Source organism: Cinclus cinclus, chromosome 15 (genome assembly GCF_963662255.1).
Source record: "Cinclus cinclus chromosome 15, bCinCin1.1, whole genome shotgun sequence".
Taxonomy (NCBI): Eukaryota; Metazoa; Chordata; class Aves; order Passeriformes; family Cinclidae; genus Cinclus; species Cinclus cinclus.
In genome coordinates this window covers 7,693,681-7,819,808 of record NC_085060.1, presented here as the reverse complement: position 1 = coordinate 7,819,808, position 126,128 = coordinate 7,693,681, and the positions used below count along the sequence as shown (strand labels likewise).

Sequence of the window (126,128 nt, the reverse complement as noted above, 5' to 3'; positions counted from 1 at the left end):
AAAACCTCCCATTGCTTAGACCTCGCTTCATTTTATGGCTTGCCAGACTTGGTTCACAATACTTTCCTTCCCACTCCATGTTTTGACATGTCAATAATGCTTATTAAAATGATGACTCCTGTGTTCCATTGCTTTATATCATTTATGCTACTAAAAATGTAACTAAAAAAGGTCACAAGAACACTTTCTAAGCATGAAGACATGCAAGTTCTCTGGCTTTTTAGTCTGACTGGGCATAATTCCATCAAAATTTATTAAAAATGTAATGTCCAGGTGAATTAGAGCCTTCTGGTTGGTGTTGTAATGGAATTGCGTGTTTTCCACACTAAAAATAAGAAAAAGCTACCTCTTTACAGCCCCTGCCATCTCATATAAAGATATATTTAGGTTTGATTGTAAAGTGCTTCACAATTCTTGGGTGAAAAGTTCAAACTGCCAAGTACCACACTACTGCAATTATCAGTTTGGCCCCCTATAAAAGATGCTGTGATGTGCATCCTTATTAGAGAGGGGAACCTACTCATGAGGACAAACTTGTGTCAATCTTTTCTTTTGGTGTCTTGGATTCCAGACTTCCCTTCTGCATCTGACATATGGGTTTTATTGTTCAACTGGCTTTCTTCTTGCACAAACATCCTGGCTGAAGCACATGGAAAGGGAGGAGAGCAGACATTCCTCTCCGTATATGTTTGAGCTCTTCTGTCTTCTTCCTATGTGGTCCCAGGAACACAGGGAGGTCCCTGCATATTTATAAGCTCTTTGTTTCCTAGTTTCCAAGGCCAGATGACACATTCTGGTGTCTTGTGTCTCTTTTACCTCTAGGCTCTGAATTTGTTATAAACAGAGCTGAGATGCCCTCACCAAGGCACTGTGCAGCTAAGGAATTTCTTACTGGTTACCACTGTGGTAATAGAGCAAGTTGCACCAGAAACAAAAGAAAAGGCAGAGGAGATCCTGGCAAGGCTCTTTTCTTGCACTAATCTTGGCAGAGGGCGCTGTTCACATCACTATGAGATTTGGCACCGTGTACCTTGGCCACTGCCACAGTGCAGGTAATGGATTTGTTGGCTACGCCCAAGTTCACTGGACTGAATCTAAGTGCACATCTGCCTTCCACCGGGATTTGGACTTGGTCCTTTTGCCTTTGTTAGCAAAACAAATTGTCAGATGATCCCACCTGTATTTGGCATCACCTTTATTATTAAACAGTTTATTATTGAGTGCATTGTTATAATACTTCAGTGTTATATTTTACATAAGCACAGGTCACAGGGTGGTCACTCATGATCTCATGCAAGGAGAGGAGTAGAAGAGTCAATAGAAGAGTCAGGACTAGAAGAGCCAGAGCTCATTCAGTCCATGAACATGCCTTTTCTCATTCTGTTTGGGAAAAATGCTGCAAACCATGCATGATTGAGAAGGTGAGCTTGTAGTGTATCATGTAGACTGGGTTTCTGCTAGTATGCAGCAAGTAGAAGATGGCACCCACTTGTCAGCACAAGGTCTTGTCTGAGATCGTGAAGTTATGGGAGTTTTTTGTTTGTTTTGTTTTTTTTTTTAGAGGACAATTACATCCATGATCTACAGGGCACGAAAATTCTTATTTATCTTTCAGTCATAATCTGCAATGTGTTTTATGTCAGAGAAGGTATGAAATATGTTATGTGCTTTTCTGAAATGAAAACAGCAAGATGGCCAAGGCCCAGGGGGCTGAAATGCTGGGCAGTGGGAGCAAAAGGAGCCAGGACACACTCCTGGGGTAGCAGTGTTCCTCCTGGGCTGTGGACAGGGCTCCTTGGGCTATGCTTGGCAGTGAGGTGTGCACAGGCACACTCTGCCCTGCCTGCCCACAGTGACTCCAATGGCCAATCCTCCCTGAAAGAGCTTATTTAGCATCTAGGTGGGAAAGCACAAAGGAAGCATGGAAGTGAAAGCAGTGAAGCCAGGCTTTCAGCTTTCCACCCTTTAAAGGATGAAAACATAAGGGAAGGTGTCACAAGTCAATTTGCTTTGGCAGAGAAAGGGGGGAAAGAAACCCCGTGGGCTGGCTGGGGGCCAGAGGATTTGTGCTGGCCGCAGCCAGGGTGATGCTGTGCTGAGGAACAGAGCAAAGTCTGTGCATGGGGCTGGTGACCTAGCTCTGAGTGCTGCGGAGGGCTGAAGGTTCTGTGGGGTGAGGGCAAGGACACACCAGCTGCTGGTATCAGCTGAGGTCCTGGCCTGTGTCCTGCTGTCCTGTAGGGAATTCCTTTCCTTGCTCCAGGATGTGTGTGTGCCAGATCCTGTGGATGTGTGTGTGTGTTTGCATGTTGGAAGAGAAAAAAAAAAAGCCACCATTCAATCTAAATAACCTCCTTGGCATTAACATTCATCTTCCCAGCTTTTTCTGCCCAGCTGGACAAAGCAACTCTCTGAGGGATGAGCAAAGGAAGATCCCGTTCCTCCATGCAGGGAAGCACACAGGCTTCTTTGCATGGAAGTTTTTAAGGAGGCCTCAGTTTCTGCCTGTCTCTTGTGCCTCTCTCACTCTGTTTATGAATTTCCACATTCTGGACAGTCCTGAAAGAGCTTGAATATCAAACTTGCAGGCCTGGAGGAGATAGTCAAGTTTTTAATCTAAACTGGAAGTGAAACGTGCATCTGTTGAGGCTCTTTAATCAGTAAAGTATGATCATGGTGTTGAGAGTTCAGTTCATGTCAAACCCTCCCCACCTCACATCTCTAGCAATAATTCTGCCTCTACTCACTGACACATCTGTTTGCAGCTGATTTTATTTTGATGGGGTGATGGAGACCAAAACAGAAAATAGGACAGATCCTATTTTAAAGGACATGGAAATCCTGCTCTCATCTAACAAGCTGTATCTATCTCCTAACCTGTAGTTCTTGTTTTTGAGTCCTACATATGGAAATTGTTACTCTGAGTTATTACAAATAATTACTTCTTGACACTGGAATTCCTGGGCAGGGTATCACACCCATGTTAAGGCTCCCTCAGATGTGCTGGACTGTGCTGGCTGTTCTTAGGACATCACTGGGGCAGGACCAGGCTGCTGTCTGCAGCCTGTGATTGCTGTTCTGAGGAAATGGGCTGTATGCAGGAGAGTTAGTCACAGTACTCTGAATTGGGTGGAGGAGCTTTGCAAAATTGTCTCGCCCTTAGAAGCCTCAGCAGGACCAGATCAGCCAAAGTGTCATCAAAGTGTTTCCCTCAACTGCCTCCTGCCTTGGACAGCTGCTTATTGAGGTGGTAAAAATCCCTTGTAGGGAAATGACAAACATTTAGAAACAGTCCCAGTCTCCTTCCAATAACTTAGTAATTTGTCTGTGACCTCACTCCTTCTCTAAAAGTGCATGTAAAAGTTCCAAGATTTTAATCTTGCTCTCTAACACCATTAGAGAGCTCTCCAGGAAGTCAGAAATCTTCAAAATATTTCTACTAAGATGCAGCAATGTCCATATACAAAAGTTTGCCATCGTCCCTCCTTGAACACTGAGGCCCATCAGCCTCACTGATGGGAAATAAAAGTCCATGGTTGTGGAGTCCTGGGACACCGTGAGGCACAAGCTGTGTGCATGAGCCACGTCACAGCACTGTGACAGCCATGTGACACCCTCCCTCATCACACTGGCATTTGGACAGAATGAGAAGCTCTTCTGCTGTCCGTGTTCCCAAGGATTTTATGGGATCATTGTGAGACACTGTACAGTTAATAGACATAAGTTAAGAAAAAAACAATCTCAGAAATTGATTTTTGTGACTCTCGTGACAAATGAAAAAAGAAAATAACATATTTCTTTCTGCTTTCTTACTTTTCTGCACAAAGGCCAAAAATGTTTCAGAAATGAAACAAAATTAAATCAAACCAAACAGTTAAAAAACAAACAAATGAAACCTATTGTATGTTTCTTCTTCTATTTTTTTTTCAAATTTATCTCGGGTAGCTTGAAATCAAACTATGAAAACATATAAAGCTACTGTATTGACTTCTCACATTTTTTCAGGTTTTCTGGGTACAGGGGGCTTTGGTTGCTGGAAATATCGCGAGCATTTGGTCTGAACAAGTATTCCTAGTTTGCTCAAAATTGCTGATTCTTTCTGCCCATCTTCACCAGGAAACGGTTGCTTGCTGATAAAGGAGGAAAACAGAGGAGAAAAGAGAAATAAACTCCACAGAGTTTGGCTTCCATTTGCCCTTTAGGACTTTGACTGGAGAGGCTCATCGCCTTGGCAAAGAGAGCTCATATAGAATTCTTGGGAAGAAATGGCAAGGAGGAGACAGCAGAGTCCAGGAGCTCTGTCAGGAGCAAGGTTGGTCCAAGGGACAAGGTGACGTGAGGGTCTCTCTGAAACTCTCAGTCTGTGAGCTGATGGGTGTCAGAAGAAAGACATCTGATGGCAGCAAGTGTGGGGGCACTGGGGAAAGGGGAAACTGCTGAGCAGAAGCAATTTTTACTCTGTTCTGCTGTTTAAAGCTCATCCATTGGTTCACCCTGGCAGCCAAGACTGCCCACAAGGCTGGGAAGGGCCAGTATTGCCTGAGGAGCTGCTGGGGAACACTGGAAGGAAACAGTGATGGGAGAACAACAGGAGCAAGGAGTGGTGGTGAGCAGGTGTGAGCAGGAAGGTGTTGGGGCAGTGGATGTGGGGAACTGCACACTGCTGCTGGACACAGCTCTCTGCTCTTTCTGGCCTTGCTCTCAACAATGTCTACAAGGACTGTGAGAGCCACATCCAGGCCCTCTTCCAGCAAGAAGGAGCTGTCAGGGGGTAAGGCACCTTTGTGAGGATATGTTTGAAGGTGGTTTCAAAAGATAAAATATACTGAGCTTTGTGCCTCCTTTCTATGGGCCAGTTTAATCCATCAGGGACTCATTGAAGGGGGCAAAATTAAGATGAGATCTGACCTGCTCAAGGAATGAAGAAATAGAATTCCTCCTGAGCTTTACCCAGTACTTTACCAACCTCTTGCTTTACCATAACCCTCATTAAGATTCTGATCTCAGCTCGAAGGCCTGGACACAGGCAACAGCTCTGCATGGACAGAAGTGTCCCTCATCCTTGTAGGACCAGGGCTCAACTCTGCACATTTTGTCAGACAGTATTTCTCTGAACCATTGGAGTACTGGCAATCCCTGACCTATAAAACATTAGTTGGGAAACGTTGTGTAACTTGTGCCTTTGATTTATATGAAATATCCACTGCAGTCAGGCTCCCAGCCATACCTGGAGGTGCAGGCACACCCTCCCAACATCACCAGCCAACAGGTCAGAAATTCACACTCCAAGGTTTTTACAATGTTTTTATTTTTTTGTGTAAAATAATTTCCCCCCCTTCCTTCTTTGCACTAGCGCCACATACTTCCTAGGATAGGAATTAGTTGGAGAAAAAAGGATGATGGAGACAGGCAAGCAGAAACATCTGTCTGCCAAATGGTGACCCAGAACCGAAGCTCCAATTTTCAGTCCATGAATGGCACTTTTTGTCTTTTTGCTGGAGGGTGAGTCTGGGTGAGTGCCCAGGAGCCAAACAAGAACTGAACAGAGAAAGCATCAGCAGAGTCAGTAATACAGGAAAAGGCGGAATTTTTGTGGAATCTTCCCTCTTTCCTGCTGGTTTCCTGCTTGCTCCATGTGAGCCACAGAGACATCTTTTGTATTGCAAAGTAAAGCACAGCAGTGATTCTGGATGACCAGACTGAGAAAAATAGCCTATGGATAACCCACTGTCATTAACCTGACTTCAACTTCTGTTGTGATGTGAAAGTCAACTAACAACTGCTCTGATTGCCAGGAGTTTGGTCAAAGTTCTCATTCTCTTTATTTTCTCATTCCTTTGGTAACAGCCTGGCAGCCACCCAGCATCAAGGGAGGATGGTCACACTGGAAGCCAATGCCATGACCAGACCAATCAATGTCACACAGGCACTCAAGCAGCTCCACACCTGCATAGGTTTTCCCTCTCATGGTCATAAGAGTTTCTATTTATTGATTTATGCTAACCTATGCTTGTATTCATTCAGGAAAACCTTTATCTGGAGATCTCTCAAACCTTTTCTTTTGGTGCAAGGACAAGTAAAAACCTTTCACATGAGTTTGCTGCTGTTGAGGACAGAAATAAAGCTAAGACATTCACTTAGAAGTTTCTTTCATCTTGTTTTAGACTTGGTCTCTCAGTGAGGTAGTGTGATTTATAGTGAACACCACATCCAGCACAAGGCTGCTGTAAACTATGTGAGGGTGTGTTTTTATAAAGAGATTACATTTATCTCAAAACCAGAAGGCTGGTGGGGGAAACTTTCCCAGGGTCCTTACAGCATCTTGCACAGAAAGGAGGGAAAAAACAACATAAAACCTTACAAAAATGTCATACTGCAGTTTTGGAATTGCTTCCACTACCAAAGCTTGATCTACCCAAGAACAAAACTCAGAATAAATGAGTCTGCTGTTGAAAGAAATGCTTGCTTTCTTTTGAAAGAAAACAGTCCATGCCCCATCCCAAGGCAACCAGCTTAAGAGCAAGTGCCAGAGAGATGGGAGCCTCAGAGATAACACACAAACCAACCGTCTGTTATCATGGCTCAAACATGATTAATTCATGTGGAACTTGTTGTAATAATATTAGTCTAGTGACCTCATTTGTTATACATGTTGCTGCCATTAGAACTCCAATACATCACCTAAAAGATACAGAGCTCACAGCCATCTGTGCTGTACCTGCTTGTGAAGTTCTCTGGATCTCTTCCTCCACAATTGCTACTGAGTTCTTTTCCCCTGGTAGCTGAAGCTATCAAAAGAAAAAAAAAAAACTGCTGGCAGTGATTTGGATGGTTTAGGTTTCAGGACCAGTCCAATATCCCAGCATGTTCAGACTTTGTTTTGGTGCTGCTCCGCTCACTGAGAAATCCTCACTTTGTTCAATTTGTCGTTACTGGTACTGTCGTTATGGTATTAACTTTTTTATGCCCTCTTTCCCATTACCCTCATCAAATCTCTCCTCTTTATCCATCTTCTTAATTCTCTCATCTGACAGATACTGGGGGTCTGCTGACCTTCCTTCTCTCCACAGCATGGCTCTCGTCTTAACCTGATTATTAGAAAAAGCTGGAAGGATTAAAAATCAGTTTTAAACTCTCTTTTGTTTGCCAAATGTATGTGGACTAATCACATCTACTGTCAGAGATTGCTGGATTTGGATCTTCTGCTCAGGCTTTAGGCTAGCAATCCATTCTCAGTGCAGGCATCACTAAAATTCCCTCCGTGCTGTTTAGCTCTTATACAATCAAACAAAGTTTGTCGGGTACTTAGAGTCATATTAATGCACTTTTCTTGAGTTTGAGCCTTTCTCCTAAAAGCTACACACTTGCCTGTGCATTTCCCAAGCCAGTAGGTCCAGAAGATTCCTGTGGGGATGCCCAGCACTGGAGATGACCCAGCTGTGTGGGGGCAGGCACAGGGCTCCTTGATAACTCAGGAGATCCAAATGCACACCCTGCAATCCCCTACCCTGAACTACCCTGATCACTTTGCAGGTCTGCACTGTGAGGTTAACACATGGGGACTTCACAGCAGTTGAAAAACTTATTTGGTGTCTGCATAATGAAATGTGTTATTAACAATCAATTTCTTTGTTCTCCCAAGGACGCTTTGTCCCCTTCTATGTACTCTGCAAATGTTACTTAATGCTTTTCGCCTGGCTTCATTTCATGTCATTCTTCTTCATTTTAGCTCGTATCTGAAACTAGTGGGATGCAACTGTGCAAAAGGATACTTAAGATTGAAACCTAGCAAGAAAAATGCCCTAACAGCAAGATTTGTAAAACCTTGGCAGCATTTCCTAGCATGAGGGGATGGAAGCTCTGCCACTTAAATCATGTTAGTCTGGACTCAGTCTGCAGGTCAGGAATGTGCTGCAGGGAACCAACTTCTGGTAGGCCAAAGTACCTTTCCATACATATGAATATTCCTACTCCAGATGTGAGGCTTGGAAGAGGTGCCATGGAGTACATGCAGCTCTTTGTAGTCTTCCAGTTTGATCTTCTTATACCCTCATTTTTCACCAAAAGTGCCTGGAATAACTGACAGGTAGAAACACCTAAGAAATAGTGAAATAATGTAAAGCTTGCTGAGAACAAATAATAATTTAGAGAAGGGCAGCAGAAAAGGCAGTCCCTTGGCAATGGCCATCTCATTGTAGCAGTCTCACCCTAGCTGAGCCAGGTGTATTCACTAGGAAGGTCAGGTGCTGATCAGTGCACCTGAGCTGGGAGCTGCCTGTGGCAGAGGATGTGATCTCAGACTGGACACACAAATAGTTTTAAACAGTGAGGAAATAAAGAAAATGGTGGGGAGAAGTGTCAGAACAGAAAGCTTGCAGAGGGTGAAGTGTATTGGATCAATTACTGACTATGAGTAATTTCTGCTGTGTTCAAGAGAAAAAAAAATGAGCTGTTTAAGAGACTCTTAATGTCCTTCAAAACACATTTAAAGTCTTTATTCCTAAATGCTTTTAACTTAACGACCTTGAGATGTTTTTGACTACTTTTCCATGGAACTGTGGACCACCCTGATTTTAGGAATAATCCACATTGATTCCTTCCTGATCCCAGTACTGCTCCCATAGTATTTGTATTCTGTACAAACAGCAGGAGCAAGAAGCTTACTGGGCATTTGAAGAACAACCAAGGCAGCCCTTCAAAACCATATAATCAGTGCACACAGCCCTGATCCCAGTTGCTTTACTATCCACAATCTCTAAGAATGGTGCCACAATGCTACCTGTGATGCTGTCACTCTCCTTAGAGAAAAGCCTCCTCCTGCTCTCCAGGTGGCAATCCCCTGCTTGCTAGAGACCCAGCACATCCACTGCATCCCATTCCTGCCTGAGTCCCTACACAGTGTGCAACACTTCATTCATGTTCCTCTTTTGAACCAAGACAACCTTCATAGTACAACAGATTTTGTGATTATTTATATAAGAATATAAATATTACAGTGCTTGAATTATGCTATGGCAGCTGATGGTCACTCAAAATGAAGAAACAGGGCCATGTTGGAAAGACCAAGGTTTCCTTATGCTACGGGATATCCCAGTTGGCAGAGCAATGTATAAACTACATACCTCCCAAATCACATCCCTCCAGCTTCCATTGATTCCCCGGCTGTGGCTATGCTGTGAACAAAACATTCTCATCTTAAGAGATTCAGCACCAGACCAGTGATTGTCTACCCTACTTAATTATTAGCTCACACCCTGGCACTATTTTAGCCTTTGCTAATAATACTCTCCTAAATGATGCTGAACACTGTTTGGACAATATCATAAATCAGGAACAATTGCCAATTGGCAGCACGGGCAAGTGTACAGTTTCATGCTGTGCAAACACTGCTCAGATGAACTGCAGCACAGGATGTGTTTTCTTTCATGCACTTTGAACTGAAAAAAAACCCACATGAAAAAATAAGGCTTATGCTTTAGGAACACAAAGGCTCCACATGTGGATTTAAGGACTGTAATGTGGACACAACCAAGCTCATGCTGTTTGATCCTGGTGCTTGGGAGTGACCTGTTGTGTTCACAGGTGTGGGCAGAGCTGGGTATTCCCCACGGGACCTGGGTTTGATGCCAGTGAGACCTGCGGCATGGGGAAGGGCAGTGTCTGACTGTGTGTGGGAGCAGTGCTGTGCTGTGGATGAGCTGGAGGCTGGGTGAGAGTTGCTGCCCACCCCTCCTCTTCTCCAGCTGCTGGGCAGGACAAGGGCACATTCCCACATCACCTGCCACCTGTTTGTGCTGGTGGCACCAGCTGGACCATGGCCAACGGGAGTAGACCAGGCTGTCTGGCTGACTCTGTGATCCAGGCTCCTCAGGGCCATGCTGTGAGCTGCAGGTTAGGACGGAAGAAGCTTTTCTGTTGGACGAAAAACCCTCCTTTAAAGACAGGAATGAAAGAAAATGGGAAGAAGTCCCACTGTGCCAGTTTAGCCTTTACTGGACCTTGTCAAACTTTGTTGCGAATGCATTTAAATTGGGTGTACAGCTGAAAAAAATTTATGGGTTTTATGGGTTTGTGTCTTTCAAGTTCTTCCTGAGAGAAAGAGTTTTCACTGCAGTGGACCCACCAGGCCCTCTCTTCTCACCAGACAGGCAGCTTGTTTGGTGCCACTGCTTGCAAGGTCTGGGACAGGCAGGGTCTAACCGGCCAAATTCTGCCAGTGTGCAACAAGCTCAAGAGAGGCTAAAGCCAGGACTTTGTGAGAAGTGAAATGCTCCCAATCTTTTTTATGTGGGCTAAAAAAAAACTGGAGAAGACAAACTTGCTTTCAAGCTATTGTCACACTGTACATGCAGGGAAGTGTGTGTGTCTGTGTAAACAAAGAAAAGGTTTAAGAGATAAAGAACCCCAAATTCTCAGGTCACATGAAGTAAGAAATACTATGTAGCTTCCCCATGGGTACATGATGCAAAAGGCTGAGAACCAGGGGATGAAAGGAAAAAATATCTGAAATATGCATTTATTTTATTTTTTCCATGTTTTTGCAAGTGAAAAATGTTACATATATAAAAACACTGGAGAGCCCTCTCACTTCGTCAAATAAATGAAAGGAAATGTAAGAAGGACCATGCCACACTCAGTACGCATATATACTTTTATTTATCTCCCAAAGATTGATTAAAGTGAAAAAATGTGTCCCTGAGAAAGAAAATGTTTCATTCCCTAAAAAAATGACATTGCAAACCACATTTTCATTCAACAAATTGCACCAGTAACAGTGTGACTTGGGAGCTGCTCAAAGGGGATGAACGAGCTATGTGTAGCTGTGAGCAGGAACACTTGTGGGACCCCAGGGATGGCAGCCAGAGCCCTGCAGAAATGCACAGGGAGCTCTGGGTCTGCTGCAGGAGTGAGGCACACTGACATGGCCATACAGCTAGAGAGCAGGCACTGATATTTTGTCTGCATCGGCCTTAGCTCTCCTCACCACATGGTCATAGGAACTCCAATTCCCATTGCGAAGTGCAGGTACTCTTGATGATTCAACTCAGGTGTCCTTGATGAGTAATAATATCTCAGTTTTTGCCCTTTCTCTACTGTGGTTTGTAACTGCCATCACTCTTCCCAGCCCAGCCAAACCCGCTGCCCCTGCTCTCCTTGAGGTTGGTTCCCCTTCCTCAGGATGTGAACTGCCTGTGGGTCAGCTCGGTTCCTCATCTCATTTCACATCCTCACAGGTCTGGCACAGGCCCCTTTCCTGCAGGACATTCCAGCGGTGAGTACACACTTGCACCCTGACCAATGCCATCTCCACACACCCAGTGCTGGCTGTGTGACATGGTCTGTCACTCACCCATCCCTTTTGTTCCTCAAGTTTCCCCTGTCTCAAGGTATTAGTAGCATGAAACTCATTACAGGGCTCATCCCAACTGGAAACACCTGCAAAACCTGAGGGACTGTAACTGCCAGGTAGCAAGGAAGAAATTCACTAGGGTAAGAATGAAGAATGCGAAGTTAGACCAGTGGGGGAAAGATGGTCATTGTGATCTGTTGTAATAAACGCGCATTACAACAGTGATCTTGCGCAGATGAATGAGGTGCTCTGTGCCCAGGAATTGGGTGGGTCCATGGCAGGTGCTTTCCATCAGCTCTGTGCACACAGTACCCAGAAACACTTAGGGACAGTCCCTGAGCACGCTGTACTTGGCAGCAGGGCTGGGACAGGGATGGAGATGGCCGGCACAGCAGCGTGAGTTTGATTATGGTTTGGGGCTGACAAGAACCAGGCTCTTGCCATTACTGACAATGGCAGGCCCTGCAGTTTTTCAGCCGGGTCTCAACAGAAAGTTGCGGCCGACACAGCTACATGGAGGGCCACAGCCCGGCTGTCAGGAAGGTAATTCCCAGGACAAGGAATTCTTCGGCGCTGCAGCTTTCCGCAGTTAACGAGCGGGACTGCCCGGCGCTGACTGCCAAAGAGCCTCCGGGCCTGTCAGCCAGCTCGGGCTTTATATGCAGTATTTTTACACAGATTTTAAAAATAAAACCCGTCCCCCCCTCCTGAAAGTCGTCCTTGTCCCTTTCTGACCAGCAGTCCTTTCCCTGGAGAGCCCGCGAACCCAGGACCGCCAAGAATGTTCCCACGCAACTTCCACGGCACCACCCGCCGCGGAACGCCGGCCGCCAGCCCCGCCATGGAACAGGGACCTCGGGCCGGAGCGGGACCGGACGGGGAGCGGAGCGGCAGCGACATCTGACGGCCGCGGGAGGTAGCGGGGGCTGCTCCGGCACGGCCCCTCCGCAGCTTCGGGCCCTGCCCTGAGCAAGAGCCGCTCTGTGCTGGGGGAGCCCGGCCCGGTCCGGTGCCGAGAGGCGGCTCTGCGCGGCCGGGCCAGCTCATCCTCCCCTGCAGCCTCCGGAGGCTGCGCCGCTCTCTCCGGTGTGCCGGTGACTTCCCTGTGTCCTCCCCGCTCCTTCCTTGCACCGGTCACGCTAAATTTGACTTGTATCTACTAAAAACTTTCAAATCCTGCAGAATACACAGCAGAGCAGTTTTGAAACCACGCTTGTCTTCGTGGCCAGCCGAATTCCAGGCTGCGGCTATCCCGACAGGACACTACAGGAACAGCGTGTCCTCGCCCAACCTGCTCATCGGGCTGGGTATATACCTGCTCAGGGAAGAGGCCATGCCTCGAGTTACCCTGTCTGCTCCAGATTTAAGATTCAACATTAGCATTTGCTCAGCCTTTGTCAGAAAGCCACGAGAAGGGCTGTGTCCCTGCCAGCCCTTCGGACCAGCCCCGCAGGCAGATGGATGGCCTGACTCCTTGCCTGTGGGCATTTCAGCATTTCAGCGGATAATCAGTGCTCTGAAACCAACATCTCGCTCGGGCCATGTGCTCTGATGGGCAATTTCTTGTCTTTCTTGGTGCCAAGTGTAAGTTCACTGTCTGGATAAGGCTGGGGTGCTGCTTAAAATAGACTTTATGTGTCTTGTTGGATTTGTGCAATGTTCCATAAGCTGCTTTGGAAAGAGACATTTGTGTCTACATTTGAACTTTTCAGTCTGAGTGTTTTTAAAGCTAATTCACATCCTAGGATAAGATTAGGCCATCAGGGTCAATAAAACCTCTTTCCTTCCATGTATTTCCATGCTCTTGCCTGAAGGGATCTCTGATTCATACCTGACTGAATAAAGGATGTGAAGCAACTCAGCTGCTTTGGGAAGGGGGAGAAATCCCCAATTGCTACAGGCTGTCTTTTCAGCCTTCATTGCTGCTCTAGGCTGTCACGTGAGGCACTGTAGAGCGAAGAGGTGTGCTGATAAAATTTCACTGGACTGGAAAACACCTTGGAATGTCCCAAAAGCTTCAATACAAGAGGGAAGATGTGATGGAAATAGATAATGCATGTTGGAGAGATTCTGGTCTATTTTATGTGTTTGTCCCAGTTCAGCTATAGTGTGAAAGCATATGACTTAATAAATAATCTCTTTAGAGTCCCAAAGAAAAGAAAAAGGTGCCCAAGTTATTAGGACTGTGGCCTTCTCTCAAAGTACAGTTTTCCTCTTGGGAAGAGTGAGAAGCCTTGCAGCAGCAAAGGCAATGCTTATGAAAACCAGGGCTCCCACTTTTGCAAACTCGTTGGCAGTTGTACCAACCCACACAATTCCGTTTTGGCTTTTTCTTGTGCCACTCTGAAGAGGTCTGATGAAGAAGGTGATTCTGCTGTGACAGATGTTTTTTCACAATGTCTGTAAACATCTTCTGTGTCCCAAATGGGGAGGTTTGGTGTGATGATTACAAAGTGGCGTAGCAGCATGATACTTGTACTGAGAGACAGGTGTGTTGGACAGAAATCCCCTTTTGTTCTGTTCTGATGGTCTTGGGGAAGCACTTCATTGCCACAGAGAAGGGTGGCTGATGTAAACCTAACTGTCACTGTTGAGCAACACAGCAGGCGAGCTGCGAGCCAGAGCTCCGCGGTCACCTACTTCCCTTTGACAGTGACTCTGCAAGCAGAGGCAGTGGTGTCGAAATGGCCTCTGTGTTCTAAAAACTGTACATCTGCCTCCTCCTGGAAGCCCAGAGTGAAAAGTCTGAGAGTGGTCAATGCTCAAGGGACATCTCTGTGACACTGCAGCAGTTGCCCTGTGGAGTGCAGGACTGATAAACACATCAGCCTGCTATGTTGGTCCCATGCTGTTCCTATAGTAATTTCTGAGGTTTAACTGAAGAGTAGAACATCTGTCCAGGATCAGAGTAGAGGCTGGCTGCAGCCTGTCACTAGGGGTTCACCAGCAGCAGGCGCTGAAGGAAGAATGAAAGAACTGGGAAACTGGTATCTCTCTAGCTGCAGTCCTGCTTTCCAGTTATCTGTGACTTAGGAGCCTTTAGAAGTGATATCTTCAAACATGGAAAGCCTGATGTGGTCTTCTTTCCTGACTGCTAATTGCTTTTGCCAGCACTGGCCCCTTGAACAATGGGAGGGCAGTCTGAGAGCACCACTGCAAAGCTGCTTTTCCTGCTGTATTCCCATGTGGGAGAGAGCCTGGCATGGTGCAAAGACTGTAGTCACAGAGCAGGGTGCAGGTTCACCACAGGCCTTTGCCTGCTATGCCTTGTAGCCATTACCAGTGCTTTGTACGCAGGGTATTCATTGATAAGATCTCCAGAAAGTGGCAGCAGAGAAACTTGCTTAATGTGTGGTTTCTGAAAATAATATGCAGAGAACAAAAAATTAGTTACTGAATGTTCAGTAAAAGACACTGATGAGTGTCAGAAGCACTATTGCTCTCTGTCTTCATTGTCTGTGAAAAAGAATTGTCACAGCCCTGTCTTTGACAACTTAAATGCCTGTTAATTTTTTTTATGGAAAAAAATTATGCATGAATCCATGGTTGTCTTTTTAGAATTCCAGAGTTGCATTCAGTTCTCAGAAGTAACTGTATTGATACCAGCAATGAATAAAGCAGCTCCATAGCTTATGATTTCTTTAAGAGATAGTCTGTCAGGCTTTCACACCTAGTGCAAGACTTTACTTTTTGTCTATCTGTGTAATAAGATTACTGCCAGAAAAAAAGATAGTCCCTTGAGGGAGCAAATATGGGAAAATATAGCTTTATTTTTCCATGATGCACTGGAATTAAGGAGCTAGGTGGCTGCAGTACGACTTTATTTTGAAGCAGAATCTCTAGACAAGCTTACTTAGCACCTATGAACAGAGAACTGGTCTCAAGTAATGAGTATGTCAAACCTGGGGAAAAAAAGGAAATCTCATTTTCCTCCACTCATACAAAACTCCAAGTCTACTCATTAAAATTAAATAAGAATAAATCGAAGCTACCTGAACTTGCTTGACCTCTCGCTGGTGCTATTTTGCTGCTTCTTTAGGATTAAGTATCAACACTACTGCTGTCCCCTGAATGCTATTCTTAACAGTGTATGAGGTACAGGATGTCTTCTGGGTCATTCAGTAGCTGTGACAGTTAGTGGGGTTTTCTTATCTTTTACTGTCCATCTGAAAAACAGCTTTGAACCTCCTGGTTGGTGTCTGCCTTGTCTTTTTTTCCTTTCTGTCTCTCTCTGACCCTCTTTCTCATTCCCCCTCCCACCGCTCTTAACCAGAGGTCTAAAATAAATGTGCCAAACACATAATCAGCCATGAACAGAAATATCCTCTGTTTGCTTGCGCCCAGCCTCTGACTCTTGTTGCTGTTCACCTGCCAGAAAGAGGGCAGGTTGGCACTGACGGCAAAACTTCAAGGTCCATGTGGTGTGTTGGCTTGTTTTTCTTTTTCTGAACAAAGTGAAGAATGGAAATGGGAACAAGATATTCACACAACTCATAGCTCAGTCTGGCCCGTGAGGCAGGGTTCAGCTAAGTGAGTTTTGCTGACAAAACATGGCAGTTGAGAAGTCATGTTCCTAGAGGCACTCTGGTGGTGAGAATGAAATGTCTCTAGCCTTGCTGGCTGAAGATATCCCTTCCCAGATGCATGGATTAAAGACCTCCCAAGTGACTTGCTCCATCATGCACAGCTTGGCCTTCAAGGAATAGTTGTGATATTTTCCTGCACCGTTGCAGGTTGTTTTAGTGCCTGGAGCTAAGCTGTCATAATTAGCCATGTTCTGGAGGGAAGGAACTGTGAAAACACTCACCCCATCTTGCTCCTTGGAGAATCCAGCACCATAAGTTCTTCCAGAGACAAGGGAAGTGCTGCAGTAGCAGCTCAGAGCTGCTCCCGCTCTCCTCTTTCCTCTTTTCCTTGCTCACATGGTTGCTGTGGTCACTCACATAAATATCCTTCTTTTCACTCTGTTCCCCATGTGCATTCATGCTGGGCTCTCACTGGGCCTCACAGCTTCTCCCAAACAGCATTTCATGCTGACAAATATCAAAGCTCACCTACACTTGGACAAACTGAAAAGGGTGTTATAGCTGACTGGTGGAAGGGTCATTGCTGGCTTTGTTAGAGCCTGAGTCATTAGCACCTTGCTGCAGGGTAAGGCAGTGCCTGCTGTTCTCAGAGATAGCTCAGGAGAAAGTCTGGAGGCAACTGGTTCTCTGAGATTTAGTCTGAAAGCTCTCCAAGAACTAAGGATGAAAGAAAACAATTTGAACAGTTAGCCAATGCAGGAGTAAATAATAGTATTCTTCGCCTGGGAGGAGAAACTTCAGAAGAATGGTTTGGTATTTTTGATGTATGAATAATTTGTCTTTCCATCCCTTCATATGGTGGCTTCAAAACTGATGGACTTAATTCTGGATGCTGCTGGATGGCAGAACTGAATTGTTTGAGCAAACTGAATTGGAAGACAGTCATCAATGGCAGGAGTTGAGCCTGACTTGATAACACAGCTTTAATTCCTTCATCAAAAGGAGTGTATTTGCTTTGAAGATATTTGTGTGAGGAGCCATCCCAATGTAAAATCTCCTGGCGTGCTGTGAAGGCATGCTGACCAAGGGCCAGATTCTGCAATCACCTGGCCTTGGCTAAGTCAGTTTGGATCACAGAAATACAGAAAGTTAAGGGTTGAAAGGAACCTTAAAGATCATGTAGTCCCAACTCCCCCCTGCCATGAGCAGGAACACCTTCCATTAGACCAGCTCGCTCAAGGCCTTATCCTACTTGGCCTTGAACTCTGACAGGGTTGGGCCTTTCACAGCTTCCCTGGGCAATTTGTTCCAGTATCTCAACACCTTTACAGTAAATATTTTTTTCCTAATAACCAGCCTAAATTTCCTCTTTTTCAATTTGCACCCACTACTCCTTGTCCTGTCACTACAGATCCTGATGAAGATACCCTCTCCAGCTTCCAGTATCTGTAAGTCCTTCAAATACTGAAGTTGCTATAAGGTCTCCACACACCCTTCTCCAGGCTGAACAGCCTCAACTCTTTTCCCTGTCTTTGTCAGAGAGGTGCTCCAGTCCTCTTATCAACATTGTGGATCTTCTCTGGACTTGCTGCAGAGTTCCATGTCCTTTTTTGTTTCATGCCTATGTGGATTGATCTGCACAGAGAAGCATCAGTATTAAATGAATCCCAGTTTTACCATGTCCAGTGCAAACCTGCTAATTCTTCATGTCCTACTTCATGGCAGGTAAAAAGTACAAGATTTTGAGACTGCAGTGTGAGAGAATTTGCTGCACACTAATCAAATGGATGCACTTTTTTTTCAAGTGATTTTCCAAGGAAATTTGGGGAGCAGTATGCAGAAGCCTCTGAAACATTATTTGATGGCAGTCTGTGATGCCCAGATGTCTGTAGCTTCTCTACCTCCTTTCTTCCTCTTCCCAGAGCAAGCTACAGAGCTGTGTGTGCTGCAAGTGCACTGAAAACACTCCATTGGGAAATGCTGAGTGTGGTTTCAAGACTGTTGCACAGAGTAGGGGCAGCATGGTGACATCTGAAAAGCAGAGAGGAAATCAGCTTTTTTGAGAGCCTTTCACCTTGGACATTATTGTGGGCCCACAGGACTGGGCTGGGGTCAACTGCAGGCAAAGCAGTGTGTCCTGGCTGGAGAAGGATGCTTGATCTCCCACTGCCCCAGCTGATGAGTTTCATGTTTCTGGTGGCATGTTGACTAGAAAGCCTTCATGGACTGAAGCTCATGCTGGCTTGCATAAAAAAGTACACAGACTACATGAACAGATCTACTTCTTTCCCCCAGTTAAAACCAAAGTAAAAACAGAACAAAACCACCCAGACCTGTCCATTCCTCTTTTACCATGTATTTTTAAACACGGGCAAATGAAAGAGGAACTGGACAGTAACTGTATTCCTCATAATCTAACTCTTGCTCGCGCATGGTGAATGGATTTGACTGTTAGCAGGATGGCTGGTCTTACTCTGCGCACAGCTTCAGGAGTACCTTGTGGGTGCTCTCAGGGGACTCAGTTACTTGGAGGCATAAGTAAGTGCTTTCCAGATCAGGGGTTTGGTCAGAGCTGCAGAAACAAAGTCTGTGGTTGCAGTCCTGGCATGCTGATAACGTAACTGAAAGCTGCTGGACTAGGGCAGGCCTCAGCCACCAGCACTGCTGGGTGTCTGTGGGATTTGGTTGAAGAGCCAGACAGCAGTGGGGAGGCAAAACTGGAAAGGAAGAGCTGCAGCTGAATGCTGGGAGTGGGAAAACCAATCCTCCAAGAGGGATGTCTCTCAAGTGTCCATCACACCTCAGGGCTAGCTGATGGCAAACATGCTTGGGATGGTGGGGACCCAGAGCAATATATTTTTAATGAATCCTGGCCTTACAAAATATACTGTGTATCATACTGGCCTGGAAAGATGAGGAATGTCTCTAAAATTCCTGGGTTTGCTTGAATTCGTTTTGCTCTTGCATGGCCAGCCTGTGTTGCTGGCCTGGGCAAATGCAGCTTGCTGGTCTCTGTCCCCACAGTTGTGCTGGCCAGCTGGGATTCTGGCCAGGCTGGATGAAAACAGCACTGATTCTAAACACCTGAGACTGCCTCATGCTGAGGGTGGTACAGGAGAGGCAAAACTGTGGGACTAAACTAAACACTGGTGTTTAATTTTCTGTGGATGCTCCAAAGACAGGGACGGGGACCTCAGTGGACACCAGAGGGTGTGTGGAGGGACTGGCAGGGGCACAGAAGCAGAGCCAGCTCCTTGGTCGGGTGCTGCAACTGGGAAAGCAAAACCTGTGTGCTCTTGTGAGTGTGAGGGAACAGAAGAACCGAGGCCCGGCCGTGAATTCAAATGCGAGGTGAGCCTTGCGGGGTGGCTTTTGGAACAAAACCTCCTGCAATGGCTGAAGCATCAGCTCACCCCTGAGGAGAGAACTCTGCTTCCCTGCACCTCACTCTGACTCCTCTCAGGTCAGAGATCCACCCATCTGTGCAGGTGCATGAGCCTGGGCACGGGACTGTCTCCCGAACCAGAGCCCTTCTGTGTGTTTGTGCCTTCACAGCCCTCTGCATGGCTCCTCAGCACTGTGAGATGGATGGCCTGAGGTGGCCACACCTGGGACAGCTGGTGTGGCCTCACAGCTTCCCCGGTGTCTTTCCCTGTGCTGCCGGTGGCCGGGCCGGCTGCAGGCCCCAGTGCCCGGCCCGCAGAGGCATCGTGGCTGCATGGGGCAAAGGCCGAGCTGCTTGCCCTCACCCCGCTCGTGAGCCTCGTGCCCCGCAGCAGGATGGGGAGAGCTGCTTTCACAACCTGGATGTGTTGTCACTCACATCCAGACATTTCCTGTTATCTAACCTCAGCCTTATCTTCCCCATTCGCAGCTTCCTCTTGAAGGAGGAGCAGCCCCTTCAAAACCGAGCTGTGTGCCCGGGCTGTGCTCCCACCACGCTCCTGCATGACCCCCGCTGCAGCCCCGCCTGCCGTGGGTCAGGATGGACCGACCATGGTAGGTGCCCATCCCCGTCCTGCCCATGGAAGGGGTGGCTGGGGACAGGGGAGGATGTGTCCTTTGGGGTTCATCTCCTGTTTCTCCCTCAGGAAGTCCCAAAGGCCCGTGGGTGTTGGGACACCGAATGGTGCGGGGTGTCCATGTTCCTGGCAGTGAAGGAAGCTGTCCTCCCATCCTGTGTTACACCTCAAGATTCAAGGGGTCGTAATCCTGCTTGGGTTTGGGCTGCCTCCATTCAGTGCCTAAGTCAAAGGGGCTTTTTGGTGCCTCCTTTCAGGGATTTGGCTGGGTGTCCTTGGGAAGGGCTCAGGGATGGAATGCCACGGGTCCCAGCCAGGGAGCACTGCCCCCTGGACCACGGCTCCTTGATGAATTATGATTAGCAGTGATATGTAGCCCTACTCAACACCAGGGTACATGTGTGCGTGCTCCCTTGGCTCACGGACACACACACATGCTGCCTGTGAGCTGCTGGCAGTAGGAGATTTTGATCTGAATTAGTTCATAGATGAGACAGCTCACAATGAACAGGGGAGGGTGTGGGATGGAGGAGGGCGTAACCAGGGAGAGACCCTGTCCCAGCCATGTGCAAGTGTGCTCTTCAGCTCCATTTCTGACTGTCCCGATGGTTTCAGTAGAGCAGATGAAAGCTTACTGCACTTACCCTGTTGCCCTCTTTGGATGTCTGCAGCACGAGCAGCCATGGGGACAGCGTGCAGTGTGCAGGGATGGGGGCTGTGGGGCTCAGGGGAGTGCAGGGACTGTGGGAGCATGTCAGGCTGGTGACCTGAAGGTAATGGGGGCATCATCAGGCCCTTCCTGGGGGCTTTGAAGTGAGGCAGTGTTTGTCTGGCAAAGCTGATTGCAGTGTCCACTGCAGGGCTAAGGGCATAGGAAGGTCATATATGGAGTAGGACAGCATCCAGTGGAAGCCTGCCACGAGCAAAGCCTTGTTTGTCTCTGTTATGACAAAGGCTTCCAGCTTCTAGGAGAAGCTCCACCCAAGGTTTCAGCTGGACAGGGGCTCAGCAGACCCTGTTACCACAGATCTGTGGGGACTCTTGCTTTCAATTCAGGCTGTGATTTATGTTTCACCAAGTAGAGAACAGAGATGACCTTGATTCCAGTTGAAATCCTGCATAATAAATGCATGCCTTGAAATGGCTGCAGCCTGCATCCTAGGGCTCTTGCTACTCATCATGAGAAAACCACACAGCCAAACTGCCATGCATGGTGTCATTAGGTTAAGATTATCCAATAATCTTACTTTTCATTTATTTTTGTTACAAGTTGCTGAAGAGTCTGACAGCCCTGTAAAAATACCTGAGTGATGATGTGCAGCCTGGAGGGGACTTTTTGTGAATTTGGTAAGGGACTGACTCAAGAATGCAGGAGAAAAATTCTTTCTGTTTTGCCTTCAGAGTATGCAGTAGATTGCTCAGTTTTATAACACTAAGCTTTTACTTGGAAATACCCAGTTTAGCTTGAAACCAGAAGCTCTGACAATGACAAATGCATTCACAGCAGATATGATCTCTATGGGTAGAGTTGCAAGTTCCATTCTCATCTGCTGATAGAATTATCTCCATTGTGTCCCCACCCTTATCTGTCCCTCACAGCAACCTTTTAAGTGGCTGTTTTTCCCCTCAGAAAGCCACAATGGGGGATTATTCTAAGCTTCAATTACAGAGACAGTGCTGCCTTGTTTTCTTCTTCCCCCTCCAAGGCCAGATCTGCCCCTGTTAGACATCAGCAGTGAAGCTGAAGTGGCTTCCCTACATTTTGGTATGGCTTAGAGTCCTTTGAGGGATCACAGGTTCACGTGTACTCCAGTAGGCTGATCTTAAATCAGCTTATTAACACTGTTTTCTTATCTTCATGAAATACACATGCTGCTTTTATCCATTGCCACATAGTTTTATCTGCCATGGCTGAACTGCATTTGGAATGAGGAGCCAGAACACAGAGCTGGTCACTATCTACATTGCACCCAAGCAAAGGTGGAGACAGAGGAATGTCAGAATTGCAAAGCCTGGGTAGTGACTCAGTCTAGAAACTTGCTCTTAAGTCTTATTATCTTGCTCTTAGTCTTACTCCACTCTCTTCTGGGTTCAGAGAACATGTATGTGCCATGTTTTCACCTGAAAATAAACCTTTTCTTTTCCAGGTATGTTTCTTTATGTGATATTAGATGGAGTCCTATGATCATCTGTGTAAAACAGAGTCAGAGAAGTTAGAGGTAGAAATAGTTTATGAAACTGTTAATATACTTAATCTAATTCTACTTTAGTGTCTTTAATGCTCTACCTTAAAATATAATTAAAAACATTTCAGTTTTTATTTTGATACTAAAAGTAGCATGACTAATTTCTTATGAACTGGTGATGCTGGTCATGTGAAATTAAAATCCTTGGACTGGTAAGGAAGCTAAATACCATGCTTAAAACTCAGCTATATCTAGACATGTCCACAGAGTATTAACAACATAAAAAGTGTTGTGCAGAATGGGTGTGTGACTTAGGAGCCAGTATGGATTTTTCTGGGAGAGTTGTACAGTATCAGAATTTCAAATCTGTTTTTAGACTGAATTTCTAAGCAGTCAACATCTGAGAAGAACATAAGAGTAATTCTGTGCAATAACTTCTCTTGTGAATGTTTTGTTATTTCATTTTCTTTAGGCGCATTTCTGCATTTCCCACACACTCCTGTTAAAAGAACAAGGGAATAACAGTATCTTTTGTATTTGTGCAAGAAGTGTGTGTGTGTGTGTGTGTGTGTGTGTGTGTGTGTGTGTGTGAATATGATGTTCACCTTTAAAGGCTGGATCATATCACAATTTGGAGGTGGAAAGCTCCACTTATTGCAGGAAAGGCTTTTTGTGTTTGCTAGAAATGAAGCAGGAGGGGATTAGTTTGTCAACGGAAGAGAAAGTTTCACTTCACTTCTGAAGGTCATTGTTTCCCTATGTGGAGTTTGGTTTTCTTTCAGCATCATAATCTTTACAGTATTCTGCCAAATGGAGGAGCCTCCAACAGAGTCAGTGCTGAACCCATATGTGCATGCCCAGGGGCAGAGTTGTACTTCCTTTTTTCTGACTTTTGAATTAATATAGTGGACATTTTCCTCAGCAGAAGTCAGCATCTGCTGGTGTGGTTCTCTCTCACCCAAAAAAGTGTGCAGGGAAGGGGGAGATATGGGAGGATTAACGATACTTTTTGCTAACTGGAAAAAGCCTCTGAAGTTAACAACAGCTACTGTGCTCCTTTTCCCTCTGTGTGCCCAGGCTGGCATCCAGCGAGGACACCGTGACCCCGGGAGCTGCAGTGTGGCACTGCGTGTATTTGACAAGCTGAGTCCGACACTCAGTGTGCAGAGTGTCAGTTTGTCAAATACCCCAAGTGAGGCACTGCTGAGCAGCGCCACGCCGAGGGTCCAGCCCTTTCCTCCTGCTCCGGCAGGAGTCTTCCTCTCCAGGATCGGCAGCTCTCCAGAAACCCACCGAGGTACTCAGCAGCCCATCCCATTGTTCCAGAACACCTGCCTGATCTGTGCTGCCAGGTTTCCCTTCCACCCCGGTTTTGGAAGTGTCTGTCGGGGTATCCCTCCCATCAGTAAATCAGAGCAGAAGTGGTGCTGATGCAACTTCTCTGCACTCTGAGGACAGGGAATTGTGCCCTGGGTCCTTGTTCTTTGCATGCAAATACAATGCTGTTGTTTTACACAGCATTAACTAGCCAGCTGTAAATTAAGTTCAGTTAGCCAGGATCCCGGCAACTATAGTCTCAACATCATGGGTAAAGGCAGAATTATCCATAATAAAGAATCTTTTTTTTCTTTGCACATGTATCAATCTTTTTTACATGGAGTACAAACTAATGAGGCTGCTCATTAAATTCCCTCTGGTCCATTAGCCTGTGTAAAATGCATGTTTGCTCACTCTGTTTTAAATTAGGCCATGGAGTCCCCTCCTGGCAGCCTTGCTGTTTGGAGAAGACTTCTGGTCTCTGGATGGTTTGGATGGATGGCTTTTCTTTTGGAAAGTCCTAGTCAGCACTTGCAGCAAGGTTGCCTGTTCTGCTATTTAATTAAAGTAATTCCCTCTAAATCATCCAACTTGAAGACAATGACTGATAAGTGTTTTCAGTAACTGACTTGTAGAATTTCAGATATGTCAGGGTAGGAGAATGACAGGGGCAGCATCCAGCCCAATTTGACAAATCAAACTCTCTGAAAGCATTTGACATGGAAAACTAACATGAAAAATAAAAATTTTAAACATGAAAATTTTAACATGAAAAATGAAAAAATCCCAAGACCCTACTGACTAGTTTTAGGACAGTACCACTAGCAAATTTTGCAATATTTGTGAGTATTAATAAACTTGATTACTAAGCTTTTGGGCTTTTTGTTGCAGCTATTTCTTATTAAATATTTTGAAGAAGCTGGAGTTTGTACAAAGCTGGGACCTATGAATGTATATCATTGCCTAAACAAATTGTGTTCTGCTTTTTGAATAGCTTGTGTACTTCTGGACAAACTTGGTCCACAAGTGGTCAAGCAGTGGCCCTGCTCCTTATGACTCACACTCCCATGGTCTCTCTCAAGCACCTCCTCATGACTCACATACACCACCCTGATCTTTATCACTGAGGTCAGCTTCAAAAGAGCAAGGTCTATGATTTCAGGATTTGCTTTCTCCCCAGTGGATCCTACATGAAGTACACAGCCATGTCAGCCCCAAGCCCTGCTGTCACTCAGACCTTGGGGTTTCAACAGACCCCACCTCCTTTGCACCACAACTGGCCAAGTGTTTGTTTATGCCCTTCATTCTTGTTTTCTCATGCATTTCTAATTTTTGCTTTCAGCACTTTGCCCTCTGCTTTTTAGATATCTCTCCCCTTCAGCTCCCAGATCCTTCCAGATGACTGGGGTGAAGGGGAAGAAAGTAAACCCCTTCCTCTCTTATTAGAGCAAACACCAAATTAAAGGGGACAAATTTCTCTGGGACTCCTTCTCCCTCCTCTCTGCTCTGAAGTATGGTACAAACCCAGCAGGTGTAAACACCAACAGGTCCCTGCCATGGGACAGGCACTGCGAGGGGAACTGTGAGTCTCGTGGCGCTGCACTGGGGACCTGAAATACTGTGGTTTTGGGAGGCAGTGTCCTTTCAGGAGCCTTTCCTTCCGCTCTGGAGCAGAGCTCAGCAGATGAACATTGGGTGAGTGACCAGTGCAAGGAAAGGAGAAGTTTTCTGGTTTGATGGTGATGCAACACAGCAGAACCCTCTGTGGCCTTCAGAGGAAAAATGTTCTGTTGCCAACAGGTTTTACTAGAAACATAGAGAACACACCAAAAGTAAAATAAAGAAAAAATCATGCATTTGTTGCCCAGCTAAAAATACCTTGGCACTGGAGACAGGCTTCTAATGTTTCCACTATTCTACTTGTGACCAAAGTCCTTTTGCTGCCCTAACTAGAGTACAGGGAGTACACAGGGGCCGGTCACTCTGAGCCATCTGCTCCCCCTTTCCTAACTCCTGTTGCCTTCTTCCTCTGTAGTTTGTCCCAGGCTTCATGTCTTCTGAGGAAGGTGTCCAGACCTCATCAGAGCAGATCAGTGCTGGGAGGAATCACAAGATAGAAAAACCATGTTGTTATATAGTCAGGGAGTGAACCTGGAGCTCAGAGCTTTTAGCAGCAGGAAAACTTGCACAAAATACCAAGTTAATTGAAAATTAATGAGGACGATATATGGGGCGGGGGAGGGGGGGGGGGGGAAAGGTGAGTGTGGTGTCATGAGTTTGGGCCTAGATCTGCTGAAGTAAGGATGGGGAAGCTGAGAAATTTTCAGTTCCCTTCCCACCCAGTACTGACCTTGCACCATATGCCACTCCCCATTCCCCTCAACTCCTTTGTTCTGCACCACCCCTGGAACTGCTGATGCCAGCAGCTTCTGCAGCATGGGGTCTTCAGGGCTGGCTGCCATGGGTCCCACAGGGACAGACTGGATCCCGTCTGCCCACCTGGAGCACAGCCTGACACCCAGCACAGCCCTCCCTGCATGGCTGTCACTGTGTTAATGAAGCCCTCACAACATAGGCAGGAGGTTTTTTTCTCTGATTTTGCCCACCTCATGTCCTGCAGAAGAAGAATCATTGCAATTCAGAGCTGTAAAGGTAAAAGCGTGGCTCTACACAGCACTCAGTCCACAAACAACAATGTGACCCTGCTGTTAGGCTGCTGACTCGAGAAGGGACAATCCATGGCAGCAGAGACAAGCCTTGTGGGTGAAGACAGGGCCAAGCAGGAGGGTGTGTGACCTGAGCTCAGATGCTTCCCCATGCTTTCCTTGCTGCACCCACTGATTTAAAAAAAGCCAGTAAGTCTTACAAGTTTGGTTTGCTAAAGCCAGGAGGCATTCCTCCTCCCTGCCAAGCCTGGAGTACAAAGGGACGTTGGCTGGAGGCACAGATAGAGAGTGCAGAGCTGACAGCAGCATTGCAGCACAGGCAAGATGCAAACAATTAACAGTGACCAAGAAAATCAGGCTGCTGAGTGACAGCAGGGAATGCACTGCAGCTGAAGGCAGGAACTGCATCCACGTTGCATGACAGTCAGCATTAGTAATCACACAGACTGACTTACATCCCACAGAGTAAATTGGTGTTGTATTCAGCGAGATCTCTTACTCAATCATTATCTAAATGCCTCAAATTTCTCTCTATTTTATCATGCCTCTGGCCCCCATACTGTAAAAATTAAATGCCAGCATTTCCTTCAATATCAGTTCAGGTTTTCCAGGAGAAAACCAGCGGGTGACAGTTCAGAGACTCATCCCTCCTCTCTCTGAGCACTGAGCTCCAGTCTGATAGCAAAAATTACATTCCTAGGACTTCAACTTCCCCTCTGTGGTCTCTTTACCATGCTGTAACAAAAAGAGAAAGACTCAAGGACAGGCAGGATGTACAACCAGTATCTGCATAGTTGCAAAAGCCAGAGGATCTCCATTTCCAGCTCAATCCTGGCTCCTTGCAGCCTGGGACTTCTTAAAAGGAACACACATTAGAGAGACCCCTTGCTAGTGTTACCGACTGGCAGCATTGCACCAGCTACTCCTGGATTTACAGGCTAAAGAATTTCATGTTCTCACTCCTTCAGATCCTCTCTTCTTGCCCTCAATCCTTCAGGCTGCTCAGAAACAATGTGCTCTTTCGAAGTGGGTGGACAAAACAGCTGGCTGGGGGCTTCTGCAGGGCCTGGTTGGCCAAAGACCAAAAGGTTATGCAGCTCCTCTGGGTTAAAGCAAACAGTGACAGCAGAACAGAGGGACAACGGGAGGAAGAGTTTCCATCTGTTAAGTTCAGTATTCAGTACCTGCAGCCCTGCATGGCTGCTTATGTGGAAAAGCTGGTACTCTACTAAATTCCTTCTATTTCATATTGTGATTCCATTGCAGTCACAAGGTTCTCGTACTCAGGACTTTTCCAGTCTTTCATGGTGGTTTTTGCAGTGTTAGAGGACGTTTCCTCCTGTAGGCTCTTAACAGGGACTTCCACCTCAGTGTGCAGCAGGGCGACATCTGCAGTGCTGCGGCTGGGACAAGAGAGACAGGAGTGAGAGGGAGGATTAAAGGAGATGGCACTTCACTTACATCTTAGTCAGAGACAAGTTCCACCACAATCTGTGGAACAGCAAAATTAATATTATTCTAATGAGGGCCTGGGGGGCTCTGAAAGACACTAGAAAATTATGTTACAAGAATTACACAATAAAGAAGCACTGGTTAATACTGGTACTATAAACTCTCTTGGCATTATCATGTTATAGTCTAATGTTACCAGTCTAGCCTTTGGAAAGTAAATATCAGGAATGCTTGGGAAAAATTGCTATGGATGGCTACGGTGTGTCTCTGAGTAGGAAAGCAGTATGAAGGTGTTGAAGATTGAGATGAGGACAGGGCAGAAAATATGTTTGTATAATCATACACTCATAGGAACTCTGCAAAGTAATACTTGGCCAAGCACTAAGACAAGTTTCTTACAGAGAAAGGCAAGTGTAAGGGGAAGAGTTTAAAGGAAGAGCTGTCCTGAGAATTTCTGTCCTTAGCTTTGCTAAATAATGCTGAGAATTTCCCACAGAGAACAGGTTTCCCATGGCATGTGACAGGCAGAGCAAAGCACCCAGAGTATCCTTCTGTTTTTCTACCATATTAAAGAACAGTCTAGCTATCTCCTGTGACCAGGTTAAATCCTCATGTTTCTAAATAAACTGCTAAGGTGTTCAAATCCTCCTCCTGCAAGGCAAATAAATCTTTGTTTTTCACAGAGCAAAGAGGCTTTTTAGGAGCAGATACCAGTACAATGCCCTCAGTCTTAATGTCTCAAGTAGAAAATTGCACTCACAAAGCAACTTCATAGAGAGGTTCTGAAAAGAAAACAAACAAACAAAAAAAGAATCTAAGATATGCATCGACTTGTTTTATGTGTAACAGAATAAAACCCAACTTCCAGGTGTTCCCACGTTTAGGGAATAACCCTCCCACAGGCCTCTCCCTGGATGGGAGCGATGGGGATGGGAGCGTCCGGCCCGCCCGTCATCTCGGACCGGGCCCTCCACCGCCCGCACGCCCGCCCCGTTCCCTCCTCCCGGGGCTGCTCCCACCGCCGGTCCCGGCCGGCTTTGCCGCTGCTCACCTTCCTTCCTCCGCCGCCACCAGCACAGCCCCGCCGCCAGCAGCGCGGCCAGCGCGGCTCCGCCCAGCGCGGCCACCGGCCCGTAGAGCAGCGGGGACGGAGCGACCCGCGGGGAACCTGCGGGGGGACAGCAGGGGCTGTCACTGCGGCCGGGGGACACGGGGACAGCAGTCCCCCGCTGCTTCAGACGGCATTTAAATCCTAACCGAGAAGGGGCCGAGGCCACTTGGGGGCTCAGTCACTACCCGGCTGTCAGAGATGACGGGATGGTTTAGTTTGGAAGGGATCTTCTAAAGCCCATCGCGTTCCACGCCCTGCCATGGGCAGGGACACCTTCCACCAACCAGGTTGCTCCAAGCCCCGTACACCCAGGCCTTGAACACTTCCAGGGATGGGGCATCCCTGCGTGGGAACAAACATCAAACTTCAGGCTGCAAACACCACCGCCAACAGACATGTGGGTGCGAGCTCCTGCCTGGATAATGCCTGGTATTTGCCATGCCAGTGCAGCCATATCTGCCACAAACACAGCAGCCAGATGTGCAGCTGGTCTGGCATGATGTTTGCTGCCCTGCCCTTGCCAGTACAAATCTAGTGTTTCCCAGCATGAGACTCCACTCACATGTGCCTGTGAAAGGCCCCACTGGAGCAGCATCTATCCTGGAGACTCGTGTGGTTGGGACTGGATCTGTCAGTGGAGAATAGTGGATACATTACAGTCCCACTGGGAGCTGCTCTGGGCATCAGGAAAAGAAAATGGGGTCTGCTCTGCCAGCCTATTACCCTGTGTGTGTCTTGCCAGCAAGCCTGGGGCAGCATTTGGCAGTCATGTCCCCCTCCCTGACCATTGCCCCACAGGTTCCTTGGCAGCCCTGGTTGATAACGATGCATCATGCCTGGCTGCAGCATGGCCTGGGAATGCTTTGCCTTTGTCCTGCTGGCACTTGCCTGGATTTTCAGAGGACACGTTCACTCCCTCTCTCCTGTGGTGACTCCCTAGCTGGCCTGGGGGCTTTGCCATCAGCTGTACCATAAACTCCATGAGGTGTGGAGGCCTGTGCTAGGTCTCTTGCCCTAGGTGAGCTCCCTCTGAAACTCTGCAGCCTCAACATTTCTGGTCCCAGAGGGACACAGACAACATCTTCTTGTCCTCTCCCAACATCAGGCACATTCTCAAGCAGAGAGGGTGCAAACCTCTAATGTAGCCTCTCTGGGTAACAATCAAGACAAAATTCATATTCAGCATAGATGTCCGACCTGGCTATGGAAGAGCAAACTCCCTGCCTCAGTCTTCTCCTGCCACAGAGATTAATAACCCTGGCCTGGGCACTCACGTGTTGCTGTGTGCTCTGTGTCGCCGCTCTCACCCTGACCTGTGGTTGAGTGGTGTCTCCCCGTGGTTCCCACATTCCTCTGCGAGGCCGCTGTTGTTGTGGGCACATCTGCAAGGGGAGGGGGAGGGAGAGGCTTACACAGGGGTTTGAGCACATTGGGGATGCTGCTGTGATACAGAATTGCCCACAGGTGGGAGAGAGGAGCAGGAGGAAGCAGTCACCTCCCAGCTGACAGGAGGGGGATGCTGTGCCAGCAGTGTTAGCCAGCACCTGCAGCACTGAGCCTGTTGCTGTGCTGTTCCCTCCAGAGTGTGACTGCTGGGAAAAGCACCACAGGCCTCCAGCCAAAGCTTCCTGCCCTGGGAGCTCAGCAGGCTCTGCCTCTTTCTCGGGCCACTGTGAGGTGCCTGCGCTTGGCTCTGCCATCAGGGGCTTCACAGCTCTGCTGATGGAGGGAGAGCCGAGGAGAGCTGCAAGTTTTCCACCAGGCACCCATGACAGAAAGGTTCGGATTGAAAAAGGTCTCCGAGGCCATTGAGTCCAAGGTGTCACACACCGTCCTGCAGAGCCTGGAGGTGTCAGGGCCTGGCGTGTGCGAAGTGCAATGTGTCTCCCTGAGGCACGGAGCTGGTGGTGGGGAGCAAAGGCCAGTTTGGTTTGTTCTGCCATCGAATTACCACTGACTTGTTCCTTGTTCTCAAAATAAAGCTCCGACTCCTTGTCTAAACTTGCTGAACTGCAGCGAGCAGCATTACAGAGGCAGGGAGAACTTCAAAAAAACCCACAGAGGAATAAAGAAATGTCGGAGGTAGAAAAGAGCAGTTCCTCAAAGAAGTGGAAATAGAACACGGTCGGTACAGAAGGACACAGGCTGGAGCCAGCGGGAGGGTGTGTGTCAGAGCGCTGAAGGCGTTCGGCATTTCCTCCTTTGCGGGCAGGGAAGGAGGATGCTGTTCCCTCGCACTGCAGACGATGCTGTCGTGGCAGCTGCGGCTGCGGGCACTCACCTGTCACCGTGAGCTGCACAGCATCGCTGCGCTGCACGGCGCCGGCCCCGACCCTGTTCTCCGCCTCGCAGAAGTACGTGCCGCTGTCCGAGGGCCGCAGGCTGGGCCACGCCAGCTCAGCCCCTCTGCTCAGGAGCGCGGCTGTGCCCGCCGGGGCGCTCCGGAACCAGCGGTAGCTGATGGGAGGGGACCCGCTGGCCTCGCACGTCAGGCTGGTGCTGGCTCCGGCCGGCAGCGTCAGCCCCGGCTCTCCAGCTCTGATGATGGGCTTGGTGGCTGCCACTGGAACACAAAGCAGAGGGGCTCAGGTCACGGAGCCCTGGCTGTGCTGGGGACGGTGCCCCAGCCACAGCAGCTCTCGCTCTTGCTCTCGCTGTCGGTGCCTTGCTGGGAGGAAGCAGCTCAGCTCTCACATCGCCTCCCTGCACGGGCTGAGCTCGGCTCACCTGTTTGTTAACCCAGGTTACACCAGCTGTGCCACCATTGCTGTCACCCTTTCACAAAGTCCTGCTCCCTGGGGTGGGTGGCCCGCTTGCAGAAAGACATTTTTGTAGCACACATTGAGGATGCTCAGGAATGGGAGAAGTCAGGCTTGGCTCACACAACACCCACTTGCTGCAAGAACCACCGAGATATTGGCTGCTTGCACAGAACCAGACCTGGATATTATCTCAAACGTTATGGGTTCAACTGGCCCATCATTAGATCCAGTGTGGGCTGTTCACTAACTGGCTCCTTTCCCCAGTTCATTGCTACACCTCCACGTGTTGAGAAGGTTAACCAACACAGCAAGGGAGGCAGATGCTTCAACCCCCAACCTATATGGGCCTGATAGTGTGGTGTGAAAGAGTATTTACACCAACACTGGTCCCCCTACCTTCTTTTGGTTTAAGATGGCTGCACAAGCGCAGGGCTTTACTGCTGGATTTACCTTTGACAACTTTAACTGTAGTGGTCATCTCTCTTGTTATCAAGCTGTTATCTGTAGACCTCCAGACAACTTGACAGGTGTAGTGTCCACTGTCAGTCATTTCAAGGTTCTCAATGAGGAGTGAGGCATCCCCTGTGCTGTGCTTTGGGACGCTGACTCGGCCTCGGAATTTAGCTGGCAAGATGTGGTCACCAGAATCATCCCTCAGGAAGATGGTAGAGACACTGGAGTCCCGCTCCAGACTCCAGCTAAGTGTGTGCTGTGTGAAACCTTCTGAAGGCATATAGGTACACGGTACAGTGGTGGATCCCATCCATGTGCCTGTGATCTGGTGGACACCAGACAGATCCGGGAGGGCTGCAGGAAACAGCAGTGGAAGGGAAGAAATCAGAATGCAGCAGAAGAGGGAAATGTCCTCTGGATAGACAGGACTCACCAGGCAGTAGATGCCAGCACACAGCCAGGTCTCAGATGTGCTGAAGACCACAGCACTAAGACAGCTCACATCATCAAGCACGGGGAAGCAAACAACTGCCCACAACTATTTTTGTTGTGTCTCTCTCTCTGGACACTTGCCAATTCCTAATTCTTTCTTGGTACAGAGGCTCCTTGTGGGCAGGAACATTTAGAGATATTCCCTGCAGTACTGGACCTGGAATAGGAATGGTGGACCAAGACCTATCCTTTTACTTTAGCCTTGGAAAACTTCAGACCTGACCCAGATCAGCACCCTGTCAAGCATTCAGGTAGGCACAGGAGAAGAGTGGGCAGATTTTCTCCGCACATTCTCCCAACTTCTCCCACTGCCTACCTATGGATCCCACATCTCCTCTGGGAAGTGCATCTTGTAAGTAGCAAATCACCTGAATTTCATTTGACTTGGGTCCTCTCTCCCCATACCCCTTATTCTTCTCCCCTTTCCCCTCCCCAGAAAGACACTGGCTGTATTCAGCAGCTTTAACTCACAAAAATTTGCTTGAGAGGAAGATCCTGGTAATCTGCAAAGCTGGGATATTTTATGACAAAATGGGGAATATATTTCAGCCCAATTTTCTAAATATCAGGAGCAATCCTGTGCTCTTGTATACAACTTGTAAGAGCACTTTTCTCCTATTTCCCAAAGCTATCCTCTGCTGCTCTCAGGGTCATACATCCCTGAGAAAGGGTATATGCAACCAGAGGCATAGGAATTGAAGCCAAGGTTCCAGTTCCAGCTTTCCTGATGCAACCAGAGAGTCACTAGGTAGGAGAGACCAAGGGGAATCAAATGTGGTGTCACCTGGTCTCACAGCTCTTCTTCCCAGGCCCATGCTAACAGAACAATGAGGATGAGTAATTAAATTTACAATGCATACCCCAGCTTCACCAAGACTGTTTTGAGAGCTGGACACCACAGTGGGTCCTTGCCAAGGGTCCCAAAAATCTGCTTTCTGCTCTTGCCTTGGGGCAGGGGAAGCTGACTTGCCCAATACTGCCCCATTTGCTGTACTCTTGAAAGCACCTTGTTGTATCTGATGCCAAAGGAGACTCTCATGAATTCGGAGGCTCTGTGGTTAATACAATAATAAGCTAAAGACTTTCTGATTGACTTGTAAAGTAAAAAAAAAAAAGATGCTATAATTCAAAATATTTTCCCTACCCTCTTAGTACTCTGATTTTTTTCTTATACATTGAAGCATTTACTCACCGTTGCAGCTGATGAAAGTCATCACAAACACCACTGTCCACCCAATTTCTCCCATTCTCCTAGAAGTGCAGGTCTGTCCTCCTTTCTCCAAGAGACCCCCACCCTCCTGGGACCAGACTGCAAGTGAAGAACACTTCCCTTTATTCTGTCTTTTGTCATCTAGGATCCTCTTTCTGAAACATCACGAGTCCATTTCACTGCTGAGTTAGGTGAAGGGTGAAGGAAGGAGAAAGGCTGTATGGATCTTTCCAGTCCCATTCCCTGTCCCCATCCACTTCTCTTGATGCAGCCCAGGACCCAGCTGCCTTTCTGAGCGGCAAGTGCCCATTTCCAGGTCATGTTGAGCATCACAGACTCTCTCAGCTCACATTTCTGCTGCAATAGTCCAGTTCATGGGCAAAAGTCATGCTCTGAAAGCACACACCGTGTTTGCCAAGGAGGTGACTTCTGACTGGCAGCCAAGGGACAATCTGAGTGTGCTCTGTAGGTTATCTTTAAAAGTACTTCCAAGAATTATCTAGGTGTGATACACAGGATTGATCTGTGCTTACTAATTATTACCAGAATGAGAAGGGCTGACAGAAGGATAAGAAACATGTATAAAATCAAATCTACTGATGTAGTGAATTCTGGTACAGGCATTTAATAGTCAGTAGAGCAGCTTTTTGGGATTTACTCAATAGCCATGCCTTAGCATATGGTTCTAACAGCTGCACCAGGAAAGCAGTATCTATTGAGCAGGAGCAGATGTGTCTGAGGGACAGGGAGCTGTTTTCTACTGGAGCTGGGAGAGAAAGGTGAATGGGATGGTTTTGCCACAACCTCATCTCATCACAACAAACACCTGTCTGCTTGGGCTGAGACATTCACCTTGCAGCTGAAACCATCTCTGGAAGTTCTGCTCCATGTCACTGACAGCTTATTCCCTCTCTGCTAGGATAATGAAAGCTGGAGATTACTTTTTTCCCAGAGTCAGTAAGGTAATGAGAACTGCGTGGATCTCATTTCAGTCCCATGTGGAGGCATGTCCTTGCTGACTGTGATTCCAAGTTCCACCCTGCTGATTGCTGTAGTGGAACTTGTCTGGAGCAAAAAGCTAAATGTTGTGCTGCAAGACCTGGTATAAAAAATTAATCCAGGGCTCCCGGCTGAGAGTCACAACTGGCTGCCATCCTGCTGAGGAAGGTGATGGGGGCAGCTGCACCTGTTCTTGCAAAGCATGTCTATGTGAGACATTGAAACTTGATTTTTGCTGACTTTACTTCTTGGCATCTTTGCTGCAGCTTCCAGTGGGGTACCAGTACATATGGTCTGTATCCACCTGTCCATGCTGCCCCTGAGAAGAGTTTAGTGATGTTTGAGTCCTGCCAAAAAGCAAGCAAGCAAACAAAAAAAGCACTTGTTAAAGTTGCTAGCTGTGTCACTCAAAGAGGGAAATGTGTCCACTTTCATAGAGATGATTAAAGCCCAACCTTTTCTACACCCTGATGGATGACTGGCAGTACAGCCTTGTCCTAAACAAACAGTCTCCTACACAAAAAGTTTAAGAGAAGTTGAGTTTTGGGGAACATGCCCTGAAAGAAGTTGAAAACCCAAGCTAAAACTGCTGATAGGATTATTTTTTGAACCGGACATGCAAGACTTCCTGAGGCTCTATTTTACAGGATTAAAAAACAAAAGACTCTTTAACTAAAGTGGACATGAATAACTGTAGTTCCCCAAATGTGATGTAGATGACATCTTTCTCTCCCTGGATACAGACACAGCTCTCTGAGTCACACAGTCAGCCCATTTCTTCCTTACTAAAAGGACTCCTCATAGTTTTGAATCTGAACAAAAGAAGAAAAAGCTTTCAATGTCTCAGACATGTTGGCTGGCTACCTGGTTTATTAAAATGCAGTATTTTATTCCAGTGTCTCTGCTCTGGGTTAAACTTGCTGCTCTCTCCCATGCAGTGCTGCAGGTGAGTGACTGCAGCCTGTGCCCCCAGGTACCCCCCTTCCTCCCACACAGGACAGGATACTCTTGCCAGCCTCATTTCTTCAAGTACAACAGCTCAGGCACTCTTTGTTCTGCCATTTCTGCTACTCACCTTGGGTTAACTACAGGTGACACAGCCAAGTCCCCATGTCCCCAAACCTGAGAACAGATGGTCACTCAGACCCTGTTCAAAGGGACCAGCTCTGCTGACCCTGCATCTTACATTCGTGTTCTGAGAAAGTTTGCCAGTGGCCACTTAAGTTTGCTATCATTTCTATGGTGATAAAAAAGATCCTTAGCTTTCAGTTAGGTGAAATTCAGTACCCAGATGTGAACAAATCACCAAAAACTAGGTAACTAAAGAAGAAAGGTCTAAAAGTGCTATTTTTCAACCACATGCACTCAACAAAGCAGCGATTTTTACTTGAGACTTTCTTGTTTGGTCCAGCCACAGCTAACTCTCAGATCTGACTCAACAGAATATATTTTGCTAAGTACTTTTTGGATTTCCCAGAGTAGCTGATAGTGTGATCTCCCCCAGTCATTCACACCACAGTTCTGTCACATCAGATAGTCATAAAGTCAGTCATCAAAACATAACCTTGTTCCATTTAAAGAAACAGAAATTAATGTAAATTAGCATTTCCCCTTAAGGCTTGTGTGACAGAAACAAGATGTGCAAGTGTTCTCTCTGAAAAAAATCACTTCCCTTCCCAGGAATTCCCAGGTCAATGACATTAATTCTGTGTTGCTATTAGCTTGGCCAAATCCTTGTAAACAGCTCCTGATTCCAACAAAGTGAACCATATGTCTGATGTCATCTGAGTTCTCATTTCTTTCCTGGTGCTGCAGGTGGGCTGCACATCCCAAGCCCTCAGAACAGTACAGATGTTTCCTTACCTCCAGGTACCACATGCACCAGCTGCTGGTGCTTTCTGGAGTCTCAGCACTGTCTGATGCTGACTTTTTCCATTCTGCCCAGTTCCTCCTCCCAGTGCTCTGCAGAGGCTGGCTGAGCTCTGGGTCTGGTAAACAAAGCTGCTGGTCTGGGATGATCTGCTGTGACTTTGGCTCATCCCCGGTGCTGCCACTGCACAGGAGCTGCCCTTCTGCCCAGGTATGCCCCAGACCAAGGAAGGACCTGGACCTTGTTCAACTGTCCCACAGTGCATGCAGACACAAAACACATGGAGACCAGGATTCATGGATTTATTTTCAGTTTTATGAGCTTGCCTTACAACAGCTGTATTTAATAGCATCAGCTCCTGGTGCTGGCTGTCCAGCCAGGATAACACTGCTGTTTAACCGCACTGGTAGGGCTACATTGCCTGTGGCTTTTCAGTGCAGCTGGAATTGAGTGATTTTGGAGCAAGCTGTGGGATTCCTGGCAGCCATTAGCCATGGGGTTTCAGCAGTGAGAGCTCTGACCATGGTGTGACTGACCACCCTGTCCTCAGTGGGACACCATTTCTGCATCTCTGCCTTCCCTCAGTACTCCCTTCTCTGGCTAGAGCTCTGGCCACATCATGACCCTGAAGTTGAAGAGCACTGCAGGTTATTTCAGGTGGCCAGAGCAGTCAGGCTGAGCTCAGATGGATGGGCAGTGCCCCAGTACCTGCCACATTTCCTTCCTGCCTCGTTTGACCTCACACATGCACAAACACATACACACACACCTATTTTCTCCACATCTACAGTTAGCTGCATGTACATGTTGGCAGTTTTCTCCATGACAGCACCAGCAGCTGCCAGGTATTCCCTTTTCATTCAGAAATCAAGATGTCCCAGCCCTCGATTTTAAAGTACATTCTTAAGAAGGAGAAATAAAACTTATAGGACAGGAAAAAATATAAGGTCAGTGATAAGTGCCTGGAAAGTGTGCCTGCTAGTTTGTGCATACTGATGAACTTTTAAATCATTATTTCCTGTAAGTTCCCATTAGACCCCTGGCTCTCAGCCAAGGTGAGCAACACTGCGTTCCACATTTACTTCTGTGCTACATACAAAGAAGTACTTTCTCTTGCCCTTTGAAAGTGCTACCAGACAATTATCACTAATTTCTGCATCCTTGTCAGAGAAGCTGTAAACAAATAGCCCCTTCACCTTCTCAGCCCTGACCCCCCTGGGCACACTTTGCTCATTTGTTTCTTCTTTCTTTTTTTCCAAGAGACTGTTCACACAGATGTAGTTTTGTACCAATTATTGCTCTCCACAGTCTTTCTCAGTAACTTCTCTTGCTCTGCTAAACCCAAGATGAGGCCAACATGCATAGTGGTAGTCCACGGCCTTTACACTACCACAATCCTGTTTTTTGACCAGAATACCTTTCCATTAGCACCTCACACTCCCTGTCATGTCTGGAGAGTTTTGAACTGATGCTCACAGACCTGCAGATGCAGAGCTGTCCTGAGTGTGAGCAGCACAGCAAGTGGTGCATTAATCCTGTGCCTGTGTTACCAGTGTCTTGCTCATCCCTCAGGTCACTCCCCCCTTTTCACATCTGTCTGCATGGCTTTTAATGGGACACAGGATCACCCTGTCTGTTATAAAAAGGTTCTTCTGCAACTCTGCATGATAGATTTATTCAGGGCAGTAGAAATTATTCATAACTTACCCTTCAGGCCTTTTAAGCTGGGAGGAAAGCACTTCTTGAGTATCTAGTGAGGGGCTGTGAGTGGCAAAATGAGCCACTTGTGCAGAAATGCACACAGCAAAATTTGTGAGGCACATGTAAGCAATGTTACCCCAAACTTCTGGAAAAGTATCTAATTTCTTTCAAATACCCATCATGCATTTAAAGAGAGAACAAAGAACGTGAGCTCAGAAAGAGCATGCCTGACTGCAGTATCAGAAGCACCCAGAGCTGTGGACAGTGTGTCTAGAACCTCACTGCAGTGTGGGGAAGGAAACCAAGGGCAGCACAAGGACTGCACAGGACATTCCTGCTTCCTGCACCGCTTCTCCCAGTGTGGCAGGTTCCAGAGTTCCTCTTGGCATTAATCTGCCTTTCAGTGTTTCTAGAAGGTCTCTAATGTTAAATCTGTGCAGCTTCAGGTAGGCAGGAGAAGAACCATCAATTCCCAGGGCAGCTGCATCCTTCCCTGTTCACCCACAGGGACGTGGATGCTGAGCAACCCTCAGTGCTGGCTCTCCTTACACCACACCACACAAAGGCTGGGAACACTGGTCCTTTTGGCCAGATAAAGAAGTAAGTTCAGTACAGTGCTCCCAGCCCGGGACCTGCATGCTGCAGCTTTCAAAGGGCTTTCTTGGATAGAGGTGGTGAGAGGGAAGCAAGGAAAACAGAATCAGAAGTTCTGTATAGCAGTCTGTAACTGAAGTTCCTGACAAGATATTAATTTTCACTGCAGGGATTGTGAAAGGAGAGCAACCACTGCTTGTCCAACCTATTTGTCAGGGGCAAAAATGAAAAGAAACACGCATTTTGTCTGGGTGAAGGTGCTCCTCAGGACTGGTATCTGCAGAGCATCACTGGTTCTCAGGAAGTGTCCCCTACTTCATACTCAGATTCCTGGGGGTTTGCAGCACAGTCAGACACATTCTTATTTACTTCTTCAGAGACTTTGTTTTCCCCAAGCTCCATCACATAGTTATTTTCAGTGGAAGAGATGGGTTCCTCATAGTGACCTGTGCTTGAAGAAGCTGCTGCTCTTGAGTTATGGCTGAAATTAAAAAGCAAGAAAAGTGGCAACCAGAGTAAACGAAACATCTCCCAACCAGCAGGATTTTGATCAGTATCGTGGTCTGACTCAGGCCTATGTAGACCTGGGGATCTGGACTACAGCAGTATTCTGAAGGAGAGATTTTTGTCCTTTGCTGTCTGGTGGCAGAGAAACCTTGGGCATTGGAGCAGCATAATTTCTAACCCTGAGAAAGTTTCCAGGGAGAGGCAGCAAAGGGTGTGCAAGAATGAAAGCTTTACCACCATTTCTTGCACTGGCACAATCAGATAATTGCTGAAGTAAATGCTTACAAAAAATATTGGAGGAAGGGTAAATTGAGAACTGAAAGCAGCCCACATCTACCTTCTGGCTTATGGTATCTAATTTTTTAAATGAAGATAGATCCTCTAAAGAGAAATGTCATCACAACATTTGTTTCATTGCTCAGGGGTCATCTGTTACTTAAACTTCTGCCTTACACACTGCTGGGGAAGCAATGGGATGCTGGCACATCCCACTGTAATACTCAAGTCAGCAGCACTTTATACCTAGAGAAGTGGTTCTCCTTGTGTGCTTTGACTGGATTACCAGGCTTTCCAGTAAAACTTCCACAGGTCACAAGTAGATCAGGATGTGAAACCTGAGTTTAGAAACAGCTATAAAACTTCCTGCCACAGCTATGGTTAGAAGATGCAAATTCACTCAGGGATGTTTTGAGGATAAATCAGAGCATAACCAGTGGTGTCTAGAAGGTGGGCCCCTTTCCTTTGCATTTGAAAAACACTGGCAATTTAGCCTTGGAAAAACATAGAAAATTTAGCCTTGGCAATCATCTTCAGTAGCCCTCTCTGGGCTTAGGAGTCAATAAACAGCTCTTGCTCACTTCTACAATTCTGATATTGCCATGAAAAAGAAGATCTTTCTTCCCATGAAAAAGATCCTCTCTCTGTGCTGCTGTGAAAAGCCCACAGGCCATCCTACAACTTGCTGTTGAGCTAACTGTGAACCTCTTCACCCAGACTGCTTAAGGGGGTTTTCATTATGACAGCTATAGCAGTACTTTTTATTTCTTCTCTGATACAGCACCCCAGGACTCATCAATGTGCCAGATGAAGGGTTATACTCACAATTTTACATCATAGACTTGAGCTGGAAAAGAAAAATCAGAATTTGTGTCAATAATTTGCATTTACATTATTTAAAAAAAGAATTCTGTTGTTTATCTTCTTGGTTTAACAAAATGACCTCTGAAGACAGAACAAAAATAACAGCCTTGGATATCGTGTCCGATGGGTGAGGACTCAGTTTCCCAGGATTCACTCCAAGAAAACAAAAACAACTCAGCTATCACGCAACTGGGTCAAAATAACCAGCCCAATGTCAAAGATGAAGTTGAGGTTAGAAACCAGAAGTCCACAGTTTCCTTATTTATTAGAAGTTCAATAAAGCACAGTTTTGAAAGTGGCTATTCTGGATTCCTTAAAAATAACAAACTATAAAAATAAGAAAAATGGCAAAATAAACGTGACAATTTTATTCTCAATTGGTAGCATGGAAGCATGGGAAGATCATTAGAGCAAGAAAGGAGAAAATGAAGTCTGTGGGATCCCAAAGCACACCTGTGTGTTCTCTGCACAGCTGGTGAGGAAGGGGCTCCAAGGAACATTTGGTTAAGGGGATTTCTGGTGGCAGTGCAGGAGAGACAAAGGCATTCAGTGAATGGATGCTATGACTAAAGACCACAGAGGAAACAAATTCATATGGAATAGGGAGAATTGACAATGACCTCTTCCCTCTGGGTGCCAACTACAGGAGCTACCGAGCAGCAGCTGGTGCCAAAGGCACTTCCCAGCAGCAGGACAGGATGAAACCTCAACTTCAAAGATTTGAAGCTATGAGCCCAGCCAAGCAGGTGAGTCTGAACACTGGGATGTCTGTAAGGAGCAGTGATAAACAACCATCCCAAGGCTCTGTGGCAGAGCAAGCCACCCACCTTGGGATGGGCTGCAGGGCAGGGACTGAGCTGCTCCAGAGCCAGTGCAGGGATGGAAGAGTGCAACTCAGCAGCACCAGGGCCACTGCTGCCCCGACCCCATGTGTGGTGCCTGGAAAACCCTCCTGACTTCAAGGACTTCTCTGCCTCTTTGGACATCCCACCATCTGTGTCAATCCACGCACATCATCTGCTGCCTGCATGGTGCAGGTGCCAGAGCTGCACCTGGTGGCTGCAAGCACTGCTCCAGGCCCCAAAACCCATCAAGGGTAAAACCATACTGGGCACATGTAAAACATTCAGGCTTTCCAGAACATTCTACTCACCGTCTTTGGGCTTTCTAATGCAAATGATGAGAGAGATGACAAGGAAAACCACAGCACCACACACCACAGCAATCAGGATGACCAGGTAAAGGGACAAGCCAGTCCTCTGGAAATCTAAAGCAATACAACAGAGGATTTTCAGACAAGGGAGCCCTCCTGGGTGACAGCAGCAGCAGGTACATGATATTGACCATATCCCTGAGGACAGCAACAGCCAGCCCTGTCTGAGCACATGGGGCTGTGACCCCACAGATCCTTGGTGCTGTGGCTCTGAGTGGGTTTTGTGTGACTCAGCACTGTATACACCTCACCAAGAGACCACAGCTGGACAGACAGTGTCCACCTCGTGCTGAGGTGACCAGCGATGTGAGCTGGGCAGGATAACTGCACTGCAGATCATGAAATAAAGCTTTCCATTCAAGGGTGCTTCTCAGTTCTGTTTGGAAAGTGTCTAAACCTGTCACAATGCTGCAAAGCTGGAGGATGTGTAGACCTGCTCAAGGCACACATTGAGGCTTTTCTGCTGTTTCAGCTTTGACAGTCCAAGATAAAGATGGACCAACTGCTCAGGAACACAGCAATAACTCTGTGCACTCCATATATCAACAGTTCTTTTCATTCTTCCATAAAAACATCTCCAGCCTTTAAAGAGTCACCAAGAATTCCTGGGGTCCTTTGAGAACAGCTGTTAATGCACTTTGCAGCTAAAAAGGCAGAACACTAATTTTGAGGCTGAAGTTCCTGACTACTGAGCATCTGGTTTGGGTCCTTAATCTTCCCAGCTTGGTTTTGCTCTTACGTACCATGAATTGTTTCATTCTTCCCTGGATATCCCACACCACTCTCAGAAGTCGTTGCTGCTGCTATGGGCAGATCTGCAAAACAAACGTGAGTTAAAGACTGAGAGTGCACTTCCAGCCCTCATTTTAGCACCAGAAGATCTGGGATTAGAGCTGTAGGATCAGAAGAGAATGTCTCCATCCCTTTTGTAAGGCAGTGAAAACAGGCAAACTGCAGAAATGAGCACTGTGTATACACTACACTATAGAGAGAGCACATGTAGTATCATATAGTCACTGGATGGATACTATATATAATATATATCCTAACGAAATATCATCCAAACATACAAAGTTTCCACAAGCAGGCCTGCTCTAGTCCATCTTAAATTCCCACATCCCACAAAAAAAAATGTGAAATCACAAGCCCTCCTTCAAAACTGCTGTTGCTGGTCAAGTACATGTTTTCAGTCAGGTCTGAGAAGGCTTTTGCATCCCTTGTGCCTGCCAGTGGAGACAGAAGATCTGCATCCCCTCAGCAGCTTCCATTCAGGACCAGGTAAAAAGAAAAAAAAAAAAAAAAACAACAAAAAACCAAACCATTCCATCCCATACGCTCTGCAGCTTAGGAAATGGCATTTTCAGCAGTCCTAAGACACATGAAGTCACTCCTACAAACCTAGCCTATTATACCTCTATAGATTGGAAATGGAGGGAAGGAAAATCTACTTTCAGAGATATATAAGTTAAAAACTGAGGCATATGGACTGCAGTTCAGTACTGTCAATACTCAGTTACCCAGCAATAAAACCACAGCCAAGCACTGGCGTCACACTATCCCAACACCCCACCATTGCCATCAGCTGTCACCACGCTCACCCTGACCTGTGGTTGAGTGGTGTCTCCCCGTGGTTCCCACATTCCTCTGCGAGGCCGCTGTTGTTGTGGGCACATCTGCAAGGGGAGGGGGAGGGAGAGGCTTACACAGGGGTTTGAGCACATTGGGGATGCTGCTGTGATACAGAATTGCCCACAGGTGGGAGAGAGGAGCAGGAGGAAGCAGTCACCTCCCAGCTGACAGGAGGGGGATGCTGTGCCAGCAGTGTTAGCCAGCACCTGCAGCACTGAGCCTGTTGCTGTGCTGTTCCCTCCAGAGTGTGACTGCTGGGAAAAGCACCACAGGCCTCCAGCCAAAGCTTCCTGCCCTGGGAGCTCAGCAGGCTCTGCCTCTTTCTCGGGCCACTGTGAGGTGCCTGCGCTTGGCTCTGCCATCAGGGGCTTCACAGCTCTGCTGATGGAGGGAGAGCCGAGGAGAGCTGCAAGTTTTCCACCAGGCACCCATGACAGAAAGGTTCGGATTGAAAAAGGTCTCCGAGGCCATTGAGTCCAAGGTGTCACACACCGTCCTGCAGAGCCTGGAGGTGTCAGGGCCTGGCGTGTGCGAAGTGCAATGTGTCTCCCTGAGGCACGGAGCTGGTGGTGGGGAGCAAAGGCCAGTTTGGTTTGTTCTGCCATCGAATTACCACTGACTTGTTCCTTGTCCTCAAAATAAAGCTCCGACTCCTTGTCTAAACTTGCTGAACTGCAGCGAGCAGCATTACAGAGGCAGGGAGAACTTCAAAAAACCCACAGAGGAATAAAGAAATGTCGGAGGTAGAAAAGAGCAGTTCCTCAAAGAAGTGGAAATAGAACACGGTCGGTACAGAAGGACACAGGCTGGAGCCAGCGGGAGGGTGTGTGTCAGAGCGCTGAAGGCGTTCGGCATTTCCTCCTTTGCGGGCAGGGAAGGAGGATGCTGTTCCCTCGCACTGCAGACGATGCTGTCGTGGCAGCTGCGGCTGCGGGCACTCACCTGTCACCGTGAGCTGCACAGCATCGCTGCGCTGCACGGCGCCGGCCCCGACCCTGTTCTCCGCCTCGCAGAAGTACGTGCCGCTGTCCGAGGGCCGCAGGCTGGGCCACGCCAGCTCAGCCCCTCTGCTCAGGAGCGCGGCTGTGCCCGCCGGGGCGCTCCGGAACCAGCGGTAGCTGATGGGAGGGGACCCGCTGGCCTCGCACGTCAGGCTGGTGCTGGCTCCGGCCGGCAGCGTCAGCCCCGGCTCTCCAGCTCTGATGATGGGCTTGGTGGCTGCCACTGGAACACAAAGCAGAGGGGCTCAGGTCACGGAGCCCTGGCTGTGCTGGGGACGGTGCCCCAGCCACAGCAGCTCTCGCTCTTGCTCTCGCTGTCGGTGCCTTGCTGGGAGGAAGCAGCTCAGCTCTCACATCGCCTCCCTGCACGGGCTGAGCTCGGCTCTGCCGCACAGTCCTGCTGTCTGTGCCTCTATAAACACCCACACTGGGATGAGGGAGGGCAAGCTCATGGTGGTGAAATTTAGTAAAAGAACTGCCATACCGCATCCCTGGACTTCCCCACTGCTGCATGCTCCTGGGAAACACTGAGCCATTGGCTACAGATAGGGGCACGGATGAGCTGTACTTGAGGAGCCACATGTCCTCCCCGAGCTGCAGGGTGCAGGGCAGAATTTCTCTCTGATGTATTTGTTGCTGCTTGCTGGAGGCTGACTCTGATCATTAAAATGCTTCTGCGTAGAAACACACAGTCACTGCCTACCTGCTCTGTCTAATTCCCAAAAGCCTTCCTGGTCCAAGCCTTTCCCTCCCAAACAGCCTCCTTCTTGGATTTATTTACCTTTAACAACCTCCAAATTGGTGGTGATCTCCTTTGCTATCAGGCTGTTGTTGCTGTCTCTCCAGGTGACCTGGCAAGTGTAGGTTCCTCTGTCAGAGATCTCCAGGCTCAGGATGAGGAGAGACACATTTCCTGGGTGATCCTTTGTAATGCTGACTCTGTCCCTGTACTCAGACAGGAGAACGTGGTCACCAGAGCTATCCCTCCGAAAGATGGTGCCTGAACCCTTGTCATGTACCACAGTCCAGGTGAGAGTTTGCTGCACAAGGTCCTCCACAGGCACATAGGCACAAGGCAGAGTGACAGACTCCTTCCAGACACCTTTGATCTCACTGAGGCCACTCAGCTCCAGGAAAGCTGCAGGAAGAAAAGAGGATGAAAATTAAGCCACAGAGGAGCCAGGGTGAAGGCAGCTGCCAGGTAGCGAAACCATGGCAAGAGCATTGGCAAAGAGAACCCACCAGGTGAGAAACACAAGCAGTCGGTGGGAGTGTGAGGGCTGGGCTGCTCACGGGTGGGTTAACCAAAAATCAGTGTGGCATGAGGCAGGTGGATGGGAGGTGGCTGATGGCTCAGGGCACTGACTCCTGCCATGTGTGCAGCCTGGCTCCCCTGCTCTGCCTGGTGCTTTCCTGCCACCACCAGCACTGAGTAGAGCACAGGGTCAGAGTTATCGGCTAACTTAGGCCTGAGAGAAGGAGCTGGTCTAAACTCCAAGTTGCAGCTCCCTGGTCTCAGCCAGTGTCTGCTCCAGACATCACCCTTGGGGCTTCTGAGGAACAACACAGACTTCCCTCCTCTACTACCTATTTGTTTCTCTGAAACACACCACTCTCTCAGCCTAAGCCAAACATGAGACACTTGAACCACTGGGTAAAGAAACCAAAAACTCTTTTTTCCTGTAAAAATAAGGATTACTGCTTTTGTCCCAGTACATTTCTCTCACTCTGAGGAGTGACTCTGAGCTCTTCCCAAAACAGAGCTGCCCCTGCCAAGCACACGCAGTCACCTCAGGGGCAGGGGCTGTGCCCAGCCCAGACTCACCGCTGCAGTGGAGAAGGGAACTCAGGAGCACGGCTGCTCGCAGCACCATTCCCATCCTTCCTAGGGCACAGCTGCTCCGTCTCCAGCCAGGCTGACCCTCTTTCCCCAAGCTGTGGTAAATCAGGAGCACTTCCCTGCCTGGGCTCACTCTGTCACTGAGCATCTAGGACAACGTCTGGTGTCTCTTCCTTCCTCTTTATCAGAAAACAAGTGTCACAGTAACCACTGTCAGAGGCGTGGGCAGGGCAGAAACCCTAAGGAAGGGTGAAAAGAGGAAAGCTTAAAAATTACTTCTACGCTGTTTTGTGTTTTTCCCCTTTCTGTTTTTAAGTTCTTTCCTTTCTTTCGATTCCTAGGCAACTTTTTATTCTTCTTTTCCTCCTTGTGTTACTTGCTGACAAATAAACATTAACACACAATTGTACACACAGGTATAAGAGAGCACCTGTAAGAAACTGAACTGTCTAGGTTCTCACAGTTCACTTTCTCACCAGCTTCTGAAACACCCACCACTATGCTTTAAGTTAAGGTTCATTAAACCCTTTAAATCTTTACATTACCAGTGCAATACAGATGATTGCTGTAGGCCTCTTCCCACTGAAATATTCTGTATCACTCTACCACATTTAAGAGAAGAGGAATTCAGGTATACAAATCTAAAGCCAAAAATTTGCTAAGAGCTGCAGATATCTGGGCCACCAATCCCACTGCATCTCACAGACAGATCCTCCCTTCTCACAGAGCAATTTAGCTGCTTTGTTTAATTGATTAATTGTTTTCAATTACAAGCCCTAATTGGGGCCATACATCCTTACAATGCCTTCAGACTACTTGGGAAACAGGTGAACATGGAGATGCCCAAAAAGAAAAAGAGGAACTTGTCAAAGTAGAAAATCTTTGAGACCATGAAATTATGGTTTCTTAACTGCAATTATATATTACTATTCTTTAAATGCTATAGGTAATCTCTATAATTCAGTAATTGAGCACTAGTCCTGTCCAAGAGAAGTATCTGTTTTCTACTGAAATATCCCTTTCAAAGGATTTTACTGCCTTTTGCTGTTTTCTACAGCTCTTAATTTTTCTTCTGCTCCAATAAAGGAACCTCTTCTTCTTCACTGCATTCAGCTGAACTGAAATCAGCCTTTGCTGTTACACACAAATTTAACATCCTATCCTCTAATACAAGTAATCAGACTAATTCAGTGCAGCCAACCAAATCCCAGTCCCTGGTCTGGACACAGCCCTCCTGTAGTGATAGTGAGACATGGTTTTGGTCTACAGTGGCACAGTGGGATCCTCCCTTGTGGCCATGCATTCCTTCATAAAAATTTCCTATGAGATGCCACTCCAGCCTGCAGCCACTGGGATAGGGAGAAGCAGGAAAAGCTCCTGTGGGCTGCAGTGTTCACGTACTTCTTGGTTCAAGGAAGGAAAAGACCACATTAAGATCAAATCATTGGATCCCCTTTGCTGGGAACAGAGCTTGCTGGAGGAGGGTAGAAGCCCACACTGTCTTGAGCTAAAAGACAGTGGTTTGGCTGGGGTAGAATTGTCTTCACAGTGGCTGATATGAGGTTATGTTTTGCATTTCTGCTGAACACAAGGTCGACAATATAGAGATATTTTTGTTCTTGTTGATCAGTGTTTACATAGACACAAGGCCTTTTCTTGCTTTTTGTACAGCCATGCTGGTGGGGGGGCTGGGGGTACATGGGAGATGGGGAGGGGACGCACCAGGACAGGTGACCCCAACTCACCACACCACATGACATCACACTCAGTGTTTAAAGCAGGGGGGAAGAAGGAGGGGGGACATATGGAGAGATGGCTTTGTCTTCCCAAGTCACCATTACATATGAGGGAGCTCTGCTCCCTGGAGGTGGCTGAACACTTCCCTGTCCCTGGGAAGCACTAAATGAATCCTTTGTTTTTCCTTGCTTGTGTGCCAGCTTTTGCTTTCACTATTAATGTGTCTTTATATTAACCCAAGAGTTTCCCAGCTTTTACCTTTCCTGTTCTCCTCACAAATCCCACTGGTGGGAGAATGAGCAAGTGGCTGTGTGGGGCTTGATTGTTGGCTAGGGTGAAAATACAACAGGAATGTATCCAGATCAGTGTGATCTGGACCAACCAGCAAGCTGAAACTCAGACTGTGTGACTAAAAAAGATGTGTAGGAATTTATTTGTGTATTTACATTTAACCTGTTGGTTGGGAGAACTGTGGTAGGAAAAGTGTTGTCCTTTATGCAGCACCAGGCACCTGTACCTAAGGTGACTGTGGCAGCAACCCCTTGCCTCTGCTTGGGGCATCTGTGATACCATGATGCTGCTTTTCAAAACAATAATCTTGTTGTAGGAGACAGCAAAACATTCTGAGCGTGGGTGGATGAGGTGGCATCACACAGCCCAGGAGAGACAGAGCAAAATCAGTTTTTCTTGTGTTCTGAAAAGCTCTGTTAGCAAGTACACAGGAGATATGAACTGATGGCAAGGCTCCCACGGTCAGTGTGGGAGAGCTGGGCCAGAACAGTGCAAGAGGAGATCTGAAAGGAGCATGCAAGGGGCGCTTGGCACTTCCTCAGTCTGCACTCACCACGCCTGGGAGTGTTCTGTGGATTCCCAGCACAGGAACGATAAGGGAGAGCAATCTTTCCTCCCCAGACAGAGCGATGAAGCCAAGGAGCCAGGCACGTGCACTGATGCTGAAGGAAGGAAGCTGCTGCGGCCATGGGTAACAAACTGGTGACACATCAGGCTGCAGTGGGGCAGTGCCCCCACCCAGGCTGGCACATGGGGGCTGGTGACTCCCTGCCTGGCCACTGGCCCTCAGGCACAGGCTGGGCAGCAGCTGCACTGTGCTGGGGTGAACTGGGCTGCAGGTTGAGCCAGCTTGTCATAGCAGGAGTCTGTCCATAGCTCCATCTGCCAACTCCACTGCTGTGTCCTTGTCCTTATCCTGAAGAGCAGCATGTTCTGTATAAAGATCCTTTTTCTTGGCAGTGAAAATGATGAATGGTTCCTTACTTCAAGGAAAATCCCACAAAAACTGTAATGACCATGGTGCCAGTTACCCTGGGCAGAGTCTGCACAGGCGTGCCAGCTCTGGGGTCTGCCTGATGCCACAGATGATCAGGGCTGTTCCATTTCCTTCTATTATCCCCAGTGAATATTTTAATCCATACCTTATGGAGTTCAGGGCCTTTCCTACTGGAGTCTGTGGGGAACATGTGCACTACATCTGGTGCATTTTTCAGCACACATGGTATTTTGAGCTTTCACATCAACCCTTTTGGAAAACCAGTCCCAGGTGCTGCTCTCCTAGGCTCTAGAAAGAGACACTAGGATTTCCTCATCACCCTAGTTATTCCTGAACCAGCAATAACCTGCATCATGAGACCACGCCCCAGGAGCATGAAAGCTCTTAATTCTGGAAAAAATCAGTAAACAGGTTTGGGAAACACCGGCACAGACAGGAACACACACAAAGAATATACAAGAAACAGTAATCTTTTTGCAATTCTTGAGTTTAATTACTTCAGCATGTGGGTTTTTCTTGTTATTCAGTCTTCCCCTTTCCATTGCAATCTTAAGAAAGTTGCACAAATACTTTTCCTGGACCTGTACATAAACCAAACACACAGATGCACAAACTTTTTTTTTTTTCCAATTTTCTTAAGCCTTGGTTTCTTAACTTCTTAAGAGAGAAAGTGTATTAAAAACCCATGATGCACTCAGACCCAATATCTGACAGTGAGCTGTGCTGAGGGGAGAGGACTCTTGAGACAGAGGAACATGACACTAATCCATGACAGATATTGCAGTCCAACAGTGCAGGGAGTCAGAGGTGCAGATCAATCTCTGCATGGTGCTGTCAAACAGCACAACAGAAAAGCCTGGTTTTCACTGATTCACTCTTGGCAAAACTGTGGCCTTTGGGAAGGAATTAAGAAATCAAACCTGACCTGGGACAGATGCAACATGCTCACCTCCCCCTCTCCCTTCAGCTCATGAGAACTTGAGACCATTCAGCCCTTGGCCTCAACAAGTCAGCGAAAGAAAGACTGTGAAGGCTTGAATAAGACAAACTTGACAAAAGGCAATTCAAAAGAAGGAAACAAGAAGGGCCACGAGGTAAGAAAAGGTAGAGAAGCACAGAAATAAAATTACACTTGAAGGTGTTACACACTCAGGAGCAGGACCTTCCTCTGCAACTCAGATTTGACAGTGAAGCACAGATCCAACTAAATTGGGCCAGTACAGGTAGCATGCATTATCTAGCAGGCTTCAGAATATATACCTTGGATTCTTGAACATAAGAGTTCAGCACTAATTAGTTCAGGAACATTAGAGAGAACAAAGCCTGCAGGTAGCCTGAACTCCTAAAACTTGAAAAAATTCAAAGTAACTGCTGGTAGGAAATATGAGGTGATATTATCCAAGGGGGTTTCTACCTGCATCCAGGCCTCTTGCAGCCCCAGCAACTTAGTGTCACATAGCAGGTTTGTGTGGGCTGGTGAAGCTGTGATATACTTGCTACTAGCACACAACTTGCTGCTCCACTGACACCAGAGCTGGGCTCCACAGTACAGCTGCTCAGAGAACTTGGGAAACAGTGCCAAAAGAACTTGGGAAACAGTGCCAAAAGAAACTTTGGGAAATGACTTTTTGGTGAAGTAGACGTAAGTTTATGTAATTTATTGTCAAAAAACTCAGATGCATCTAGTTAATTTGGGTTTAAGATTCCATGGGCAGAAACCTGGTGTCCTTACAGGGGCAGGGAACAATAGCTGCTACCAGCACAAAGAAACCTGAATGTGACACCCTGTGTCAGTGCAAGGCACCCCAGGGCTCCCCTTCTCATTTTAGGACAACTGCTGGCCTTTGCTAAACATGAATCAGTCCTACTGACCATGTCCAAGGACACACAACCTGTGAACTGGGGGCAGGGTACCCCGAACTGCCATGCAATGTGCATGAGAAATCAGCACTACACAGGGGGGGCAAGCACTTCCTACCACAACTCCTACAATCCAGGGCAATGGATGTGTGCTAGCATGTTAAAAAAATAATACTACACAGTTAAATGTCATTTTCCATAGGAAAAATGTTCCCTATACCTAGGAGCGAATCTAGGAGTATGAAAGTAATCTAAGCAGATGCAAACAATTGTAGCCAGTAACTGTCAAAAAAAAAAATCTTAAAATAAGAATAAAATTTAAAACCAACTTAATTCCAAACAGTAGGCAAGCCACCTATTGAAGCAGGCTCTCCAAAGAGTAAAACCCAGGTTTAAAATATTACACACCACATTGCTATCCAGCTATTAAAAACAAACACCGCCCCCTAACAAAAAAACCCAGCCAAACTTTACAAACAGGATACAAACAGATTTCCTCTCGCAATAAGAATATTGGATAAAAAGTTATGGAATACACTGTGGTATGTTTACAGGGCTGCTGTTTTTCCCCTCTGTCTGGTGCCTTCACTCCACTAGCTCATGTTGTTGAGCTTGTTCAGTTCTCCCAGATGTGCTCCCTGCTTGCAGCAAGAGGACTTCCACTTGTCTGTGCAGAGCAGGGTCCTCAGGAAGCAGGTGAGGACCAAGCTCACACTTTTTGCTGCTCCACTCCTTTGGTGGTTATTCCATAGCACTAAGCTGGTTACAGATGTTCTATGAGTTCAAGAAATTTCTATCTCAGAGGCCTCATCTATGAAGTTAGCAACAGGACTGAGAAGCAGAAGTGGAAACAGTTTATACTCTCCATTCCCATCTTCTGGAAGGAGAGGGGGATCACCCATTCCCAGAGTGTCCAGAGGCTCAGCCTGGCTTGCTGGAGCTGCAAGTGGCACAACGGTTCCACTGCCTGATGGAGGCTGGAGAGCAGGTTTCTCCTCCAGGGGAGGCAGCAGAAAGTCTTTTGGATCGTCCACCTTCCCAGCAGATTCACCTGAAGGCAGCTCTTCAAATAAGGAAAGCAGAGGGTTGGCCCTGTACTGGATCAGCTGCATATCTGAGGGAAAAACAAACAGTTCAAGCTGTTTCACCAACTGAAGGCTCTTATTCAAGCCAAGCAAACCTTGAGAGGCTGCTTCAAACTTGGTGCACTACAGGAAAGCTCAGGCTGGACTGGGACAAACCCTACACCTGTGGCTGTTTGAGTGAAGCCAATGCCCCAGTGCCTGCAAGTATCAGTGTCTGAAACCCACTCCAAGCCTCAAACTCTCACAGCATGCAAAGGCAGCACTGCAGTGGTAACCTGAGCAGCTCTGCCTTTGGGGGGATCACACCCTGTGTACGAACACTGTCACAAGAGCATTTGGACTCCTGCTCCCCACTGTGGCACTCAAGCCATGTTTCCACGTGAAAAGGGAAACAGCATGGGACCCATGTTTTCCATGTGAAAAACCACAGGGCACAGGATGGCCTTTTAAGGCTCAGGCACAGCTTCAAGATCTGTGAAACATCAGTCTTCACAAAAAGCTTAAGCCCAAACCAAAGAAGGAGATATACAGGCAACAACAATTCCATTTCAAAATAGTTTTCCAAAAGTGTGGAGCTGCCACAGTGCTCAGTGTTCCTTCCTGCCCACCTTTGCTTCCTGCTGTTTCCCTCTCACTCGCTCCCAGACCTTCAGTGCTCTCTGCCAAGCTTGCCATCTGAAACAAAGCAGACAGAGTTAAGACATAATGTTTAACAACAACAAAATGGATATCTTTACTGACTGTTTAACAGAATTAGATGTGGAAGGAGAAGGGAAGAGAGCTGGAGCAACTGAGCAATGAGCCTGTCGTTGCACATGAAGACCTGCACACAGGAGCTCTCAGAAGGAGGCACAGTGAAATACAGACAACTTACTAAACAAAAAAGAGCTTCTGACTAGCAAATATTTGTTTTACTTTCCAAACCAGAAGCTTTATTATAATTGGTCTTGTTGGGGTAACAGTAAACATGATTTCATAATGTAATTGAATTTTGCAGGCACTGCTTAAACAAAGCCGCCTTTTACATCAGTTGTAGTCAAAGCTCTTCTTACTGGGAAATCCTAGTTTAAACATTATTTCAGGACTACAACAAAAATAACACTTGCAAGGGTATTTTTTTAATAGTATGAATCAATTTTAGGAACTGGACAAAGAGAAGTAAGTTTGTGCTGAACTTCTGTGCATCTTCTGAGGAAATCCCATAGAGCCACATTCAGAACAACTACAGTGTATTGCATTACAGTTTTCATTTAGTACTTTTCCTTCAGTCTTCAGACAGGCATTCCAAATGTGTGACTACACTAGGAATGTAGGACTGGAAATTATCTTGAGATCCCTCTTAAATTCCAACATGCCAACACTGATAATTGAAAGCCTGGAGTCAGCTGGATGAGATGAACCAGCAGTGTCACCCTGTGCCATCAACGCTGTTCCCACCCTTGAGGTGCATCAAGCAAGATCCAACTCCCAGCATCACATTTTTCCTCCCCACCACAGAATTAAATCTTACTCTCACATTTTCAATACCAGAGGGAGTTTCCATCAAGCTCATATCCAGGGCTGGCAGCTCCGGATTAAATGTCTGAAAATAAAACCAGACCATATGTCAACTAATAAAGTTCTTGAAAAAAAACTGCAGAGAGCTCCTGAAAGGACTGCAGGACCCAGTGTGCTGCTCCTTCCACCGAAGCATGGGGACAGTGGCACCTCCATGGGCCCTTCAGCTGGGAGCTTCAAGCTGTGGCAGTAACCTGAGGTCACAGGGGGAGAAAAGATTACCCTATTTCCCAGTGATTCCAGGAATAGAGCTAAGTTTTACTCTGTATCATCCATATCATCAAGTTCAATCAAATACACAGTCAGGATGTAATGGTATGTGATTAGGCTTAAGGAGAAGTGAGGCAAATTTTTCTTTCTTTTTCCCTCCTTCAGTTCTGTAGAACAGGAATCCTGTATGACCTGGGAAAGGCTCCCAGTATTGCCTTGTACACTGTGAATACCTACAAATCATTCCATTTGTAACTATTTGCTTTTCAAGATGCTCCTGACTCTTAACCATTACAACATGGAATAAACCAGCAGCACTCCATGACACAATCTGAGCAGTATTTCTCAGAAATCAGAAACAGTGAGAAGACACTCACGTCACTGAACGCTTCGGCACCAAAGTTGTACTGTTTCCCTGACAGCATTGCTTGGAGCTCTTCAAGGCTGGCATCGATGCAGTTCAGAAAATCCTGAATTTCCTCTCTAAAATGACAAAATTACATAGCACTGTAAGGCACAGGTGACAGGCAGGGCCTTCTCTTGCCCTACAGGGCAGGCTGCTTACAATCCAGAACAGCCAAATGGATGAAACCACATTCCTGTATCACCTTTCACTCCAGCTCTTTGAGGTACAGGTACAAGAACACTACCTTAACACATCTACAACTATCAGGTCAAAAAGCAGTTCCTCCTTCCATACCTATTTCCTCCCTCATTTTAGTATCTGGTGAGCGTTCTCAGATCCCAGCCTGTACACCAGTATCTGTTTAAACAAAGGTCCAATGGCTTTGCCCTGGGACAATAAATGATAAGGAAAGGACTTTAAATAATCTGGGCCAGAAGGAACTCTACCTACTTTGAAACATCAGCTTGTTGCCAAACTGGACATGTTTCCAGGGACAGTGGGCAGGACATGAGGGACAGTGAAGAACCTGAGAAGGCAGCTGCAGGCACAATGCCCACACTGCATGTCTTGCTATGCCATGAGGTGCTCCTGTACTTAATTCCCAGCACGGAGGAACGGGCAGTTCCAAGGCACTGCCCCACATCCTGCAGTGCCACAGCAGGGCCTTCAGACCATATGTGTGCTGGGACACGACCTCAGACCCTCCTACCTGCTGCTGACCATAGCAGAAGAGCTGTAGGAGCAAGGGTTAAAGCTTTGCCCTCAACACAGCTCTCCTGCAGCCACCGTGGTCTGTGATCTGACATGGCACATGGGAAACAGCTTTGTACAAATGAAGGGCAGAGAAGGAAAGGAACAGTGAGATGGCCACCAGGACAATCCACATTCAGGGCCCAGGGACAAAGTGCCCACAACACCAGCCCAAGATCAGTGCCCTGCACCTGCTGCTTGGCAGCAGCTGGCAGTGACAGCAGTGGACTGATGGGACACACTGACGGATGCACCAGCCATCAGGCATGCGTTACCATAAAGGTGACAGGGACACCTGCCCTTTTTCAATGTGTGATGCCAACATTTGACTTTTTCAAGCCCTGGTAACAAAGGTGAAGAGATTTCACTTTGCCAATGACAATTCAAAAGCTAATTCCCTATGTTCTGCCAAACCAACACACCCTCCAAAGCTATGACAGGATCCCACGAGGTGACAATAGCATAACTCTCTTCAGAAACAAGTTAATACCTGTCCAGCAAAGGATCACTTTGGTTTCCAGAGTTGTTCTCATTCAAGATGGAGTCAATTACTGACACAGGGTCCTCTGGAGCATTTGGCTGTGCAGTGTGAAGCTCCACAGCAGCCGTGCCTACGTCACTGGATTTGCTGACATCGTTTATAGGAACTGATGGAACAGGTTCTGCACAATTTAACTCACTTGGCTGTGATACTTGACAAAGAGGTAAGCCAGGATCCAGAGCTGCCTGTGGCTCTCTAAAATGCAACCCAAACAGAAACACACAAGAGAATTTAACAATTGCATTACTATTCATTTCAGGTTTAGTATCCCAAATCTTAGAAAGATTAGGCCAATCATTCAAGTAACAAACTAGTCTTTAGAAAAAAGCAGCCAGTGGCAGATGAAGAATTTTACTACAGCTTATACAGAGACCATGCATCAGAGCAAAACACCTCCTTTTCCCAGGCAAAAAGCAGCAACATAGTATATAGGAATTAGGCAGAAGGGAAACTCCTAACAGATACTCTGGAAAGGAAAGATTCCAAATCAGTCCATATTTCACTCTGGATATTAATAACTAAATGGGTTTTCAGTAAAATCTGTTGCCACACAGAATGCCTTCCCTAGGATGTGCTCAGTGACAGCAGTATTGAAACTGGAGATAAAACTATACATATTGATTTGTTAGCAATCTATATACATTTTGGATTATTAGAAGCCTATATATGCATCAGGTGAAAAATCAAGTATGTGTTTGTTTGCTGAACAGACAGAAAAGCCTCAGCAAATTAAAACTGCAATGCCCATCAGCCTGACAGGCCTCCAGGGATACCTGAAGAGACATGAGCTCTGACAATGACTGCTGCTACATACTGTAGAAGGAGAGGCTACAACAGGCCTGTCATGTACAAGTGGACATTCAGAGAGAAAGTATGTTTCCCAGAATCCAGATGGATCACCAACATTAACATAACTACTACCCATTTAACAACTCGGGCATAAATACTTCATATACTTTGGACATACCTGGCCCTGCCACTTGTGTGTGCCACAGCAAGGAGACCATTGGTGGCATTTTCCAGGGTGTCAGTGATATCTCGGATTATCAGACCTGTACCATTTCCATCATCTTCATCTGCACTATGTTCAGAAAAAGCCATCTGCAGATATAGCACAGAATGAGTAAGCCACAGGCTCTGACCTTTTCTTTTTTCATACTGAAGCCCCATTCTCCCTGCAGCTTCTTTCCTGTTCACATTTAATCTGTGACCAGTTGCACTGATTTGCATGATTTTACAGCCAGAGTGTTGCTTTATAGCTGCCCGTTACAAAAGGAAGAGCATTTGATTACCAGGTTAGGGTATTTGTAGCTATAAGGAAGACTCATATCACTGTGTCATCCTGTCCAACCCACTGCCTCTGTCCCTAGGGAGACTTACAGCTTGGCCACTCTCCACAGGGATGCGGACATACTGCCGACTGTACTTGGAGGGTGAAGCACCCGCAGCATCCGTGAGAGACCTGGGACAAATCACAGCTTTAGCACATCCTGACTGCCAGAGGGAAGAGCTGCAGCAGTGCCAAAGACAGGTGGTAATGGTAATCATTCCTGCCCTCCCAAGAAGCCTAGCCTTTGGGAACATGTGTCAGGAAGGGCACTGCAGGCAGTCTGTATTACACACACACACACGCTGTGGTTTGGAAGAAGTCAGTCATATGTGCACGTTTTGAGATTTACAACTTCTGATAACTGTGCCCTTTGGAATTGAAAATGCATAGAATATTCTCTTCCCACCCATTTTAGTGATAAGGAGAAAATATTTATTTTGTGTTTGACTGAATTTCCATCAGCTTTTTCAAGTGTGATAAAAATACCTGTCACATAATAGAAACTGATTAATCTGTACACTTCACCTCTGACACTGCTCTGGGACCTGTCAAGTAATTACCTTTTTCTTTTGACCCCAACAATATAATTTCCTCGCATCAAACTTAGTATAAATTGAAGAATCTAAAAAGGAAAAACAGAAGAAAACCAAAACGAAGTGGTCAGCATAGCAATCCTAACATTAAATTCTTAATTCAGATTTTACTATAAAATTATATAGTTACATGACAGAAATTAACAGGTATTTTAAAAATCCATTTGCAATTGTATCTTAAAGAACAAAGCAAGAGTTACAAACTGCATAGAAAAATTAGCCCACTTGCACAGTTGGCCTTTTTTTTGAAATGCAATGTAACAGCACAAGTCACTAGAGGATTCCAGACCAGAAACAGCTGAGGAATAAACCAGAGAAAAATTTTTCCAGCGTGCAAGCTCCTACAGTTTCTGCATTCCAAGTTCACTTCTCAAGTGGTCTAAGTGTATCCTGGTCCAAGATCTTTCACAGACTCCATTCCATGTGCCTGCAATCTCTCAAGTTCTGGGCTCCTGTTACCATGCACTGTCTCCACACACTGACATCCTACTATGACTTTTCCTTAGTGCTTTGCTCGTGGTTCTTTACTGTGCTACTTCTGGGACACTCAGGAACTGTGAACGTTTTCTTTATGCTGTACTAATACAGCCTGTTCAGCTCTGTGTCATTTGTCATTCTACATAAGCAAAGAATGCCATGAAGTATCACAGAGGCAGGAATAAGGATGGTAGCACTGAAGATGCTGCAATGGTACCTTAGACAGCAGCTTCTGTTGTTGACTGTGCTTCTGCCTTAGAACTGCCACTTCTTTCCACAGGGCCTTATTTTCTCTGCAATGCAGAATAAATCAGAAGACAGAGGATGAACAGAGTTTACTTTATATGCTCTAGTTTTACAGCTTTCAAACTTTTAGAGTACCTTGCAGAACCAATGGCAACATTCCCTCTGTGCATAACTAACCCTCAGTTAATTCGATCCACTAGCATAAACTCTGGGTTAACTTAACTCCGTTTTCCATCAGCAGCATCAAACACTCACTTAATAAGGACACCCTCATCCTTTGCTGCTCCACCAGCAATCTTGATCTGAGGTATTCCTTCAAAGCCTCAAAGCCGTTGAATAAGAACTTTGTGTTACACTCAGCCTGTTTCCAAACACTAACAGCCTTGGGACAGATCTAAAGCTGGTGCTCAAGGGGCTTGGTAGTTTTTGGGGTTTTTTTTAAGGAACAGAGAGAGAAAGGTATCTCCTGAAATCTGGTTGGTATCTGCTGGCATACCATTGACCTGAATTAATTACCAGTGTCTATATGAAGGGGATCTGAGAGAACAGAGATGAGGATGTGCAAAGTCCACTTCCAGGTAGAAAGAAAACAAAACACCAATTGTCCCTCACTGCACCTAACCCGGTTTGCATTCAAAAAATTAAATGCTTTTCTTGACCAAAAAACCACTACAGGTGCTGGCAACCAGAGTGAAATCTCAAGGCAGCCAACAAACTCCCAGTCTAATTCTCCAACCTGTAAGTGAATTACAAAACCAAACAAGATTCAGAATGTTGTGTGGGGTAGAATGGGCATTCTTAGGAAAAAAAAACAAACATAGCTTCACCTGTTTCCAGTTCAAATGAAACCCATATTTAGCCAACCTCCATCAGATACAAGCAACATTCAATGCACAAGTGCCCCGAAACAGCCGAGTCTACCTCTTCATGTTAGCCAGCCTGACATCCATGTTGTTTTGCTGCTCTCTCATCTCCTGCACTTCAGACAGGACTTTGTGCAAATCCTCTGTGCAGACCTTGAGATCCTCAGTTCTCACTGCAGACACCTAGAATAGGTACACACACTTTACTACAAACAGTGCACACTCCTTGCAGCAGGGCAGGACCAAACCCCATTAAAAGACCAGGCAAGACTGTAATTCTTACATGGCACAAAACACCAAAACTGCTACAGGTGACAAACCTTAGGGCATGAAAGAGACAAGATGCCAATGAAAACATGAGATTAGCACTTTGTACCTGGGAGACAGTAAATTCATGACTGAACTTTACAATAAAAACCACTGACTGCAAAGGGCTTTCCCTGGGGGTTCTCTTGAACTGCCTGGTGACAGTTTGCCCTCTAGTGTCACAGAGCAAACACAAGCCAAAAAAACCCCACAGCTGATAGTGGAAGAACAAGATGATCATATTCCTTCTAGGTGTGGGCAAATTTGCCAGCAGAGGAATAACAAATTTCCATAGGTTACTGGGGGATGAAAGCATACAGTTAGATACATCCTACTCAATCAGAAAATTTATCACACACCAGTTGAATTGCAGATTCCCCTATTGGTGCTTCTTCTACTACCTCTCTGCTCAGTAACATTCCAAAGTTATGGAGACTCATCTGCACAAAGAACAGTCCAAACTGCTCTCCTGCTCACAGCACAATCTGTGAATGCTGATACTTCACACAATGGTGGAAAAGCCATCAGAGAGCAAAAAGTTCACCATCTCCTTCCTGCACTTCTGTATTAAACATTTTCCAGTTCCTTCAGCAACTCTCTCTGCAGCACAACTCTCTGCTGCAACACAATTCAGGATTTTGAAAAAGACAGGTCTATAGCATGTCACATGTGCATGTCTGAATGATACATCCAGGTTTTGTGATCATAGTGTCAAACATAATTTTACCAAATACTGACTATAACTGAGCCACATGGAGTTGTACTAGGTGTCCCTCCCAACCTACAGCCTGCTGGGAGTTTTCTTGTTACTCTGCTGAATTCCAAGGAGGATATGAAAGCGTCTCGTGTGGATTCCAAGGGGAAAGTGAAAGCACCAATGTGGTATTGGCTTGCTGAGGTGTGAGATAACTTCTATGGAGGCTGGCTCACACATCTTGTCTTCCAAAGAGGAGTAGGATGGTCAGAAATGAACTGATGGTGTTATAAACCAACATCCCATCCTCTTGTGCTGGAACAGAACGCAGCTGTTGTGCAATCACTTCTCAGACATGACTAACTACTTTCTCGACACAATCCCATGGTGCAAAGGATGGACTGAAGGGTCTGACATTTCTCCTCCCTGTCTGCAGTCTAGATGCTTTCTTGTTTGCTGCAGTTAATAACTTAGGGTGCATCCCAAATAGAATTCAAGGTTGCCTGATTTCTCTTAAGCACACCACCTCTCTGTGGGAAAACAACCAAAAGTTGCAGGAAGTAGGTGGAAATTCCAAATGCAGCCAGCTAGCCTCCAAAAAACCAAGGGCCTAAGTACAAGGAACTGCTCTTCTTCCTGGCTAATCAGGGTGTCCAGTCCTTGGGTGCTGAGGCACTGGCACAGGCTGCACAGGGAAACTTGGCCGTCTCATCCCGGGCTGGATGGGGCTTGGAGCAATCTGGTATAGTGGGAGGTGTCCCTGCCAATGGCAGGGGGTGGAATGAAATGAGCTCTAAGGCACCTTCCAATTCAAACCACTCTGGTATTCTGTGAAGACACACAGGATATCTGCACACCAAGAGAGCTAAAAGTGAAAGGGAATAAGGAAAGCAAGTCCTGCATTCAAACCTCAAGTCCTGACAGAGGCTTGAAATACAGTTTACAGCCAATACTGGCATATGGCCCCACTCCAGGTAATAAAACAGCAAGAAAACAAATGACTGTTCTGCAAAAAAATCACTAACATTTCCTTTGCAACAAAGAGTATCTTTCACCAACCTATTCAACACTTCATATGAACCTCCTTGGCACTGAGCAGAGCTCTTGTCTTTCCATCTAGAACACTCCACCCAGTGCACCACCCCTGGGACACATGGTGCCACACCTGACGTCACCATACACCTGCCCTGCCAGGCGTGCAGGCTGGGACAGGTCGGTGACAGCAGCGGGGGAGCACAGCCGGAGCCAGCGCCGCTCCATCGATTCTGGCTCCAAGCAGGGGCAGCTCAGTCAAGAATCAATCCAAACATAATTGTGGCTCTCCAGCCTACCCTGGGCTTTTATTACTCTGGGCGATGCAGCCACACCTGACAACAGCCTAAAGAAAAGATTCTGCTGTTCAAATGTCAATGTGATGTATCATGATACTCTCTTCCTCAGGATATTATGGGCTGTAATGTGCCAACAGAGGATAAATATCTGTGCAGGAACAGGTCAGACAAGGCCTGAACGTACAAAAGAAAATCAGAAAGTGCTCATAAGGATGCACCTTAGTGGCAGCACAGTTTTGAAGGAGCAATGTAATTTTATACAAACTCATCCAAATGAACTGGTTACCGATCACCTTGCTAATTTTTAATGAGTGTCAAATGGGAATGTATTTTCTTTTGCTTCTTTCACTTTGTGCCTTTCTTAGACCTGGAGATGCTGACAGAACTGCAGACCATGCTAAGCTGCCATCAGGCATATGAACTCTATGGAGAAGGGCTGTGGTTTGATGATGATGCAGAACATGGTCTAACCCCAGTTCACAACCAAGAGCAGAGCAGGTTTTGTCTGAGCACTGGCCTGGCATCGTGAGGGAGTTACCTTGGCTCCCATGGTATTTGCTGGCTGTGTTTGAAACTCCCATACGTGCTCCTGATAAACCACCTTCTGTAACTAGGGGAAATAAACATGTGCTTCTACTATACCTTGCGCTTGATGTTTTCCAGTAAATGTGCCTTCCCTTGCTTGAAGAAGGGGTGCTGGAACTCAATAACTGAGCTTTTCTCTGCTGTAATGATACCATTCTCCAGAGCAATCACCTTCCTGAAACCATCTGTGGAGAGGAAATCAACAAAGGCACTTCTTCCAGTTGAAAGTTGACTTGGAATACATACAGCTTAAGAAAAGTCCACAGCTACCAAACTAGTGCAGCTACCCACTGCACTACAGTTACTGGGAGCAGAAACTATGAAAAACAGCCAAAGTAGCTTTTCTTGATTACATTGCTCTGATCTTCACAGCTAGAGAATATGTCCACACTACCATTGCCGGCCCTTGGCAGGCTGCACACACAGCTGCACAGCAGAGGCCAGTGTGTGCTTGTGGGCAAAACAGCCATGGCCAAACCATCACAGCTACGTAGAAACCTTCACAACAGTTAGTCAGAAATGAGATTTAGTACAACATCTTGAATAGAATCATGTCCCAGTAGATGCAGAGGAATGGTACACTTTCCCCTTTATCCCTGACAACTACATAGCAAAACAAATGCTGTCATGTACCAGCATGGTCTACAGAATAAAGCAAAGCAGAGAAGTTAGTTCCTGCCTGCCTGTGCAAACACCTGCAGCAGAGCACCTTCTTCATACTAGACTGCCTGTACAAAGTAAGATATTGCCAGTTCTGTTTCCGTAACTGCTCAAACACCACAGGGGAGATGCATGATTCAGCTGACAGGCCAATCCACATCTCAGTCAAGATTTTAATACAATTAATGAACTCCAACTATTATTAGAAAGCCAGGATAGATCCAGCAGGAAAAGGAGGCTGCAACTATATTGTGCATCTACAGAGGAATCTTCGCTTTTTTTTTTTCATTCATCCTGGCTGCAAGGGAAGAGACGACTGTTTCTTTGAATTATCCTCTGTCACTCAAGTGACAGATCTTACAAACACAAGCACGCAACACAGAAGCATCTACCCTCTGTCTAGAGACTAAACAGATGTGCTATCTGTGCCACAGGTTACAAAACCTATACAGGCATCAGCTAGAGAAATCAGGCAAACCTACTGGGCAAGGACAGAGAGTTCCTCCCTGTCAGTCTGAAACTCTAACTACGGCAGCATGTCCTGTTCTTGTGGTTCCAATGGTTATCCCTCCACTCGTCCCAGAAACTCCTGCAGTTATTCCTGTGGGTTGCTGCAGCCCTGCATGCTGCACTGTGCCCCTGAGCGACCCTCACTGCACTCCTCTACCTGGCCATGCTGGTACATGTGCTATGCAATGCTGCCACATGATGCGCACAAGCTGAGCAGAAAAAAACATAATGAGAAATGTAGTTCAGCTTGGCCCAGCAGCAGGACTGATCTGGTTCCAACACAGCAAATCAGGCAAGAGCAGTGATAGCCCCAAAATCCAGGTAATTATTTTTCACATTCTAGGTGTATGGGTGAACACACAGCCTCTACTCCCCTGGGTACACACACATTTGCTGCAAGAGCAATGCTGGAGGCCAGGGAACCTCATGGTACCTTTAGGCACCAGTACATATTACAGCTGTTACTCAAAAGGGCTTGGAGCTGAAACACAAAAGCCAAACACTAAACAAAGCTCTACCATCAATCTTTTCTTTTGCAAAGCAAACTTAAGGCCAGGGATCAGCTTTTTAGGGTTGAAAGACTTGCCAAGTCCATTTGCTTGTTTAAAGAAATCCAAACCAAGCAGCTATGAGCTTGACAGAGCGTGTAGAAACCGCTGATGCTTACACATGTTGAGCTGCCGTATGAAGCTGGAGATATTGTTGTGTTTGAAGTACTTGGGGAGCAGCTCCTTGGCAAACCTCTGCTCATCCAGAATGCAAAAATTCTCGCCATTCTAGGAAATAAGTAGAAGTAACAGTTAGTGAATAAGCACAGCTTTTCTAAGGTGTTTCTCTTAAATGAAGATCATAAATCATTAGAGATTGTTCTGACAGCAGAGAAGTGCAAATGACTTCATCAAGTGAACTGTCTATGGGAACACTTCTGAATACTTGGGACTGGACTAGAAAGTTTGAATTCAAAGACACAATTACATGGAACACTTCTATTGAAAATGGAATATTTCTTAAAGCCCTGACACACTGATCTTAATCCAAAGCAAAACCGTTCTAAAAACCTGCTCTCTTTGTCCCCAGGAAACATAAACATTGCACAAGCCCAATGGAATTCATGCTACTAAAGAGATTTCATCTCCCTTCATCAGACTGCCCAGCCCCTGACAAGATTCTTCCATTGTACGTGCTATGTCATCACTAAAAATAACCACAGAACGTTGCTGAGTTACCGAAAGTTCAGACAACACAACCCAGAGGAGACCAGGGGTAAGCGTGACACCAGCAGTGCCAGATTCATTATATGCACAAGATCAAACTTCCTGGAAACAGGAAGAGCTTTTTGCATCACTTTTATATTGTTAATGAAGAGAACAAAAATACTGCGTTTCTTTTCATCTTTGCCTTAGTAAAGGGCAAACGGCTAGGAAAAAAAAAAGTGGAGAAAAATCCTACGGATTTAAAAATGACAGGGAACAAAAATAAACTCAGTGCGTGTCTGGAGAGTCTGGTCGGTGTGACCGTGCCCTAAGCCCGCGGGGCACATCTGTCTCCGCTCCGGAAGGAAAACGGACAGTTAATGGCTCCTGACAGCGTCCTTTCACCACCCGGAGCTGCTGGCCGGGAATTCGGGACTGTCCCCGGGGAATGTCCCGCTGCTCCAGCGCCGCCGCCGCGGGCAGCACGCGGGCGGCGCCCGGACACGGCCCGGGGCGCGCCGGTCCTCCAGCACCACCGCACGCGGGGCGGGGAAGCGGGCTCGGCACGCTCCGCGCCGCCGGGGACCCTCCGCCACCGCCCGCCCGCGGGGCTCCGCACCCCGGCCCGGCGCCCCCACCACCCTCGAGTCCTTCGCGCGGGCCTCCCCGGGCCGGGCCCCAGCGGCCACCTCACCCTGCTCCAGCAGATGACGTCGTCGCTGTCCGGATCCTCCAGCAAGGCCCAGAGCTTAGCGAGGAAGCCGGGCACGGGCACGGGGCCGGGGGCGGGCGCGGCGGGGGCGGCGGGGCCGCGAGGCAGCGCGGGCGCCTCCCGCATCCTCGGACCGCGACGGGCCGCGCGAGCGGGGACGGGCCGCGCGGGGCCGCGCGACGCAGCGAGGGGCGGGGCCGCCGCGCGGAGCAGCCGCTGATTGGCGGGAGCCGCCAGGCCCCGCCCCGGCGGCCGCGAGCGTGACTCTTGTTGTGCTCCCGGGGGAGCGCGCGGCCGCGTGACGTCACCGCACGCATTTAAAGGGGCCGCAGCCGCCGCCCCGCTAGCGCGGTCCCCTGGGAGCGCTCGGTCGGTGCCGCAGCCGGTCCCGCCCTGCAGGTGGGTGCCGCTGGCCGCGGCTTTGCCTTCGCCCCAGCGCTGCCCGCCTTCCCGGGGCTCCCCGCTCCGGGGGCCGAGCTCCTGGGCGGGGCGGACAGGTGCACGCCGCGGGTCGGGCTCCGCGTGCGCTCCTGAGGCGCGGCCGGGCCGGGTTGCTCCCGCAGGTGCGGGGCGGAGCAGCCAGGCCCGCCCTGTGGGCGGGAGCGGGCGCGGTCGGCGCCGCGGGGCCGGGCTCGGTCAGCCCGCGGAGGCAGCGCCCCTTTGTCCCTCCCGAGCTGGTCCCCGCCGCCGCTCCGGTCCCGCTCTGCAGCCCCGCCGCCGCCCGCTCCGCACGTAAGGGATGAGCCGTCCGTGCTCCTGCCTTCCTTCTGTGCTTTCCCCTCGCTCTCGGGCTGTGGTTTCCCTGCAGTCTTGTGTCAGGGAATTATCCCTGCATCGTCCGCCTGGATCAGATGGGACTTGGATCCCACCAACCCGCCTGCAAAATCTGATTTCTGTTCATTCGTGATTCCTGTGCTGTCGGGGACCCGGTAAAGGGCAGTCCTGGGGGAGGATTCTACTGTAAAGTACAAGGTTCAGGGCTGGATGTAATGTAAAGCTTGGGTTGGTTTTGGTTTTCTTTATTTTTTTTTCTTTAATCAAGGCAAATATTAATATCAATGAAGAATTGAAACGAAAAACTTTTGAAATTAATTTAGCTACTTTCGCCTTGCGCTTAGTCGAGTAACTAAATGATGATTAGCTACCGTGAAGGGTATGTGAGCACAGATTTTGTGTCATCGGCTACATCTCCATTCAGGGACATATTTTTTTTTTTTTTTTTTTTTTTTTGCTAGAATTACTCCAGAGGTGTGTGCGATGCTGTGGTCAAACTCCAAGCACAGTCTAGGTGGGACTCTTGTGAAGCCTGTCCCGAAGACTTGTCCTTGGCTCTTCAGTGGCAGAGCACAGCTCAGAGCCCTTAGGATGCCCCGACTTCGTGGCTGTGTGTGACTGCCCTAATGGGTGCGGTGAGCAGGGGCTCTGGCACGGCGGCTTTGTCTCCGTAGCCACTTTTCACACCAGTCTTTGAGAGCCGCTGTTCTCCCGTGGTGCGGTACTTCCCGCACAAGCCATCGGGATGAGCGCACGCACAGATCAGCCTGCCCCGGCTGCCGGGGCTCGGCGGCTCCCGGGCCTTGGGGAGCCACCCTGGGTGCCGGAAACTCTCGCGAACTTTGCCCTGAGCTGACAGAAAGGCCATAGCTTGGGCTGAGTCAGGAGCATCCTGCTGCCCTTCCGTCGGGGTGTGTGTTGGCAGGGTGGCAGGTTTCAGGCTGAGGACTGGTGCTGCTGTTTCTTTCCACGTTGCTGTCGCCACTGCCTTTTGCTGGTCTGCTGTGTGAAACAGCTCAGGTATGGCTTGACAAACTCCTTCCTTTGACTCTGTTGTCGCCGAGTGAGTCAAGAAAGGTATTTTGCCTCCTTGTGAGCAGCAGCAGGGAATAAATAAGTCAGTGTCTGAGTGGTGTGTGGGAGTGGGCATGAGCCAGTGTGCTGCTGTTCCCACATTGCTGAAGCCGCTTTGAAGGGGCTGCTCTGTTTCTGAGTTCTATCAGGTGTATGACCAGGAGCTTCTGAAGGGGACTGGCTGGTGGAGCCACTGGAGTAGAGCTATACTGTGCTGATGGATAAAAAACATCTCAGATTTAGAGATCCTTATATCTCCCTTCTGAGAAAGGAGGGAAAGAAGGTGTCTCCAAGTTTTGTCCAATTTAATAACTATTTAGAAACAGAAATACTAGATTATCATTAGCTTCTGAGAATAGCACAGCATGTTTGGAAATCAAGAAGTGAAGCTTCCCTGTTCAGTCCAATGCCATGTGCTGGGGTTGAATCATGTCTGTTGGGTATCAGATGTTAGAAGAGGTTTCAAAGCAGCTCTGTGTGACGCTGTGCTGACTTGAAGCATACAGAATATCCAGCTTTGCTGCAGAAAAGCTTTATACATTCATGTTGCTGTTGCAAAGACAGTAAGAATAAATAATGACAGTCTCTTTATGATAAACCTTTGCCATGGTGCTGTGTCACCATCCCTTTCTGTATGAAGAGGAAAACTGATTCTTCTAAGGTTTCTTGCTAGGTCATGTTTCTTTCTCTTGGTTTCTGTTTCTCTCTGGTATTCTGAGTTGCTGTTACACGTCCCAAGAGCTGTATCTCAGCATCTTGTTTAGGTTCTGTTTGTTTGTTGGCTACATCCAGCTTTGTTAAGGGTATCATTGTGTGAGAGCTTTTGTAGTAATTTTCATGTGATTTTTAAATGCGGTTTAATCCTTCCTTATCTTTTGGTGTAATTCTACTGCCCCGTATTGCAACAGCTTCTCATTCATACAGGCATTTCCTTGAGCTTGTATTCACATACAAGCTGTATTTTGATGATTTCAGATGGTTTTCCCAACTTTTTACCAACTCTATTTAGAGTATTTCTCATGCTTATTGCCAACAAGCTTAGTGTCAATTGGAAGTTTTATGAGTAAGCTAATTGTTGATCAAAATCATGGGGAAAATAATGGAACAGAAAGGAAAAGCCTTGTACAGCCCATTTGAGATGTACTCTTGGATTACAGATAGCTGCTCCCTAAGAGCTGTCTTTAAAGAAATGAAAATTTAAAAGTACTTGATAGTGACTAAATTGTACTTCCTCAGATGACTTAGAATAGAGAGATCTTGGTGGGAGTTTAAAATATACATATACTTTCTCAGGACTATTTCTTTGAGCTTTGTATGTGGACCTGTAAGATGATTTGGGACGTGAGCAGTAGTGAAAAAAGGGCTGATTAAGTTATTATGAGAGCAGACCATTTGGTACTGGGGTCTCATTACCAGGGCATGATCTCTATCCACCTTGTGTGTCAATTTTGCTGCAAAGTGATTTCCTTCTTCAGTATTTGAGTAGTGATCCCAGTAGTACTTACACCTGATTTCTTCATACCCTCTCAAAATGTCTAGCAGCTTCAAACCAAATGGTCATAATTCTGTTTCATTCTTTTTGTTTCTCAAAAAAGGTGTAGCTTCCAAAAAATGCCTCCCCTTCAGGCTGTGATGGGATCAGTCTGGTGGTTGCTGCTCTGCATGCCCATGCTGTCGCCCACATTTGCTGGGGGTGTCATCCGAGTCTATTACCTGGGAATCCATGAGGTGGAGTGGAACTATGCTCCAACAGGGAAGAATGTGCTCGCTAACCAGATTATTGAAAGTAACCGGTACGTTCACTTCTATCAGAATTTAGTCTGGGGCTGGCTTTAAGCTGTCATTTGATGTGTCATTTAATGCAAGCATTTTGGGGCATCTGAGCAAGCAAGAGACACACTCCCGTAGATTTTGATCTTTATGAGCTTAATGTTTAACTTGTTTTATGCTTCTGTGGTAAAACCTGTGTCAGTGGGGAAAAGGGATGGTCTGGAGAGTCCAGAGCCCATACACCAGAGAGAAGTGTATGGAAAACAAACACGGAACAGAAAATATAGAACACATTGTTCTAAAATCATCAGATTTTGCAATGCTCTACCCTGGAGTTTCATTTTGCTTAGTTCCAGCTGGTGATCAGCTTGTTTATCCTGAAGCATGATGACTTTTCATTTTTGTATAAGTGACTTCACAGAGCCAGCTTGTTTTTGTTTCAGTGGAATTTCAAGCCTTAGAGTTAATGGGACTTCCTGCATGGGATTTTAGGGGCTGTTTGAAAAACATTTTTGTTTTTCTTGCAAAACTATATCTGGAAACTACAATAATCGGTTCAAGTTACTACACAAACAGTGTTTTGGGTTTAGCTTTCAAAACATTAAGGCTTTTTCTTTGGTTGATGTTTTGTGTGTGTGTGGTTTGTTTTGTTTTTTAGAAGGTTTCCATAGAATTTTTAAGGCATTTGTGCTTTTTTCCTTGCCCTAATTTTCTGTGGAAAATAGCTGGTATTTTTTGACCTGCTCTCAGTTCTTTACCCTGTAATCCTAGCACTCAAGTTCAGACACCTCCTTCAGAAACAGCACAGCAGGAACAAGAGAGTGCAGAAACATCAAGGTCTGTCAGTTTATAGCATGGAAAAGTCTCTGATCTCTGGAGATGATGTGTAGATGTAAATAAGTTCACAGGAAGCACCCCAAAATTCACGGTTTGTAAAGATGTTCCTGCTGATTCCTAAAGGGATAATGAATGCAGTGGATTTTGTTTGGTTCCTCTCATAATACATGAATAGAAGGAAATGAAATTTAGAACTGAACTTTAAAGCAATTTAAAAACTGTTGTCACTGCAAACAATTACTTAATGGGACCTATTTGTACAATTATTGCAGAAATGAAACTGCTGGCAATTAGGGATGAGATGTTGATATGATTGATAGAGGTGGCAAATTATTTCAAGGACACTTTTTGTTGGGAAGAAATGGACTGTGTGGGGAAAAAGAGGCACATCTGTGAATTCTCTTAAACTCTTTGCTGATAATGGCTGCAGGGATGACTTGGCAAAAGGCTGAACTCTGGATTGTATTGTTTGTAGAGCCAAGCCCTGCCTGTTTTTGAATGATGAGGCCAGTGCTTAATATTTGGGTCTCCACTGTTCATTCTCTGAGATGTGCATTAGAGTTACCTCCCTTCCAGGGCTGCTCTGCTGCTATGGGTGATCAATCTGAAGGGAGAAGTGAGGGAGATGACCTTGGCTCTTTAGGCTGGTTCCACTAATACCTGGACTGTGATTCATCTCTTATCTATTAAGAATTACCCATAAAGAGCAAATATGCTTGTGAGTTAAACTTTAGTACCAGTATGAGGTTTTAACTCTGGAAGCTGGTTACGTGCTGGGTATGTACCTGACTGACTTATTATTTATGCCCTGGAAGGAATTTGGAAACTGTTCAGTAGAAGATCATCTTTCAGACTTCAATTTTTGGCCAGAGAACTCAGGATTCCACTCTACCTGCCTTGTGATTTAGCTAGAAATGCCACAAAGGAATTGAGGAGAGTTTTGAAGAGCCCAGTGAAGGCCAAAGGAGGCATGAGAAGTGTTCTCCCTGTGACACCCACATGAGATTGTCTGGGAAGCACCGTCCTTCCCATCTCTTATTTGCAGGGCACGGTTCAGGGTGCACTTTGTTGGTGAAGAGCTGGGGTTGAGGTTGTGGCCTTGTGGCCATGCGTGGGTGGCTTAGAGCATCCCAGGGTCCCCTAATGCCAAAGCTTTTGGCTGTACCCTGCAAAGTGGAGTGTCGCCATCACTCTCCTTCAGTATTGACCAGCTGTTATGTTATCATAATGACTCACAGTGCTTTTCCCTTTGAATTCAACAGCCAGGCCTCAGCATTCCTGCAGTCTGGGAAAGACAGGGTGGGAAGCACATACAAGAAATCTGTCTATAAGCAATACACAGACTCCACGTACACCACTGAGATCCCCAAACCTGTCTGGCTGGGTTTCCTTGGGCCTATCATCCGAGCAGAAGTGGGGGATACCATTCAAGTGCACCTGAAAAATTTTGCTACTCGACCATATACAATCCATCCTCATGGTGTTTTCTACGAAAAGAACTCTGAAGGTAAATGAGTTACTGCCATCATGGAGACAGATTTTTCTCACTGGGAACTTAGGAGTATGCATGGGGGAGAGCTGCCCATAAAGTCCCAGCTGGAAAGCAGCTACATTTGGGTGTTTGGTGAAGACACCAGGTATTGGGTTAGCAGGGTCATGGGGTTTCTTGATTTTAGAATCTCCAAAACACTGATCAACTCTAGAGATTGTAGAGAGACTATGAGGACACAGTGCAGAATTAAAGGCAAAGCAACACTAAGCAGAATGGAAATAATCCTGCTGACTCTGCTGACCTGTCTACTGGGCAAGTTGCCTTACAGTGGCTCTGTGCCTCAGTGCCTCTTTGAGGAAGTGATGATTAAACACAGTTTCAGCCTTGGGATGGTGAGTCTCAGCTCAGTGTAAGGTTACATGTGTGGGCATCTTGGCTCTGCTTGAATGGATGTTGTGATTGCTCAATTGTTCTAGGATCCCTGTATCCTGATATGTCCCCCCAGGATCAGAAGAAGGATGATGCTGTTTTCCCAGGGAAGAATTACACCTACACTTGGACTGTCCCTGAAGATCACAGTCCAACTGATGATGACCCGAACTGCTTGACCTGGATCTACCACTCTCATATTGATGCACCAAGGGACATTGCATCTGGATTAATCGGGCCTTTACTTACATGTAAAACGGGTAACAACACCAGGAGAAAGCAGCTGAGGCCTGCAGTTCCATAATGTAAAGGTCTTGTGACACGAATAAGGATAGGATGTGAAGATCCTCTGGTGTGCAGCTCTCAGCTTCAGGGGGAAATGTAGCTTGGTTAGAGAGGACAGTACCTGGGTTCTAGCTGGATTCTGGTCATTGCATTGTCATTATCCCTTAGTGCTTGGGCAGGTGAGCTTGCAGGCGTCTTGATCCACGAGAATTGCTTGAATCCATGTTAAAAGCAAGACTCTTGTTCAAGATCTAGTTTGTGCATGGAAAAACATGGTGGCTGGTTTCAGCAGAAGTGAGAAGACTGAAGGTGTTGTAGTTGAGGCCTGCAGTGGCAGAGCTGCTTGGGAGAGAAACCTGTATGGGCGGGGGTATATTGGGAAAGGGTGAGCTTGCTGCTCTGTGCTGAGCTGTGAGGATGGTGAGGAAGCATCTGTCTCTAACTCCTGTGACAAGACTTACTCTGCTACTGCAGTTCTGATCTCTTGCCTGATGTATGATTTTCTGCATGAGTGATTTTCTGCATTCGTTCCTCTCTCACCTCAGGAATGCTGACTGGCAGCTCTCAAAGACGCTGGGATGTGGATGTTGACTTCTTTCTGATGTTCAGTGTGGTGGATGAGAACCTAAGCTGGTACCTGGATGACAACATTGCGTCATTCTGCACAGATCCTGGCTCTGTAGACAAAGAAGATGAGGAATTTCAGGAGAGCAACAAAATGCATGGTCAGTGTCACTTCTGTGAGGCCCCTGCGTCTGCCGAGACACTGAGGAGTGTCAGTGCTCCATGATCTGCTCTGAGATCATGTGCTTAGCAAACACTATCTCAGGGACAGGGCAACGACTCCAGAAAATGAAAGTATAGGTTTAGTTTTATCTTTGGCTTGAGTGAGCTTTTATACCCTTTGTTTTAGTAAGGGGCTGTGGAGCTGGGCTCTCCAAAGCAGAAGAGGAGGAGTTCTGGTCAGGTCCATCCTCTTATCCTGTCTGTGCTGCTGCCTGCTGGCAGGAACTCTGAAAGACCCCTTTTCTGCTCTCTAATTTTGGCTTGCTTGGTTTTGCAGCTATTAATGGTTATGTGTTTGGCAACCTCCCTGAGCTGAAGATGTGTGCTGGGGATTCTGTTGCATGGTACCTCTTCGGGATGGGCAATGAAATTGATGTTCACACAGCCTACTTCCATGGAGAGACACTCAAAATCCGGGGCCACAGGACAGATGTGGCCAGCCTCTTCCCAGCCACTTTTGTTACAGCAGATATGATCCCCAGGAACCCTGGAAGGTGGCTGCTGAGCTGCCAGGTCAATGATCACATACAAGGTAGGGCAGAGAGTGGAACAGATCCTGGACTCAATGTCCTCTGTTTTGGATGTACATGATGTACAGTGTCTTAGGGCGCAGTGCCTTGGGCATGAAAAATGTTCTCAGATGAGTGGGTGATGCCTTGTGTTGTAAAAATTGGAGTGGGCTGGTTGCTAATGTGCAGGGCAGCTTTGTCAGGTGGGGCTGACTTGTACCATGCTGTGATGTCTGATGTTTGGTACTGCTGAAAGCTGAGATGAGGCAGTGCCTTAAGAGCTCTAGTCCCTGTAAGAGGCACTTACATGATAGATCTGAGGAACAGAGCAGAAGATTCTGGTCACTCTCTGTCCATACTTCCATAGCATCCAGTATCTAAGGTTGGAAGTTCTGCTCAGTGACACAGAACTCCTTGCTGTGGAGTCACTTGTCCTCTCCTGTAGAGGAGATGAATCCCTCTGCAGATACCTCTGTGAGGCCCCCTTGGCATTTTCTCTGAGATAAGAAAAACTAGTAAAAATGGCTCATGTTAGAAAAATGTAGACTCTTATCTCTTTAGAATATTATTGTTTAGCTTTGATTCTTTATAATTGGCTGTCACAAACAAAGAAAGATAATGTAGTTGGTTAAAATGTGTTAACCTTGTATTGTATTGGTTTACTTTTCATCCCCCCAAAGCCTATAAAGGTAAATGTAGTGCCCAATGTAGACAGAAAATTCCTGCACAATCCCCTTCACAGAATAAAAGTAATCAGTTTCCTGGTCTTTTTATGCCAGCTGACAGAAAGGCCCATGTAAGCAACGATAAAGCTGACTGCCTGAAGGGCCAGCACTTATATACCTTGTAACTGTACTTGTACCTTGACCCCCTGCCTGAGAAAACCAGGGCAGGGGGAAGAAAAGTTACACTCTCCCATCCATGTGCCTTTTGGGACAACAGAGGGAAGGTGGGACTGCCCATTAGGCTGGCTGGAGGGGCTAAGTGAGTGTCCACCTTCATGTCTTGGCCAGCTGGGATGGGGGCACTCTATGAAGTCCGGCCCTGTTCTCGGCAAGCCGCGGCACCCAGCCTGGAAGGGAGAGTTCGGAAATACTTCATAGCTGCCAAGGATGTGCAGTGGGACTACGCACCCTCGGCACGTGACCGCCTCACTGGGAAGCAGCTCAGTGACACAGGCAGGTGAGTGAGAGGCTGCTGGGCTTGGGCAGTGTTTGGGGAGTCTGGCTTGTATCAGGAAGGCTGCTCAGGAAAATGTGGAATTCTTCTTTTCAAAATACATGCCTGCTGCTCACATGGGGTACGTTTCCTGGAAAGGCTGATCACCCCATCTAGAAAGGGAGGCTGCTGTAGCTGGACTGCACTGAGAGCAGTACAGATACCTTGGGGCCTTCCCATGAGAGTGCTGTGTGGCACAGCTGTACCCACAAGCAGCAGAAATCCCAGCAGATTTACACTGTGAGCTGCTACATTTATCTCTGAGCTTTATTTCTGCTTGCTGTGACTAACCTAGGAACAGACTGATCTATTTGAGAAATGATTCAAAAAGCCCCTGGTGCAGCAGACACAGGGTGGCAGAGCGGGCCTGCAGATGGGCCACAGGCTGATGTTGCTGTAGGAAGCAATTTCTAGGAAATCAGATAGGAGGGCTTGGATGGCAGCCCTCCATCCTGTGGTCAGATCACTGGGATAGCAGTTGAGAGACTTCCCATTCAGTCTTTGGCTAACTGAAAGATATTGTTTTCCTTCCCTAGTGATCTGTTGGAGAGGATATACCTTATTCAGATGGAGAAGAGGAAATGTAGAGTAGTTAATTATTTACTCAGTGCCATGCAGCAAGCCTTGCAGACCTTAGACCTGTGAGCTGTCCTTGTAATTACACTGCCTCTCCTGAAAGGCTTGTTACTTATATTTGGTGAGGGTGGCAGTGGAGGAAATAACTACCTTTACAGCTCTTTATTTTAGTTGTGACTGGGGCTGTCCCCAGCTTCTGAAGAGTTTGGAGTTCTAGCACTGCCTTCCCACTGACTGTGCTGCATTTTGTTAATTCCTTCACACATCTTGTGTAGTGATGCTGATCACACCTGGCAGGTTTACCTGGGAGAGGGCTGTGTACTACAGGTGCTCCCTGAACATACAGGTGGATGAATCTATAAGGGCAAAAAAGCTTTGCAGAGTCAAAGCTGTGCTTGTTCCAAACTAGAGGTACTGTCCTTGTCTGAAATAACTGCTTTATTTGGAGATGCTTGGTTTTGGAGATGTCCCCCAGCAGGAGCAGGGGGACAGGGCTGATTTTCTATGACATGACCTGACATTTGCTTTTTGCATTTAGTCCTTCTGAGCAGTATTTCAAGCGTAGCCTCTACCGAATTGGAGGTGTCTATTGGAAGGCAAAGTATGTGGAGTATACTGATGGGAGCTTCCGTGAGGAAAAGCAGCAATCAGCAGAAGAGAAACACCTTGGAATACTTGGTGAGAATTATCCAGGAACACAAATCCTCTGTCAGTGTCTGTGAGAAGGATGCTGGTGCTGGGAGTGCCAGGTGGTTGTACCTGCCTGATCATTTTGAGGGGCACAAGAGGACCTTCACAACAATCACATCTGAGAGCAAAGGGAACAGGCCAAGGTGCAGGGTGGTAGAATGAACAGAATCACTTCAGGTGTCATTCTGAAGGTGTTTTAGAGCTAAGAGCTAAGGAACACAGTATAGTATGTGTGACTAGAGCTAAACAGGTCACAGCTAATAGCTGCTGACTATGTGTTTTTGACTTCAAGGCATGCTGCAAACCCCATGTTCTCAGAGAGCTTTCTCTCCTGAATGAGTGTTTGGGGACAGGCATGGTAAGGGCTCATAGCTCCTCTCTGGCTGGCTGGGTCATGGGGTTACAGACTCTGGTAGGCTTAGAGCATCTAACACCTCTGAGGTATGTGTTCTGGGTGGCTGAGGGGGGGCCCCCTCCTATGGGGGAGATATGGGCCTATCCTGAGGGCGTTCCAGCACATCTGGCTGTTCTGTTACTTCCTTGTGTGAAGGCGTGATGCCTCTCTGAGTTATCCTGTAGACCCAAACTGCTTTTAGACAATCCTTGCCAGCCCCTGCTCCCACTGAGCTCCCCTCAGCAGCAGCAAGGCCAGGCCATCTGCTGCCTCTCATCTTTGGCCCTGCAGCTTGGAGGAAGGTGCCCTGTCTGTTTTGGTTTGCCTGATGGCCTGGGGAAATGCTCTGTTGCTAATGTGCTCTCTCTGCTATATTCTAGGTCCAGTGATCAAAGCTGAAGTTGGAGACACCATCCTGGTGACATTTTTTAACAAAGCCTCCTGGCCCTTTAGTATCCAGCCACATGGAGTGTCCTATGGGAAGGCATCGGAAGGGATGTGGTACCATGATGGTTGGTGGATCCCTTTTCTTGAGTACACCCCCATCACCCTTCAGAGGTGCTAGGTGTTTTGTTGACACAAATGAAGTAAAGCCTGTTCTGAAGGTAACTGGTGAGAGAGTGTAACTGAATTTGTGCAGGGCTTGGGAATAACACTGTAATCCCTGTTTTAAAGGCCTGTCCCAGAGTGGGATTTCTGTGGCACCACTGCACAACTTCACATACCACTGGACTGTGCCAAAGCACGTGGGGCCCACATCCAGCGACCCTCCCTGCCTCACTTGGATGTACAGCTCAGCTGTGAACCCTGTCAAAGACTCCAGCTCAGGCTTGGTGGGGCCTCTGCTCATCTGCAAGTCAGGCACTTTGGATGACAACAACAAACAGGTAAAGGGGTTTTCCTGCCCCATTCCTACAAGGTTTTTGCTTCCATATAGAGAAAGGAAGCATCAGCAAAACATTAGGGAGTATATTAAAAACAAATGTGCAGTAGTGTAAGTCTGCGAGAGTCAAATCAAAGCCTTGTTATTGGCCGAGTTAATGCTGGTGCCCAGATCTTGTCTGGGAAAGGCCAGTAGTGTTATGGGCTCTTGAGAGCTGCCCTCAGATACTTCCTGAGCTCTGTTTTTAATTCACAGACAAACTTTGGCCGAACAACTGTACCTTAGAAGAGTTACCTTACTGGTAATCTTGTCCTGAGGCTTGTGTAGCAGGCTGCTTTCAGAAAGGCATGTGGAATAGTCCTTGCAGTCCCAGAAGCACTGAAAAGACATTTTTGCTTACAGGTGTTCTGCTTGGGTGATAACAATGCTTTGAGGTTTTCGTGAGCCTCATTTATTCTGCCAGAGAAGTTAATTTTCAAGCAGAGCTGACTACGAAAATGCATGTGAAAATCCATGTCAGTCTTGTGCTTTTGATGGAGAGGTGAAAGTGGAAGGGCAGCCAGAACTTCCTCTTGGAATTTTGCTCAGGAATAGTCTATTCCTGGCAGTAAATCTAGGCAAAACAGTAAACTGAGATCCCTAGGGTGGTACCAGACAGAGGAGCAGAGCCTTGTTGTGAAAGAGAGCAGATGGCAAATCAGACTTGCACTGCTGTCCAACATGGCTTGGGGAGTGGTGACAGATCTGGGGGCTGCTGTCCCCAGAGCCTTCCTGGGGGAACTCGCATTCAGTGGGGACACCCTGTGACTAAATCAGTAGTGCAGAAGAAATCAACATGCTACCCCAGGTGAAAATGTGGGTCTGCTGTGCAAAGAGGATTGGGAATACATACAGCCCTCAAGGTGAAGGAGCTGTGATGATAAACATGGGCAGGTATTGGAAGGGTGTAAGCAAAAGAGACAGGCCTTGTAAATGTAAGACGGGGAAAAATCACTTGGGGTGGCAATTCCAGCTCCACAATCTCAGGCAGACCTTTAATAAATGCTTAATTGTGGAAGGTGCATGGCCACTCTGCTGTACTCATGTACTGCAACCTAGGAATTGCTCACCTTCTCAGCAGGCTGGCTGCCTATGTGCTGCTGGAGACAGTGACACCAGTGTGAGAGTCTGGACACCATCATAATGTTCTTTTAGTGAGGAAACAACATGCTTTGGAGTGCATTTCTTAGGAGAATTAACACTCAAGGATTTAGGTTAATTATAAAATCTCCAATCCAGGCCTAGTTGTGCCATTGTGAAATAAAAGAGGAATGTTCAACATGAGTAAAGGGATGGAGTCCTGTCCCTCAATGAGCCATGTTTTAAAATAAAGGGGAATACAAGAGTCAAGCAAAACAGCTTTAACTCTAAGGGTAGTTAATTGCTGTGTTTTAAAAGTTAACAGCCATCCTTGTAATTACAGAAAGGGATCGACAAAGAATTTTATCTTCTATTCAACGTGTTTGACGAGAACCTCAGCTGGTATTTAAATGCCAACATAAAGTACTACTTGAGGATGGAAGAAACATCTGTGAAAAAGGAGGATGACTTTGAGGAATCCAACAGGATGCATGGTATGGTTGGATGCTGCTCTATGACAGCAGGGATGAATCTGCAAAGCACAGGCTGCTGTTCACCTAAAGGCTGAGCTGGGGGCTGGAAGGGCTGTGTGGTGTTGGCCTGGAATCAAGCCAGGCTGGAGGCACCAGGTGAGACATGGACAAGCAGCACAACTGTCTGGATAAGTGTGCTGTCAGTGTATTCAGGGGTGAATTACAACCAAGTTGCCCTTCTGATTGGCAGGCCTGTCCTACAAGGTGTATGTTCAAAATCTCCTGGCTGATACCTGCCTGCCGAGAGTTAATTCCTTTCTCCTTTCTAGCCATCAATGGATTTATGTTTGGTAACCTGCCCGGGCTGGACATGTGTGAAGGAGACAAAGTGTCCTGGCACCTCCTGGGCTTGGGCAGTGAAGCGGATGTGCACGGAGCTGTGTTTCAGGGAAACACCATGCAGATGAACGGGATGCGGAGAGATTCAGCCAGTCTGTTCCCCCACACATTTGCCACTGCTTTCATGCAGCCTGATCACAGTGGTGAGTGCCTGCACAGCTGACTGGGCAGATGGAAGAGTCTCCCATTGTGGTATTTGCTCCTGTGGCAGATTTTCTAGCATGGTATTAACTCTTACAGGGTGAGCTGTGCTACAGGTGCTTGTGTAAGAAAGCTTCCTGAGATGATGTATGTGTAGGACTATGTTGTGCTGTTCCTGCTTAATTTCTCCAATGACTGCTTTTAGCTTTGGCCTATGGCAGCCAAGCTCCCTAGGCACCTCAGAGATACACCAAGCACATACTGACACTGGTCGGGGAAGCAGCTGTTTCCTGGAATCTTCAAAAGCCACTGATTTCCTTGTTCATCCTGCTTCCCTCAGGGACTTTTGAGATCTACTGCCAGACAAGCAATCACTACCAGTCTGGGATGAGGCAGCAGTACAACGTTTCCAGGTGTGGGAAGGTGGGCGGTGCTTCTGCCCGTCGCTACACAGGAGTGCGGACGTTCTACATCGCGGCAGAGGAGGTGGTGTGGGACTACGCACCCGACCGTAGCTGGGAGAGGGAACGGCACAACCACTCTGCACAGAGGTAGAGCCCACCTTCTGGGGAAGCCTGGCAGTGTCCCAGCACACCCTGGTGGAGCCTGTTGGGTGTCTTGACCACCCCATGACCCGGTGCCTATGCTGATGGCGCTGCTGATGGGAGCACAACCCTCCACGTCATCATGCTCTCCTTTGCAGCCCAAGTTGGTTCTGGGAGCCCCTTCAGCTTGTGAACCCCCTGACACAAGTTAGTTGTTCCCCATGAGGTTTTGGTTATCTCAGCACTCGTTCTGCATTTCTCAGCTATGCTGATGTGTTTCTGAACAACGAGAATGGACTGCTCGGCTCCAGATACAAGAAAGCAGTTTACAGGGAGTACACGGATGGTACTTTCCAAACCCCCAAGGCCAGGATAAGTCGTGATGAACACCTAGGGTTACTGGGTAAGAATGTGTGCAGAGGCTTCACCTTCCTCTCATGCAACAATGGGACTGGGGCTCTAAAGCTGCAGTGGCTCACTGCTGTAATCTGAAGGCTCACTGGATATTTAGGCATCTGCTGTGTATGTAAGTGCAGAGAAATTGGGACTGTCTCCTACTCACATCTGCCACCTTGGAGACGGCAGTTAGAAGAGTCCTGTGCACAGCTTGTAGGAAAGCCTGGGCTTTTCCACTTGCCTTTGCACCAGTGTTCTGTTATGGCTTGGTCAAAGCTGCATTTCAATGACTGTGGCACTGAAACAACCACTGACTTCTGAAGGGGGGTCTGAGAAATAGAGGGGAAAATCTGTAGCTGTGAGAAATGCTTCTGGGGCAAAAGCAAGGCAATCTTGGGAAGTGGAGGAGCATTTTGCACTGACTAGTGGAGGTCTGTGCAGACAGAACGGTGTTCAAAATAGGCTGCAGCTCTGATTTGTGACAGTCAGGCTCAGTTGAATATTGCCACATTTTTTGAAACCAATGGCAAGTGGTGATCAACATGTGACATTTAGTATAACAGTATTTAGAAATCAAGCCTTAGCTGTGCTAGGCCCAGTTAAGATGTATAATGACCTTCACTGTCCTCATTGTGAAAATCAGCCCAGTTTCCTAGTGCTTGAATTGGGACTGACATCCAATTCTCTTTTTGGGAGGTAGAGAAGAGGAAGGGGAACATCATAAATAATATAAGGTAATATTTTTGGGGAGAAGATATTGAGAGAGCAGTGGGAATATCCCAGGAGATGTGCTGATGGATTTTGCTGGTCTGAGTACACTCTTCCTGTCTCAAGGCCCTTTTCTGTGGGCGGAAGTGGGTGATATTCTCAACATCGTGTTCAAGAACAACGCCTCACGACCCTACTCTGTCCATGCACACGGGGTGCTGGAGCAGCAGGCTGGACATCCCCAAGTTGCAAACCCTGGTAGGTCCCTGTCTCTAGCTGCGTTCCTGTGTGGGCTCATGCAGCTGATTTTATCCCAGAGCCAGCCAGATTCTCCTTAAGCAGCCTCAGATGCCCTGGTTTTGTTACAGTAGAGTGCTGGAACTGGACAGTAACTGGTCTTTCAGGTCCAGCACAGTTTTAGTGATACCATTTGTGTGGGGATGGCGGCTGTCTGGGACATGTGTAGGAGAGTCTTCTGTGTGCAGCCTTATCCTCCACACAATGAGTGTGGTCCCTCTGTGGGAAGGGGAAGGTGATGGCAGGTGACAGCTCAGCTGGTCCTGGGATGGGGGAGCCTCTTCTTTGGGCTGCATGAGCACAACAGTATGAAAATAGTATGAAATAGAAGACATGCACAATTGCTTGCTGGGATTGAAATGGCCACTTTTTCTCATGATCCAGATGTCTATGTATTGAATTTTTGGTCTCCTCCAACTTGCCCAGACTGTCTGAACCACAGTCAAGCTGTCAGCCAGATCCTGTCTTTGTGAAGTGGGCTGCTAATATGAAAAAAGGGTGATTTTAAAGCCCAGTTTGAATTAGCATCATAAATTCACTTCAAAGAGAAGAAAGATTGTCTTAACCTCCACCTGAATGTGCTTCCATGGTCATTTCCATGGTCAGGTCCAGTCCTGAAAACAGCAGATAAAACCTGCATTGTGCTGGTACCAAACAGTGTATACATCCTGTGACCCCTCTGTCTTGCTCTGAAAGGGGAGTTTCTACCCAGCTTTGTTTGAGAAACGCAGATGCAATATCTGGCAAATACAGAATTGAAATTGGGCTTCGGAGATAGGATTTTCTTTTTCCCTTTGGTTTTGCTGCTGCTTAGTGAGTGGGTGTCACCTGGTGTACGGTGCTTTTGTGTCCCTCAGGTGACATTGTGACATACCGGTGGGAAGTTCCTGAGAGATCTGGTCCAGGGCCAAATGATTCAGCCTGTGTTCCTTGGATCTACTACTCTGCAGTGGACCCAGTAAAGGTAAAATAAGTTATAACCAGAAAAGCCTAATTAGACCAATTTTTTTACCCCATTTAGAAAACTATGTGAGTTGGGTGCAGTTTAGAGATTGGCCCAGCCAAGACATGGAAAAGTCACCTGGTAACATGTCCAGTCTTCCTCTTGGAGAGGAAGTCATCTGAATTTGTCCTGATGTCTGTCCTTATTTTTCCCCAACAAACCTTCATAAAACAATTCCACCATCTTTCCTTGCTACAAACCTCCCTCCAGTTATTTGTAGGCAACCTCCCAGTTGGTCATGGTTTCTACTGGTGAAAACCATAAAGCTAATCTACAAAAAGCAGAAATTGTCCAAAATAAACCTCATGAATAAAGCAGGCAGATTGCTAGAAGTGTAATAGCACTGATTTCACAGGGCAACAACCTGGAGGATTCTGTAATAAACCATCACATTCAACCCAGAAATAATAGCCTTTTTATCTCATATTGCAGACGTTTTTGCAGTCACTGAATGGAAAATACTTTGATACCATCCATATTTATGACTTTTGGATTTGCATTTATAAGAGCACGTACAGTTTCTGTTCCTGTCCTCCAGTGGCTGATGTTCTCCAACAAGAATACTCATACAGCAGCACTGGTTGTTTTAAGGGGGGTGATGTGGGAATAGGAAATGATTGCTGCAAGGCAAAGAACTGTGCATAAACGAGGGTGAGAAGGTCCTTGCCTCAGAGCTCTCCTTCCTTCTGAATAGGATATGTACAGTGGGCTGATCGGGCCCCTGAAGGTCTGCCGGAGAGGGGCCCTGCGGTCCAGTGGGACCAGGAAGGATGTAAAGAGGGAGTTTGCCCTGCTCTTCCTGGTTTTTGATGAAAATCAGTCTTGGTACTTGGAGGAGAATGTGGAACGTTTCAGCAAGGGAAATCACAAGGAGATCAACCTGATGGATGAGAAATTTGTGGAAAGCAACAAAATGCACGGTAATATTGGTGTTGATTCTGCAGCCTCTCTAAGTAGGGAGCCTGGCTTGTGGTGAATGTCCTCATCCTTTTCCATTATCAGTGGCATAAACAAAATTAAACTGTCTGTTCTTGATATTGCAGCACACCTACAGCCCACATCTTTGATTTGCAGTGAAGGCTGATCATTGTGGCTGTTCCTGTAAGGAGGAATAGCAACATCCAGGCCAGAGAGGTTAATCTCTGATGTGTCTGAGTGACTCAGAAAAGGAAATAAAATCAAACATGAAATTAACTTGTCAGACAAATTTAATTGTTTGTCTTGGGGACCATCAGAGTATGTTAGATTTCAAATTAAGTTTCTGAGCTATGCAGCTGCAAGATGTGGCTCCATTGTTTTAGCTGTTTTAGGTTATTTCTGCCGTAGAAGGATGAACACATTTGTTTAAATTAGTGTGTTATTTATGTTAGTTTCTCTCCATATCTCAGATACCTTCAGCAAAACAAGTCCCTTGACAGTTATGGAGATAAGAATACTGAGGGGTTGCCTTTTGTGTATTGTTATTACTACTGGATTTACATTGGTGAGATAAAGACTGTCCAAATACATGTCCATGAAGGTGTAATTGTTAACCCAGTATTACTAGCAGAACCAGCATGCTGAAGTTGGATACTTGTTTTAGGCTACACAAAGTGCCCAGGGCAGACCTGGGAGTAAAAACCTGGTGCTCTGCCCTCAGATCTTACCTCTTTCTATCTTATTCCCTCTGTTGCTGTCTGAGCACGAAGGTCTCCATATGTGTGTGCCATAGCAGTCAGCTCACTCACTGTTTGATCCCTTTCCTGCATGTGCAGTCACAGCAGAATTCCTTCCAGCTGTGCTACTTCAGAGGTAAAGTCCTGTCATGCAGGGATTTTACAAGTGGTTGGAATGTAATACATTGTGGCCAGCCTGAGGCTCAGCACCACAGGGCTGCCCACTGGCAGGATTTACCCCTTTTCAGTGTTCATCAAGGACATTTTTCAGACATTTGTGTATGTAGGTATATACATGTTTCTTTGTCATTGGGCTGAAAATGCCATTTTTATGCATTTTGATTTGTAGAAGCAACCACTTCTGCTGGCTGACTGCAGGTTTTCAGCAAAGGTAGTTTTTGAGATGTATTTGACCTAAGCTACAGCATGGCCTTGAGTGCAAGTCACTTGTCCTGGCTGTGAGCAGAGTGGATAAGTAGCTGAGCTGGGGGGACTGTGCTGTGGGAGACACTAACTGCTGATACATTGGGTGCTGTGTGCTTTGTAGCCTCTAATTTGCTGCCTTCCTCTGAGGAGGTGCAGCACCCATTCAATTTCACTGACTGCCTTTCCCCCTCTTTGTTATTCCCTGCACAGCAATCAATGGCAGGCTCTATGCCACCTTGCCTGGACTGACCATGTACCAGGGAGAGAGGGTGAACTGGTACCTGCTGGGAATGGGTCACGAGGTTGATGTCCACACAGTCCATTTTCATGCTGAGACCTTCATATACAAGGTGAGAACATCTGCTGGTAGTAAAGCAGATACTGACTGCTGATAGCAGCACTTTTACTTGACTCTGTATTTCAGCGTTTTTTTAATGACCCTGCAGAAGCTTCACCCAGCTAGGAAAAGGGTGCGAGACGCATCCCAATCTGACTCCCTGAGCCTGTGTTGTGTTGGGATGTCCAGCTTCATCCTTGTTAGGGTTAGGCATTACCATTTCCAAGCTGCAGCCCTGGAGCTGCTTTTTGAAAGCTTTGGCTTTTTTTGGGCGTTAAAAAGCTGAAGTGGTCCTCAGAAGCACTGGCAGAATTGTCTTCCTGAGAAGATGCATTGAGCACTGCAGCTAATGGCCTCCCTTCTCTGACAGAATGGCAAAAGCTACAGAGCAGATGTTGTGGATCTGTTCCCTGGGACCTTTGAAATGGTGGAGATGCTGGTTGGGAACCCTGGGACATGGCTGCTTCACTGTCATGTGTCTGACCATATCCATGCTGGCATGGAGATCCTCTTCACTGTTCTGCCCAGAGGAGGTAGGGAGCTGTCACTGTAAACATCTAGCAGCAATTCCTACTACTGCTGTGAAATTCTGAGTGTTTGTATCTCAACTCTCTTATATACTACAAAAAGCCAGTTAATGGAGCAGATAACTACTTAAGTGTTATTGAATTATGATGTTCCCTTTAGATATGGTAATACCTGGACCTAAAAACAAATTGTTTTCTGGAGTTTACCTATGTTGTTATTCTGAATTTGATTTTTAGCTTGTGTCTGAATTGCCATGTTCAGCTCTCAGTCAGTAATTGCTCTTACTGACAACTAGAAGGTGCTCAGAGGTGAGTGACTCTCAGGACCATGGAGTCCTCATAGTTATGTGGTTTTTGATATATTACCAAAACAGTGAATGCCCCAGTGTCAGCTGTGGGTGACCAGTGCCTGCCCAGTGTCAGGGCCATCTCTGTTTCTCCCTCAGCACTTTCTTTTTGAAGGCTGGAAAGGGTTGTGCACTGGAACTGGGGCTGCCTCTGAAGCAGGTGATTCAAAAATTCTCTTGTCTCATATAGTGAGGGCAAAGGACAGGCTGCTAGTGTTGGGAGACCATGCTGCCCCTGGATCTGATCCTTGCCAGATGTGCCTTGTTCTGGGCTTTGCCTGCTCAGCCCAACACCTTCTCACCCTCCTTTTGTTTCCTTTCAGAGTCAGAGCTGGAAGACTTGACTGCCATCCCAGGTATGGTGTGTACAGCACTGCCAAACCCTGTCTGTGGGAAGGAGAGAGGGAGATCCCTGAGCAACAGAGAGGTTTTCATCTGTGTAAGGGGAGGGAGGAACACACAGCACCCACAGCCTCTAGTCTGCCAGCCTGGCAGTGCCTCGGTGTGAGGCCTTGCTTCAGCAGATAACAGGGAGGGCACCAGTCTGTCCTCTGGTGATAGAAATAAGGAACTTGGGCTGGTTAGGCTTGTTTGCCTGTGTTAGGTGGGAAAGGTTGGTGACCTCATACTCTGTTGTGCCTGCTATGTATGGATTAGGATTCAGAGTATGAGCTTGGGTACTGGCAGAGATTTGGAGAAGGATGCCTGGGGTTGTCCTCCATCTTTGAACTGTCAGTGACCTTGTGGTTTAGGGAAATTTCCCAATCATCTCTACAAGCTGAAGGGATGGAGTCAGCATGCAAACAAGCACATCTGTTCCTGCTCTGATGTTCCTCTGAGAAAAGAGCCCAACCACATGTCTGGAGTTTTTTGGGTGTTGTAAAGAGCAGATGTGAGAAGACATTTGGTAGAGCAGCATGGGGAGAAGGGGAGTAGTAGATATGATCCCTTTGAAATTTTCTGTTGTAGAAGTCTGAGTAATGTACACTGGTGGTTTATTTTCCCGATTTTTCATCTTCTTTCAACTCCCATTTTTCAGCTGCTGTGAGGAAATTCAGCTGAGCTGATTTGAGAGCCAGTTCAGGTCACCTACAAATGCAGCCACCGACCTACAACTCAGCAGGCTTTCTCCACTGTCATTTCAGTCACTTTGTCCTCAACACTTTCCTCACTCAAAATGGACAAACCAGAGGAGGAGTAGGAAATATGTGAGAGCAGTAGTGGCAATATTAAATAATTTGGTTTTATACCATGTGCAGATACCAGCTTGTGTATTTTCACCAGGCAGAAATCTTGCCTGAGCAGACAGCCCCTTTTCTCAGGAGGTGGCTGCTGCCTCTGTGCAGAGGCACAAGCAAGCTCAGGGTCTTGGTGACTCCTCATGGGCATGGCTGAGTGAGTGCACTCAGTGGTGTGTAGGACAGCAGCCATGGGCACAGGGAGTGTGGACTGGGGAACTTGCAGCAGCCCCATCCTGGACACATTGTTCTCATCTCTGGGCTGGGGACAGCAGTGGCTGACTGGGCTGGACACCCCTGAGACACTGTCAGGTTCTGGGGTGGAGCAGGTTAGGGAAGAAACCATTCATCTCAAATCCCTGTGTGGGCTCAGGGATGAGGGTCTGACATGGATGGCACTGGCGCCTCCTTTGAATCATTGAATCAATAAGATTGGAAAAGACCTCTAAGATCATCAAATCTAACATTAACTCAGCACTGTCATGTCTACCACTGAAACATCTCTTAAGCTCCATATCTACATGTCTTTTGAACATTTTCAGGGATGGTGATTCCACTACCTTGCATCATGTTTTTCTTAATGCTCCTTTGTTGTATTTCTTGCAACCTTTTGGTTCTGGCATTGCTGTTGAAAATACCTTTCTGTTTGTCTCTCAGGGCTGCTGCTTGAGGATGAGGATGAGTCTCAGCAGCTAATGCTTTTTGGATCTAAGGTGACCCAAGAGCAGATAGAGGCCACAGTCATCTCTCTGGCTGTTGTAGGAGTCCTGCTGCTCCTGGCTGCTGGTGTCCTCCTGGGAGCAGTCATCCGTCTCGAGAGGCAAAGGAGGTTACGGCGCAATCGGAGATCCATCCTGGATGATGGATTCAAACTCATGTCTCAAAAGAATTCTGGTCTCTGAAAGCCATGTGCAAACATTGGGCTGTGTGCTCAGAGCAGGGGCTGGATCCTTGTCCACAGCAAAGATTTTGGGGCATCATTTCAATTGTGCACTATACTTCTGGAACCTGAGGAGGGAAAGCTGGAGCCCTGACCTCTTCATATATTCTCCTCAGCCCTCTGTAAAGAAAATCCAGGAGAGATCCAAGGACCCCCTTGAACTGACTGAAGACAAGTAATGATTAAAAAAGTTTCTTCTGGAACACTCTCCTTCCCCAAGGAAGAGAGGGGACATTTTCTTCTCTCCAGATCAGCTCAAATTGGTCTTTCCTAGCAGAATAGCTTAGGCCAGTTTCCAGTCTTGCTCCATTGCCCGAACTGAGTTGGGAATTGTCTCCCAAGAAACTGAACCATTAATGTAATTAATCTGAAGGAGAGGGAGATAATATTTTCAGTTTTGTGAATCAATGAAGAATACAGAGATTGTTAATTTAGAGCTAGATTGCTGTTTTTGATAAGTAAGTGGGTGGACACAAATTCAGGGCTGCATAGCACTGTGAGAACCCCATCAAGGACCATGATGAGCTGTGCCTCACTGTCAGCTTTGCTGTGACACATCCTTTTGCTCTTTGCTAGGGACCAGACTCGGAGTGGGTGGTGGGACCAGAGTTCTGTAGCTCGCCCATGGGCTGTGGTAGCCATCTTCCAGCGTCAGCTGTGCCTACACATTCCACCCTAACATCATCCTGTGTGTGGCCACACATCCCACAGTCCCATTGCCCTGTGGGTCAAGTACTGAGCCCTTCCCTATGAAATACCTGTCCAGCTCCCTCCCCTGAATCCCCATTGCCCAAATGGATGCAGGTTAGTGCTTCTATATTTCTGTGCCTGGTTTTAAAATGGGAAGAGCATAAAAGCAGTCTGTTGTGGGTGGCTTTCAGAGGCAATTAAAGCAGCTAAGTGGCTCTAATTACAAGGGGCTGCTGTGGGCTCCTTAGGTATAACAGCACCATTTTCTTCAGCGCAGTGGTTATCATATACTTAATCATGTTCAATTCATATCAGGCCCCTGCATATTTCCAGCTGCCTTTTCCTTTGGCAGTGAGGACAAAGCTCATTATTTTTCTTTCATTGCACTTCATTAAGCCTAGTGAGGGGCTAGAGGACTGTTGAATACTTTGAATATGGATTATCTTTGCTCAGATTTGAGCCTGGTTCAGTGGCTAATGCAAGCCAGAGGTTTCCAAACCCATCAGTTGTAGGGAATTTTAGAAGCTGTGGCATGAGAAATAAGAATGAAGAAATAAGTCCTTATTTTTTCCCCCTTGACGTGTTAAAAAATATATCAAAAATGTTTTGGGCCCACATTGAGACCAAGGAGTGAGTTTAAATGTATTCCCTTGCTTCAGGGTAGCAGAACAGGGAACTCGCCCTTCTACAGCTCTGCAGCCTGGTCCCAGATGAGGCTTTGGGTGCTGGCCTCAAGCAGCTGGCTAAGAGCTGGATTTCACACATTCCATAAACAGCAGGCTGCCAAAACTCCTCCAATGTAATGGGAGTTTTGGGCCATGCAATGTGTTTTGGGCCAAGTGGAGCATCAGTGGCAGAGGTCTCCTCTCCAGCAGGGGTTGTGAGGAACAGTGTGGGGTAGGCTCTGGAGAAGCCTGTGGTTTGAGGGGTGTGTCCTGTGAGCACCACCTCTTCCTCAAACTGAGAAAATTCAGGGAAAATTTTTTGACAAAACAGAAACAGATCATATTTCAAGAACCTTCTATTGCAGCAAACTGATAAAGCACAGTTTATCAGCAGGTTCATAACAGCTTCTAAGTGGAAGTAGCTCTCCTAGCCAGTGTGCATGTGAGGAGGAAGAGAGATCACAGAATCACAGAATATTCTGAGTTGGAAGGGACCTACAAGGATCACAGAGTCTGGTTCTTAGGTGAATGGCCCAAATAGGGATTGAACCCACAACACTGGCATTATTAACACCATGCTCTAACCAACTAAGCTAGTCCAATAAACCTCCACCATAATCCCACACTGACACTATGAGTTCAGAACAAGTTTACTGCCATGAAAGAACAGGTGTTGCAGATTTTGTATGGGATAGATGTAAGAAGCAGTTAATACTGCCTGTTGTAGTCACTTTAGATAGTGCTTTCTGTCTGCACTTTTAACATTGCTAGACCCCCATTAGCTGTGATGACATTTTTAAAAGTTGACCCCGATGATCACTCATCTCTTTGAAGCCTTCCAGGCTGAGGTGGCTGCAAAGCAGAGTTACTTGTTACATGGCAGCAGCTGGGATGAGTCCCTGTTCTGTCACCCCACTCGGTGATGGGCAGGCAGCTATGCCCTCAGCCATGGCCCTGTGGCTCATCCTCCTGCTGACTCCCACTTTGACTGCGCATGAGAGATGTGTGAGGCTAAAGCCTTTTGGCTGTGCACATGGAAATATTATGTGCTGTCTTTGTACTTTTTTTCTGGAAATACAGAAGTTACTGTGGCATGCCATAGAACAACTGACGCTGGTAGTTGTCAGCAAAAGGATCTGCTGGGCTCTCAGCTGTTGTGCAGCCTCTAATTCTGAACTAAATTGCTTGGTGATCCAGACTGGCCATGCAGCCTGTTTGCAGTTTTGTTGGCATAGCAAGTTATAGGAGCGATGGCAAGTCTGGAGTGATGTGCTCATAGACTGCCTGGGGAGAAGAATTTGGGTACAACAGCTGCCAAAACAGGGACCTGCAAGGTAAAATCAGAGGATGGATCTGAGCAGAAGAGAAAGCCACATCTGGCTTATTCATATGTGGAGTCTGGGATATGAGATGTACAAATAAGGTAATGTGCATACACGAGGTACGAGACCTGCTGCGGCACTTGTCTGGGAAACAGTCAATGAATGCAGTCACAAACAGTTCTGGGATGTGAGAAGAGCAGGACTGGGCATGTGATTGATCAAACAGCTGTTGCTGAAATTAGCATTTAGGGTGTTAAAAATCAAAGACAGCCTGTCTTGGAAGTCAATTTGTTTGTTAATTTGCTCTTATTTTGGGGAAAGTAAATCTGTTGCTCACCAGGTCCTTTATAAACCTAATGTCCTTTGGTGTTCTTGAAAGACAGGCTTCATTCTGCATTCTTTAACTGTGGGAAGGATGGGTGAGATGAAACAGTCACCTGTCCCTGAAGAGACACAAGGAAGCAGTAAAGGAGGAGTTCAGGCTGTTGGGAGAAGGTATGGGCAAAGAACTTGCTGCATAAGAGGCAGTTCAATGCATGCTGTGTATGTCTGGTAGGCACAGGAGAGAGAAATACTCTTATTCAGTGTCATCAAGTATTACAAAGAAATTACATCTTTTTGTGTGTGTAAGGACTGTAAGGAGCTGACAGAAAATCCTGCCTGTAGGACCTTCCTACTGGATCCTTATTCTTCATACTTAAGGTTTTTTCTTTCTAAGAAAGCTTTCCTTTTTAGAGGCAAGTGAAGAGCAGCCATCTCCTTTGGATCAGGCTGACCTGCTTTGTGAGAAGCAAACGAGCACAAAGCAAAGCTGAGGATGGTAGTGAGCACAGTGTGTCCCTGCCTGCCTGTGGGCTGCTGCTGCTGCTGGAGGCTGTTCTGGCACAGCAGTGGCTGTGTGAGGGAATGGGGTTGGCAGTGAGACTGTTCTGTTCCCCGTGTCACTGCCAAATGCAGGAAGGTCTTAAACAAAACATGACATGCAGGAGAGGCCACTGGTGTGGGCGCTTTTGTAGCATCAGTTCCTCCAGGTTTGGTGTTTCCTCCCAGTCCTTTTGAGAATTTCCAGGTTGTGCTTTGGAGTCAGTGAGGTGTGGGATGTACAGCCAGATTTGGATGGGCTTATCAAAACAACTTCTACAGGACTGAGCGTGAGGATTGTGACTAGTCCAATTTGCAGACTCTCAGTTTGTTAAACATCAAAAAAACCCAAGGAGTGAGAGCAGCATGGGTGTGAGGGGACAGCTGGTCAGCTGGAGACACTGCAGTGCTCCAGCAGGGCCGGAATAGCTTGTTAGTGCTGCATTGAGCTGAAACAATCTTCAGCCTCCTTTCATCAATACTCTGTGAATATACAACTCAGTAGGTTACAGCTGGCATGTGATCCTAGAAAACTTACTTTCTGCTTCATTTCCTCAATGCAAAAGAAATAATTTTTCTTGGGAAGAGCTGCTGTTTGATTTATCTGCTCAGTGGCCCAGGCATTTGAGACCATGCTGCTATAAACCTGTATATAGATGTTCATTTTTGCTCCAGCCCAGTGTACAGTACCTTATTCCAAGGGCTGTACAACCACGAGGGAGGGTTCTCATAGGTTGTACAGCTGCTCAGGAGGGGCTCCATTGCCCACTGCCAGCCCTGGAGCCAGTGGCTGCACTGAGGTCTGGCCACACTCTTAAACGTGTAGCTCTGTGCAAAGCTAAGCAGTTAAAACCATTTCCCACTGGTGAAGGCATGTCATGCCTTTAAGTTGTAATCTCTTGTTCCATAGAAAAAGTCAATGCACATTTCCCGGCTGAAAGATTTTGCTTCAATAAAGCTGAAACAGGCATTCCAGCTGTACATTCTGAGTATCTGAGGTAGATTTATGTCAAAACTACCCCCTTTCTTCTAACAAGTCTTCACAATAGAAAATGGAAATTATCCTTTCAGTTCACAAAGTTGTTTCGATGTGACCAGAATAATTAATTTGATTTTCACAAGGTATGACTGAAACTATTAAGAAAAAATATATTGACCTTTTAGGCTAGGACTAGAGCCCACAGTAACTGAAGTTTGTCTCTTTCTCCAGTCCTTGGCACAGACCCAAGGAAGCTGCCTGGGAAGGGCCAAAGACTGAGATTGTCCTTAAGTGAAGCTGCCACCCAAGTCCAAGCTGCCCTTTCCTTGTGAGCTCCTCCCTCCCACCAACTGCCCATCCTTGCTCCCTCTGAAGGTCTGGCTGCAAGTCTTGTGGCAGAATGGATTATGGCTCATGGTTTTTTCTCTACAGCCTTTAGAGATTTTTATCTTGGGGGAGTTTCGTGAGTTAGCCTGGAAGAACTGGCCAGGATCCCTTGGCACTGCTAATTGCCAGTCTAAGCCCAGTGGGTGAGGAACCACCCCTGCATGTTGTCATGGCTTTTATGCCTTTGTTAATATTCCAGATGCACAGTTTGGAAATGGATCCTCATGGGTCCCGTTCTGATCCTCAGTGAGTGGATCCTGCAGACTTATGGCAGAACTGCAAATTTTAGGTGTAAAAAGATCAGGTTTCACAGTTGTTTTATAAGGACCCTTTTGGGAAATCAATTGCTGGTGCTGTGGCTGAGTTATGTGATTTCCCTTGGGTGAAGCTCTACAAAGATTTGATAAAACTGTTAGCAGTTTCATTAGCCAGCAGATTCCCAAAAGGCTGATCATCCAGCAGAGCATCAAATTACTGTCTGAAGTGATACAGGACAGATTAGGCCACAGCTTTTAATGCTTTGAGAAACTCAGATAAATCACTGTCAGGGTAAGTCATCATCTTCAGTCATGTTGAGAGCCTGAAGACTGGTTACAAGTGGAGACGGGTCTGGAATCATCAAGCTGGGCCACAGTAAGCTTGAAATGCCCAGGGACATCACTTAGCACAGTGGTTAATGCCTAAATGCTGTGACCTCAGGGTCTGTAAGGAAGCAGCTGGCAATTCAAAAGGTTATACAAGGCTTTGGGAATAAACTGCTGCTGCTCCTTAATTTTCTAAGAATGTAAATAGCAATAGGTGATGTTGGTATTTCACCCCATGTTTCAGACAGCAATTTCATTCTTACCCAGGGGGATATCAGTAATGCTGAAACACAAACTACATCCTAATTTGGGGGATTTTGAATAGTCAAGTGAAATTGAACCAAGATTTAAAATTCTTCTCATTCCAATTTGCCCAAATATTGCCTAATCAAACCAAATCCTCAGACTTTGCCCATATTCAATCAATATCATCAAATACTTGTGTCCTGAGCTCCTGCACTTGATCTGTGACCTCTGACAGCTCTTTAGCTACAGTCATGCTCTGTTAGGGCTTTCCTGTGAATCCTTTTCCTTAGTCTGCTTTGTGCTGCTTTATATATCTGCCCTTCTATAACCTCACTGCCTCAGTAGTGCTTCATGACAGCAGCTGCTTTATGGCTTCCATCCCTGTCTACCCACCAGGATTTGTCCCACTGACTACCTCTCCCAGGGTCTCCTGGTGCTGTTCTGCACACTCCATTGAACAGTTCTTTGAGCCACCTGCAAGATCCAGCTTTGCTGCTGCTTCTCTCAAAGTGATGAATCTCAGAAAAACAGCAAATTCGTTTTACAAGTGTGTTGCCATGGCAATGCCACATCTGGATCTTGTGCCTGTTTGTACCTGAACCTGTACAGGTACATCCTGTAACTGAGAGTCTGGAATCAGAGAGCAGACTGATTTTGATGGAACAGGGCAATAAGTCATAAAGCACATTCTGAACACGTCCTGCACCTTTTCTGGGTCTGTCGCTGGCCTGCCAGCTGAGAGTCATGACCCAGCTTTCTGTAGGCTAAAATACATAAATTACTAAACCAAATGGAAGAGAGTCAGTGAATCTCTGGATATCTTATCTCAAGGTGCTGGCAAAAAAATGTCACAGTGTGGACTGGAAGGGCTACAAACCTTAACAGGATTCATACCTAGCACAACAAATTCCTGACTGCAGGGCACAATCCCACACATTACAGAGCTCAGCTGGGCTTCTCTGAGATTCTGGTGTGTTTTGTGTGATAAAAAAGAATCTTTTCAGCAGGTTGTCTACCTGCTCCATTTGTCATTTCGATCCCAAACCTCTGTGATGACAGAAGTAATTTGTTCTGTTCCTGCTGAGTGAGCCCCTCGCTGACTCCAGGGTTTGTGTCACAGTGATATTGGCTGTGGCAAACGTGATCAGCCAAGTCTGTTGAGCATAGTGCAGAGAGAGAATGTGAGAATTGATTGAGGGAAAGTCTGCAGGGCTTTGCAAGGAAGGAGGGTCCCAAAGGAGCCTCAGCCTCAGAAATGTGAATAGCGGTTTGTGTGTGTGGCTGCTGCCCTGGCAGCATCAGCCTCCTCTGGTTATCTGGGGTTTGTGGCTGGTAGCCCCAGCCCGGGGCTGTGGATTCCAGGCCTGGGTCACCACCCCCAGCCCTTGCCAATGCACTCTCGAAACATCTACTTTTGTGCTGATGCTTCTCACCAACACCTGGAATGTTTTCATTGCTGTCGGAGCATTTAGCACAGACACTTCCATGTCCTGTGTGTAAGCTCTGGGAATTTGGCTGTGCAGAAAACAGAAAAAAAGTCATACTGTCCAAGATGCTGATTAGTAACAGATGGAGCAAGGTGGTGGCCAGAGCTTCAGGGCTGTTTTTGCCTTCACTTGGCCTGCTTTTTTGTGGCAAAAAGACACTACAACAAACAAAAAATCCTTAACCAAATTCTTACACAGAAGTAGTTTCTTTTATTTTTGTTTCACACACATGGGGACATTTTCAGTGTTCTTGCAAATTTGGCTGGCTGCTTATGCTTGTAACTGCCTTGCTCTCCAGCAGCTCCAGATGCTCAGCACTGGTTCCAGAAGTCCCTGCCCAGCATGGGTCAAAGCAGCACTATGGGTCAGGGGACAGAAAGGCATCCTTTGTGCAGGGCTGCTTGTTTTGCTTCAGGTTGACTCATGCAAATGTTCCAGTGATTCAGTAAGAGACGATATTTGGTTATGGAGACATGCTGTGCTGGGTCTGAGGTTCAGCAATTCAGGTGCTGTTGTTGATAATTGAACTTTTGTAACTAATAACCACTTCCATTCAGGGTTCTCAAGGTTTTTGAGTATTATCCTGTTAAGCTGGCAGGAGAAGAGGTTTGTAAAACTGCCAGATACAAAATCCTCTGCTCAGCATGGGAGAAGTTTGGATGTAATTCAGGACCACTTTGCTTCAGATGGACTATAATTAAAATTTCATAATACCTTCTAGAGGTGAGATTTATGTGCAAAACAGGTACACAGGCACATAAAACCTTTTTGGCCAGTATTGGAGGTGCTGAAAAGAGACAGCCTGTTCCCAAACAGATTTTTTTTTGATCTTTCATGGGGCTAAGTTCTGTGAAATTTTAGCAAAACACAAACAATAAGAATACCATTCACTTCAAATGGATCAGGATTAGAGCTAAAGACAGGAATAGCTGTGTAAATGTCTAAGCTACTTTTATAAAATTAGGTGCATTTCTCTGTGTTTTGTCCTCAGTTAGCACCTTTGGAGGTCCTGGGATGTCAGGGGTTTTTTTTCTCCCTTGTTTCTTTTTTCTCTTGTATTTGTCCCTTGTTACGCAGTGTACCCATTCCAGAGTGATTGTAATCACCCAAACCAAATCACTAAGAAGTCATTGGAGAGAAACATTTCCAAATTAGATTGTTTGGTTCCCAAATTACATCTTCCTCTTCTTCCCCACAACTAATTTCAGGACAGATGCAATTGAGGCCATGATCTATTGATGACCAGAGGAGATGTGAGCCCTCCAAGAAACTGCCTGTGTTTGATTAATGCCTGAGTCTGTCCAACCTAAGGAGAAGGTCCTTAATTTAAACAGCAGCAGAAAATTTTAAAAATGTAGGAATTTGTAGTCTGCATTGAAAACCTCTTACACAGGGAACCTCTCATCGAGTTCTGTATTTCTTTTCAAACTGTGACTGTTAGAAAAGAGATAATACAATCTCAAACTTTTATTTCTTCCTCTTTTTCAGTTACCTCCTTTCAGGCGTTTCTTCCAAGCTGAGAGCCTAGGTACAATGGTAATTTTTGAAGAAGAATAGTTATGATGATGACTGCAGCCCTGGTGGCATTGTTCCTCCTTGAGATTCATCAGTATTAAAGAAATGAATAACATTACCTTAAAAAATGTGTTCTGGAATCAGGTGAGGCTGCTTCATCAAGCAAAGCCTTTAGGGTGGTTTGACTCAGGCACTTTTCTTTCCCTAGCACATACTTCCATGCACAAAGGAACTCCATTCTCAATGATTCAGTCCTTTGGAATGGCTTTTTCTGTCGTTCAGAACATTTTTTTTTTCCTTTATTGTTACTTCCAGGACAGTGAATGGTTCAGCACTTGCCAGTGGGTCTGGCTGAGCTGTGTTCCTTCTGCCGAACAGGGAACACATGAAGATGTTCTTGTCTCTTGTTTATTTTAGCTGAGTGAGGTCGACCTTTTTTCTTCTTTTTTTTTAAATTTTATTTTTTTTCACTCACTCTTGTCATTCATATTGCAGAGCAATAATGAAGGACAAAGGCTGTCTCATTATACTTTCACTGCCAAGTAACTCTTCTGGAATGCGTGTGGAATTCTGGAATTGTGTGCTGGGGGAAAAACAACACCAAATAATTTCTGCTTTGCTGATCACTGGCAATTTACAGTATGGACAAGAAATTTAAAATACCAGTAACTTGGAGTTTAAAAAGTTTCAGGGAAGGTTTTAAAGTAGAAAGTGGTTTACTGGAGAAGAGTTTGAGACTGATGGGATGATGGTGTTGGGACTGCAGAGGTGCCTGATGCTGTCACTGACCTGAGGGTCAGCAGAGCAGTGCTGGGGACAGCAGCAGAGAGGACAGGTGCTGGCCATGTGCTCAGGCTGAGCTGCAGGAGGGGTCAGTGCACTCCATTCCTTGGAATTATCCTGGTGGCAGCGGCTCCCAGATGCCCAGGTGGTGAGTGGGGAGTTCAGGCTGTGGTGTCTCAAGCTTCCCAGGCTGCCCTGGGCAGGTGGTGGGCAGAGAGCTGGGTTTGACCTGGCTGTGCACTCTTCTGTCTTGAAAATACTTCTACGCAGTAATTTTTATAAACACCCCCATAATCCCCTATGCCTTTTCCAAATCACCTCATTAAACTACTGGTGGTACTTTGAAAAGGTGCAGTCCCCCCATGCAGGGGGCTGCATCAGGGCAGGGGATAGTGCCACAGCCCTGTATCCTGGTGCCAGCATCAGACCTCTGCAACGGGAGACACACTGAGACCAGAAGCCTGAGACTGAAAAGAAAAAAGGATACTTCCAAAGGATTCTGTAGTTTTTCTAATATCTCTTTGTCTTTAGGACCAGCTCAAACAAATATCTCTTCCTAGACATACATTCAGCTTCTTTTCTTCCCAGCTTTCTTTGAAATCCAAGTGTCACATGGCATCCCTCAAGACCAAGCTGCTGCCACCTGCACTGTGCTGGAGCAGCAGCTCCAAGGCAGCCCACTCACTTTGGGATGGAGCTGCCTGGTGGGAGCTAAGGGACCACCTGGTGCCACAGAGGGAGTGTGGGGCATGGTTTCTGGCACCTGTCCCCAGCTTCTGCTCTGAGCTGGGAAGAACTGCTCTGAGACCACCTCCTGCTATATACCCAAAGCCAAACCCAAGGAGCAGCAGTTTTGGCTCTGATTTTAACTCCTCCCAAGGCTCTCTGGTTCCCTAAACTGACTGCTGATATCATCCACCCGGCTTCCCCCAGCAGCAGGAGACAGGCAACGAGAAGAAAGTCTGGGATGTTATGGAGAGAGGGTAGCAACTGTGTAATTTTACATAACAGCACAATTTTGGGAGGTTTCAGCTGATTGTACCATAATAGCAGCTGGTTTTGTGTGCTTGATGGAGCTGCGGTTGGTCTGTGCTCAGAAATGGGTCAGTGAGAGGAATGAGCTGTTAGGGCCATCCATCAGGGCAACAGTGAAGCAGTGCATTTTACTTTGAGCCCTGCAGTTGGTTTCCATCTCTGTGAAGATGTGCTGAGGAATGAGGTGGTAGGGTTTAGCTGGGAAATGGTCAAAACCCCTTTAACACCAGCTGTGCCCCTGCTGCAGACATCCTGCCAAGCTTCCTCTAGCTACAGCCCTTGTTTGGAACTCGCTTTTGAGCACTGTTGTCACTCTTGCAGCTTGCCAAGGAGCCTTTTGGAGCCCATGGAGTCAGGAGGGCTCTCAGGAGGGGTGCTGATGTGCTGATGTGGCACGGCTGTGTCTCTGGCACATGGAATTAGAAATAATTGCAGGTACAGTAGAGAAGTCATGGTGTATCTGTCAGGTACTTTGTACTGAGCTCCATAAACATAGTGGCCTGGAGCTGACTCTGGCTCTGGGGAGTTCTTCCTCACCAGGTGAGGGACACTCAGCTAACCCAGGCTGCTCTCTAGAAAAGGACACGGTCCATTACAGTGCAGCAGTTGGATCCAAGGCCATGCAGCTCCTCCCCAGTGTTCAACTTCACTGTGAATAATTCAGATGTCAGGCTTCACTGCAGAAAGGCTGGTGTACTGTATTTAAATAAGTAATTTCCAGCTCCTAGGTCAAGCATCGGCACCCTGGTATCCCACATATGTCCTCCATTGTTTGTTCCTTCTGTCTGTCTGCAGCATGAGAATCCAATTACACTCCCTCCAAGAAAGCTCTGAGAATAAAAGCTCAAATACTCTTTCAAGGGAATGGAATTGAGTATCTGGCAGAGAAAGTCTGTGCCCAGCACCCTCCTTCCACATTTTTCCCCACAAAGAGGGATTTTTCTCAGGGAAAAAATGAAAGCCATTGAGACTGGTAAATTTACCACGTTGAGAGTGATAAATGTTATGATTTTGCCTAAAAGTCTGCCCTGAGTAAGTGAAAATACTTTGTAAAAGCTGGATTATAGCTGCAATGGCTCTCATATATCAAGAGGGAGCACACAGTGAATGATGTGAGTGGGATGGAGGGACACATAGGTGGCTCTCATGTTGCTGTGGGCTGAGATCTTTCCCTCCCCAGGAGCCAAACCTTGGCTCACCTGCACAGAAAGGCATCGTGTATAGTGTGGTTTTGAATGGTTACACCTGTCTGAATTACAGAACTGTTGTATCTAATGTATTAATGGGGTATTCACTCTGTTATCACTGAATGGGGTTTATCTATTAAGTCTTATGATCAAGTCCATGAAATGTCCTGGAAAATGCCTGTGCCTGTTTGTCCCACGTTTTCTGAGTCACAAAAGCAGGACTAGTCATTGCAAATGAAGAGGAACACAGTGTCTCAAGTGCATTAAGGCAAATATGAAAAAAGAAAAAGCTGCCGATTCATGGTTTATGAGGATTGTTCAGACTCTTATTTCTTACACACCTTTTGAGTGAAATAAAACTTGAGGGGTTGTTCTATAGCTCTTGCTGTTTCTGCTATTTATCAAACTTGTGTTTAATGTAGAAAAGGTAAATTATGAAACTCTCTAGGGCAGAGAAATTTTGCAAGAAGCTGCATGGTGCATCAAACACATGGAATTGAATTTTCCTCATTTGGATTTGACAATTTCAGCTGTTGAATTTTCTCCCTTTGGACAAGACTTAGGCACTGAAACTTCCTCTCTGCTTCCAGCCACTTTTAGCTCTGAATGGCAAAGCAGAGACACTTTCTTTTTCAATCCAGAAATCTCATTATTGCACCAGCAGACCTTGGTTTAGGCTTTGCCAGGATCCGTGTGCTCCCTGCTTCCTGTGGTACAACTCCCAGCTGGTAGGACAGGGGATTCTGTCAGAAGCTGGATGCTTTCCTGGTGGGTGCTCTGGGCATCAACTCTGTGTGTCCTGAGGGCAGACCCAAAGTGGAGTAGCACTTTATCTGCAGCAGCTCTCACCTCCTTTCCTAATGACATGGGAAGCCCGCACTCAGCATCAGGAGTGGAGCTTAGGGAAGGATGGATGGAGAAGACCAAGAAAAGAAGCCCAAAAATGTACAGTTGAAGTGTGATAGAATATCTGCATTAGGAAATATTTAACACAGTGCTCTGGGGTCCACAGGATTTCTTGTCTGCCCTCTTGTGAAGTTGTATATAGCTCATAAATATGAAATACAGCAGTCTGCAGGGATCTGAGGGGACAATTCTATTCATTTCTTTTAGCTCAATACTCCAGTAATGAAAACATTTTCTGTACATTTTCATGGAAGCAGACAAGGACAAGCATTTGAATGCGTGTAGCCACTGAGCCTATATAACAGCCTGGGAGAAAATCTCCACTGCTATTATGATTTGCCTCATCATTAAATTCTGTCCAGTAAAAGAGATGAATCATGTCTTTAGAACTCATTTCCTTGAAATTAGCTTAAATTCAGGTGCAAGTTCAAGCAGCCTCGACCCTGGATGCTTTTACATGCTGTACAATGAGCATGACTGCTGAATTATCTCACTTCTATCTGTCAGGCAGGAAAAAGACCCTAGAGGGAAGTACAGGAAAGATTCCATGAACCCACTGAGCTCAGGGACTTGTTCCCAACAAGCCCCTTGGCTTCCATGAGCAAAGACAATGAACCATGGCAATGACCTGGGAAAATGCTTGAAATCTGGTGTTATAATGTTCCCAAGGATCTGAATTTTCATAGTATAGCTCTGATGTCTCTGGCCCTCATCAACACTGCTCTTGTTAGATCACATTAGATCTGTTCAGAAGATGGATATACATCTCAACTGCTATTTCAGTAATCTGACATGTATTTTCAAAAGAGCACTAACAAGGAAAAGGCTAAATAAGCTCACAAAAAAGAAAATTTCCAAAAACTTTTGTCTCAAGTAGTGTCAATATGTGAAAGCCAAAAATGTTCCAAAGAAACAAAGGGTGGCACAATTCACCAGGATGATTTGGCAAAAGTACCTTTCTCCCTTGCTTTGTCTGTCTGTCTGAGAGGAGCTAGCACCAAAGCATGATGAACCCCAAAGCCTGCTTTGAGCAGCTCAAAATGTTTGCAAGTGGATAATAACTGCAGCAAACCAGCATGTGATTTGCTGAAGTGTTTGTACCTGCAACAGAATAAATCTGTTCCACAGGAATATGGGATGAGAGTCACCCACCTCTGGCACCTCGGACATCTCACTGCTCTTGGATTTGTGAATGTACAGCCAGTGCTGCTCTGCCCCCTCACCCTCTTGGTGCACAGCAGGGAAGTGGCAGGGAACATGGCAAAGGGGCCATACAGCAAAGGAGCCCAGGGATGGAGTCCTGTGTGTTCCTGCAGCCTCTGCCAGGCTGCTGCAGAGATGCTGGTGGGTGCCTGAACACCCCGGGGCTCAGCGCAGACCCCAGCCCAGCTGGGATGCAGAGAGTGCAGCCAGCCATCCTGGCTGCCCCCCTGTGCATGCTGGGCTGCTGCTCTTATTGTCAGATTGCATTTCACTTTTCTCTCTGTCCTCTGCAGAGGATAGATGAGAGCAGGAAGGGGCTGGGGCCAAGCACTAAGTCCTCAGATATTTTCTACTAAAACTTTGGGACGAAGAGAGAGATGCCACAAAGTAGTGAAGATGCTTCACCCCCATGTAGCTATTGTGCTGGGTGTTCAGAGAACAGCAGAGAGCAGACAGGGCAGTTCATAGCACATCCACCCTCGATCTGTGTTTTGCTGCTCTCTGGATCTGCACATGTCAGACTGTGCTGTTGCCCACGTGTGGGTTGTGATACACCTCAGGAAAAACTGGGAAGAGATCTGCCATTGGCTCCTTCCTGTGCAGTGTGTCATCTGGCAGCTGTGTATATCACAGGGAACACAGGGACCATTCTGCTGCTGAGCAAATCTGCTTCACTGAGTAGTCAGAGATACTTGGAGGGGGAAAAGCAAAGCAGAAGGCAGCCCTTGCTTTTATGTTTCTGCCAAGCTCTGAAAACTCTTCAGAAACAGAAACCCGATGGATTAAGGACTGTGTGGAGAACCAGTAAAGCAGATTCCCAAGGATAAGTTGCAGATTGAAGAAGAACAGTGCCCAAAAGGAAATATTCACTAAGATTTCTTCCTTGGTGCACAGAGAAAGTGTTTGGGGATCTCTGATATTTCAGCCTCTGAATCAGCTTCTCTCTGGGGAACATATGGGACTTAAGGACAGCCGACAGGGAGCCTCTGAGGTGAAGCTGATGCGTCCCCAGCACAGGCAGAAGGACCCATTTATCAACTCTTTTCTCTAGTTTGCAACCATGGCACAGACTTTTAAAATGCAAGTGTGTGTGTTCCGTCCTGCAAACACTGGCTTTAGCAGCTGAACTGGCAGAAGGCACTGACAAGTGTGTGGCTGGACCAGGGCTCTGCTGCCCCAGCCATGAGACAGCACACCTGGTTCCCCTTGCAGCACATGCCCAAGCCCTTCTGGAGAGCAGAGAACCACAACATGAGCAGCTTCTTCTCTGCACTCTACGGCTTCCCTAACCAGTCCTTCTTCCACAGTGACTTGGACCTGGAGGACCTGGGGGACTTTGATAGCGGAGCCAAGTACGAGGGCGAGTCCCAGAGCCGGACGGTGAAGGCACTGCTGATTGTCGCCTACTCTGTGATCATCTGCATCTCACTCTTTGGCAACATCCTGGTGTGCCACGTGGTCATCAAGAACAAGAGGATGCACTCTGCCACCAACCTCTTCATCGTCAATCTGGCCATTGCTGATGTGATGATCACCACCCTGAACACCCCCTTCACACTGGTGAGCTCCATCCAGCCATACCTGCTGGTGTCTGTGTGTGCCTGTCAGCTGTGTGCACTAGGATTGAACGGGCTGGGACCAGGCTGGTATCCAGACTTGCTTTTGCCCCCCTTCCCCTTTTGCCTTCTGGAGAGGGTGCAGTCATGGCCCCCATCCCAAACGCCCCCTGAGCAAGTGGAGATGGGGGCTCATGCCCCCACCTCGCAGTCCATTGCAAGGGTCACTCTGCTGCAGCTTTCCCCCTCTGCATGGGCAAGGCAAGATCTGGGAGCCCTTTTTGCCTGTAGGTGGGGAGGGAAGTGGGGACAAGTTTGACACAAGAAAATCCAACTAATGGCTGGTTTCCTATGGAAACAACATGAACCAGGTCAGTCCCTGTGCAACATCTCAGGGAAGTGCTCAGGCTGCACTCAACAGTGTCGGTCGTGTGTCCCTCCCTCAGCCACTACAGACAGTGCTTCCTGGGGGCTAATCATCCTTTTTTATTTTCAGTGACTAAAAAATATATTATATAAAAGAGCATTAAATGAATGAGGTGGGAAAAAATAAAGATTAATTTCTTGCCCCACTGTCACACACTATAAATGCCATGTAAACAGGACTCGGCTCCTGGATTTGACCCAGCACTGCTGTTCAAAATCCTCCTGCTTCATCCCTGCCCAGAGTGTTCTTCTGCCTGCCAAAAATAGGTCTTGAATTAACTATTTCAATTCACCCTTTCTTAAACTGATGCTCTTTCTTTGGTGGGATTTCCCTACCTTGCTCTGATGGGATTTGCATCCTGTATTTTGTTCAGGGAGAGAGAGCCTGGTGCCCTCTTGTGTGTTCGCACACCAAAAGCTACACACTAGGCATGTGTAATTTAATTTCTATCAGCTGTCTCTGGAACAAGCTTTACACCAGCTCCAGAGATCCAGCACACTGCTCCAGTTCAGTGACAGTCAGTGCTGCAAGAGTCACCCCTACAGGGAAATTAATTAGGTTAATTGAAAACAGATTAGCTAGTCTTGACTAATTTTCTGTGGACATGTGCTTTGAAGTAAATACACTTTACTTCACATTTGCTTAATCTGCAGCAAAATGAGTGACATTAATTTGTAATTAATATTACACAGTCAGGAATAACAAAGGAATGAGTCAATTTGGCACATTCTCCTCTGCAGAGAAGCCATCATTCCTCTCTGGGAACAGGTGAGATGGATTCCATGGATTTCTCTCACTAAGTTTGGCGACTATGCAGCTTTCAGCATCCGCATGCCATGGGATGCACCTAGTGTGCCCTGCAAAGGCTCATTGAGAAGCAGAGCTAAGATTTTTTTTTGTGTTCCAGAAGGGCCATAGTAAACGTACAAATGTACACATGTACACAACATACACAGAGCATTGCTCAAGCCATTGGTTTGCACAGTGCAGTAAATCTCACCTCAATTTGAGACCCTCTTGCACAGTCACTGTTTCCCAAGGAAAAACTGAGGATAAAGCACCTCCAAAGCCTCAGCAAGCTGTATTAAAGCATTTCTTCTGTATTGTGCACCTGGGAAGCCAATTTGCTTCTCTTCAGGTACTGCTCCTCTTAATCTGATGTTGTCTGTTCTTCAGGTGAGGTTTGTGAGCAGCACCTGGGTTTTTGGAAAGCTGATGTGTCACATCAGCCGGTTTGTTCAGTACTGCTCTGTCCATGTATCTGTGCTGACCCTTGCTGCCATTGCACTGGACCGGCACCAGGTATGTTGAAGACACCACCCCTATGTTTGCTAGAAAATAATGTGCTAAATACATAGTTGTTTCCTCTTCAAATCCCAGTACCTGGAAATCTGCACTGTCTTGAGACTCAGGGAACAGAGGGGAGAACTCCAGCTTTTGTGGCAGAAGGCAAAACACCCATGTTTTTTACAGTGACAGTGATGAAATACTGCAACAGGCTGTCCAGAGAGTTTGTAGTTAGTGGGAGTCTCTGTCCTTGGAGATACTGAAAACCTCAGGAGATCAGTGCCAGACAGCCTGGTCCAGCCCTGCTCTGCCTGAGTCATTGAGCTCGTGGGCTCCCTGCCCTCCTCAGCCCTGCCTCAGAGCACAGCCCTACCAGCAGGGTGGGAGGTAAGTGCTGAATTCAAACATCAGCCAGCCCACACGTTCTCTCCACGCAGATTTATGGAAGTCTGTCAGTTCTGACACTTGCGCCATTCCTTGCCTAGGGCTGGAAACAGTAAGAACTATGTTAACTCATCCAGTTCAAGGTAAGAAATTATCTCCTTCTCCAACCCTGATACTTACCAGCCGGGAAGACCTTTCAGGCCAAGCAATGAGTATAGACTGAAGGGTTTCCTTAAATGAAACAGAGTTTGTAATTTATTTGTCTGATGAGTGCTGAGTACTGGGAGGCCAGATCCAGCAAGGTGAGCTCTCAGGCAGGCTGGATTTCTTGCAGTGCTGGAGTCACTGAAACAGTTGCTACGGAAAAGCAACTTCAAGTGATAAATGCTGTGGCTGGATGAAATTCGAAACAAGAACTGGCTCCACCTGGTGTCAGAGAGTCACAGGGACTACCGCACCATAGGTCAGCCACTTTTGTCTTTTTTACCGCAAGAGTTTTGACAGTCTGCCCATTTCATGTGCAGTATTACAGCTCTTGAAATCGAAGCACTTTGACAGTGATTCATTTTAATCAGTATATTCTGGGTTGATTGCAAGGCATGGCTAGGTATCAAGAAGTGTTTGTTTAATTAAGGACAAACAAGACATGGCCTTAAATTCAGTGGAGTGGGTTCCTCAGGGCTGGAATGAGCTAGTACAGCCCAAAGAGATAAAGACAGAAATGAGGAGATGTACTGGACAAAAGAGAAACCAACACTTGCCTCTAAAAATATTGCTAATCCTGAGAAGTACCTCAGCAGACAGACACTCTGGCGGAGCTGCACAACTTGATTAAGTAGGTATTTATAATGGGACTAGAAATGACAAGCATAAAATACTGAAGACTTCATCAGCCAAGTCATCATCTGCATGACATGATAGGTCTATTTTTAATTATTGTTTCATTGCCTAAGGTAATCCTTCATATATATAGTTCATATAGCTCAACAGAGATCTCACTACTGTGGTCTCTGGAGTCCTGCTGAAGAGTCACACAGAATGTTTCTCTGCTCAGGCTCTGGGCCAGCAGTAACACCCAATATGTGCACAACTCCATGCGTTTCCCAGCCCTTGTGCTCTCTAAGTCCTGTAAAGTCTCTCTGCCTTTTAACACTGAAGAGATGTGGAGCTGCTGCTGCATGTCACATGCTACATGGGGCTCAAAGAGTGACCAAGACTCTGTAAATCCTCAGGAGTTGTTGTTCCCTGCAGGTGATCATGCACCCTCTCAAGCCACGCATGTCCCTGGTGAAAGGAGGGATTTGCATCATCATCATCTGGGTTATGGCCAGCTGCTTCTCGCTGCCTCATGCCATTTATCAGACTCTGACAAGGTTTTATATTGGGTAAGAAATTTACGTGTCTTTGTTGTATGACGTTTGCAAAGCCCCAGAGAAGCCAAGGCTATCCATCCATGTTATTAAAGCAGAAAGGGTGGTGAAACAGAGGTTTCATTCCCTTTGCATGGGTGCTGTGTCTGTCACAAAGGGACAATGATAATTACTTCCAGGCTGGTTCATTAGTTGTTTTGGGCTCAGAGATTCAACCATGTAATTTGGGGCAAGTACAGGGGAGAGGGCTTCCTTGTCAGCAGAGGACACAGACGTCAGTATGGTTGATTTCTTTCTTTTCCTGTCGATGTGTTTAAGATAACTTTCATTGGAGACAAAGGTCAAACCTAGGGTAAAATTTTCCATTCAGAGTGGCACCTGTCCATGACACCAAATGAGTTCTGCTACCTATACCTGTATTGAAATTTGTCTGAATGTCTGAGCTGTTTGTCCTCAGATGTGTGCAGCTGGTAGTTCAATTGAGAGCTCTTTCTCTCTGATCTTCAGAAACAAAACCATCCGAATGGTCTGCCTCCCCAGCTTCCCTCCTCCTGCTGATCTTTTCTGGAAGTATTTGGACCTGACTACATTTGTTCTCTTATATGTTCTGCCTTTGCTTGTGATCTCCATCACATACACCATAGTGGCCAAAAAACTCTGGCTGAGGAATGCCATTGGGGACCTCACCATGGAGCAATACTATGCCCATCAGCGGAAGAAGAAGATGACTCTGAAGATGCTGATGGTGGTGGTGGTTGTGTTTGCTGTGTGCTGGTTTCCCCTGAACTGCTATGTGGTGCTGATCTCCTGCAGGGCCATCCACAGCAGCAACGCTCTGTACTTTGCTTTTCACTGGTTCGCCATGAGCAGCACCTGCTACAACCCCTTCATCTACTGCTGGCTGAACGAGAGCTTCCGCACGGAGCTGCGGTCCCTGCTGTGCGTGTGCCGGCGCAGGAGCACGGCTCAGGGCCACGCTCTGCAGCCCATCTCCCCGCTCTTCCGGCACGCCAAGGCTGAGAACTGCCCCTGTGAAAGAAGCAGCGCTTGCCAGAAGGCACAGACACCCTCCCAGAGGAACTCTGCAAGGACGGACATATCCAGCGTGCAGCCGATTGTGGCAGAAAGCTGAGCCCTTCATCTGACAACTGGGCAGCATCACACAGGGATTGCAAAATCATGGGGAAAATGAGTTTGGAAAGGCCTCTGGAGACCATCAAGTCAACCTTCTGCCCACAGCACACAAACTTCAACCTTTGACTGGGTCATTCAGGACCTTGCTCTCTCAGGTGTTAAAATTCTCTAGGGGTGAATTTCCCACTTGTGGGCTCCAGAATGAGGAGGTGTTGAGTGAATTTTTCATTGGAACAGTCAGCAAAAATGAAAATAATTACTTAATTGCACATGGAGCCTTTCATGGTCTAAGCAAATATGGGGAAGCTACATTGATTATACACACACCAGCTGCTCACTGTGGCTTGATGTAAAGCTGTTAGGGCTTTAACTTTGTGAATTGACTTTTTTTTGGCATAAAATCTAAATTATTTTCATTTTCAATAGTATTTTCTTTTTTACCAGTCCTCAAGAACCATATTCTTTGTAGCTTCCCTGCCAGCCTGGCAGCCCTTCCCCACTAGGTCAGCCTGTCTCCCTGTCCTGTAGTTATCCTGTGGGCAGCAGCAACCTTTCAGCAGCTATGGAACTTGTGGTTCTGCCTTTGTCTGAGATAGAATCAGCATTGTGTTGGTTCCATCACAATAGAACAAACCAGACCTGCAGGTTTTCAACCCAACAGGCAGAAGATGGAAGAAGTTTAACCAACCTGTAACTTGTAAACAGTTATGTATTCCCTGCTGAGTTAAACTGAACATCTGACAGTGCTACAACATTCGCCTCAAGCACAGATTCTTGTATTCCAGCTACATCACAGGGTGCACCAGCAGTGCTGGTCCTGGTGCCTCTGGAATGAAAAAGATAGCTGGGATTCCTGGGGATCTGTGTGCCTGACAGCTGGCACCAGCAGCTGCTGCTCTGGGGGCTCACAGCAGAGCCAGCCACCACGTCTGAAAGCTGGGTGAGAAATACTCAGTGTGAGCACATGACCAACTTCAGCCTATGGCTATGAAAAGCTATCAGAGTTGTATTTTCCTCTCTCTCAGAAAGAGTAACCAGTTTCTTTGTGTCCATTCTGCACTGGCTTAGCCTTTGTGATGGTAAAGGTTGAACATCAAAAGACAGTGAAAAGGAAATGAACTTCAGTCTTCCCATGCAAAGTACTCTAAATTACACCTCTATAGCTGAGCATTTCCACCCAGACTGGCAGCATGTCACAGATGCAAACCTGAGTGAAAGGCTGCTTAAATTTGGAAATCAAGATGCTTTGATGGGTGCAAAAATATGTGAACTGAGAATGTATTTGTATTTCAAAAAGAAACTGCGAAGAGGAGGAAAGAGCAAGCAACACTAATCTTGCTTTTTCCTAAATTATTGTGGGAAGGAGGAGGACAACAGCAGCTAGGACAGGGACGGGGACAGGGACAGGCACCTGTCATTACTTGGGACACTGCAAATCCCAGTGGCATTGACAGTACTAAGGCTTCAGGTCTGTGCTCACATCTGAGGCACAGTGATCTCTCTTCACATCTGCAGGAATTACTCTGCTGAGGATATGCCATGGGGAGGAAATGGAATTAGAAACATCTCTTCAGAGAGCAAATATCCATGGCTCAGGTATTGTCTCTGACCAGGTGAGCCTTTGATTTGGTTCCACTGGAGTGGAGTCCTGCCTGGAGCTGGCACAACAGAGGCAGTACCAAAATTTAATTCTGTGTTACAAGTAAATTACGGCATAAACCAGACATTGCTCCTAAGATGGGTGTTTTGCTGTCTGGAGAACTGGGAATCCATGACACTGCAAATAGCATTCCCCTAAATTACTGTCTGGACGTTTCTATAAACAAGATGTCTCTTCTTAAAAAAACAAACCAATCACAAATGCAAATAAACATTGTTACTGTAACTTAATAAAACTTATTCTCATTCAAATCCTCTTCTCTTTACACTGGAAAAAATCATCATTGAGATTAAATAATGCAGTTTGCATGTGTATCCCAAGCCACTCCCAGAGAACTGTCAGACTCCTTATTCTGGGCTAAATAAATCAGTCTGTTCTTGCCCCTCATCCGTCAGCATGCTGGCTCGTAATCCCTCAGCCTTGTGTGAAGGGATGGGTGGTACAAAGGTTAAACCCACAGGCTGCCTGTCTGACCATGGCAGTAGGCAGACATCCCTCACCTGGCTACAGCTCTCCAAGGGACAGTTTGCTCCCAGAGGAAAAGCTGACATTGTTGCCTCATAGCACATCCCATGCTGATCCTTGCGCAGCAGTGCCTTCCTCAGCAGGAGTCTGCAGTCTGGCAATGTTGATCTGCCTTAAAAAACATTTCTTTGAGGTGATTATTTTTGTAAAAAGTCTGGCAAACTTCCTCCAATTACACACAACCTCCCACCGGATGCTCTTGCTTTAATACATGCTCTGTTAAAATATCTGTGTGGTTGTATTACAGTAAGATTTGATCCACCAATGTTCTTTGGGGGGTAACAGTCAAATAAAATAGTGGTCCAGCACCCTCTCTCTCCTCTGGGTTTTGTGTAACTTTTGAGTTATGAAAAGGAGATGATATTCCCTCTTACAAGAAGATTAGCAAGAAAGCATAGACTGCTGCTTGTGGCAGACATAAACCCATGACCAAAACTTTTGTCTCCATGTGTTTTGACTTCTTTCAGCATGAAAAGCCCTTTGCACAAAGAAGTGCTGTGGTTACCCTGGTGGAGATTCAGCCATGGATGTGCCCTGACTATAAATGATGTTTCACTGCCATGTGCTTGCCTGCAGCTCGTGCAGTCAATGGCTGGTCCTAGCAGTACTCTTTGCCTGGCGCCTTGATCCAGGCAGGAGCATGGGATACTTTGTGGTCTCCTTGAATTTAATTGTAATTCTCCAATAAGCACTTCCACGAAGAGAAGCACAGCCTGTTCGATTCCTTATGCATTTCTCCCTGCTGGCAAGCTCAGCCATCCCCTAGCTCCCTTCCCCTTGCTGGGGAACTCATGTTCTCCCTCACCTGACCAAGCAAAGCAAGGGCAAACAGGGCAGGAACCGTGCACAGCAAGTCTTCTACAGCTCTGCCAAATGTGAAAACTGGTAATCAAAGTCAGATTTGTTTGGAAGGGGCTGCTCAGTAACAACACGTGCACTCTGACTGTGCCAGACCCAGGCTTGTTGGGCAAAGCTGCAAGTAGGGCAGCAAGACCTCAGGTGGGTCACCAAAGATGCGACATCAATTTCCAGCTACTCATCTACTAAAAACCAGCAGAATGCCAAATACAGAGCCCTGCAGCTATATTAAAATAACCCTTTAGCTTTCAGAGTGTTAAAATCAGGTGACTACACCAAAAGAAGAAAATATTTTATTGCCCTCTCTCAAGAGCTGTTTCTTATCTCTCCTTTTGAAGAAACTTTCAAAGCAGAATAATGAACCTGCAGCTGTGAATCATTTAACCAGCCCTGATGAGCTTTGTGCAGCTCCACAGAGAGCTCACAGGCTTCTTGAGTCACTTCTGAGTGGTTACAATGAAAGCTGTTAACTGGGTTCACTTCAACATAACCCAAAGCACTGTGGCACCCTCCAAATCCAAACGGCTTTAGTTTGAAAAATAGGGAGATGTGGGAATAGGAATGTGTAAGTCAGAAGAGTGGGAAAGATGTGGAGAGTTCTTCTCACTTTGGCTTTAACTGTGGTAAGAAGACACCTGAGGGTTCGCTCTTCCCCGCAACACACAGTGTTGAACATGACAGAGGGGTCACCTGAACTGATACTCAATTTGGGATTGTTGTGATTGTCAAAGAGTCCAGTGCTCATTGTGCAGGAGGTAAGTTTGCCAGAGAAGTAATTATTAGCTAGCTGAATAACTATTAAGCTGGTAAAACCAAGTTACTTGGTCTGACACTTTACTGCTACTGTAGACTTTGGCCTTTTAAAAAATTTTGATCCCTGACTCAGGGACAGGAATTGCTTCTTCTTGATGATTTTTTTTCATACAAGAGAAGTGTTAACTCACACAGAGCTATTGTTTGCACAGAGACTGGTATTTCAGGAGAAGAAGAGTGGGCCTGGTCTCCTACACATCAAAATGACAAGCCACTCTTTGATTCACAGGAGGATAAAATTCAGCTTTCTCAGGTGGGAAATCCTCTTCTGTGGCATCTGCACTGACCCTTAAATGATCCCAAATTAATTTTAATTTTTAATATCCCTTTGTCATTATGTGGACAAGAGTAATTGGGGTTTGTCTTGACATTCGCCTCACAGAGACCTGGTGTAAAGTGTCTCCCAGGATGTGTGTGGGCAAGGGGCTGGGTGTGAGAGGCTGCCACAAAGAGATGGGAGAGAGGCTTCAAGCACAGGGACATTGCAGGAGCAGGATGGAGCCCAGAGGGGACCGAGCTGCTGGCGGCTTTTGGGAAGCTGAGGACCCGGAGGGTGGCACATGACACAGGCTGTGCCCTGTCCCATCTCTCACCCACTGTAAATCCAAAGGCCAGGAAGAGCAGAGTCTATTTTTCAGCTGGAATGTGTCACACTGAGGTCCTGTCATTGCTGAAGGTCTTGTGATCCTTTATAAGATATGCATTGCCAACAAGGCTTGATGTCTCCAGTGGTTTCTTAATTCCTGGAGGTTTGCTTTGCTTTGTCCCGGAATGTGAGGTGTGGAACCGACTTCCCACATGAGAAAGTGCCCCGTCTCTGCCCACGCAAACACGCTGTAACCGGGATGTATCCTGTGGATATATCCCAGCTCACTCGGCCGCTCCCGTGCCAAATGAAGTTTGGAGTTCAATAACACGGTCAGCACTTGTCACACCGCCACAAGCGGTCCCGGGGAACCCAGAGTTGAGGTCCCGATGTCTAATGACCGGGAAGCGCCACAACAGCGTCGTTAAATGCAGAAAGTGACCCGGGAGAGGGCACGGGGGAAAGAGGGAACGGCGGGAGCCGGGGAAGGGCACGGGGGGGGACGGGGAGAGGGAACGGCGGGAGCCGCCAGGGGGCGCTGCGGTACCGGCACGCCGTGAGGGCGGACAGCCTGCCCCGCAGCGCCCCCTAGCGGCCCGCGGTTCACGCCTCGGCCGGATGCGGCGCCCGAGGGGGAAAAGGCCCCGAGGGAGAAAAGGCCCCGGGACTACCGGGACGGGGAGGGCCCGCGAGGGGTGCCCGTGACCCGGGATGGGCCGCCAGGTTGGTCCCCAGCCGCTCACGCCGGCAGTGGCACGCAGCCGTCACTGATTGCCCAGCTTGGCAGTCCTGGCGTGCTCTCGAGTCAGTGGGGGTTTTTCAGAGAATTTGAAAAATCAAAATGTTTTTCAGGGTTTGAGAAACACCGTACAGACTTGGCCAGTGGTCTGAGCTCCTCAGTCATCTGCTACAGGAGACAAGAACGGGATCTGTGACAGAATGTGTGTGCATGTGCCCACCTGTCCCTGGGGGTTCACCTACTATTCCAGAGGTCCCAAGTGCCCATAAACCAGGCACCCTGCTCATTTGGGATAAGGCACAGTGACACTGCACCTTGCTCAGTTAGCATGTGCCACAGTGACACTGATCATGCCAGTGCTGGTGCTGCTGGTCTGGAGCTGTGCTGCTGCCTTGGCAGGGACTCCTTGAGCCTCAGACACAGCAACAGCCGAGGACTTTGGTGTCTCAGCTGACAGAACACAGTCAAATGAACAAGATAAGGGAGCCTGAGCTCAAGCTTCAGTCACTGCCCTGAGCTCTGGGCTCCTGAGAGTGGCATCACAGACTGGCCAAGGAAAGGCAGCAGCTGTGTGCCCAGCACCTCCCTGACAGACCCAAGCTGCCAGCCTGGAAGGGGGCTGGGGGGCTGCAGGGGGACTGTGCCAGGGCTGTGGCACTCACAGCCGCACAAATATCAGTAGAAGGTGGAACTGCCCAGACCCTGGCTGAACCCCAAGTAAGCACAGACCCCCACACTTGGAACCATTTCCACAGAGAGGCTGTGGGCAGAGATGTGACTCATAGCACACACTGGGATGGAGAGCTCTGAGCAAATGAACAAATCAAACACTTGCAAACAAGCCCCTTTGAGTGCCACTGCCACATTCCTGTTGAGGCTCAGGACATTTCAGGATCCACTCCAAAATCTTTCGTTATTCATGTGTCTAAAAATAGGTCTCGATGGCTTGCAGTGGTCAGCCAGAGCAGACTAGCCAAAATACCTCTGATACACTGAAGTTAAATCTTCAGACTCTTCCAAAAGAGACCAAGGAGGTGACAGATTTCCGGTGAAGCTGAACCAAATGTTGGGGTGTCAGTTTTCATCCTCTGACATAATGTCTCTCCTTTCCAGCTGATGATTTGTGAGTAATAATATTGCACTTAATGTACATGAAAGCCCACAGCTGAAAAACACTTGCCCCGGGAAAGTTAAACAGATGAATCCCACAGATACTTCTCCCAGTCATTAATGTCTCCCAGAATATCATCACTGCTCTGAAGGCTAGTTTGAACAACTTGTTATCTTTTTTCTCCATTTCTGCTCATGACTCAGCATCCTGTCTTTTGTTCACTATTCTCCTGAGTCTCCTGAGGTAGTAGAATCAGTCTGTCAATAAACCACTATAAATCATTACTTGTTTCCATGGCTTTCAGGGAAGCAATAAAACCTTTCCTTGGCTGTGTAACTGAGTTCATCGAACCAGTGGTACTGCAGCCAAGCACAGGTTTTCTGGAGATGCCCCAGAGCGTCGCACAGCCGGTCAGCCTAGTGGGATCAGGCACCGGAGGACCCAGACAGACCAGCAGGTGTCACTCAGTCTGAGGCAGTTTTAACCTAATCCTGTAGAGCATCACGCACTGAGTAGCCGTGGCCGTGAACTAAAGGTTATTTATTGGCTGTGTTACTGCCTACAGCATGTTACCCAGACACTGCAAAGTGTGAGGCCAGGTACAACTGGCTAAGTGAAATTCAAAGACCATTTGCCTTTCCCCATGTCCTCAAGAACCAGGTTTGGCAGTGTTCTGGGAGCCTCTTCCTGGGATTAGGGATGTGCTTTGGTGTATTGCTCCCAGCTGAGAAGGGCTGGCTGCCATCCCAGGAGTCACTACTGGAGCTGGGAGGTAACCTGATAATTTTGCTTCAATTGTCAAATCATAGTGCTTCTTTTGAGCAGAATGGCAATTTTTTATGAAGTTGAAAAGAAAGGAAAGCTAGAACTTGGCAGGTATGTTTAAAGAAAGAAAAATCACTTCAAATCTGAAATTAAGAGATCCTCTCTTTTTCTGAAAGCAGGCAGTTTTCTTTAGCAGCTGTTCCTGCTGTTTCTAGAAATATTAAGTGGAAAACATAAACTTCTGCCTCTGGATAAAGAAAGATTCCAACTATAAATTTTTTTGTGAATTCTTTACCTGCCTGAAATCCAAGAAAACACATAACAGAGAAGAGACCCCACAGGCACTGGTTGAAAAGGAGAACCTGATTCCCTTCAGCAGACTGTTATTTCAGCACTGTCTGCTGGAGATGATCATGATCTAAAACCACCGTGTAAGGTGAATGAAGGGATCCCAGGGTTTCTGCTGCTCCTCTGCTGGGAGCTTTTAACCAGCTTCCCAAAACCCCTGAGATAGTTTAGACACAAGCAAGAAGATGACAGGGATAAAAGAAGAGAGTCTGTGATGCCAGTATGACAGCTGTCAGTCAGACAAGATTTCCAGACTGTTTTATGGAAAAGGCTGGTTTCACAGGAGATCCAGCCAGCAAAAGGATTTGCCAATTGCCATGGGAAAATCAAAATGTTTTAACTTAAAATACAAGCTAGCACTATCAATATGAAATTGGAAAAATCTTGGGTGAAAAAATATTTTCCGGTAGCAAATTAAAAAGTATACCTTTTGCAATATTTTCCTATTGCAGACAACTTTCTGTTTGCATGTTTTTGTATGGAAATCTCCTGCTGTTACTAGCGCACGGCTGGTTGGTGCATTTCTGTCGCTGGGACATGGACATCAAAGCAGGGGAGCAAAAATAAGCCAGTATTTTCTTTCTTGTTTCCATTCCAACTGTGTGTGCTCAGGCTGCTGCCCAGGGCTCTGTGGTTTGGACCCACCTACAGACTCACATCACCAACCCCACTGACCTTGGTTTAAAGGTTTCCTCATTAAGTTGGTGAGTCCCTGAAGAAAGACCATTCCCTGTGCCTGGTGCTGACCAGACTGTTTTCCTGCTCAACAGAGCTGTCCTCTGGGAAGCTGCTTCCCCTGGGGCTGCCTGAGCACCCTGCCTGGGGCTTGCCCCATCCTCCTCCCGTAGCCTGGGCAGTGTTAAAGGTGTTGGATGTACCACAGCAGGCCTTTAGTAGTTTTAAGACATTCAACTTCGGCATTTTAATGCCTTCACTAATGAGCCTGACAACCTGTAAGAGTGTTGAGTGAGTCTCCTCTTAATTCCTCAGGGAGCATTTGGTAATACAGCATAAGCCACAGGAAGATCTGGAATGTGAAATATATGTACAATGGGAAGAAAGAATTGTAAAACTAATGGTGGGGTTTAGCTAGGCCTGGAAGCTCAATAGGAAGGTCCCCACAGCCTTTTACTATTTGATTCTATGTTCTGTGGTTTTAAAGTCTGTTGAAGCAAATTGCAATTAGCTCTGGGCTGATCAGGGCTTGCAGGTACAACCCTTTCATGGAGCCTTGCAAATTAGAGTAAATATTCACTGAATTGAAGCTTCTGGGCATTTTTCTCTGCTCAGTCATACCCAGAGGCTCTTCTCTGGTATCACTAACTTTATGTTAAGAGTAAGCACAGATTCTCTGAGTTTCTAGAAACTGAAATGTGAAGCCAAAGCCATATGAAGGAACTGGTTTCTCAGCAGCTTTATCTGTTCCCATGATCTGTTTAACTGGTGCTCAGTCTGGCTAAATCACAGCTGATGGAGAACAGCAGAGGCGCTGAACTGAGGCACTTGCTGCAGCACTGCAGGGGTTAGGTGCTGGTGAGACAGCAGTGGTTATAGCAATAAGCACAGCTCATTGGAAATTGGGATGGTGTGTGACAAACAGGGGGTCCTGTCAGATGAGGCAATGGGAGCCTGCTTGGCCCAGGCTCTGAGCCTCTGAACTGCTCATGTTTTGGCACAGGACCTTACCCACTCTCTTTTTTTTTTTCTTTTACCCTGAAGCAGGCAGAAATTTAGTTGCTTTCTAATACTTTTAGCTGTGGAATACTTCCTAATACTTATAGTGTGAGCACTGGAATACTGCGTCCCATCTATCCCATCCCATGAAGTGACTTTCTGATAGTGGCACCTAATTCCCCACATCTTAGGTGGGATCAGATCTTCTCCAGCTCCTCTCCCTCTTTTTTCTTTTCTCATGATGCTGAACTAGTCATCCTGGGCATAAAGCCACTGGGGGAGGAGGTCACAATGTTCCTGTGCAGTGATTAATGGGAAGTGTTCTTGGAGCAAAGAAGTGAGCTGACTCTTTAAAATAACATTCATCAAAAGAAAGAGCTTGCTGGTTGCTAATTTTTGAAGGATAGTCAGTATCCTCCCTCTGTGGGCTGATAATCCGGAATTGACTCACTGACTAAAGTTGTCCAAACCATCATATTTCTGAAGTGTTGCATTTCAGACCAGGGCTTAAAGGGCCGGGAGCGGGGCTGGCTGACATCCTTAGGTATGTGTCATCATCCAGCTTGAGGGAACGTTACGACCACGGGAGCAATCTCTACAAGCTCCAGCATCAAAAGCTGCCTCTCCAATTGCTCCCAATAACCCCCTCTTGTTTTCCCATAAAAGCCATGTGCTTTGGAAAGAGGTAGTGTGCTTGGGAAGCCAGTAATTGGATGGGACACAGAAAAGAGATTCTCCCATCAGTGTATTTGAGGAACTTGGTCAGGCAGGCTCTCAGAGGGGATGCCAGACACAGACCTGTAATGATCCTCAGAGCTATGTATGTCTTGAAACCATGCAATTAAATCCTTGCCCAGCAAGTGGAAGGCTTCCTCCTTGGTGGGAAAAGCTCCTACTGAGCCGAGGGGCTTTGGCCAGTGGACCTTCCTCCTCCAAGAACTCCCTTGCCTCCAGCAGTCACCCCCATGGAGAGACTGTTTGAAGCGCACTCCTTCCTGTGGAAGTCGTTCTGCTTCAATGGTGTGTGTAAGTTAAAAAATCATCTGAGGCAGTAATTGGTTCCTCAGTTCAGTAGGGAACTGCTCAGCTCTATTCACCCCCATTGCCAAAGTAGGGGGAGATGCATCAGCTGCAATTGGGGCTGAGCAACCCCACAAACATCGCTACAGGATGCACTGAGGGACACAGGAAGCACTGAGAAATGCAGTCATTCACAGGAATGTATATGGTACTACATCTGAGACCTTGGCAAGGATCAAATCTTGCTTTTCTAAGCCCAGCTCCGGAGTTCCTCTCCTGCTTGTCTCAGCTTCATGGGCACTTATCCAGGGAGAGGGACATCAGGCAGGTTTGGCAAGTGAAAAGCATTTGTGCTTGGTAAAATGGGAGCCTAGACTCTGCTCTTCATCCAGTGTTCAGCCTTTGCTGTCTCCAGGCAGAGCCACCTGCAGAGAAAACAGATGAAGGAGCAGGGTTCCCATGCAGGGCAGTGCTCTTCAGCCCATGCTGACACCCTGTCCTGTGTCCTCTCACTGTGCTCCAGTCAGGTGTCCCTAGGACACCAACAGCCTAAGTGCTGCTGTGTGCTGCTGTTCAAACATGGAAAAATCATAAAGCAATCAAAGAACTATCAGGAAAGCCTGTCTTTCTTGGAGTCTTACCCAGATTTCTGCAAATTGCTCGACAAAAATTCAAGTGTTTTAAAACAATCCCCAAACTACTATGAATGTTTGGGTTTCTTGGTAGCCTGGGAGTGGAAGGATGCTGCAACCCCATTCTACTATTATTAATATTATTTTAACTTTCACCTCTTGGGTGGAAAAAACATTTTATGTCTTGGAGACTTCCTCTTGCCCTGGTCATGCAGGAGTCCTGAATACTGGCAGTGTCATTAATTGTGCCTAGCCTTCATCAATTAGTCAGGCAGCTGACAAGGGCTTTTGGCAGAGGAGCTTTTGGTGATAAAGGCATACTTTGGGCTACAGACAAAATAATTCTTTTAATGGACACTTCTATTGGAAAATTCAACACATATCTAAAAGACCATGAAAACTGCAGTAGAGAAACAGTCTCCTCCAAAATAAAAATTTCCAGCCATCAAAGTTGCCTCTGTGGTAACTTCTAATAACACCAGTTTCCTGTTCTTCCATAAAACCCACATGCATTTTGCAGGGGAGAGAAAGAGAAAAGGAAAATGAAGTGTCAGTCAGATAACTGTCCCTTCTCCTAAGCCTCAATAAATATCTGAGGCATTAGTATCAGGAAAGTGAGTCCCCTGAATGTGTGCTCTGCTTTATATCTTGGTTCTGTTTGGGGAGTCCTGTGTGCACAGCAAAATTTATCTTCTACACAAACAGCTTTTCATAGTAATTGCACTTCACTGACTGAGCTTGTCCAGAACTTCAAAAATATCTTTCCTAACACCTCCCCATGCTGAGATGTAGTGCTGGGCAGTCTGGGCTTCTGCTAGTCGAGATAGGAGTTTCCAGTAGGTGTACCATTAAAAAGGGGGAAGGCTGTTTTGTGCCGGTGTCAAATACTGTTGGCACATTTGCTGTGGCTCAGCCATGCAACAGCTGGGACTAGGTCACCCCTCTGTGGGTCAGATGTGTCACCTGGTAAAAATAAAACCAGCTGAGAAAGCCCTGCCTTCAGGGCACAGCAAGGTCTGTTCCCCTGTCATGCCAGGATGCTGTCAGGGGCATGTGTTTCACCTCGGTGTGATGTGCAGGCTTTGTGCCAGTGTGTTCCTCCAGATGTGGCCGAGCCCCTGTGATGCCCAGGGAGTGTGCAGCAGTGCCTATGGCACACAGCAGAGGTGTCCATGGTGTGTGTGGCAGTGCCTGTGGTGCCTGTGGTAAATGTGTTGGTGCCCAGGCTGTTGAATGTGCCCCAGCTGCCGCTGCAGTGCCAGCCAGTGTGAGGACAAAGCCCAGTGACTGGCTCCAGGTGAGGGCCAGGGGGTGTTCTTCCTCTGCAGGGTCTCAGTGTCATCTTCAGGCTGAGGAAAAGGAGGCACTGAGTGCAGGGACTCTGAAGGGATGCTGCTGCAGGGCAGGCAAGGGAGGGAAGGCAGGGTGGCTTCCCTTGTTATTCTAGTGCCTGGGCAACCCTGGTGTTTATTGAACAGGTTGTGTGGAATGAAACAGAAGAGCAGATGTGAATGAAGTGCCATGTACGTCTCTGCTGGCCACCCAAAAAAGGATGCCTGGCACTGCTCTGCTGAGGAGAGGAATGGCTCAGAGACGGAGCCTTTGAGCTCTCACTCCCACATTAATACCAATTTTCCCTCTTTGCCCTCAGCAAATCATTCCTCCTCTCTTTTCTTTCCATAAAGTGAGGTTAATGATAGCAATTTCTCTGCTTCACAGGCGAGCTGAGTATGAATTAATATTTTTCAGATGAGACATTAAAAACAATTCCACAATTTATGTGGAATAAAACTTCTGCAGAGGAAATGCAGTTTTGAAATGTTTGGGATCTCAGGAATGAAATAGTTGGACATGATGAGTCTAGACTGAGGAGCACAAATTAATGTCAGAAAGATTTGGGAGTTCATATGATCTGGAATGCCTGTGGCTGGTGTGGTGAGAGCATAAGATTTGGGGAGTAGAATTTTCTGCAGAGCAGAGCAAAGAGTTCTGTCACTGGGAGTTGAGAGGAGACCCCAAAGGAACAACAGAGATCCTAGTGACGGGCTTTATCTCCCTTTTTGCTCCAGCGTGTTAACATTACACATCAGGATTCTAACATAAACCTTCCCAGCAGCTGACAAGTGTCTCCCTTGGAAAGCCTGGTCTAGCATTTATCCCTGTGCCCACACTGAAGTGGAAAAGATAAATGAAGAATTCATATTGTTGGACTAGACTCTGTTCGTCAATAATTCCAAGTAGTTCCTGAATTAGGATATTACTAATTATCTATTTTCACCATAATTGGGAGGACAAGGGTTTCTGGCAGGCGATGCATGAGACATACAGGAGAAAATGATTAAAGCAGAGCCAAAAATATCACCATACTGGAGTCATGAGTCAGATCCTGACCTTTCAAATAGCACTGTGGAGAGCCTGAGTTCATTTGGATGGGATCCCAGGGATCCAGGTGAGAGTGACAGGATGGTTCAGCATAGCCAGCTTTGGAGAGAGGGAAGAAACTGGGGATGTCCTGGAGGGGGGACAGAAAACTGATGGGCATGAGGAGCTTCAGATGAATCTGTTTCTTCTTTCTCTGGTCTTCCTGAAGAAAAGGGTAATTCCACACTCTTGAGCTTAATTGTTTTACCTGTCAGCATTCCTGATCACTCCCTGCAAAGAACGTGCATTCTCTGGTTAATGTGATTATCAGCAGTAATTAATTCCAGCTTCCAGTAATGAATTACAGCTTCTTCTTGATCAACGTTTTTAAAGCCCTTTAAGCTTGTGTCAAGTCATGTTTGCTCAGGAAGAGGAGTTATCAGTCACTCCTATGGAACTCACAATTCCTTGTGGATTGCTGCAACTGCAAGAGACTCAATTTCACAGACAAAGTGCCCATTGTGAGACTGACCACAGAACTCCAAACCTGGCTCTGCAGGGACAGATGCAGGTGGATCCTTGTCAGGGCTGGGGATGCTCCATGCCAGGGACTTTATAACATGGAGCTGCTGCGCAGAGGCTGGAGGAAAAGCTTTGTCCTGAGCAGGGATCTGTGGGGTCCTCCATCACTCTCTGTCTGAGAACTCTTTTGGGGAAGCTGCTGCAGGGGGAGAACCTGGCTCTGACACCAGGTGGGCACCCAGCCCCACAAAGGAGCCCCTTGGGGCTCCCTCCCGTGGCAGCTCCACCGACCTCCAGCTGGCACAGGGAGCAAGAGTGACTGTGCCCTGAATCAGGGGTGACCCAGCTGAGGTCTGTCCATCCCCCTGCCCTCCCACTCCCTGGGATGTGACGCCTGCCAAGCCACACAGACGACTGCCAGCAGTAGAGGAATATTTGTCTGCATGCATTCCTTGTTAATAAAAATAAGTCTTTTTTTAAGGTCATAGGCAGAGGAGTTGTCATGTCACATCCTGTTCTGTGTCTCCACAGCAACTCCAAACTTCCCAAACACATGGAGCAGAGTAGTGGTGGTCTGTCTGCAGTGCATGAACTCTCCTGGCTGTGTCACCCACTGGCCCCCTTCCCAGAGTGGGAGCATGTGTGGCAAACTGGCATGGTGCTGCCCCAGTGATACTCCCCTGGGACCAGAGAGATGCTGCCTGTGCACCCCAGCACAGCCTACAGAGTCCCCACAATGGCAGATGAAAAAATAATATTGCCTCTCAATATTTGGCTCCCAAGTCCAGAATTGCTGATTTTCCCTTAGATATACGGGGGTTTGACCATGGATGTTTCACAGGATCATGGGCACTCTTTTCTCTCTCCTAAGAAAAAATTACTCAGCCAGATCAAACACGCAAAAAATGCTGGTTGTGCTGATTCATAAGGAAACAATTTCCCTTCTATTTTAGCACTGTACAGCAGGAAATTGCAGAGTGATTTGCTGGAGGAGCAAGAAAATCAGGATAGGACATATTGTACAGCATTTTCTGAGGGCCGGATAATTCTTCACAGCCTTAGAATCTGTGAGCAGGTTTGTGCTGCATGATATGATGTGGGCTAGAGATTCATCCGCATCTTCAGCCTGTAACCTCCAGCTACAGGAGGAGCATAAAGGAAGAAGCCTGAAGCTCAGTGGGTCTTATTTATACCACAGGAAAAGTATATCTGAGGGGCAGCGAATTCATGTGTGCTCCTGGCTGCATTGGCTGTGCTGGGATTTGTACATGAACTGTTGGGTATTTAATAAACCTCCAGAACTGCCCTTGGAATGGTGGTTTTGGCACCCAAGCCCAGGAGGTTTGGGAAAGTCCAGGCTCTGTGAGTGGAGGGGTCTGGTGGGTCTGCGTCCAGAACAGATTCCTCTGGGCTGTGGGGACCTGGGGGGCACAGCAGGGTCTGGTTGTGTCTTCTCTGTGTTTCTGGCCTCCTCTAGCTTGGTACCTACACTGAGCAGGGGCTCTGCTCCTCACAGTGGTGTGGCTGAAGTTCCAATTCCAGGATCTTGAAGTACTTTGGGATTTCAGGAGTTTAGGCTTTACTTTGCACCTAAAAGCCTAATTTGCTGCCATAGCAGTATAATTGCCTGTTCTTGTCTGCTTTTCAGAGTTGTGAAGTGGTTTCTCCCCCCAGGGTATCCTTCTATACCTCTTTCTCCTCTGCTGCTGGTCAGGCTGTTCCACAGCTCTCCCTTCCCTGAGTGTCACTGCAGTCCTGTGAGGGTTCAATGGCATCAGATTTTTTTGCCCTTTTTGCCTCTCATAGTCCAAATTATCTGCAATGCAGGAAGGGCACTATTTTGTGATGCTTGGAAATGCCAGTTCAGAACTCCTGAAAATTCAGAACCTCAGGGTTTGCCTCCCAATCCTTTTGCATTTTGAACAGCATCATGATGAAGGATTAGCTCAGCTGCAGTTACCTTCTCTTTTTGTTTCTGAGATCATGCTCATCGCTCTCTGTGTGCAGTTTTTCATGCTAAGGGAACATTAAGCCAAACATGTGCTCAGATAAGGAAAAACAGACCGGGGGGTGTTAAAGATCACAAAGAGAATGAGGCTGCGCTGGGTGGAGGAAGGAGCAGCAGAGCCATCCCCAGAGAGGTGCCTCCTCCCTCCCTGTGACCCTCTGCTCAAGAGGTCGGCTCCGGGAGCTGTCCCCTCTGGCTATCCTTGCAAACTTGTGCATCTTTATCAATTTCTCAAGAAAAGTTTTCTCTGTCTTTCCTGGCTGGGGAAGAAACCCAGTGCAAAAGGGGGCATAGGAGTAGGGATGCTGTTTTTCTGGCATCTTAATGAAGCAAATCCTACAAACTATCTGAAGAGGTTCTAGGAAATCTCTGTCCTAACCCAGGAATAAACTGCCTGAGTATCCAGGAACTGTTTTCTTGAAGCAACTCTAAAGACACGTTCCCAGCCTGTGAAGAGCTTCCTCTTGTCTTCTAGTTCCTCTTATGTTGTTATTGCGAGAGATCAGTGTTAATTGCTGAGCGATGTGGAAAGGGAGTGCTTGGATGGTTTGGAGTGCCTGCAAAAGGAGTGTCACATATTTCAAAGTGCATGATAAACAGAGGAGCAAAGACAGATAACAGCATCAAAGCCCACGTTGTGCTCTCCTTGTGTGACGGGCAGCGGGCAGCGTTTGAGAGAGGGAGCAGATTGCTGAAGGCCATCATGTTACTGGAGAACTGTGAACCCGCTTGACTGGTGTCCGCCGGTGATGGATAGCGCAGAGGGAGGCACTACGAGGACAATTACACTTCACATATTTTCCTTTAATGCACTTACCCCTAGAAAGGATGTGTGAGATGAAGTGGAAAAAACAAATTGTTTTATCTAGATTTGGAGTTCTGAATATTTGTTGTTTATCTCCAGACCACTCCAGTGTTTCAAGTGGGAGAGCTACAGGTTGGTTCAAGGCTTTTATTAGAGAATAAGATTCATTTGAATCAAAATGCCTATGTAAGAAATTTGAATATCATCCAGCAGAAAGTGTCTGGCAGCTTGTCTTCAGAATGTAGCTGCATATTGATGAAGTGTTCATTGAAAAAGAATTATTCAGTCCTGGAGAAGAAACAGGAGTCCTGAAGGAGAACTGTAAAAGCAGACTGTCATCAAACAGACATGTATCAGTCAGGGTTCATGTTGCTCAAGAGGTCTTCAGTCTGGTCATATCTATTAGTGCTGCTCTGGCTCTGAGCCTTAGTGAGAGCTCTGCTGAGGCACCTGCCCATGGCTGCAATTGCAGGTGAGTCTGGAACAATCCTGAGCTGGGAGAGGATGCTCTGAACCTGTGGTACCTGTCTACTGTGCTTCAGGAGCTTGAACTGCCCCTGCTCATGGCAACATCTACAGCTAGAACTCCCCAGACCTATTTACAGGGCACAATTATTTTGCTGTTCCTATTTTCCCACACATACACACAACAGAGTCTTCTGCTTTAAGCTGTTGGTGTGTTTGAACCCAATCACATACTAAGGAGGGAAGAGAGAAGATTGCTGACTGAGCAGCCTGGCAAAGAACCTCACTGCTGAAGGTCTCTCCTTGTCACAACAAAGGCACTCGGACCTTTCAGTGTCAGTGCTGATTGTCTGGAGTACAAAACACAGGCTGGTGGTCAGGAGATGTGGGGGCGTAGCTGCCTCCAAAGCCACACTGAGTTTTAGTACATCAATGAGCTTCTGATCCATGAGGAATCTGTCATTTTATTGTCACCTGAGCTGCAAGTAAAGCGAAATCATATTGACTCATCTTTGTTCACAGCTGCCACACAACTGCAGCACTGAATTCTGTGCTTTCCCTCTTCCCAGGGAATTCAGGATTTTCTCCTGAATCAGAATGGGAGGACTTAGACTGCCAAAATAAGGACCCAGCCCAAGACCTGTGGTGCACCTCTGCTCTCAAATGAAGTCTTCAGTGCTGACAATAGGCTGTTTTCATCAGAGGAGTATTTTAGGGTTCGGGTCCACAAATCAGTTTGGGTTGGTCTAAGCCAGCCATCTCTCCATCCCAGCAAGCCACATCAGGGCCACCGACCTGCACTTGTTTCACTTAGGTTCTACCCCTGTTGATTAGCACAAATGAGCTGAATAGAAAGTGGAAAATGTGTCTTTGAGTCCAGCACTGGGCATTGAATTCTCTATACAAAAAGGAAATGCTTGTCTCTTTGGTTTCTTTTCAGTGTTTTTTTCACGAATTCTTAAGTGAACAAAGAGAGACTCCTGATTCTCCTTCTTTGCAGCTATTCATGTGCCTCTGGGAAAAGTTTGGCTTCTGTGCTTGCCAGGTTAATCAAGGAAACAGAAAACAGAGAACATTAATGTGTTTAAATCCCAGGCGCTCTAAGTCTCAAGAAAATTGAAAAAAAATGTTTGGCAGATACATCCACCTGATGCCCGTGGCCTTGAGGGCCTTGGTTGGGAAAATATAACAGGAGTGGCTTCTTTGAGGCGAAGTTTCCTGAATGAGTTATCATCTATGGAAGGAAAAAAATGCAAGAAAAAAGGAGATGATCTGAGTCCCAGGTTGGATAAGTCCCAAATAGAGAAATTAATCCATCACCCAATGTAATTAAGCATTGTGGAGAGGAGAAATGGGTTTCCAGGGAGGATCTGGGCAGGCTTGCTGGGGGTCCCAGTGCCAAGGGGGATGGCATTGAACTGAGCAAAGGCTTTGAAATCCTTCTCTGTGTTTCCTCCTGCGAAAAGCCTCAGCAGCAGCAGCACAGCAGCAGCAACATTTCCCTTGGTCTCCATAATTTTGTCCAGCAGGAGCCCCCTGCCACATGTGGGTCTCTTTGTGCTACAAGAGGTTCTGCAGCTTTATAATCAGGGTTCAGGGTTTTGGAAAAGTGCTGGGCAGTGTGCAGGTGCTGGGGAGGGCAGGCAGGAAGCATGGGCAGCCCCTGCCAGAATTCTCTCCCCATCCCTGCTCCTTCCAGCCCTGGCCCAGTGGTACCTGCCCCAGCAGCATCCCTGAGAGGTTTGTGCCTCCTATCCTTGCTGAGCATCTCAAAATCAAGAAAAGCATTTGTAAATTTTCCTCTTACACCTGGAAAAGGAGGAACCCCACAAGACTGTGATTTAGATCAGTCCCTGGAGCAAGAAAGCTGAGCAGAAGCAAGAAATCAGCATTCCTGAATCCTCTCCTGGTACTTGAGGTACCTTAGCTCTGGAGCAGAGGAACAACCTCTCCTATGTTCTGACAGGTACTGAGCCCTGAGCAGA

At 46.9% G+C, this 126,128-nt stretch overlaps 4 protein-coding genes across 5 annotated transcripts; 2 read left to right on the top strand and 2 right to left on the bottom strand.

The window, feature by feature from the left end:
• Window positions 1–36,704: 36,704 nt before the first annotated feature.
• VSIG4 (V-set and immunoglobulin domain containing 4) lies at window positions 36,705–46,174 on the bottom strand. The gene is made up of 8 exons (XM_062502986.1): window positions 46,027–46,174; window positions 44,983–45,339; window positions 44,143–44,424; window positions 43,176–43,244; window positions 42,315–42,386; window positions 41,512–41,625; window positions 40,320–40,341; window positions 36,705–39,192 (listed from the first exon to the last, which is right to left on the bottom strand). The coding sequence occupies exons 1-8, from the start codon at window positions 46,079–46,081 to the stop codon at window positions 39,009–39,011; spliced, it is 1,155 nt and encodes a 384-aa protein (XP_062358970.1). The 5' UTR covers window positions 46,082–46,174; the 3' UTR covers window positions 36,705–39,008.
• Window positions 46,175–49,535: 3,361 nt separating this feature from the next.
• On the bottom strand, window positions 49,536–65,101 carry LOC134050120 (heat shock factor protein 3-like). The gene is made up of 13 exons (XM_062502976.1): window positions 64,958–65,101; window positions 63,738–63,846; window positions 61,958–62,085; window positions 59,043–59,167; window positions 58,093–58,168; window positions 57,366–57,427; window positions 56,856–56,937; window positions 56,443–56,576; window positions 55,425–55,670; window positions 54,156–54,261; window positions 53,528–53,593; window positions 52,620–52,686; window positions 49,536–52,040 (listed from the first exon to the last, which is right to left on the bottom strand). The coding sequence occupies exons 1-13, from the start codon at window positions 65,099–65,101 to the stop codon at window positions 51,709–51,711; spliced, it is 1,677 nt and encodes a 558-aa protein (XP_062358960.1). The 3' UTR covers window positions 49,536–51,708.
• A 3,354-nt stretch (window positions 65,102–68,455) lies between these two features.
• Window positions 68,456–87,491, top strand: HEPH (hephaestin). Of its 2 annotated transcripts, XM_062502621.1 has the most exons (21): window positions 68,456–68,616; window positions 70,693–70,937; window positions 71,399–71,611; window positions 72,182–72,361; window positions 72,700–72,954; window positions 73,945–74,113; window positions 75,264–75,403; window positions 76,190–76,321; window positions 76,485–76,696; window positions 78,155–78,305; window positions 78,614–78,826; window positions 79,165–79,375; window positions 79,633–79,772; window positions 80,600–80,731; window positions 81,628–81,734; window positions 82,468–82,693; window positions 84,065–84,204; window positions 84,562–84,724; window positions 84,851–84,867; window positions 85,906–85,923; window positions 86,975–87,491. In XM_062502621.1, exons 1-21 carry the CDS (start codon window positions 68,456–68,458, stop codon window positions 87,203–87,205), a joined length of 3,456 nt encoding a protein of 1,151 aa, XP_062358605.1. In that variant the 3' UTR covers window positions 87,206–87,491. The 2 variants fall into 2 exon arrangements, with proteins under 2 accessions (XP_062358605.1, XP_062358604.1); XM_062502620.1 differs by lacking the exons at window positions 84,851–84,867; window positions 85,906–85,923 and adding an exon at window positions 85,389–85,421 and having other exon boundaries at window positions 86,961–87,491.
• Window positions 87,492–102,245: 14,754 nt separating this feature from the next.
• Window positions 102,246–107,249, top strand: LOC134050082 (G-protein coupled receptor 83-like). Its single transcript, XM_062502931.1, has 4 exons — window positions 102,246–102,653; window positions 104,253–104,378; window positions 105,999–106,132; window positions 106,625–107,249. Exons 1-4 carry the CDS (start codon window positions 102,276–102,278, stop codon window positions 107,247–107,249), a joined length of 1,263 nt encoding a protein of 420 aa, XP_062358915.1. The 5' UTR covers window positions 102,246–102,275.
• The last annotated feature ends 18,879 nt before the right edge of the window (window positions 107,250–126,128 follow it).

What these genes read in the sequence shown, in the direction of transcription:
- VSIG4 (XM_062502986.1), bottom strand. Translation starts at nt 46,081, where the DNA reads ATGGGAATGGTGCTGCGAGCAGCCGTGCTCCTGAGTTCCCTTCTCCAC. An exon ending in TGTGCAGCTCACGGTGACAG is followed by an intron (nt 43,245 to 44,142) that starts GTGAGTGCCCGC and finishes CTCCCCTTGCAG; the next exon opens with ATGTGCCCACAACAACAGCG. An exon ending in GAAGAATGAAACAATTCATG is followed by an intron (nt 41,626 to 42,314) that starts GTACGTAAGAGC and finishes GTATTGCTTTAG; the next exon opens with ATTTCCAGAGGACTGGCTTG.
- LOC134050120 (XM_062502976.1), bottom strand. Translation starts at nt 65,101, where the DNA reads ATGCGGGAGGCGCCCGCGCTGCCTCGCGGCCCCGCCGCCCCCGCCGCG. An exon ending in AGTGATCCTTTGCTGGACAG is followed by an intron (nt 54,262 to 55,424) that starts GTATTAACTTGT and finishes TTGTCATTTTAG; the next exon opens with AGAGGAAATTCAGGATTTTC. An exon ending in GGAAACAGCAGGAAGCAAAG is followed by an intron (nt 52,041 to 52,619) that starts GTGGGCAGGAAG and finishes TTTTTCCCTCAG; the next exon opens with ATATGCAGCTGATCCAGTAC.
- HEPH (XM_062502620.1), top strand. Translation starts at nt 68,456, where the DNA reads ATGGGATCAGTCTGGTGGTTGCTGCTCTGCATGCCCATGCTGTCGCCC. An exon ending in CTACGAAAAGAACTCTGAAG is followed by an intron (nt 70,938 to 71,398) that starts GTAAATGAGTTA and finishes CAATTGTTCTAG; the next exon opens with GATCCCTGTATCCTGATATG. An exon ending in AGGGATGTGGTACCATGATG is followed by an intron (nt 76,322 to 76,484) that starts GTTGGTGGATCC and finishes CCTGTTTTAAAG; the next exon opens with GCCTGTCCCAGAGTGGGATT.
- LOC134050082 (XM_062502931.1), top strand. Translation starts at nt 102,276, where the DNA reads ATGAGACAGCACACCTGGTTCCCCTTGCAGCACATGCCCAAGCCCTTC. An exon ending in TTGCACTGGACCGGCACCAG is followed by an intron (nt 104,379 to 105,998) that starts GTATGTTGAAGA and finishes TGTTCCCTGCAG; the next exon opens with GTGATCATGCACCCTCTCAA. An exon ending in CTGACAAGGTTTTATATTGG is followed by an intron (nt 106,133 to 106,624) that starts GTAAGAAATTTA and finishes TCTGATCTTCAG; the next exon opens with AAACAAAACCATCCGAATGG.